At 49.7% G+C, this 142,964-nt stretch overlaps 2 protein-coding genes across 3 annotated transcripts; both read right to left on the bottom strand.

Annotated features, from left to right (window-relative positions):
- Positions 1-42,669: 42,669 nt before the first annotated feature.
- Positions 42,670-49,448, bottom strand: MRPS23 (mitochondrial ribosomal protein S23). 2 transcript variants are annotated; one of them, XM_058560591.1, is made up of 5 exons: positions 49,344-49,448; positions 48,650-48,820; positions 43,761-43,838; positions 43,434-43,560; positions 42,670-43,051 (listed from the first exon to the last, which is right to left on the bottom strand). In XM_058560591.1, the coding sequence occupies exons 1-5, from the start codon at positions 49,385-49,387 to the stop codon at positions 42,905-42,907; spliced, it is 567 nt and encodes a 188-aa protein (XP_058416574.1). In that variant the 5' UTR covers positions 49,388-49,448; the 3' UTR covers positions 42,670-42,904. The 2 variants fall into 2 exon arrangements, with proteins under 2 accessions (XP_058416574.1, XP_058416573.1); XM_058560590.1 differs by having other exon boundaries at positions 42,670-43,057; positions 49,344-49,447.
- An 8,990-nt stretch (positions 49,449-58,438) lies between these two features.
- Positions 58,439-135,474, bottom strand: CUEDC1 (CUE domain containing 1). Its single transcript, XM_058560588.1, has 11 exons — positions 135,418-135,474; positions 78,660-79,298; positions 74,316-74,443; positions 69,094-69,220; positions 68,183-68,375; positions 66,981-67,064; positions 65,140-65,211; positions 64,209-64,302; positions 63,402-63,460; positions 62,491-62,561; positions 58,439-60,210 (listed from the first exon to the last, which is right to left on the bottom strand). The coding sequence occupies exons 2-10, from the start codon at positions 78,984-78,986 to the stop codon at positions 62,494-62,496; spliced, it is 1,152 nt and encodes a 383-aa protein (XP_058416571.1). The 5' UTR covers positions 78,987-79,298; positions 135,418-135,474; the 3' UTR covers positions 58,439-60,210; positions 62,491-62,493.
- Between the last annotated feature and the right edge of the window lie 7,490 nt (positions 135,475-142,964).

The raw sequence follows: 142,964 nt of genomic DNA, 5'->3' as shown, positions 1-142,964 counted from the left end.
GGCCTGAAGCGCTGGTCACTCCCCACTCCACAGGCAGAGGTTTCAGTTTCCTCCAGGAGCTGGAGTGGAGCTCATCAGCATCACCTCCACAGGTATCAGCGGAGAGGGTGGAAAGAGAGTGTCAAGGACGGACAGGAAGCCTGGGGTGGGGCGGAGGCTGGGGAGTCCATTCATTTTCCCTCAAGGAGCCTCTGAATCACAGAGATCCCTGCCTTCTGAATGTTTTCCTCTGGCTCAGACCTTCTGCCTAGTTGTGAAACCTCCAGGCACGCTCCTCCCTAGTGTTCTGTTTTCTCTTAGCAGTAACAGTATTTGTTTGGGCTTCTCTTCCCTTATCCTAAAAAAAGACAAGAAAATAATATCAAAGCTGGGTCTTCAAGCCATGTAGGGTTTTAGGAGGGCTCCAAGAGACCAGGTCTTCTTGAAGGCATGAAATTAGGCACTCAAATGGGAAATGCCTCAGAAAATAGCTACTGACTGGGTCCCTTCTGCAAATTGAAGCCCCTCGGCTTTGGAATCAGACAGAACAGGCCTCAGATCCTGGCTTCACTCTCACTTTGCTCCATGACCTTGGTCGAGAAATCTATACTCTCTGAGCCCCATTTGCTTCATGTGTAGATTAGGGTAAGGGATGAGTGTTGTTGTAAATATCAGAAATAATTTCTTACAGTGTGCCCCATGCAATGATCTGCCCTTGGTAGGTGCTCATAAAAGTCATTCTTATTTATCAAATAAGGTTTGATAGGTGCCCAGGTTTCTGGGCACCCTGAAGGTGTGAGCGGCAGTGCCCTGGAATCAGGCACTAATCTAGAAAGGGGGGCTAGTCCTGTATCTTTTCCAAAGCAAAAAAGAATCATGAATCCTTTTAATATCTGATGTACTCAGCCTTCAAATCCAGGCCTCCCTCCCACCTCCCACCTCCCACCCTCCACCCCCGACTCTGCCCCTGTGCAGCCCTTCCTGACTACCAGGGTCTGAAGCACTCTCTCTCTCCCCTGGACCAGGAGAGCAATTACTGTCGGAGCCATTCATTTGCTAATTAATCACGTAGGAACCTGTGACATCTCTTCTACTGTGGTTGAGACTGCTCCTCACACGTTCCCTGGTACTGCACGTCCCCTGCGTTTACATCCCATCTCTTCCACTAGATTACAAGCCCCTCCAGGGTGAGGCTGCTGCCTCTGTTTCTTGCTCTATTTCCCTCTTCAGTGGGAGATGGATACTTAACTTGTCACACATTGGATTTTTGAGTTTCTTTAGGTCTAGTTCACAGACAGCACAGCTATGCTTGGCTGGTGCAGGGTAGAATATTTGTAGCTCTAAACACATCAGAACAGCTCTGGGACCGGCTACTTTCAAATGCAAAGACTCGGCAGCAGGAGGGGGCTTTCCATGCCCCTCAAGGTGTGGCTCCTCTGATTCTGAGCAAATGAGGGGGGGCGGGGGGTGGCAAAGCCAGGGCTGCCAAATCAAGGGCTAGATTTGTGTCTGGGGCAATGCCAGGACACTGGTTGCTTCCTACCACCCACAGCCGCTTTTGCGAGTCCGGGAGAGTGGCCGCCCTGGGGAAGCCGGATTTAATCAGTAAGCATGGGGGCGAAAGGGCCACGCAGCCACGCCGAATCTGGAATCATTTAGAAAGGGGGAGCATCCGGTTCCTCCTCCTCCCACTCCTCTTTGCTCCCTGGTCTGGGCGTGCGGGTCCCAGACAGGGCTAAGGAGTGCACGCTCCCAGCGGGAGCAGCTGTGTCCCCGCCCTCCCTCGGTGGTCTGGGACGCCTCTGGTCAGGGCGGGAGCAGTCACATGCAGCTGACAGCTGTGGTGGCGCCAGGGCTCAGGCGCCCACCACATGGCTTCCTTTTTGATTCTGGCCCTCCCCTGGGCTGGCTGCTCCTCCCCTGCCACCAGAGCAGCAAACGGCCAGTGGGGTCCTTGGAGAACCGGCAGAGGAGGGTGGGGAAGGGTTAACAGCACCTGCTCCCTCTCCGCCCTTCTTCCTGTGACATTCACTTCAAAGTCATAGGACGTGCTTCCCTTTCTTTGTTGCATCCCTGCAGATGTGGGAATCTGTTTTTCCAAGCTGGGAATTCGTATTTCAGCGGTTCTGGTGGTTGAGATCTCAGAAAGGAACTTGGGAAAGACAGCCGACATTTGTTGAGTGCCTGCCAAGCATCAGACACACACCACCCCAGGGGCTGGGCTAGACACCCAATAGCTGGAGTCCAGGGCAGAGCGGAGGGCCTCGGCTTGCTGGCCCCCTCCCCTCTGCCCCGACTATTTTAACGTCAACACCCCCAGCCAAAGGCCAGCACCTCCCACCTCTGTCCTAGCCACCAGTGACCCTTCACCAGGGCGGAGGTTTTCATGAATCTCCACAGAGAGGTTCTTCCTTGTCCTGTGAAACAGCTTTGCCAACAGCAGCCGCAATAAGCTCTGATGGGGAAGGAGCGGCGGAGGGGGAAAGGCCGTCTGGTCGGGGCGGTAGGGAGGGAGTCCTGTTTTCCTCTCCGCATCTCCGCTGTCTGGAGCTGTGGCCCGCGTAGTCTGCCTCTCGTGACAGAAGAGCGCCCCCTGCTGCCCGAGCGCAGCCGGTGTCGCACAGCCGGACGCTGGGAGCGCAGGCAGAGCGGGCCACCCAGGGAGCGCACACGGGCCTGGCCGGACCCGCTTGGCCGCTCAGCCTAGCAGAAAGGATACAACCTCTTTGTACCACCATCTGCCCGTAGCGGCCAAGGGCCTGGACCAGCCCCTCTCGGGGGTGCATCTAGGGCAGTGTGGTTAAGAGTGTGGGGTCTGGTTCAGAACCTGGCTCCACCCGAACCTAGGCATATGGTTTAACCTCTGAAGCTTCAGTTCCTTCATGATTAAACTGAGATAATCAATAGTACATATACCACAGAGATGCTTTAAGGAGATTATTCATGTAAAGCACATAGTAAGCTTTCAATAATAGTAACTATTATTACTGATTCCACTGACACCTCTACAGCTAGATGGTAAGAGAACAGCTGACAAGACCCCATGGACAAAAGTCAGCAGATTTGTTTTTTCAAAGCATTTTCATCATTGAGTGGATCTGATCCAGTTCCATGGGCATGTTTAAGGGAAACAACTTTGCCTAAAGGGGAAATGTATGCCAGAGACGTTCACAGAAACATCAACCACAAACAATTACTAAACACATTGATCAATGCTCCGAGCTGTGCAATAAAGAAAGGGGAGAAAAGTTATGTTTGGGGAGACTCTGCCTGCATTATCAATTCTTCCCACTTTGCTGGATTATTTCCATTCATACATCCAAACATGCTGAAACATCTCCCATTAAAAAAACACTTGACTCCACATCCCCTTCCAGCTAGCCCCCCACTCCAAATTTCTTTCCTTCCCTGTATAGCCAACTTCTTGAAATATGCTCGGCAACTCCACTTCCTCTCCTTCTGTTAGCTCTTGAACCCACCTAGCCAGGTGTTTGTGCCCACCACTCACTCCACTTTACCTGCCCTTGTTGTGGTCACCAGTGACCTCCACACGGCTCACTCAGTGTGGTCCATTCTCGGGCCTCATCCCTCCACAGGTTAGCAACACTGACATAGTTGAGGGACCCCTCCCTCCCCCTGGGAACACTTTCCTCCTTCTACTCACCCCTGGTTCTCCTCCTACCTCTCTGGCCAGTCCTGCTCAGCCACCTTTGGCTGGATGCTTGGTGTCCAGGCCTCTTTATTTCCTCTTGCTCTCCAGGTGGCTTCCACGAGCGCCATGCTCTAACTCCTATCCACCGACGATGCCCACATTTACGTCTCCAGCTCCCCCCACCCTGAACTCCAGACTTGCACAGCCAGGAGCCTCATCACCGTCTCCACTTGGAGGTCCTATAGTCAGCTAACTCGACACGTCCAAATGGAGCTCGTTCCCTCTTCTCCTGCTTTGCCATCTGAATAAATGGCAATGTCATACTTCCAGTTGCCCAGGTCAAACACTGTGGTCATCTTATTGCCTCTCTTTCCTTCACACCCTACATCAATCCATCAACAAATCCAGTTAATTTTACCTTCAAGATGTATCCAGAATCTGACTGCTTCTTGAATTCTCCACTGCTACCTCCAGTCCGAGCCATGATCATCTCCTGGTTGGTCTCCCAGTTTCTGCTCATGTTTCCTAAAGAAATTTCCACACAGTGATAGATAGAGTCAAATTGTGTTACTCCTTTGCTGAAAACCCTCCAAAGGTTTCCATTCTCACGAAGAAGAGAATACAATGGTCTACAGGGCCACACATGATTCTTGCCCCAGCTTCTCCTCCAACTACACTTCCTACCCCCATATTCACTTCACTTGGGCCACACTGGCCTCCTTGCTATTTCTGGAGTGAGCTGAGCATGATTCTGTCTCAGGGCCTTTGCACTTACTGTTCTGTCTTTCTGGAATGTTCTGACCCCAGGCCACCACAGAGCTCCTTCCCTCACTTCGTTCAGTCTCTGCTCATCTTAGCAGAAAGACCTTCCCTGACCACGCTATATAAAATAAAAACCTCCTTACTGGGATGTATTCGTGGCATTTATCACCACTTGACATAGAAATTTAATAGTTATTTTCTGTACAGCACCTGGCACATAGTAGCTGCTCAGTAAATATGAGTTGACTGCAGGAATGAATTTGTCTACACCAGCTATCCCTCCAGGTGATTGGGAGGCAGAAGACCCCAGGCTAACTCAGCAGTGATCTCAGAGATGTATTTACAGCTCTGGGCCTTGCCTGTCACCAATGACCTACTAGACAGGCCTATATTGAGAACAGGGACAATAAAGCCTCAGTCTTCTCTGTCTCAAAAATATTGATTATATAGGTCTTGATGATTCTGAGATAATACGGCCTCTTCTACTTCCGAGTTGGCCAATTAGATTTCTTTCTTTTTTGTTTTTCCATCATAAGAGCAGAGACAAACTTGTGAACTAATCCACCTCAGATTTTCTCTCTGCTCTATCATGTCATCAGTCTCTATCCTTCATCGTTCTAAGGATACATTCAAAGAAACAAACATTTAGGGTAGTGCCAGCTGGTTTACCTTCTCTGGTGTCCACTGTAAATTCCTCTCCTTGGCTGTGACCTTATTCTTTCATTCAACAAACATTTGGCCAGATAGACAACTATATAAACACAATCACCATTAGTGTGTGAAATACTAAATACAGGTATTTACAAGGTACAAGGAAGCCTAGAGGAAGATGACTCTGTGGGGGAGGTGATATAGCAGACGGATCGGGTCGGGGACTGAAGGTGGTTTATCAGTTGGGAAGTTAATGCAACAGTCCAGGCGAGACACGGGCAGGGCAGTGGTGGGTGGTGAGGCTGGTGCTGTGGGGAGGACTGGACTGAAGAGAGATGAGAGGAGTAATGGGAGGGGGAGCGGTGCAAGTTTCCCAATTCAGGGAGACTCCCAGATATGGGGCCTAGATGGCTGGACACCCAGAAAAACAGAGGGTTTACTTCCCTTCCTCCTTTCTCTCCCATGCCTTCAGGCACCAGTTCATCTCACAGTCCCCAGTTTATTCACAAACCCCATCTATCAGCCTCATCACATACTCTCTTTGTGCCTCAGTTTCCTCATCCAGAAATGGGGGCAAAAATAGTAATTTCCATATAAGTTTATAGTGAGGAATAAACAGTTAATTCACATAAAAAGTGTTTTGGATGGTATCTGGGACAGAATAAGCACTCAACACATATTAGCTCTGGTCATCATTGGCATCATTGCTGGCGTCATTGTTGTCACCGTTATCGTCATCGCCATCATTACCATCATTTATTTTCCCACCTCCTACCCTGAACCGCTGTGCTCCTTTCCATCTCAAGGAGGCTTCACTGTGTTCTTGGGCCTGCTTCTCCAGGCCTAACATCTTTTCCAGCCTCATTTTTCTGGCGTTTTCAAGATCCCCAAATTTCTGCCCTGCAGGAACTTTTTGCCACAAGACTTAAACTCACTCTCAAAGTAAGTCGAATTAAATTGGGGATCCCTCCCTCAGCCCCACAGCATTCCCCTCGTTCCGCATCCATGGCCGCTCCCTGTCTCCCATGGACCAAACCAAACAATACAGTAGGACAGACACTCCGTCCCTGGGCAGGCGCTGCCAACCACCGGATGGGCTCTGGGTGAAACCTGCTTGGGTTTTTCCACTCTCTAAATGCTCACAGATGTCTGTCTGCTTTCCTCTATTATGTGCCTTCCAAAAGAGGGGGAGGATCAGATCCTTGTAAATATTTTAATCTCTCTTTTTTTTTCTCTCTTGTATCAAAAGAAACAGGGGGTGGGTGAGGGATGTTTTTCTCCTTCTGGGTGGAGTGGAAGTTGGCAAAACCTGAAAACAACTTCATTTCCTAGGCTTAGGGGATAGGAACGTGAATTGGCTGGCCAGGGAACTAGAGTGAGCTCTTAACCTCTTTCTCAGCGCTAATCCCTCCCGCCCCACCAGACTCAGAAACATAAGAAAAAAACCCGGACCAAGGAGTTGCCAATGTGGCCACAGACTGAAGTGAGGACTGGGCAAACCAGCGTGGGGAGCGGTTTCTGAGTTGCTGCAGGACCTTTAGATAAGAGAATTTTCCCCAGGAGAAAGAGCAGGAGTGACCGCTGGTGGCCTAAGACGAATTTGGGAGAACAAGGACAGACTACGAGCATAAACTGCAGCACGAGACTGCTTCACAGCATCTTTCAGAAAGAACCAGAAGGCTTGAAATAGGAGGGGAGATTGTCACAGGTGTCAGAACCTTTAAAATTTAACAATAAATAAATAAATAAATAAAGTTTATATCTCAGCAGGAAAACATTTACTCTAGGGGGTGTGGTACAGGGGACAATATCACCCAAATTTAAAGACTCAGATCAGGACTCCCGTGGGAGTGTAAATTCATGCAAAATCTTTGAAAAGCAAATTGGCTAAATGAGTCAAGAGCCAGAAAAATATTCATCATCTTTGACTCAGAAATCCCATTTTTGGGGTTGGATCCTAAGGAAATTGCTCCAAATGCAGAAAACGATGTTTTCTCTGGTGTTACTTATAATAGCAAAAACAAAACAGCAAAAATGGAAACATCCCGTCTGCCCGTTTACAGGGGAAGAGTGAGAGAAGTCAGGTGCGCCTTCTGGGGGAACCATCTGGCAGCACATGGCTTAGGAAGAGCACGTGACAACATGGAGGCATTTTCTAACCATGTGAGAAATGGCAGTTAACATAGAAATTTGTGTACACTAGACTTTCAACCATCGGCACAAGTTGATGGGGACTATGCATTTAAAAAAAATTGTGGAATAAAATAGACAAAAATATATTTATGCTTGTGTTTGGGTGATGGGACCATGGATAGGTTTTTTTGTTCCTTTTTTAAAATATTTTCCAAGAGTTTTTAAATGAGGTGTTTCACTTTTAAAGTGGAAAATAATTATTGGCCTTCAAATTAGAAAACCCACCAAGAGTTTTTGCTTTAACATCTAAACGAACAGTGTTACATAGAAGTCATTTTTCTAGAATTTTTTTCATTCGGTTGTGTAGTCTATTGGTGTTAAAATGCTGCCACTCCAAGCATATTAACACATCCTTGCTCCCTCAAAATACCATGTTCCCTTAGCTCTCACCTCCAAGCAGGGGGATATTGGGCGGGGCAGGAGCAATTATGATACGCACAGCTAAATATAGAGTGCTATGTACACTGGAAGACCCAGAGGCAGTTAAGATAAAATCTTCCACTGGGTGACTTGACTTGCCTAAAACACTGCTTTCTCCTGGTCAGATCTTACAGAAGGACTTGCCTTCTGTATTCCGGGCCAGCAGCCTGCAGAAAGTAGACATGGGAGGACCGCAGAAATGGAGAAGGAAGACCGTCTGAGTATAAGAAATCATTCACTTTAGGCCCGCAGAAACAGTCTGAGACCTGCCTGCTGAGAACACGGCTCAGAAGTCCCCTCCCATCAGCCCCTGCAGAAAGGAGCAACACCAGTCAGACACACTGGCGCTCAGCACTTTGAATCCTAAAGACGCCGAGCTGCTGTCAGGGAGTAGCTAGGTGGGTATGAGGCAGGAAGCCCCAGCGGTGCCACCTGCACCCCTGCTCTGAGTGCTTGTTTCAAAGGGCTGACACCCTCTGTCAAAGAAGGATCAGCAAGTCACCGGGGAGCCTGGGCAAGTGAACTCCTGGCAGGGGGATTGTTGCTTAAAGGGCATTTTTTTGCATCCTGCTTGAGAGAGCCTGTAGCCTCCCCTCTTAATTATGACTGTTCTGTTTATGAAAATGAAAGGGACTGGTTGATAAATACATAAGGAAACAAACAAACAAAAAGCGGGCTGCCCTCAGAAGCCCCTCGCTTTGTCAGAGACATCCCCGGCGTGGCAGCCTCCAGGTGGCTTGGAGGGTCCCGGATCTTTGAACCCTCTGACTTACGCCCCACCCACACTCCTCTCATCCTGAACACCCATTCCCCCTCTGCCCATGTACCTTTTGTTCAGCCAATCAAAAAGCCGGAATTTTTTTTTTAAACTCTTATGGGCTGCTCCCAGGGCATAGCAGTCAAGGTTCGGTGCTCTGCTTTGGCAGCCCGGGTTTACAGGTTCGGATCCTGGGTGCAGACCTACACCACTTGTCAGCCATGCTGTGGCAGCAACCCACATACAAAAAAAAAAAAATTTATAAAGAAACATTTCAGAGTATAATAAACCCTATATGCCTTTTCCCAGATTCAATAATTGTCAACTCATGCCCAATCTTGTTTCATCTGCATTCCCACCATTTCCTCCTTCCCCATCAACTATTTTGAAGCAAATGCCAAACATTACGTCATTTCTTCCATAAAGATTTCAGGATACATATCTAGAAGGTAAAGTTTTAAAAAATCATTGTCACTGTACCATGCTCAACCTAAAAAAAGTTAACAATAAGGGCCAGCCCGGTGGTGTAGTGGTTAGGTTCTGCTTTGATGGGCCAGGGTTTGCAGGTTTGGATCCTGGGCGTGGACCTACGCACTGCTTATCAAGCCATGCTGTGGCGACATCCCATATGCAAAATAGAGAAAGACTGGCACAGATGTTAGCTCAGGGCCAATCTTCCTCACCAAAAAAAGTTAACAATAATTCTTCAATATTCATCCAGGCAGTGTTTAACTTTTCCTGATTATCTCATACATTTTTTTTGTTTGTTTATTTGAATCAGGATCTAAATAAGGTCCTTGTACTTGTGATTGATTGTCAGGTCTCAAGACAAACAGTTGAGTTCTGAATTCTGAAACCACAAAATCCAAATTTAGGGCAGATAGTAGAGTGGCAGTCTTAACAGGTGCCAGTCATCAAAGCCAAGCATTCGTTCATTCACTCATTCACCAAATATTTATCAAGGACGTCTGGTGCACCAGGCCGTGCCCTACACTGGGATATAGTGGCGGCTGTGATCATTCCTGGCGCCTGCACCACAGAGGGAGTCTGGCGAGGAAGGCAGACACTGATCAAACGATGGCGCAAGTCAACGCGGCATGTAAAAGGTTGAGAAGTGCCATGAAGGAAGGTGCTGCAGGCACCAAGGACACAAAGTTTACATAATCTAGAGGACAGAATCAGGATCAACAGGAGGAGGTGCTGGGGAACCAGATTCAGGCACAGCAGAGGGAAGGATTCAAAAATTACCCAGCATAAAAAAAAGCAGGAACGTGTGATCCACAATGAAGAGAAAAACCAAGCACCAGAAACAGATCCAGAAATGACACAGATGATAGCGTTAGTAGACAGTGTTAAAATAGCTGTCACGAGCCAGCCCTGATGGCCTAGGGGTTAAAGTTCAGCACGCTCCCCTTCAGCAGGGTTGGGTTCCCAGGCGTAGAACCACACTACTCATCTGTCTGTAGCCATGCTGTGGGCGACAGCTCACATAGGAGAACTAGAAGGACTTGCAACTAGAATATACAACTATGTACTGGGGCTTTGCAGAGGGAAAAAAAAAAAGAGAGAGAGAGGAAGGTTGGCAATAGATGTTAGCTCAGAGCAAATCTTTCCCAGCAAAAAATAAAATAAAATAAATAAATGAAAATAAAATAGCTATCACTCTACATGTTCAAGAAGGTAGAGGAAAACGTGCTCCTGATAAGGATGGACACAGAAATTGTAAAAAAAAAAAAGGCCCAAGCCAAACTTCTAGAGATGAAAAACATATCTGAAATGAAAAATACTCTGGATGGGATTACTGCAGAAGAAAAGATTAATGAATTTGAAGATATAGCAATAAAAACGATCCAAAGTGAAACACAGAGGAAAAAACGACCAAAAAACAAAAAGACCAAAACAACTGAACTGGGTGCCAGTGAGCTGTGACACATCATCAAACATATGTGTAACTGGACTCCAAGAACGAGAGCAGAGAGGGACGGACAAAACAATTTGAAGAAATAATGGCCAAAATTTTTCCAAATTTGATGAAAATTATAAACCCACAGATACAAGAAGCTCAATGAACCCCAAGAACAAGAAACATGAAGAAAACTACATCGAGCCATATCATAATCACATTACTTAAAACCAGTAAGAAAGAAAAAAATCTTAAAAGCACCTAGAGAAAAAAAAGATACATTACATACAGAAGAACAATGATAAGAATTACAGCAGACTTTGCACCATAAACAAGGCAAGTGAGAGAATAGTGGAGTGACATCTTTAAAGTATTAGGGAAAAAACCACCAGCCTAGATTTCTACACATAGAGAAAATATCTTTCAAAAATGAAAACGAAGTAAAGACCTTTTCAGACATACAAAAGCTGAGAGAATTCATCACCAGCAAACCACCAGCATGAATGAAATCTTAAAGTAGGTCCTTCAGGCAGAATGAAAATTATACCAAAAGAAAATTTTGATTTATGCAAAGGAAGAAAGAGCCCCAGAAATAGTAAATACAAGGTAAATGTAAAAGTCTTATTTTCTTATTACTTAAATCTCTTTAAAAGGCAATTGATCATTTAAATAAAAAATAACAACCATGCGTTGTGGAGTTTCTAATATGTGTAGAAGTAAAATGTGTGACAACAATAGCACAAAGGCCAGGAGGGGAGAAATGGAAGCCATGTGCTGTAAGGATCTTACACCGTATGTGAAGCAATGTCCTATTTCTTGAAGGTGGATTTGATAAGTTAAAAGTGTACGTTAAATATCCTAAAACAACCACTGAAAGAACACAGCAAAGAGGCTTAGCTAATAAGCCAATAAAGGTGATAAAATGAAATCAGAAAAAGAATACTCATTTAATACAAAAGAAAGCGGTAAAACAGGGGAAAAGGAACAAAAAAATAGATGGCACAAATAGAAAACAAATAGCAAAATGGCATATTTAAATCCAACACGTCAATAGACACCCTCAATTAAAAGGCAGAGATTGTCAGATTGGATAAGAAAGCAAGACACAACTATATGCTCTCTATAAGGAACTCACCTTAAATACAAAGAACAAATAGCTTAAAAGTAAAAGGATGGAAAAAGATATATCATGCTAACACTAAGCAAAAGAAAGCAGAAGTTGCTACAAAATATCAGACAAAGTAGATTTCAGAGCAGGAATATTACCAGGGATAAGAGAAGGGTCATTTCATAATAACAAAGGAGTCAATTCATTAAGAGGACATAATAATCATAAATATTTATACACCTAATAACAGAGCTTCAAAATATATGAAGCATAATGTCATTATTCACAGACAACATAATTGGGTATATAGAAAATCCAAAAGGATTCTAATAAGTAATTTACCAAAGTCACTGGATACAGGGTCAATATACAATCTCTTCCATTTTAGCCATTCTGCAGGGTGTGTAGTGGTATCACAGTGTAGTTTTAACTTGCATTTACATGATTATATTTTAATATATTTATTGACTATTCAGAAATTTTCTTTTGTAATGTGTCTGTACAAGTCCTTTGCCCATTTTTCTATCGGAGTGTCTGTCTTTTTTCTCTGTTGACTTGTAGGAAGTCCTTATGTATTCTGTGTATGAGTCCTTTGACAGATACACATATGGCAAATATTTTCTTCCACTCTCTGTGGTGTGCCTTTTCACTTTTGTTCGCCTGTAAATTTACTACCTCTCTCTGCTTTGCTTTGTGATTCTGAGCTTGGACTCTGAAGATGCTATTTCTCCTTTGCCAGCTGGCTGGATGATATGATTTTTCAGTGGAACATACTGGAGGCTCACTGCAAGGCTGGAAGAGGAAGAGGTACTTTTTCTCCTGTTGTTTTCTACTTTTGCATGGAGCAGGGTACAGGGGCCCAGGGGGCTGCCCTTGCAGTTCAGGGCTAGTACTCTCCACCGTGTGCTTTGTGACAGCAGTAGCAGACAGAGTGTTCTTGTTGCAGCCATGTGCCCTCCTCAGAGATCTGCATTGCAGCCTCACGGGGCTCCCCGTCTAAGTTTTTAAGCTCCTTCCTTGTTCACTTTTCCCTCAGCCCTGGGGCAGTAGCTGCTTCCTGCAGTTACTCCTTTTATTATATCTTAGCATTCTCTTTGACCTTTGTAACTTATGAATCCCCTTTTTCCTTTTCTTTGTATTGAATTTCCCTGTTCGTATTATTGGGATAATTCCTGTCTCTTGACTGGATCCTGGCTTACACTCTCTTGATAGCGCTATTTGGTGAATAAAAGTTCTTAATCTTAACATGCTTTGGCAGCTTTGTTGAAAATTAATTGGTCCAATATGTGCTGCTGTAGCTCGGCTTTCCAGAAGTTCTGTTATCTATAGAACTATCTTGATGCCAGTACCACACTGTCTTGATTACTGTGGCTGTATAATCAGGTCGTGTAAGTTTTCCAACTTTGCTCTTTTTCAAAGTTGTTTTGGCTATTCTAGGTCCTTTCAATTTTCATATAAATTTTAGAAACAGCTTGCCAATTTCTATGAAAATGTCTTCTAGAATTTTAACTGGGATTGTGTTGAATTTGTAAATCAATCTGGATTGAATTGACGTCTTAACAGTATTGAGTCTTCTGATCCATGAACATCGTATTAGTCTGCTCAGGCTGCCATAACAAAATACCATAGACTGGGTGGCGTAAACAACAGAAATTTATTTCTCACAGGCTGGGAAGCCCAAGAGCATGGTGCCGGCAAGGTAGTTTCATTCAGAGGCCTTTTCTCTTAGCTTATAGACAGCTGCCATCTCGCTGTGTGCTCACATGACTTCTTTGTACGCACAGCAGAGAGAGAGACAGAGCGAGAGAGATCTCTGGTGTCTCTTTTCAGATGGACACTAATTCTATTGCATCAGGGCTCCACCCTTAGGACCTCACTTAATCTTACTTAGTTCCTAGGAAGCCCCATCTATAAATACAGTCACATTGGGGGGTTAGGGCTTCAACACATGACCTTAGCGGGGACACAATTTAGTCCATAGCAAACATCATATATCTCCCATTTGTTTAAGTCTTCTTTGATCTCTCTCAACAATTTTTAAAAATTTTCAGTCTTGCACATCTTTTGTCAAATAGATCCCTATGTATTTAATATTTTTGATGCTATTATAAATGTTGTTTTTAAAGATTTCAGTTTCCAATTGCTTGTTGCGAGTGTATAGAAATACAATTTATTTTTGTACATAATAGACTTTGTATCCTGAAACCTTTCTAAACTCGCTTATTAGTTATCATAGCTTTCCTGGGGATTTTCTACATAAAAAATCATGTCATCTGTGAACAAAGATGGCTGTATTTCCACCTTTCCATCTGTATGCATGTTTTTCTTTTTGCTTATTTGTTTTGCCGTATTGCACCTGCTAGAACCTCCAGCACAATGTTGAATAGATGTGGTGAGATCATTCATCCTTGTCTTTTTCCCAATCTTAGGGAGAAAGTGCTTAATATTTCACCATTTAGTATGATGTTAGCTATAGGTTTTTCTTAGGTGCCTTTTACCAGGTTGAGGAAGTTTAATTCTATTCATAGTTTCCTGAGATTATCTATCATAAATGGGGAAATTTTGTCAGATATATTTTTCTATTGAGATCACCATGTAGTTTTTCTCCTTTACTCTGTTAATAAAGTTAATTACATTAATTGATTTTCAAATATTAAACCAATCATGCATTCCTAGAATAAACCCCACTAGGTCATAGTGTATTATCCTTTTTATATATTTCTGGATTTGATTTCTTGCATCTATGTTCATGAGGGATACTGTTCTATAGTTTTCTTTCATTGTAATGTCTTTGGTTTGGGTATCAGGTAATGCTATCTTCATAAAGTGAGTTGTGAAGTCTTCTCTAATTCTGGAAAAAATTTGAATAAGATTGATATTCTTTCTTTCTTATTGTTTGATATAATTCACCAGTGAGGCTATATGGGGCTTGAGTTTTCTTAATAGGAAGGTTTTTCAAATTATAAATTCAACTCCTTTAATAGAAATAAGATTATTTGGATTTTCTATTTCTTCTTGAGTCAGTTTTGGTAATTTGTGTCTTTGAAGAAATTTGTAACTCTCTCTTAAGTTGTTGGGTTTATTGGCATGAAGTTGTTCGTGTTATTTCCTTATTATCCTTTTAATATCTGTCGGCTGTATAGTGATGCCTCCTCTTTCATTCTTGGTTTTGGTAATTTGTGCCATCTCAATTTTTTTCTTGATCATTCTAACTAGAGGTTTATCACTTTTATTCATTATATTTTTAAATAACTTTTGTTTCCATTAATTTTCTCTACCATTTGTTTTCCATTGCATTTATCTTTGTACTCGTCTTTAAAATTTCTTCCTTCTACTTATTTTGAGTTTATTTTGCTTTTCTTTTTCTTCTTCTTAAAAAGTGGAGGCTTAAGTCATTCATTTTAAACCTTTCTTCTTTTCTAATATAAGCATTTAAAGCTCTAAATTTTTCTCTAATCTTTATTTTAGTTGCATCCTGGATATTCTATTTTGCTTTCTGTGATGTCTTCTTTGACCCAAGGATTATCTAATTGTTGTTTAATTATCAAATATTGGGGAGATATTGTAGATACTTGTTTATTATTGAAATCTATTTTAATTCCATTGTGGTCAGAGAACATACTCTATATTATGTCAGTCCCTTTAAAGTTATTGACTCTTGTTTTGTTGCCCAGTGTATGGTCTCTCTTGGTGAAGATCTCTGTGCATTTGAAGAGACGATCTGTTCTGTCATTGTTCAGGATAGTGTTCTACAAATATCAATTAGGTTTATTTAGTTGACAGTGTTGTTCAAACCTCTAGAGCCTTACTTATTTTCTGTCTATTTTTTCTGTCAACTACTAATCATTGCCAATTTCAGTTCTGTAAGTTTTTGTTCACGTATTTTGAAATCTATTACTAGATGCTTTCGGATTTAGAATTGTTAATATCTTCTGTTTTTAAGCTATGTTTTCCCCATACAGCTGAAGCAAAAAACAAAAGACCATAACACAAAATACCTGTTACTGCATTTTCATAAATTCCAATTTTTAAATAAATAATAATAGAGATGAGCAAAAGCAGAGAAGAATAAAAATCAAGCACAATCTCACCTCTAGAGAGAGAAATAGCATCACCATTTTAGAACATCTTTCAAAAGGTTTTTCATGAATACTTTAACGTCCTTTTACAACCAAATAATCATGAACAATTTTCTATGTCATTATTACTATTCAACATTATTTTTAGTGGCCACATAATATTCCATTGTATGGATAACCATGATGAAATTAACGTCACATTACATTTGCATTTATCTCTTTAATTTTAATCTTATAGATATCCATTCATTGGAATCTCCTTTTCAACTTTTTTTCCCTTTGTTCTATTACCTTTCCTCTCAGTTTAGGGTAATCCACAGATTTACTTGGATGAGCTCTCCATCTGCCTCTAAAATGTAGATATAAATGTTTCACAGCACAGGCCCCAGGTGGAGCCCTGTGGTCCAGTCCTAGAGCTATTCCTCCATCCAACAGCCATTCATTCCATACTCTTCAGAAATGTTTGTTCAACCAACTCTGCATCCACCTCAGTGTACTATTATCTTTCTCCTCCAACACCACTCTAAATACCTTGTTGTGGGAAGCTAACTCATTTCACTGATTCTGTGTAAAGGTTGAGCCCTTAGAGAGCTGTTTGTTTGTATTCCGTACTTGGCATCTGTAATGGACTCCCTTGAAATCCCTCCTAGATCCCCTCGGCTCCCTTTCACCAGCTCTGCATGCCCACTGCCCCCTCTGTGCACTTTGCTGCTAATGGCTTACACTGATGGCTTTCAGAGGACGGACCTTGAGCACCAAAGCTGCTCCACTCTGGGAATCTTACCTTTTCCCCTGGGCAGCCTATAGCCGATAACTGAGTAACTGACTGATTTGAGAGTACAAAGCCCAGCACTTTTGATTCAAGGTGCCAGGCTCTGAGGTGTAATTTATGTTCCAGAGCTCCCCATGGGATCAAGCTGAGTCTGGGACCTGAAATCCGCCCTTTGCTTGGATTCTCCCCCTTCCCTCTCCTGCCTCTCCCATTCCCCTGCAGATTTCTTCCGAGAGCAGTTCCTTTATAAATTACTTGGCCCAGGCTCTTCTTTTGGTAAAACTTAACCCTAAGGCAGCATCCGAAGCCACCCAAAGCATTACTTAGAGCAGGTTCCTCCCCAGCTCTCACCCACACCGCTATCTCCCACCTTGCAAACCCCAAAAAATTGGTGTGCCCAACTTTAAAACAATTTGACATCTGAACATCTATGCTTGCACTAGAAGAATAATAGGGGTTTTTATTCCTTTTATAAAAGAATTCACAACACGGTTCTAAATATAGGGAACTCCACTTGTGTGTTTAAAATAAAATTACAAAATTTTACCAAATAAATTGACCTAGAGCAACTTTTCCAGCAATAGCGTATCCTATATAAAGCAGCACCCCTTATAGCAACCCAATAATTGAGACTTTGAAGTCCCTCTCTGTGAAAGTGGCTTTCTCCTGGGGCCCCCTAGTAAGTTTCTGACTCTTTTCCTCAGCCCCCTCGGTCATACCCCGAAGGGAGTTGCCATGGTGATTGTGGGCTTGTGACCTCTGGAGGAGCTCAGGCTCAGAAGAAAGGGTTTCCACCCGTGTGACTAAGAAGCTGGGAGCAGCGATGTAAACGGCATTCTCCTCGGTCAGTCGGGCAAATATTTAACTGGGTTAGCCTCGGAGACATGCAGAGGCGCTCAAACAAGTTCAGATGCACGGGAGCTGATGCTGGGCTCTCCCTGCTTCTCAGGAGTAGAGGCATTAACAATACCCCTCGCCCTGAGCCTGGCTCCCACAAGGGCAAGCAGCCAGAGAAAGGCTGTCCTCGGGGAGGCGGGTTGGGACTGCATGGCTCTGATTAATTTATTATTGGAGTTCACTGATAGAAAGAGAGGGTCACTACATATGTAAATGATGCTGTGTTTAATCCCAGGATCTAAACGCACTTAACCAAGGAAATGAAAGCTCTCTCACATTTGTTTAATTAGCTCATTTGAATAGAAGAGAAGCCAGGGGGAGACAAACAGGCCTGAACTCAGGCGCCTGCCCACAGGAATCATTCCTCACTCCCTTGACACCGAGACCCTGCTGAGCTCTTTCCTCTGTACATGTTTTAAAAATGTTATTAATATTTGCAATTACAAAAATAGTTTATGCTCATTGTAACAAGTCAAACAATACAAAGTTTTTTGTTTTTTTTTTGTGAGGAAGATCAGCCCTGAGCTAACAGCCATGCCAATCCTCCTCTTTTTGCTGAGGAAGACTGGCCCTGAGCTAACATCTATTGCCAATCCTCCTCCTTTTTTTTTTTCCCCTTTTTCTCCCCAAAGCCCCAGTAAATAGTTGTATGTCATAGTTGCACATCCTGCTAGTTGCTGTATGTGGGATGCCGCCTCAGCATGGCCGGAGAAGCGATGTGTGGGTGCGCGCCCGGATCCGAACCCCGGGCCGCCAGTAGCGGAGCACATGCACTTAACTGCTAAGCCACAGGGCCGGCCCCCACAATACAAAGTTTTGAAGTTACTGTCTCCCCACCAATTCCAGTCTGTTGAGGTTATCAGTGTTAACACCGTGGAGTATATAGCCTTCCGGACCTTTCTTTGCCATCAAACATACACAACCATTCCCCATTACATCTCCCCTCCCCCTCCAGAGCTATAACCTTGCTCCTCCTACTTAACATGATATCATGGTATCCTGGGGATTCCTCTAGGTCAACATATACGGATCTAATTCGTTCTTTTATACCTCCATAGTATTCTATAATATTCTCTTCTATAGTATTCCATAAGTACTATAATTTATTCAACATTCCTTTTGATGGACAATTCTGATTCTATTCAGCTTTTCCTACTATAAATAGGGTCAATCTTGTATATATATATTTTTTATTGTGTATATACAATACTGTATATCTTATTATATATTTTTTTATTTTATTTTTTTATTAATATTTTCTTTTTTTGGTGAGCAAGATTGTCCCTGAGCTAACATCCATTGCCAATCTTCCTCTTTTCTCTTGAGGAAGATTGTCCCTGAGCTAACATCTGTGTCAATCTTCCTCTATTTTGTATGTGGGACGCCACCACAGCATGGCTTAATGAGAGTGTGTAGGTCCGTGACGGGATCCAAACCCATGAACCCCGGGCCACTGAAGTGGAGCACGTGAACTTAACCCCTACACCACTGGGCTGCTCCAAGTATATGTTATATATATCATTTATATATATATATATATATATATATATATATATATAAATACTGATGTTATTATTTCTATAGGATATATTTTCAAAATCAGAATCAAAGAATGTGTTCATTTTCACTTCTAACAGTAACCTTGAGATTACCTTCCCAAAAGGGTTTAGCAATTCACATCCCCACTAGCAATGGATGAGAGTCCCTGTTTACCCACGCGCTTGACAACTCTGGATGTTATCCGTCTTTAATTTTTGCCAATTTGATGAGTGAGACGGTATTAATTGTTGTTTTCTTTTGCATTCCCTGACTACAAATAGAGTTGAGTGTTTTTTCATATGCTTGTCGGCCATTTGTATTCTCTCATCTGTAAAATCCTTGTTCATATCCTTTGTCCATTTTTTTTTAAGTTTGTCTTTTCCTTATCAGGTTATATATTAAGGATGTTATTTATTGTCTGTCCCAGACATTATCATCAATCTTTTACTTAGTGGGACTTGATCATTGTTGTCCCTTCCCTGTCCATTTGACTTGTGAATGTCAGCTTTCACCATTTTTTCCAAGTTAATAGGCAAAGGTGTGGGACTGGGAAAAGTACGTTGTGACTGTAGAACAAAGAGGAGACCCAAGTGACCAGAGCAGTGAGTTTGTGCTGGGAGGCCAGGAAAACCAAGCTGGGCAGCATTAGCATCTATAATACTCATACCTGGTAGAGAGGTGAGTAGCTTTTCCAGAATTCAATCAATCTATGTTCTGCTTTGGGTGTTCCTCCTCCTCTTGAAATAGAACCTTTCTCCCATATCCCTTTATCTAGCTCAGTCCTAATCAACCTTCAAAACTCAGCTCAAACATCACCTCCTCTGAAGAGCCTTCCTTGATCCACCCACAAGCTGACCTAGATGCCCCACCTGTGTATAATTCTATTCTAGCTCTTGTCATGTCATATGATAACCCGCTGGTTTGCTTGTCAGTGCCCCCTCTGAGTGCTCCTTTAGAGCAGGACTCTTTTTGGAACACATGTCCATTCCCAGGGTCTAGCAACTTTCTGAGTGCTCCGTTTGTTCAAAGAATGGCTTGAACAAATTTAGAAAACTTTTCTTTGGCACCACTGTGCCAGGTGCTATGGAGGTGACAGAAGAATTATAACACATTATCCCTGATATCAGAGTGATTAAAATCTAGCTGAGACATAAGAGCACACTGAAATTGAGACAATAGCACATGAGAGCAATTACACTTCAGTAGAATGTTATGTAACTGAGAATATAAGTGCTATAGAAGCCCTGGATGAGGGGGCACAGGGAAGAGTCATGGAGGATGTGGACTTGATCTGAATTTTAATGGGTGGGTGGGATTTGGGTAGGGAGTAAGAAGAAACAAGGGCAGCCAGGTAGGGGCAGCAATGGGCACAGATATTGGACTGGGAAAGAGCACACGGTGATTATGAAACAACGGGGAGGCTATGTGACCAGAGCAGAGAGTTTGTGCTGGGAGGAGGAGGAAAACCAAGTGGGACAGCATGTAGCTTCCCAGCAAGGAATTTCTGAATTATTATGAATATGCATGCTGCCTCCTCAGATTTTGCTGGCTGATTTTGGCACTCTGCCATGTACTCTAAAGATCTGTTCATGTGTCTTTTTCACTAAATTGTAAGCTCCTCGTCTGGAGTGTGGTTTGCAGAATAATGCCCACCCCACACACAAAACGATGTCCACCTCCTAATCCCCCGAACTGGTGAATATGTTGCATTACATGGCAAAGGGGCACTAAGGTAGCAGATGGAATTAAGTTTGCTCATCAGCTGACCTTAAAACAGGGAGGTTATTCTGCCTTATCCAGGTGGGCTCAATGTAATCACATGGATCCTTGAACGTGGAACAGGGAGGCAGAAGAGGCAAGTCAGAGGGAGCTGTGCCTATGGAGGAAGGTCAGCATGAGACAGATTCAGCTCACTGTTGCTAGCTTTGAGGATAGAAGGAGGCAATGAGCCAAGGAAGGCGGGGAGGCTCTAGAAACCGGAAAAGACAGGAAACCGATTCTCCCCTAGAACCTCCAGAAGGAACACGGCCCTGCCACCATCTTGATTTCCACCCAGTGAGATCTGTTCTAGACATGACCTCCGGAACTGTAAGATAATAAATATGTATTGTTTAAGCCACTAAGTTGGCTAATAAGCCTAATTTATTGCAGCAGCAATAGGAAACTAACACAGGAGGGACCGTGTCTCATCGGTATATATACACATAACCTGGCTCTGTTTATTGTGGTGCTCAATAAATGCTTATTTAATGCAATTGCATAAAGAATTCCTCATGACCCAACATTCCTCCCAGGAGACACAAAGCAAATTCTATCAACATCCATGGGCTTAGAGGCATGTGCTCTAAGTCAGTTTGCTCTCAGCCCAGATTTTGATTTTGCTATTATAAATAACACCAGAGCAAACATCTTTCTTCTGTTTTTGAAGCAATTTGCTCACCCTAAGCAGAATTCCTGGGTCAAAGATGATGGACGTTTTTTATGGCTGTTAACCCATTCAGCCAACTTATTTTCCAGAAAGTTGGAGCTAATTTACATGCCCACTTGTAATCGAGCACTACGCTCTGCCACAACCAGGCCCGGCAGGGACCTCATCCCTGCCCCTCCCTGCACATTAAACTTTTTCCTGTTCTGGTATCAATTGTATAAGTTCTGGCCCCTGAGACTCAGTGGGGCCTCCAGAGCCATGAGGATCATTGCTTAGGGATAATGCCTGTCCAGGAGGGAGGAACCTGACTCATCCCTAGTTTATTTTTAGTCAGCAATTATAATGAGAGATTCTTTTTTTTAAGAGTTGCAAGAAATGATCTGCCTGTGTTCAGGAAGCTGGTAATTTTCCAATGTCCCCAAATAGGTAGCCTGAGAATTGTGGCTGACTGACCCAGAGGGAAAAGCCAGTTGATTTAAAGGTCTAGTTATTTTTTCCCCTTTGCCAAATAGTGGTCATTGTGTTTGGGTTTTGGTTTTGTTTTTGTTTTTGATGAGTCTTTTGTTGACCAGGCTAATAAGAGCATCATGGAAGCAAGAACAAGATTAGTCATCTTTCCACCTGCTTCCAGCCCACAGGACAGAGATAGACCTGCAGGCTTCATCCTCCCTTAGGAATGACTATCTTCCCACTACAGGGAAGGAAAAATCATGGGAATTGAACTTTGCTTGCCTCTGCTTCCTCACTCACAAAAGTCTTACTGGGCTTGGGTGTGGAGGAGGCAACTACGTAGGGGTGGGGCTCACAGGTCTCCTGAGGAGTGTGGAATCAGAGGCTCCTGGGGAAGTGGGCAGTACCTACGTCAGCCTCTCTAATGTGGGCAGGCGGTCCAGTGGCTCTTCCTTCCCCATTTCCTCTCTTGGCCCTCTGCTCCTTTCCCCCACCCAGCCCCTGTTACTGATGTGTCCATGTGAAATAGGGCCGATGAAGCCTAGGCCTTAGGAGGGCAGAGGAATGTCCTTCTGCACCAAAGGCACAGTCTGGAACTCGTAGGCTCAAAGGCACCTTGATTTTGCCTGCACGTGTTTGATCCAAAGAATGGAAAAAGCCCTTGGACTCTGGAGATCTTCACTGTAGTCCTGGCCCTTCCCCAGGTTTCCCTCATGACTTTGGGCCTTCAGTTCCCAGGGCCTCAGGTTCCCTCTCTGTGAAATGGCCAATCCTGCTTCCCGGGGAACTAGCACGCGGCGTGCCTCAGGAGAAAAGAGCAACAAATATTTATAAATCCATCACTGAAGGGGCAGCTGAAACAGCTGACAGAGCAAAGCATGACTCCTCAGGTCCCAGACCCTCCATGGGTCCCGCTTCCTCCCGCTGCCTCCCACTCACACCCTGACAGAGCAGGGCCGACCTCCAGCCTCCCAGTGGGGCCCCAGGCGGCTTCCCAGCTCGTGAATTTCTTTTGGCACTTTGAGGCTCCCCCAGGAGGATTCATGAGACCGCAGCAGGAAATGAGGAACATATTTTTAAATCAGAAGGGGAAGCAATGTCTTTGTGTCAGCTAAGTGGCCTGGATCCAGCGCTGAGAGACTGTGGCGCATTTCTCCTCACAGACAGCAGGTGCTCTTCTAGATGTGGTTATGGCAACAAAATAAATGATGGATAATTGCTTTTGTGACAACTTGCCAATTAAATTAGACTCAGCAGAATAACATAATGACAATTTGTTATGCTCCGGTGGGCACTAACATACCAATCATAATTAAATGCTATGACTGAAATAGAATACCGCTCGACACAGGAATATATAACCCCAATTCCCTCTCCGTGAAACATTATAGGTTGAGGCTTGATTTTAATTTCTAGAAGATAAAGGCATTAGTGCATATCTGAGTGGGTTTGTGGAGAGGACTGTGTGAGGGGAGATGGGCCTGAGTGGGAAGGCCAAGCCTGTGAGGAAGTGTCCTAGGGGCTGAACTCCAAGGTTGTGGGGAAGAGTTCAGGAGCCCCTGGTTGTGAAGACAGTGCTTCATGGGCTGGGGACATGCTTGGTCCTATCAGCCCACAGGGGAGGCAAAGGGGAGGCCTTGCCAATGGCTTCTGCAGTAACAAGGCCTGTGCTGCATCAACTCCAAGGCCACCACACCAGAATGTTCCAGGGGCACATCCTTGAATGAGAAGCCCAAGCTCACACTTTGTGATAAGGGGGCATTGAAGGCCTTCTTCGTGCCAGGCATGTACTGGGTACTCTTCATCCATAAGGCATTTTCTCATCTCTTAGCTAAAGTGAGGAACCAGCCTCAGAGAAGAGGGACATACTGAAGATCACAGTCAATTCAAACCCAGGTTGTCTGCCTTCAAAATCCCTTCCTCTGTTTCCACCATGCTCTTCTCTCCACACACTTGCGGGCTGCAGAGGCAGTTATGTCAATAAACACAAACGAGGAATGCCGGGGAGAAGGTCTAGTAAAACGGCCCAGTGAGGGGGAAATGTCTGCCCAGTCACATCCACCCTGCCTTACACAACCCCACCCTCCCTGGTCACAGCTGATTGGTCAGGAGTGAACAGCTGACCCAACATGGGCCAATCCAGTTCTCCCTCTGGGAACTTTGCAATTGAGCTACTGCAATTCTATTAAATGATCATAAATGTACGCACCTGTCTCAGTCCGTTCGCGCTGCTACAACAGAATACCATAGACTGGAAATGACATAGACATAAACAGATTTATTTCTCACAGTTCTGGAGTCTGGGAAGTCCAAGATCAAGGTGCCGGTAGATTTGGTGTCTGGCGAGTCCAGCTTCCTGGTTCATGACTGCTGTCTTCAGTCTTCTGCCTCACGTGGCAGAAGAGGTGAGGGAGCTCTCTAGGGTCTCATAGGAGCACTAATCCCATTCACGAGGGATCAACCCTCATGACCTCATCACCTCCCAAAGGCCCCACCTCCAAATACCATCACATTGAGGATTAGGATTTCAACAAATGAATTTTGAGGAGACACAAACCTTCAGTCCATAGCAACATCAATTTTATAAGAGCTTCTCTATGTTCTAATATACTTACAGTACAAGCAGCACACAAAGGCTACAACTCAACTATTAAAACGTTGACCTAAACTGGATATTCTGATAAGTATTAATTATGTATTAAAGTTTTGATATCTTTTTGATGTATTAATACCAAACCATTCCATAAAAGATTGGAGGTAGCTTTTTAAAAAAATCAAGTAACAATTATTTTGTTTGCTTTTGTAAAGTTTAGAATGGGGTTCTGTAGAGATAACAGGGATGATTGAGGTTTCTCTCTTAAAAATCTTTACTGAGTTTTTTTTTAATGTAATAATGCAAATTCTAATCATCTAATACTGAAATGTTTAAAATAAAAATCCACCCTTGTGAATTCCAATCTCCAATGATGACCTCTGACATCAACTTCCTGTGTATTCTTTGAGCCTTTCTTTCCTTCCTGCACCATCCTTTGAATGTGAATGTGGACTTGATGTGTTTATGGATACGATGACAGGACATTTGGGATTTGCTTCAAATAATCCACAGGTGGGGCGAGCAAGTGAATGGGATGGAAAAAGAATAGCCAAGAGTTGAAAATTGTTGCAAAAAGGTGATAGGACTATAGGTCTTGACACTATACTCTGCCTTTTATGTGCTTGAAAATTTCTAAAATAATACCTTAAATTTTTAAATACTGTCTTATTTGTTTTAACTGTTTAAAGAAATGGACTCACACTTTATGTAATATTCTTTAATTTGCTTTCTTAACTAACAGTTTATTGTGGACATTGTTCCAAGTCTGTACAACACAGACCAGCCCTATTCCTTCTGATAGTTTTCCATCGTACAGATACTCTACAATTGACCCAACTCTCTGACCCTGACAGATCATTTGCAGTGCTTTTCCATAACAAATAATGCTAAGTAAACATACTTGGGCGTACATCTCTTCTCTCTTGAAGGAGGGTTTCTGTATGATAAATTCCTTAAAGTATAATTTCTGATCAAAGGGCAAATGTATTTTAAATTTGACTGATCTTGCCAAATTCTTCTTCAAAAATGTTATAGCAAGTTAGGATTTCATCAGCTATATATGCCTTTTAATCTGTATCCTTCCAAATCCTTCCCAAGCAGCAATCTGTTTAACTTTTGCCAACTTTAACAGAGAAAATATATCTCATTTTGTTTTATGTTGTTTAATTGTTGCTGAGGTTGCACATCTTTTCATGCTTCATATGCTGCATGTATTTCTTCTTCAGTGAATTGCCAGTTCATCGCCCTTGCTCATTTGTCCATGGTATTTTTATTTCTTATTGATTTTTAGCAGCTCTTTATAGATGTTAACCTTTTGTCTAGTATATATGCTTAAAATGTTGTTTTCCATTCTTTAACTTTTATTTGTGGTATTTTTCACCATATAGAAGGTGATGTCATTGTTTTGTTTTGTTTTCTTTTCTTTTTTGTTTTTTTTGTGAGGAAGATCAGCCCTGAGCTAACATCCATGCCAATCCTCCTCTTTTTGCTAAGGAAGACTGGCCCTGAGCTAACATCCGTGCCCATCTTCCTCCACTTTATGTGGGATGCCACCACAGTATGGCCTGACAAGCGGTGCGTGGGTGTGCATCCAGGGTCCCAACCTGGGCCACCAGCAGAGGAGCACGCACACTTAACCACTACGCCACCGGGCTGGCCCCAATGTCATTGTTTTTTTGTTTTATGTAGTTGGACTGTCACTCTTTCCCTGCTGTCTTCCGTGTTTCATGTCATGCTCAAAAAAGCCCTACATTTTCTTCTAGTACTTTCATAGTTTTAATTTTTATTTTTATATCTTTAATCTATTTGGGATTTACTTTGGGTATGGTACCAGATAGTGAACTAAATTTAAATTTTCCTTGAAATTCACAACCTATTCCCAACACTATTTATTTAATAATCCACCCTTTACTCGTTGATGTGAAGTGCTATCTTTCTCATATATTTAATACTCATACATACAGATTTTTTTCCAAGATTTTCTGTTGTACTCCTCTGGTCTAATTGTCTATTCCTTTACCTGTATCATGCTGTTTTAATTATTGTTGCTTTATAAAACATTTAATAGCTAGTAGATAATATCACCTTCTGATATTTCAAAATTTTATTGATCATTCTCATGCATTTATCCTTCCAGGTGAACTTTATTATCAAGCTGTTAAGTTAAAAATCAAAACTTAAAGCAATGGGATCTGATTAGAATTGCTTTAACTATATGAAGTTGAGAAGGATGGTCCAAGACTCTTTGGGTAAGGAAAATATGAAAACTATCCATGGATGCCTGCACACGCCCAGGATGCCATGGCCAGAATCCAGTAGTCCCGGAATGGTCCTGCCCCACGCCCATGTCCCCCTTCACTCAGCCTTCTCTGTATTCAACTCCGGCTTTTTCTTCCTATTGGGCTCCAACTCTGATTGTTACTTATGTGTTTTTCTGGCCTTCCAAATACCTCCTGTTCTCCTGCCATGGCACACTTGGTCTTCTCTCTTTTGACTATTCTGTAATCTGCTCCCTCATGCAGACGAGCCTGGCACTTCCAGACTGGCCCCACCCACTGAAGCAGGCCAGCAGGGTCAGGATTGGACAATAGCTTCAATGCCATAATAACGGAAGGAAACAGCTTGAACTCCCTCCTTTGACTTCATTTCCATAATACAGAGAACATGGGGAAATGACTATGGGCTTAGACAAATAAAGTCATAGAATAACTGGCTAGTTAGGAAAGTCATTTGAATTTTTGTTAGCAGTAGTAACAGCTAACACCTTTCCCTAGTGTCCACCCCTCTCTGTCCCCTGCAGAGAAGTGGAAAAGAAAGATTCTAGGACTATATTGTCCAAGATTCCACCAGTTCCGGAAAGAGGCTGACTTCATGGTGACTGGGAAGTTTATCCTGGTCCACCTGAAACTGGCCAATGAGTAGCTGATGGGGGATGCAAAGGCCCAGCTTCCTTACCTTGGAACAACTCTGAAGGGCCACCCCACTTGCACAGCTCCTGGTATAATTAGCTGAAGTCTCCATGGCAACTACATTGGGGGACATCTTCTCCCTCTGCCCAGTCTTGCCTTCCTTGCCCCCTTACAGGTGTATCTCCTGAGAACGCTCCTAACTAAAGTTTTGCATGCAACTCTTCATCCCAGAGTTTGCTTCCAGGGGACTCCACCTAAGACATCCCCCAAGCTCCGGCCGAGATGTTGGGAAACTCAAATGATGCTGCCTCTGGTCTTTGATACAAGGAAACCCAACAATTGCACAGCGACTTACTGATCAATTGTTAAGCCTTAGATTGATCTTCATGTTGGTTGTCTACACCTGTCCCCTCTCACCAGGGTTTAAGCAAATACTCAAAGAAAGGAGAATGCAGCCTAAACCACACTTCATTGGTGACTTCCACTCATGTGCCCTTCTTCCTCACTTGAAATCATATGACTCAGGAAAATTTTAAATAATAGTAGTAAAGCCTTCAGCAAGACGAGGACAAATCTAGGGACCTCTGCTAGGGGACACAACCAAGCTTGTCCTTCTGAAGGGAAGGGAAGGGAGATTAGCGTTTACGATGTCCTGTATAACACAGGACAGGAATATTTTTAGTAAATGACAGAGAAAAATGTAGAAAACAGGCTGATTGATTGACAGACAACCCAATTTTTAATCTGGACATCTTTAATAAATTCTGCGACGTAGGATTGTCAATCTCATCTCACCTGGATTTCTACCCTTCACAAGGAGATGGCCTTGATTTTAGAGGCCAGAATAAGTGGCTTCTTTATCAAAAGGTTCACTGTAAATGGCCAAGCCTGAGCAGCCCTGAGCCGGTCCCGAGAGGCCAAGTTTCATCCACTTTTCATGGTAAGCAAGTCTTCTGACTAGTCACACAGAGGGAATCAATCTCTTTACATAAAGCCTTCCTGGATTTAAATGCAAGCAAAATGCAAACGCCAACTTCACCTAGGTGGGGTAACACTGTTCCAAGAAGTCACAATGGCAAGTTTCATGTGTAGCCAGAATGCAAAGCTCTTTCCATCCAGGATCGCTTTTGACTCTTACAACCCCTCAAAGCAGATGCGGTGCTAATATTATCCCCACTGTGCAGATGAGCAAATTGAGGTTCTGAGAAGTTAAGTAATTTGCCCAAGATTACAGAATATAAGTGTTAGGGCCAGAACCCCAACCCAGTGTGTCTGAGGGAGAGCCCGTGTGTTTAACTATGATGTTCTACTCGGATATCCTGAGGATTTTTAGCAACGTCGTCTACACGTCATAGCATCATAGCCACTTACATTTCAGATTTTAACACTACGTGTCAAATTTAATATTATATTTTCTGTGACGATTTAAAAATGTACGGTTGTATAACCCCTTTTTTCGCTGGATAGAGGTGTGGTATATTATCTGTTGTGTATTTTCAAGATTTTTCAGTCAATTTGTCTAAAGATATTTCTTACTTCCTTATTAATAATAAAATGCAAATTATGATTTTTTAAAGTTACAAATAAAAGCCAAAAGGAAGTTCTATGTTTGACATTCTTTGTAGAAAAGGAACATATTGAGGACAGGACAATATCTTTTCTAGTTTGCCTAACACCAAGCCAAGTGAGATCTCCATGCTGAATTCTGCCCAGAATTTCTTTCTTCTCTGCGTGGAGTGAGAGGGGAGAACAGTAGATAGATAGCTGCATATTTGTCCTATAACAACTTCTTTTTTATTGTCTCCTGTTCTCTGAAGATATCTTCGAGTTTATCTTTTATATATTTAAACATAATAAGGAAGAAAAGTCATTTATTGTCTGTAGTCTGATGGCTTCCATATCGAAAGTCTTTATAGATCTGCTTGTATTGCCTGTTTTTGCTGGTTCTCATTCACGGAGTCAGGTTTCCTTGTGTGCTTGGTTATCATGGACTGTAGTTCAGTATTCTAAAAATTATTTCTAGGGATGATATGAGGCCTAATGTAAAAGCACCTATGCCCAGAGATCTGATTCTCTAATGTGTTGGAGCCATACCAATCTAGGCCCTCCTTAAACCAAATCCAAGGCCTGAGATTTCCTGGACCTCAACAATCTGGGTAATTGGAACCTGGGCTGTAATTCTGCATGAAGGCTGCTCTACTTCCAGGTCACCCTCACCCGAGGGTGTAGCCCTGGGGGTCCCAGCTTACTGTGGAGAGGGCCTCCTCTCCCTGGGCTGCCTCCTGGCTTCCATCCTGCCCTCTCTGCCCAGTGGGCCACACGGCCACCAGGATCAGTAACTCTCAGGGAAAAAGCGGCCTCCATGCTCACTCACCTTTCTGGTTCCTAGTCTTCCCTCTCTGTTGACCTAGTCGTTTCTTACTGTCTTGCCAGCAATTTCATACTATTCAAGAAGATTTCAAAAAATATTTTATGCAGCTTTTATAGTTGTCTCCAGCGGGAAAGTTGGTCCAAATAGTTTAGCCTGCCTTTGCTAGGAGTCTCATCCTCAAAGCTTCTCAAGAAATAACCAACTCAGACCAAATTTGGGACCCCACTAATACCTGAAGTTTGATTTATGTGTCTTAAAACAAAATAATCAATTTTTCAACACACACATCTTTAATTGTGCTCATTGAGGTCTGCAGTTCACAGAAGCACTGGTGTAGGGTCCTCAAAGGAAGGGTGGATCTGGAGGTGGGAAGGGGAGATTGTAAGAGTCACCTGCAGTATCAGGCCCACTGGCTCTGCCCCTAAGCAACTATGCAACCTTGGCCAATAATGCCAGCTCTTGGCTGGTTTTCTCATCTGGAAAATGAGAAGAAGAAGAAGAATGCCTGTTGCACAATGTTGTCATATGGATTAAATGTGATTAAATAATACATGCAAAGCCTTTAGCACAATGTTGAGTGTCTGATAAACACGATTATTATTATTATCCCTAAGAAGCTGCTGTCCTCAGACGCATGCACGTACCCACTCACCAGACTGCCCCACTTCCCCACACGGGCACACAGCTCTAGTCGAGAACCACCGCCTTAGTTAGTGATGATTTGAATAAATCACTCAATTCCAGTGGTCTGTTTGCTAAGGCCATCATTCTGAAGGCCTTAAAGGCAGGCCTCCTGGATTTTATCTCCCTTAACTCATTCTGTGACCTACAAATTGAAAGGACAATAATTCAAGATGTGGAAAGAGAAGGAGATCCCCCCGATATAAGATACCCCTGCAGCCACGTGGCACGTTGTGCTGTTGTGATAAAGCAGAAGGCTGTTTGAAAATAATCAAGAATTCTCTCAGGAAGCCCAATTATATTTTTACATCAAGAATCAAAATGCTGGTGCTTCCGACTTCAGCCTATCATTCACAAACCTTTTATCCTGTAATTAAGCCAGATCTGCTGCTGGGCTAATTCTTCCCTGAATGACACCACCCTTTGAGCCAGCCCGTGTGCCTGCAGAAGACTTCACTCTGATGATCTATTACACCAATACTTCACCGCAGTGAGCTGCCTCCTTAATGATTTATCCATAACACATCATCAGAGTGAGGCACACTCGTAATATATTGCTCAATAAGTCTGCGGTGGCCAAGGGGGAAAGCCACGAACAGCAGCCGAGTCCATGCCCTTACATGGTTGGTGTCAGCGCACGGGGTCCACGCTGGGCTCTCCCGTCCTCAACAAATGTTTACACAGGTGGGAGGGCTCTCATGCCAATAGGCTTTTAAAACATGAAGAACCATGACCTAAAGAAAGCCCTATAAATCCAGAGCAGAAAAGCCCCTCAGTGGGTAGCAGGGTCTACCCTTCTAAGCCTGTCAAATAGGTAGGAAACATTTTCTTTAAGCTCTTACTTAGTAGAAGGCCAGGGCCACTGCATTGCACAACTCCAAGGGCGCCATTCACATGTAGTCTGTGCAAACGGTGCCCCCTAGAGTTGTGCAATGACAGCCTGAGTCACCTCTCATGGCAGCCCTTTAGGAGGCCCTGGTTAAGAACACAGACTCTGGCATCAGCCTGCCTCGTTGGAATCAAGGATCTGGGAATAACGGTCCTATTTCACCGGGCTGCTGTGAGACTGAACAAGATAATGTATGGAGAGCACCTGTCATATAGCAAGCACCCCGCAAAAGTTGACCGTGACTGATAGCAACCTTAGCAAATCCTGAGAGCCAGGAAACCTGTAGGGCCAGGGCTGGGGTAGCAGGCAGCCCCTGTGTACTGTGCTCTTCATTCTGTGGGGCCCTTCTAATTTTTATGTATTTACATCCCGCTTTGTTAAAAAATAAAGAGGGAGGATAGTGGATAAAAGAATGTCTACAGAATTATATACTAGGATAAAAATAAAGAGATGGGGACATTTGGGCAAAAGGAAAGAAAGATTAAACAAAGTTTAAGCAAAAAAGTAGTGCACAAAACAACACCAAGAATGGGTCAGGGCTGGAGCGATGGGCACACTCACCACTCAGGCGGGAGTGTGGATCTGCACACCCATTCTAGAAGGCAACTTGGCATCGCCCAGAAAGCTGAAGATGGGCACGCCCTACGGCCCAGCCATCCCACTCCTAGGTGCATGCCCTGGCTCAGAGGAACTCTTTCTTACACACGTGCACAGAGAAACACATATAATAATGTTCCCTGCAACATCCTGGAGACAGTAAAAAACTGGAAACAACTTAAATGTCCATCAACAGGAAAATAAATGTATAACAGTGATAGTGAGCTCACAAATAGTACACACTGTGTACCACCCATACTTTAAATGTTTCACATCTACAGTCAGGCACCCCATAATGATGTTTTGGTCAATGAGGGACCAAATACACAACGGTGGTCCCATAAAATTAGTACCACATAGCCTATGTGTGTAGTAGGCTATACCATCCAAATTCGTGTAAATACACTCTATGATATTCACACAATGACAAAATCACCTAACGATGCATTTCTTAGGACACATCCCCGTCATTAAGCAATGCATGACTGTATTACATTGTTTAATCTTCACATCAACTCTATGAGGTAGGTGCTATCATTGGCCCTATTTTATAGCTGAGGAAACTGATGCATGAAGAGGTTAATTTGCCCAAGGTCACAGAACTAGTAAGTGGCAGAGCTAGGATTTGAACCCTGCCATTCTGGCCCCAGAGCCATGGTCTTAAACACCACATAATCATTTGTCTATTCTGATAGTAGAATACCATACAGCAGTGAAAAATGAATTAACTAGAGCTACATGTGTCAACATAGATAAGTTCCAAAACAAAATTCTTGGGTAAAAGAACAAATTCATACACATAGTATGACGCCACTTACATAATGTTTTGAAACATGCAAAACAATACTATATGTTTGTTATAGATGCGTACATTTGTAGAAAAAGTATTATTTTTTAAATGGGAAGGATAAACACCCAGTCCGGGAAGATATTTACCACAGGGGTAGAGATGAGGGAGGATGCGGTCAGGACTGGGTCACAGAGGCTTCATTTGTATTTGTTATGTTTTACATCTGAAGCTGGATGGTGAGTACGTGGATGCTTGTTATATATTCTCTGTAATTTTTGTATGCCTGAAATATCTCATAATAATCAAAGCGAATGCCATCATAAGCTCCTATATCAGAGCTGCATCTGACTGTAAATTTAACTCTGAATTTCCTCACAGCCAAAGCTAAGAGCGAAACTAAGATACCAAATTTGCCAAGACCACAAAAGTAAGCTATCCCAGTTGTTCAGAAGAAGCACAGGTTTTCTTTGAATCAAGGTGTGAAAGAAACTTCTCCCATAGGTCTTCATGGTGGAAAAGATGGTTAATAACATTCCCACAGAAAAAAACAAAAGGGAGCATCAGACAACTATTTCCTAGAGTCCCCCAAGATGTGCTAATGGTTTACTGTCAAAGCAGGACTCAGAAGAAGCTGCTCTAGGAGGGACCCGACTCTTCTGCCAGCATCTGGGACATTTCCAGAGAAACAGGCCCATGTGGAGCAAGAGGGAAGCAGGTAGACCCTGGGGGCTGGTGCCTGGAGGGGACTGAGATAGCCTTCACTTGGGGCAGGACTGTCCCTCAAACTCCTGCTCTTGGCTCTGGGACACAGCTGTGGACACACCGTCAAGGCACCCCGCAGGCTTTGAAGATGGAGCAGCTGTGGCCCTGGGACCAGAAGGCATCCACCCTTTGTCTGGGGCTGCTCAGGACCAGTCTGACTTCTCGGACCCTGGGCCCATCCAGCTGTCTGTTTAAACCTTTAGTTCTTATCCTCATCTGACAGAGTCAAGAGGTGGTTGATGCAACAAGAAATAGAGGCATAAGTTATGTAATACTCCAAAGGTAGAGAAACTGTATTAGTGTCCTAGGGCTGCCATAACCAATTGCCACAAACTGAGTGGCTTAAAACAACAGTAATTTATTCTCTCACAGTTCTGGAAGCCAGAAGTCTGAAACCAAGGTGTCAGCAGGGTTGGTTCCTTCTGAAGGCTCTGAGGGAGAATGTGTCCCCCGCCTCTCTCTCAGCTTCTGGTGGTTACTGGCAGCCCCTGGTGGTCTGTAGATGCGTCACTTCAATCTCTGCCTCGTCTTCACATGGCTGTTCCCTCTGTGTGTGTCTGTTTCCAAATCCCTCTCTTCTTATAAGGACACCAGTCACTGGATTAGGACCCACTCTACTCTAGCATGACCTCATCTTAACTTGACTACGTCTGCAGAGACCCTATTTCCAAACAAGGCCACATTCACAGGCACCAGCAATTAAGACTTCAACATATCTTTTAGGGGGACACAACTCAACCCAAAACAGAACCATAATAAGTGTTACTACACAGAGGAAGTAAAGTGGAAATATGGAAGGAAGGGAGGATCTGTGTTAGCTTCACCCTCATCTATCAGCAGAAACCCCAGAGACAATGACTGTGCTTAGTAAAGCGAGAAGTGATGGTTGATTATTGTGTGACGGTAACCCCCAAAACAAGAAAACCAGAAATGGTTAACAGTAGTTGGCCCCAGGGACAGGCCTGGAGTAGGGGGTGGTGGAGACCCTGTTCAGGTGACTGAGGGGAGGTATGGACAGGAGATTAGGTGATATTAAGGAATTACTGGTAATTACCATTTTGTTAGGCTTAATGGTATTGTGTTGATGTAGAAAAGGTCTCATTTTTCGGAGAAGCAGGCTAAAGCCTTGGGTGAGAGAGGTCATGTCTGGACTTGCTTTAAAATACTTCAGAAAAAATATAGATGAGCAAAAAAATGGCAAAATATTAATGATGGTCAAGTCTACAAGACGAACATATGGAGGATCATTATATTATTCTCTCTACCTTTAGGAGTGTTTCCATAATCCAAATTTAAAAAGTGAAAAGATTTTAAATAAGTATTTACTAAGTCTTAGAACATGCTTGCTATCCCCGTCTTTGCAGTGCTTGTTGGACCTGTAGACCCCACGAATAGGTCTTCAAAGGTCTTGTAGTTCAACCCCCTTATTTTACGAATGGCTAAAAAGGCTTAATGCCTTTCCAAAGTCACGCAGCCTGTTAGAGGGTGAGCTGGGGCCGGGCCGGGGTCTCCAGGAGCCTCATCTGATGTGCCATCTACTGTCCCATGCCATCTTCCGCCTCATTTTTAGGCTAAAGGAACTATTTTTAAATGTCAGTAAGTGACGGCAGTACACTCAGTTTTTTTTCTTAAGGCAGACATTGCCTGTGGGTCATTGAGTTCTCATATATAAGAAATCTTGATTATACCCTGAAAGTTTTATCCTCTTCAACGTGTCAGCAAAGTACATTCAAGTCCTTTAGATCTTAAAGTAGCCCCTTTGGGCTTTGACAATGCATATGTCAGTTGAGCGATAAGCATCTGTCATCTATCCTTCATTAATATTAATTATGAGTGGCCAGTGCTCAGGGGCCGTAAGTCCTACGGATGAGATTTCCCTAAATTTGACCTTCTTGACTTTACAGGTATTCGCAGTGGTTCTTGTAAGAAGCCAGTCTAGGCTCTTCAATAATCAAGAGAGAAAGAATAAACAGTTCCAACCGTGAGAATATGCTGTGTTGGAGGTTAGGTTGCCCAATAGGCTAGAAGAGGCATGGCCGGAATGCTGCAGGTGTAGGAATATTCTGGTGCCCCTTATCTGCCAGGAACTCGCGTTACCAGACCTCATCTGGCCTGTCTCCCATGGTGCCTTTCTCTTCTCTCACAACCCAAAGTGGGAAAGTTAAGAATGGGTCAGGGTTGCCAAAGACAAGCTTTGCCTTCTTAGGATTTAAATTGGAATTTTCCTGGGATGAAGCCGGCTGCCTCTTGTTCTGACCTCAGGGGCCCCGTGAGTGTGGCTGGACAGGGAAACGAGGAGACGGGGCTCAGGCACACTCACTGGAGTGAGCCAGACACCGGGGCATGGAGCTGTCCCTTCCCCAGTCTGAAAAGGGAGACGCTGCCCACCTTATACGAGTTAGGCTGTGGCTCTGGCAGTCGTGGTAACACAAGCCCGTTGTCCCCGACATTATACCCTTAGGGGGCTGGTAGCCTGGAGGAGCCAAAGTGACATACGTGCCAGGGCAGGGGGCTGGTTCCCGGCGGGAGGCCAGGCCTGAGGACGGGGATGAGCTCCAGGAGAGATGAGAGGCCGTGACCTGAGCTGCAGGGATGGAGCAGGGCCATTTTACCTCACTTGGCAGGAGCCAAGGGAAGCTAGTGATAAAGCTCGGGATCCTCCTATCTCCGTGTTTAATATTCAAGAGATAATCTTGAGCATGCTTAGGGTTTAAACTGAGCAGCCCAGGAGGGGGTTTGAGGAACAGTCTGGCATTTCCTGCAGAATTCTCGAGCAGGCAGAGACTAGACCAGTCACCCTGGCTTGCTGCTACGCCTTCCGAGTCGACAGTCCCCCGGCTCTGTTCCGCTTCTCGGGGAAGCCAGGCACTGGCAGCTCCACGGCCATTTCCTTCTTCCCTATATCTTTATTTTGTGTAACTAGAGAAGGCTTGAGAGTTTACAAAGTTCTGCCACAGCCGGCATCTCGTTTGGACTCTGCACCCCAAAACGCACTTGGTGCAGATATTATTATCCCCATGTTATAGAGGGCAAATCTATTCATTTGTTCATTCATTCACTCAACAAATACACTTTCAAGGATCTATTAGGCTCCACACTCTGTGCTAGAGCTGGATGTGGCTCAGAAGGGTTAAATGACTTGCCCAAAGCCACGGCCACACAAGGAGTAGCAGCACCAGGATTTGAACCCAGTTCTTTTGACTGAGCCCTAGAGAGGAGAGGCCAGAGCTCTTCCTCTGTAACATACCCGGGTAGCTCCTTGTGCTCCTCTGGCCTGGCATCCCAGGTGACCAGAGGCAGAGGGGGCCCACGGCCACCTGCAGACCAACCAGGGTCAAATGGAGTGAGAGAGGCGTGGGACAGTGGGAAGGACATGAATAGATCTTTCTGGCCTCCAGACCTCACTCCCATGCCGCCCACCATTTTAGCACAGGCATCATCCTCGCCCTTCACCGGGAGAACCAGAGGGAGTTCCAGACACTCCTGCCCCAATTGCTGAGCAGCCGGGCCTCAGGATAAATGTCTCTGAGGTTGGACCCTTTTTCTTCTGTTGGGCCTCTAGGGAGTGACCCTCTGGCTCTGGAGTGACAATCTGGGACGTAGCGGGGCAGAAGGAAAGGAGAAAAGTTTACCATGTGGAGGACAAGGGAGCAACAATGAGGAAGGAAAGAAGAGACAGAAGGAATGCCATTAAGGCTTTGGTTTCTACGCACACACAACCTGCCTTAGACATAACTAAACAAAAGCAAGTTTTTCAGTGAAACTTACCAGCACTGGTAAATTCCACCAGTGGACTAGTTCCCAGGATGTTCTTTGATTTCCTTGTCTTTTTTTTTAATTGATTGATTGATTGATTTGGTGCAAGAAGGTTGGAAGAAGATAAAGGAGATAGTAACTATTGGGGGGAGGGGTTGAGAAAAGATAGGTGGTTAAACAAGTGTCTGGTGTAAAGGTACACAATCCCATGTTTTTGTTTCTTCGTTTTAATCTCATGCACATTCGGAATCAACAGTTGCCGGGGAGCCTTCTAAGCAGTGAGAGCAAAGTCGGACTCCGTGCCAAGAACTTGTTCATGCTCTCCTTTAATCCATATAACAACTCGATGAGGTCCATCCATTATTCCTGTTTTACAGATAAGGAAATTGAGGCTCAGGTTATTCGCTAACTCCCCTAATGTCACAAGACAAAGCAATCAATCCGGGTTTCACACCTGGGTCTGTCTCTCCAAGGCCTGGGTTTTTTCCACTGCTCCGCACTGCCTCCCTGCCTGCACGTCCTCTCCTCTGTCCTCCACAGCGAATTCGCAGATGTGTCATTGACTGGAGAAGGTTAGGAAACACTGCTCTTGGCAGAGCCTCCAGGGGCCCCGGAGGTAGCTCCTTCCTCTCCTGCTCCTATTACGGTGCAAGCACTGCTGGCTCCCCCGCAGGCCTTTGTCATTTGTCCTGTGGCCTGCTGGCTCCCATCTCTACCCTATCCCAGGCACCCCAGGACCTCAGCTTACTAAATCTCAGCCAGAACATTATTTTACAAGGACAGTTGCCAACCTTGAAAGGCAAGGTACCCTGAGGCAAGGAAATACAATCACCGTAGTTGAACAGCATGAGAGTGCAGCGCCATCTAGTGGTGCTGGGGCCAACGGTGCCCGGCAGTGACATTTTCCAACAATCAATATCTCATTAACCATAATCACAACCTGATGTTTACTTTTGAAGAAATGTTCAGTAGCGAGGGATACACATGCACCTTTCTGCCTGTTTCAGAGGCCTGCGATCCTAAATGCCACAATGACTATTAAACAGTATCCTGCCCATGAGCAAACAGGCGGGAGGAGAGATTGATCATGTATCTTTTTCATCTAAGCTGCTCACCAAAAACAAAGCATCCGTTGAAGCCACTGACCTTTCACTAACTGCTGGAAGGAAAATGCTTGATAAATAATAAATAGACCACTCCTGGATGTTGCTTAGAACCATCCTTTAATTAAAAGAACTGAGCAAGTAGAAGGTCAGGTGACTGACATTTAAGTTCCAGTCCAGCAAAAGCATCAATCAAGGGTAAAATTGTACCCAAGATGTAATTTCATTGTCAGCTCACATTCAACAAAAGTCCCCTCTCCGTAATCTGCACGGATGGGGGGCGGTGGTGGTGACACTTGGTGGGGGATGTAGTACTTCACTTCCTGCCTCCTTCGCCTTCCCTTGGCAACCTTCTCATTTCCGTGCTGCAGCAATAACCACTTGTCTGGTTCTCCCCAGAAACTGCTCCAGCGCTGGGCTCATCCAATCAGAGACCCTCTTGCCACACTGAGCACTACCCTAGGAGTGACAGGAAAGCCATTTCCTGTCTTTTCCACAGGGGGGCAGATGCCCTTCCTCCACCAACCAAGGTGACCTAACCAAGTTGCTCACCAAACCTGCTCAGGCGTCCGTCTCACCGAGCCGGTCAAAGGCTCAGAACACAGGACTAACCTAGCCCGCAGTCCTCTACCTTTTGGCTGCTCTGGAAGGGAGCTCAGGAAGGTACAGACCAGGAACAAAGTGATAACCTCGCCCCCCCTTACACGACTCACCTTTCCTTGTGCCTAGCTCCACTGTCCTCTAGCTGAGGCAGTGCCAGCTTGCTTTCACTATCAGAGCCACATCCCGGCATATGCCCTAGCTCCCACGTGGTCAGGAAAACTGCCCGCCCAGTTCTGAGTGGGGCTTGGTCATAGCTGAGAGCCTAGAAGGGCGGACGGGGCCCCATGACTCCAGCGTGCCTTGTCTGGATTCTCAAGCAGAGGCAGGCACCAGGGCTAGCCTTACAGAAAATCTTATCATCCCACTTGAGTGACTTTGTTTAAAAAAAGAATCTGTTAGGGTCAGCCCTGTGGCTTAGTGGTTAAGTGCACGCGCTCCGCTGCTGGCGGCCCGGGTTCGGAACCCGGGCGCGCACCGACACACCGCTTCTCTGGCCATGCTGAGGCCGTGTCCCACATACAGCATCTAGAAGGATGTGCAGCTATGACATACAACTATCTACTGGGGCTTTGGGGGAAAAATAAATAAAATTTAAAAAAAAAAGAATCTATTGAACGTTTTTAAGTGGCAAGCCATCATTTACGTAGACAGAAGGGTATTATTTTAACAAAATCAGGAACCTTCTGGAGGCACCGATTTTTCTGTAATACCACTTTCATTATCAGAGAACACGATGCTAAATATCACACACAGTTACAAAAAGAATTGGGCTTGCCTTTTAAGGACACACAATCAAGCATCGGGTCTACCCAACAGAAACAAATAAATAAAACCTGGTGAATCCAGGACCACGTGAACAAGCCTCGCTCTTCAGATGATGGACGATGTGGGACCTGTTTCCTTTGCCGATTTCTCTTTCCTCCTGTCCCTTAACTGAGAGCATTCACCTTGCTCAGCCCCCGACGTCCTGTCTCTCTACACTTCCCCTTGGAGAGCTCATTCCTTCTCTTGCCTCCAATCTTGACCCTGTGCTGAATTTCCTCCCTGTCTCCCAGACACCTAACCCATATCTCTGTCCGCTACTTGGACGCTGCACCATCACCTCCAACTCAGTATGCGGAAAACTAAAGCGCCTCCTCTGAGAGCACCAGTGCCTCTTCCCCACCTTGCTGTCTGTCAGTGATGCTGCTCTTCTCTGGTCACTTGGGTTTGCAACCTTGGAATCACTGCAGAGAGACCATGTTTCTCTCCCTCCCTGCCCACTCCCCCAACCCTACTCCTTATATCACATCTAGGCGAAACTTCCTTCCACCTGACATTGCTTTCTCTCACTACGTTGCTTCCCTGCTGGAACTTTCTTACACCCAACTGAACTCCTCTGTGCAGCTATTGAGGCCACCGTGATCCGATCTGTTCAATCCAGTTTCCCACCACTCCTCGAGAGTCATAAAAGCACCTGTCACACATCTTTCAAGTGAGCTTTGCATTCATTATGTCAAATCTCACAATACTAACCCAAAGCCAAGGAGGCAAACATTATTCCTATTTTGTAGTCTGAGAGACCGTGACAGGCAAGGTCACACTAGTAAAAACTGCAGTAACTAGAACTAGAAGCCAGATCCTCAGACTTGTCTTGTGGAAACTTCACTGTAACCTGGACACAAGCCTTCCTCAGCTTCGGCTCGGCAAACCCACGTGGAGGGTCTACTTAAGGATCTGTTGAAAGCCTCAGTAGATACAAATAAGAATTTCTGCCCTTGTTTACATTCTAGCCAGGGAGAGGATCGTTTCCACTGGAACAGAAGACCAGGCTAAGTCGGGCAGGAGTGCAGGGAACCACGTGTGCCCACTGCAGTGAAGTACATGTTAGTGCAACCTGTAAGGGGCTCAGTGACGGACTTGAGACCTGATTTGACCATTAGGTAAAGCTTCCTAGCGGAGATACCATTTGAAAAGGGGAGTGAAGGTACGTAGTAGCAGGGAGGATGCTCCTGGCATTAGAAACAGCACACACTTCAGATCCCAGCCACCCTTCAGGGCTCTCTGGGCAGTATTCCTAGACTAGTCCAGGGCTGACCCTTCTCCCCGACTCTCTACCATACTTTCACATAATAATTTAAAAGGATTCCTGTTCATCTTGTTTCACAAGTCACTTTGATCTTCCCAACTACAGTTTAAGCTCCTTAAAGGATGAATGAGGTCCCTTCTCTCCAAACACTACAGGGACCTGATGATGCCTTTCACCCACACTGACTGCAAAGAGTTCTGAATTCAAGGAAGCTTCACACCTTTCACTGTGTTTTGATCACTGAGCTTCAACCTGAAGAAGGTTTGCTGTAAGGGACAGTCTCTCTCCCTTCTACCAGGCTTAGGCCCTCCTCATGAGAGGCCCAGTCTGGTCTAACAAGATCAGAATGTACCAGTGCGGGTGTCGGGAAACAGGCATTCCCATACACTGCTGGTGGGAGGATAATTTAGCACAATTTCTAGAGAATAATACCAAAACTGAAGACAAGCTATTCCTTGATCCAGCAATACCACTAAGAATGCCTCCCAAGGCTATACAGCCCACTTGCAGCACAAGAAAACATAGACACATTTCTGGCACTTGGCACTGATTAAATCACTATGCATCCATACAAAGGATCTGAAACATATTAAGTGGAAAAACAAGGTACAGAGCAGTATGCAATGTCCCCGTGTATATGCCCAAAATACTTCCAGAAAGCCACACAAGGAAATGGTGATAGTGGTGGCCTCAGGGGAGGGAAAATTGGTGGCTGGGGGACACAGGTGGGAGGGAAACTGGCTTTCATCTTTAAATTTTGAACCATGTGCATGTATAAGTTTTTAAAGAATTATGCAACAAACAACTTTTTTAAGTCCTCATTACCATGGCAAAGAAACTGGCTTTTAAATCCCAGAAACGTAAGGTTTAGAGATGAGGGGCCCTCAACTGTTCCTCTGAGAACAGAATCGTCTCCTCCACCTGCTCAGGTCCCCTCCCAAGGCCTGGCCTGGTATTTGGCGCTGAACAGTTGACTAACGTTTCTGAATGGATGAAATTTACTTCCCCATCTAAAAGCACAGCATTCCCCAAACAAAAGGAATGATAAAATAGTGATGGGGGGCTGAGGAGGGGGGAGCAGCATGGCTGAGAATTGCTTTTGCCTCATGTACTCAGTGACTTCCCATTAACTGAGTACCCACGTGCACGGAGGTGCACAGCCTGTGAGGCGTGAGCCCGCCCTTAGTCCACCAGGAGACACAAGACACTGTACACAAAGAACAACAGGTAGAAAAGCTACACGAGTTTTCAAATAAGGACTTTCCGAAGCAGCTTATTACCAGCAACTGAAAATCACTGGCCTTGCCACAAATGCAAAGGCCACAGTCTCAGGGGAGTATTTCATTTATGTAGTCAAAGATATGGAAATGAGGAAAGCAGCTGACCAGACCTTGTAAGCACACCTGGACACTGGGGAGGCAGGTGGATGCTGGTGGAGAGCATCATCTAAACTAGCTGGCCCTCCTGGCAACCCAGTTACCTACAGAGATGTCATCTGAATTTGGTCTTTAGCTGGTCTAAAGAATTTGGTCTAATCATTCATTCATTCAACAAATCTTTACTGAGCAGCTACTATGTGTGGGCCTATGCCCATTGTCTCCAGCACACTCAGTCCATGAGATTAAAGTTATGGTTTTGGCCTTTGTCTATCATCAATGATGGGTCCTCACTCTCTCTGCAAAGCACAAGTCAGCTTGGCCGCTCGAAGTGAAGTCCAATCGTTCTACAGCAAAAGGTACAAAGATATCTGCAGACAGAAACAGTTGGCCAAGGGACCACACCATATGTGTAAGTAAAAGTCTAATGGATCCAGAGAAGAGAAACATACCAGAGAATCAAATGTAGCCAGCCCGCATATCAACACAAAAACCCAGGCAAACCTACCCAGAATGGGTCCCATTCAAACAATACTGATAAAGGTTTCTTCATGTTATTTACAATTTTAAAGTAAATTGACTTTATAGGCAGCTAGGGAATTCTTTATTTAATACCGTCCTAACATAAAAGTTCACATAACTGCTTCTTTCAAACCATGATACTGAGCTTTATGACAACCTAGAAACAGGAACTCAAAGAAGGCAAACGCAATGCCTTAGAGATCAAGAAACATTTACACAGTTCAGCTGTCAAACACAGTTCACCATCCATCCAGTGCACACAGTCTGGCTGTCAGTATACACGATGCAAGCTTTTCAGGGAGGTGAGAGGCCTTTCGACTGTTCTTCAGGTGCCTCCCAATGCTGCTCCTGTGGGACTTCTTTCAGAGGCTGGTGTTTTTCCAACACAGTTTGGGGTTCGCGATCCACGTGTTCAGATTTCCAGGAAACGGGACGACCCTCCTGTTGCTTAAAAGACCAGACGTAAGTACGTCACACAGATGTTACCATTTTCACTCAATTAATTAGCTGACGCCATACGACTAGGCCTGTTCTATCACTGAGTCAAAAATTTAACATTAGCATCTCAGGTCAAATTCCATTATAACAAACAAACACACAATAAAAATCTCTATAGAACCACAATTTCAAAAGCCCTAATGACAACTCACTTGTTGCCAGCAGCAGCCATTACCACAAAATTTCAGTATATTCAATCTAATAGTATTTGACCTGGAGTATAAGAATATGAGCCAAGGGCTGGGGAAAGAAAACCAAGCCTTCCCTTAATCTCTGACAAAGAGGCAACTAATTCTAATAACAATTTTAATAATAAAATACTCACAGTCCTTGCTTCTCCTACTCGTCTTAAAATGACACCTTCTGCCAATAAAGCCTTCCCTGTTTCCACAAATAACTTCTCTTCATCTGTTTCTCCGAGTTTCTGTAGCTCAATGTACTTCTCCACAAACCTGGAATTCCAAGTGGTCACACCTTAGGTCTGTATACTGAGAGTTGCCAAGATATACTGTTACACGGTATCAAGCATTCCCTTAACAGATCTTCATCTTTTTCTTCAAGCGGAATTCAACAAAACTTCACAAACTGACAACTAAATCCTTTAAAAAAAAAATTTTTTTTTAAGTAACTCAGGACATGTAAAATGGCTTACCGTTGACACGTAGACTTGAAGTTTGGATTGAACAGATCGAAAGCTTTTTGACCAGATCCATAGGTCAAATAAAATTTCCTAGAAAATACAAACGTCACAACATAAATCTCCAGTTACAGATCATGGCCAAGAAGGGCGTAGAGTAATTGCTAGGCCCTGAGGAGTTAAGTGTAACATGGCTACACAGCCTGAGCCTAATAGATTTTGCTGTTGTTTTTTTTAAATAAATTAATACATACACATGGGAAATACATCAAATGTTACAAAAGGGTATCCAGTGAAAAGTAACACTCCTTCTCACCTCTGCACCCCAATGCCTCAGCTCCCCTCCTGGGAGGCAACACGAACCAGCTCCTTGCCTATCCATGCAGAAATATTCTAGTAAGATACAAGCACACATGCATCTGTCATTCCCTGTCCCCAGGCACAGTTTTAACCCCACGGACAGTAAACACTGTTCTGTATCTTGCCTTTTTTAATTCATATTTCTTAGAGATCATTTCAAATCAGCGCGTGTAGATTGTTTCCAGTCCTTTGCGACCCTAGACAGTGCTGTAATCATTATTTTTATCTACGTTTCTTAGTGCACTGTGCAAACAAGTTTGCGGAATAAATTCATAAAAGTGGTATTATTGGGGTAAGGTATGTGCATTTGTAATTTGGCCTTCCAAATTGCCAAAATGCTTTCCAAAGCAGTTGTGCCAATTTCTACCCACCAGTAACATATGAGACTGCCTACTTCCATACCCTGGCCAAATTACATTCTCCAATTTTTGATCTTTGTCAATTGATAGATGAAAAATCATAACTCATTGTAGTTTTGCTTTTCTTACAAAAGAGATTGGATATCTTTTCATATTTAAAAGCAAACTGAATTTCCTCTTCTGTGACCTGTCCATGTTCTTTGCCCATTTTTCCATTTGGTGGTCTTTTTCTTTCTTTCTTTCTTTTTCCAGTTTTATTGAGAAATAATTGACATACATCACTGTATAAATTTAAGGCTTACTGCATGACAGTCTGATTTACATATATCGTGAAATGATTACAACAGGTTTAGCTAACATCTGTCTTCTCATGTAGATACAATAAAAAGAAAGGAAAGAAAAACTTTCTTGTAATGAGAACTCTTAGGATTTACTCTCAACAGCTTTCCTGTATATCATACTGCAGTGTTAGCTACAGTCATCATGTTGTACATTACATTCCTAGTACTCATCTTATAAGTGGAAGCTTGTACCTTTTGGCCTCCTCCCTCCAATTCCCCCTCCCCATTCCCTGCCTCTGGTAACAAGTCTGATCTCTTTTTCTATGAGTTTGTTGGTTTTAGATTCCACATATAAGTAAGATCATACAGTATCTGTCTGGCTTATCTCATTTAGCACAGTGCCTTTAAAGTCCATCCATGTATTCCCAAATGATAGGATTTCCTTGTTTTTTTATGGCTGAATCATATTCATTACATATGTATGGTGGTCTTTTTCTTACTGACTTACAAGCAAACTTTATAGTAGTATAAACAGGAAATTAGCCCTTTGTCATACATGGTGCCAAATTTTTTGCCAGTATGTTGGATGACTTCTGATTTTGCTTATGGTACTTTTTTTTGTGCAGAAAATTTTAGTATTTTCACTATGACTTAAGGGTTTTATGTCATGCTTCGAAAGGCCTTTATCACTCAGATTATTTTTAAAATTCTCCCATATTTTCTTCTAGAACTTTTATGATTTCACTTTTTACATTTAGGTTTTGATATATCTGGAATTTATTTTCTTATAAATTCTTAAAAATATCAAAAACATGAAAAAAGAAAAAAAGCCACAAAGATAAAGATTAAAAAACTATTTAAAACAGAGTGTTATTATTTTGGCATTAACAGTAATAACAGAGAGAGCAGTAAAATATTCCACGTTCTCCAATGACCTATCACCCAGTTCTACTGCTAGCCACACAGGAGAAGCACAAATGATTTTAATTTATAAATGAACCTGGAAAGCATCCTGACCAAGTGCATGCAATGGACCTGAGCAGAAAAGTGCTGAAAAAGTATTTAATGCCCCAAAGATCTCGTATCCTACCCTAAAAATTTCCAAGTACAGCAAGAACATACTTGCTCTCCTACCTCAAAGGAGTGTTGCGGGAAAAAAAAAGATTCCTTAGATGAAAGGTGGCTGGACCTCAATAGAGAATACAATGACTTTATAAATTGTTTTCTTACATCCAGGAACAGGAGTAAGAATAAGGGATATGTATTAACTTCAATTAGGCACAATTTCTGATCCTAACATTTAAGAGAAAAGGAACAGTACAAATTCTAAGTACTTAAAACTAACTGCATCAATATTTGAGGGAAAGGGCTTTGTCAGTGAATTCCCAGTGAGAGACTTACCACTTACATAGAGCCCAAATATGTGTATAGCAGGGTTAACTGTGACCATAGAAGTAGTTTCTAACCCATTATTCCAGAAGTTGTTTCAGGGAACTAATAAAATTCTGATGGCTGTTCTCCATCAGCCCCAATCCTGGCCCTCCATTCCTCCTCATCAAAGAATTTTCTCTTATGCCTCCCTCCGCTAGCAGAGTGGTTCATTCATTAATTTCTTCTTTCACGAGACAATTAAAAAAGCAACTTGCATGCCACGCACTGGCCTGGGCACTGAGGTTACAAGGATGAATATGACAGTGCCTAGCCCATGGCAGTGCTTAATAAATGTTTGTTATTGAATGAAGACAGCGTGTTTGGCATGCAGAGTTATCAAGGACAGGCTAAGGCCATAACAGGGGCAACACGAACACAGTACTCAGCGTACACAAACGGGGAGATACTAACTCTGGGAGCCATCAGAGAAGTATCCCCAAAAGAATGTGACCACTGAGCTACTCTTTTTGTTTTATCATCATAAAATTAAGGATTTGGCTAAAAGGTTTATACGTGACTCAAATGAGAAAAAAAAAAGAGCTTTAAAGACATTTTTAAGAATGTTACCGGGAAACCATTAGAAGTACCTCTTCCATGGCTATTTAGATCTGGGGGAAAAGGAGAGCGAAGGAGGTAAAAGAACAAATATTTCTACTAGTTTCAACACCTGATTTGCACTTGGAAAGCGACTCAGAAAAAGATAGTTGAGTTTACTCAAAAAATCCACCCAAAGGAAACAATCAGTGTTATAGAGAAAGACATATCTTCAAAAATATTGCTATTTATTATAGCTAATATTATATAAACACCATAAATGTCCAACATTACAGAAATGGTTAAATACAGAACATTCACAATAGGTTAATACATTTTACAAAATGTATAACATGAGGGGCTGGATCCATGGGGTAGTAGTTAAGTTTGCACACTCCGCTTCAGTGGCCCAGGGTTTGCAGGATTGAATCCCGGGTGTGGACTTATGCATCGCTCATCAAGGCATGCTGTGGTGGTGTCCCACATACAAAACAGAGGAAGATGGGCACAGATGTTACCTCAGGGCTAATCTTCCTCAGCAAAAAGAGGAAAATTGGCAAGAGATGTTAACTCAGGGCCAATCTTCCTCATCCAAAAAAAAAAAAAAAGTATAACATGAGAAAATGCAATAATGTTAAGGAGCAAAAAAAGGCATGAATTATTAGTATCAGATGTTACCAGTTAAATATATATATACACAGAAAAGACTGGAAGGAAACAGACCCAAATGTTATTAATCATAACAGTAATACTGGTTAACATTTATTGAAGGCTTACTTTGTGCAAAGCACTGGACTAAAAGCTTTTCATATGTTATCTTATTTAATCCTAACAGTCTCGGGGCCGGCCTGGTGGTGCAAGCGGTTAAGTGCGCACGCTCCGCTGTGGCAACCCGGGGTTCACAGGTTCAGGTCCCGGGTGCGCAATGATGCAACGCTTGCTAAGCCATGCTGTGGCGGCGTCCCATATAAAAGTAGAGGAAGATGGCCACGGATGTTAGCTCAGGGCCAATCTTCCTCAAGAAAAAAGGGGAAGATTGGCATCAGATGTTAGCTCAGGGCTAGTCCTCCTCACAAAAAAAAACAGATCTTAACAGTCTATTAGGTACTATTGTTATATTTTACTCTGTGGAAACTGAAGCTTGCAGGGTAATTTGCCCAAGGTCACTCAGCTAGAAGTAGCCAGGCTTGACTTCAAAACATTCTCTCTAGATGGTGGGATTATCGGTGATTTGTGCTTTCTTTTTTATGTTTTTCCTTTGTTTCTAAATTTTCTACAATGAACATGTGTTACTTCTACAATAAAAGAGTAGATACTAAAGAAACAAAGAAAGAAAGCACCTTCCCTCCAATTCCTAGTGATGATTATTTTTAAATCCCTTGGATTCATAAGCTTCTTTCTCTCTGAAGTGGCTTCAAAGATCCCGACTGGATCCCTAGACCATGTTCCTATCTCCAGTCCTGGAGAAGGCAGGCACATGGACCAAGCGCAAGCTTGGCGTCACAGATGTGATTCCCAGGTCTGCCACCTTACCATGTAACCGCACAGGAAGTTAGTTAGTTGACTTCCTTGAGCCTCATAGTCGTCATGAATAAAATGGAGACAAGTATACCTACCTTGCAGGGATAGAGTAGGGCTTACATGAGATAACGTTTGTTAAAGGCTTAGCATAGTGCTGAGCACAAAGCAGGTGCGCAGAAACGGGTAGCTACAATTGCAATGATCAGTCAACTGCTGGGCTCCAGATTCTACTTCTCACAACTTCTGTTTCTCTCACATGGGGGACGGGCACTGATTCCCTAATTTAGCTAGATATACAAGACCTTCTCCACAGGGCAAGCTCTGACTCAATTCCTAATTTAAGTTACCAGACTGCTAGCTAAACCTTTCCTTCTGAAGTTCTGCTGCCTCCTGTCCACCACACGGGCTTCACACTCACGCTCGAATCCGATCCTCGTGGTAAAAGATGTCCTGGATGGGAGCTTTGGCTTTGCCGTATCGCAAGCGGGGCCTCCGAAAGACCGGCTCCCTCAGCGGGGGAAAAGCGTTGTATATGTCAAACCAGAGGGGCTTCTCCTTCAACACCCCAGCCCGAATCAGGTCCCGAGTCCTTCAGGAAGGGAAAAGAACGACGGTCAGTCGGTTACAACAGCCTGTCTAAGCCCCTGAATCAGTCTAGCCACAGCCTGGGATATCAGAGGGCTCACCGAATCTGCAACATAGAACCGGAGAATGCGGGGAGCAGGGGGTTCCCCATCTACAGGTAAGATACTTCATATCCCAAACCAACCTAACAACGCTCAGGGGTTAGGTCCTTCTATCTTCTTACGTGCGCCCCACCCCCCTCGCCCCATCACGGAAAATGCAAGGACGGTCCAGCCAGGCCCATCAGCCTCTCCCTCCCTTGCTCTTCCTGGATACCTCCACTCGGGGACAGGGGAGTTGCAACCTTTAACGGGAAAGGTAAGAAATTCAAAGAGCCCAACTACTCAGAGGCAGGAGACAGCACAAGAGTCCCCACTGGGCTCAGACCCGCGCCCCCGGAGAACGCCTCACCCTGCTCAGACCCACCCAAGGAGGAGCGTGACCCGCTGACAGCCCCCGCCCGGCTCAGCCCGGCTCCGAGCACACACCGCGAGAAAATGCTCCCCACGGTCTCCAGCCGGCTCCCTGCCATGGCCCGGGCCTGGGATCCAGCACGGCCAGCGGTACCGGAAGCGGAAGGGCCCGCGGCAGGCAAAGGGGGCGTAAGTTGCTGGCCGAGTCGAGGATCGCGGTGCTTAGACTACAGCCCTCATGGAGAGCTGAGCCAGGCAGAAGCAAAGGATGGGCCGAACTGACGCGCTCCTCGGCTGCCGGCCAGGTTCAGACAGGAGCACTCGACAGCCGAGCCGAAGGGGACGGAGCGAGCCACAGCCGGGCAGAAGCAATAAATGACCGATCTAGGGGAGGGATTAATTAAGGCAATGGCTTAACCCTTTCTGCCTTGCTGAGCCAACTCCTCTCGAGAAGGTCCGGCCGCGCGGAGGGAAGATGGTGGGAAGTTAGGGGGAAGACGCAGCCTACATTCTGGGGAGCCAACCACGCCATGGAATGCATAAAGGCAGAGATTAGAGGTCCCCATCTCTGGGCCCCGACTGCGCCTGATCTTGGTTCAGAAGGAAACCGAGGCCCGGGGAGGGGCAGTCACTTGCCCAGGGTCACACTAGAGACCAGGCCTCCGCGCTCCGTCTCCTGCTGTTTAGCGCTCTCCTCTAAACCCTTTGGCCCTGGAGCGCCACCTGCATCCGCTCTAATAGGGAATCTGCCGACAGCTAGTGTTTTCTCCGCGGGAGGCGTCGCTAGCTAACTCCTCCTTGGAGCTTGAAAAGTGCAAGTGTCCGGAACAAAGAAATTCTGAGAAGGAAGCTCAAAAATCTGAGGAAAGTAACCTGAGGGTTACCTTTTGACCCCAAGATCATACTTGGGGTAAAGTACCTCATAGAAATGAAAGCACGATTTCCTGAAGATATTTATGCAAGGATCGTCATTGCAGTATTATTTGTAATGGCCAAAGAAAAGAAATGGCTGGAAAATTATGGTTCGTATAGTCTACGGAATCCTATGCAGCTGTTAAAATGAACGCGTTAGATTCATATGTATTTACCTAGATGAATGCCCATGACTTAGATGAAAGAGTAAGTTGCAGAGAAACGCCTTTAGTGGGATCCTAACCTGTTAAAAAAGAAAACGCCTTTATATGTGTTTGTGTTTGTATGAGGATAGAAACCACGTGGAAGGACACACGAGGATGTGAACGTTGGTTCTCTCCAGTGAAACCGTAGGAGGGAAAGGAAGAATTTTTTCTTTATCCCTCAGAGTTTGGCCTGGGAAGACTTTGTATTCATATTTGAACTTTTTAATTCAGTGAAATGTTTTGAATCGCATACACACAATATATCTCCCGGGAGCCCATTATCTTTGTCAGCAGGAAAGAGCATCAAATCATCTCCGAGTCCTCCCGTTTTTATGGGAGGCTGGTGAGGAGGAGGAAAGACATGTTCGATGAGCAGTCACTGCTTGTTTGCGTTAGCTCACTGAATCCACACACCTACCCACAGAGTGGCTGTTATTATCCTCATCGTAGATGACAAAGTGAGGCCACGCGCTAAGTACCTCGTCTGACAGGTAACTGACAGAGCCAGGCTTCCAGCCCACCCCCAGCCCTTTCCAGGACCCCACAATGCCTCCCTAGCTGTGCCACAAGGTGAAGACTGGTGGACTGAGGAGGTCAGGCAAAACCAGCCCCAGGGGCAGCGGACAGGGTGATTTGAGGCCCAGGGCTCAACTGAGAGGTGGGTTTCACTGCTGCCTCAGGGCCCTCTGGAACAGGGAGGAGAGAGCACAGCTCTGGCTGCTGGGCCAAGTGTGGAGGCTGCGTTCTCCCCGTCCTTGGAAGGTCTAGAAGACTTCACTCTAGGGAGAGCAAACATGCTCCCGGCTAAATATAGTCTTCCTAGGCCTCCTGACAAGTTTCTAATTCTGTCCAAGTCAGAGCTAGCTGCCAGCCCAGACCACAGACACACTTCCCTTCTCCCACTTGGGCCTGCCCCGGAGGCCACTGCAGTTACCGCTGCTCAAGAATTAGACGGGTTTATTCCAAGTTCAGGGAGGGGAGCCAGAGACCCAAACCCTCAGTGGGGGAGCAATTGCAGGGCAGGAATTTTCTCTCTACATCTTCTTGGGGAAGTCACTTCCTCTTCCAAGCCTTTAAAGTTTCCCCTCCAGCATCATATTTAATGCTTCTGTAACTGAGAGAGCAGAATGTTGGTGGGGAGAGTGGGGAGACCATGGAGATGTGGGAGCAAGATGGACCGGGAACCCTCTGAGCTTGCAACAGGAAGTGCACAGCCCAGTGAGCGTTCCTTCAGAATATAGGAGGAAGCTGTTGGGCAGCTGGGGGCAGGCAGAATGGACATTAGAGGCTTTCTGTCTCCTCCCCAGGGCTCTTAAGCCTGCAAGGGGCTGATGCACGCATGCCATGCACTGCCCCAAAGACCTGGATTATCTCACTCAAGTGTTCAAGTGCCTGATGCCATAGGTAATGTCCTGACAATCTTGCAGGTAAGGAAACAGAACTTGTAAACTCTCCAAAAGGCCGTATTCCTTCCACCACTTGGCCCCATTTTTGTCCCACAGTCTCACACTGTAGATGTGCCCACGAATCGTGTCACCTTGGGCAAGTTACAGAACTTTCCAAGCCTCTGTGTCCCCATCTGTTAAAATGTGGAAGGCATTGTTAACTCTCTGTGTGGCTTGTTGCAAGAGTAGAAGCGACCATTCATGTAAAGCGCTCATCGCAGCCCCGGCACTTAGTGAGTGCTCGTGAATAAGAAGTCTGCTGGCTGTTACAGCATCGCTGTCGCTGCTGTGTCCCATCATCTGATTGCCACCAGGGACTGCAGCATTTTGATGCTATTTCATAGATTGCTTTATTGTTTTATTTTCTTGTTAAACGATCCATTCATCCCACAGACATGTAAGCACCTACCTGACCCTGTGCTGAGTCCTGGAGAAGCTGACTGTCCAGTGGGGGAGACAGAGAGGCAAATTCAGAATTGATAAGTTATGTGCTGAATAGCTTAGAATTGATAAGTTATGTGCTGAATAGCTGAATAGGTTGTATTAATTTGCGAGGGCCACCATAACAAAGTACCTCAGACTGGGTGGCTCAAACAACAGACATCTCTTTCCTCACAATTCTGGAGGCTAGAAGTCCAAGATCAAGGTTGGCAGGGTTGGTTTCTTCTGAGGCCTCTCTCCTTGGCTTGTAGATGGCCGTCTTCTCCCTGTGTCTCCATGTGGTCTTCCCTCTGTCTTGTCTTCTTATAACACCAGTCATGTTGGATTCGGGCCCAACTTAATGACCTCATTTTAACTTAAATACCTCTTTAAAGACTGTATGTCCAAATACAGTCACGTCGTGAGGTACTGGGGGTTAGGACTTCAGCATATGAGTTTTGGAGGGACACCATTCAGCCCATAACATTGATTGATAAGTACTTGTGCTGAAGAGCTTCCATTTGCCCATCCAGATCCACACCCACTCTGTGCCCTTCTTCGCCCTGCTCTCTGCCCCCGGAGGCTGACTTCTATGACTGTATCCCCTGGCCCCTTGCCCTCTGCTTCCACTTGGGTTCCAGTTGGTACCACCGATGGGAGGCATTGGCAGGGGACTGGCGGGAAGGAGAGAGAAGTCAGTCTCCATTCCCCTGGCTCCCTGCATGTACAGTCCAGGAACATAAAGTCACGGCTCCTGCAGGGCGGCCTCTTCACACACAGCTCTCTCACCAGGTTCCAGTCACTGTTCCCTCCTTGCCCCTTCAGGTCTAGACACAGCAAATGGTGCCCCTCTGTCACTAGCCGTAGGGTCTAGACCATCCCTTGTGACTTCCCTACACTCTGCCCACATCTTTGTAAACGGTGCCAGGGAGTTTGTCAGCCAAAAAGAGGAAGAGCATCCCTAACAGCGGAACAGTTTTGGGAAGTGAAAATCCCAGCATATTGATGAAATCATTGACATGGCTACTCACCTTTGGCAGAGAGCCAGGATCAGGGAGAAATTAGCTGTTGCTTTAAAAGAAGAGGGAAACCATAGTGTATATTCGCTCCAGGGTCCAGGAGGATGAAGGGCAAGGAGGGAGGTGTTCAAGGAGGAGGCAGGAGTGCAATCTCTCACCTCCAGGCTGCTCCCTCTCCCTGCCCAGCCCAGCCCAGCACCCTCCTTCGAGGCCCACACCTCCGCTTCCTGTCAAGAGTCAGGTGGGAAGGCACTTCAGCCCCCAGCACACACTCAGCAGGCCGGGTGAATGCGCCCCAGAACCTGCTCCCTCCCTCCCTCAGCTTCTCTCTCTCACGGTGGGTGTGGTAACTCCGTTTACTTGTCTGGGTCTGTCTCCCTGGGCCTCTCTGAGGGCAGGAACCAGAACGCTTATCTCTGCCTCCTCACACCCAGCCTGGTGCTTGGCCTAGAGCTGGTTCTTAGAGTTTTCTCCTGAGCAGCACAGATGAATAAAGCCAAGTTAGGACAAATGAGGATGCAGCAATCTCAGCCCTCCTTCCTGGAGGCCTCCCCCAGGTACACCAATAGTGAGGAAGCTGTGGTTGAATAGAAGTAATCCTCCACTCCACCATGCATTTGGTCGTTTCCAGTTCTGGCTGTCCTCTGTGCCTCACTGAAGGTTAGATCCCTTTTACAAACCTCTGGGCCTCAGCTTTGTCATCTGTAAAATGGGCATCATCATAGCACCCACCATATAGCCTTGTTGGGAGGAATCAGAGGGTTAAGACCTGCAGAGTGCTTACAACAGTGCCTGGTGTATAGTAACTGCTCAATAAATAGGAGTGCTGATGATAACGATTCCTGACCATTCCACACTTAAACACAATAAATCACAATTTATTAAATCACACTACAATTAAATCACACCTAATGATTCGCATGGCATTTTCACAGGGCTGCCCATTCATTTCTTCAGCAAACAGCAGCCTCGCCCCCAAGGAGAATCCAGTTCAGGCAGAGGAGAGAGAAGCACTTCATGCCTGGGCCTGCCTTGGAAGGTCTGCATCACTGGCTCCTTCTGTAGCCAAGGAAACGGGAGCCAGCTGGGCCTGGAGCAACACTCTGGCCTTTTGTTATCAGAATTAAGGGCCAGTTGGAATCACTCTGTGGCGTTTTCCCAGCAGAGGATGAGGCCCTTAAGAGCAGACATTTCAGGGCTGGTGTGGGCCCTTCTTTTCTTGTGGAAGGCAGGGCAACTCAGTCTTTAATGTGCACCTGAACCTCCTGGGGATCTTGAAAAAAATGCAGATTCTGACTCTGTAGGTCTGCGGTGAGGCCTGAAATTGCATTTCTAACAAGCTTCCAGGTTGATGCCAATACTGCTAATCTGTAGAAAGGGTAACCAACTCGCCCGAGATTGCCCAGGGCTTTCCCAGTTTTAGCATTGCAAGTTCCTCATGCGAGGAAACCACTCAGTCCTGGAAAATCAGGACAGTTGGTTGCTGTATCCACAGAGCACACTCTGCATAGCAAGGCAGGCTAGTGCTGAGTTTGTACTGAGCTTCACGACTCCTCACTTCAGAGGCCCTGGAATAATCCTCTTGGCCTGATATAGAATTGTGACTCTTGACTCTCTAGCCATGACAGGCAGGGTAAATGCTGGTTTTGTGGGGCCTGAAGTTTATATAATCTTAGTGGCCCTTTTAAGAAAAAAAGTACAAAAAATGTCTTTGTTTTGCAAATTTTACAAAACATATGACCAAGTGAACAGAATAAATTTGGCCTCAGGCCAAACAGGTGCTCACCTCTTCTTTCTGGGAAAATGGCGGTGGCCTCTCCGTGGCCAGCGACTGCCACTTCTGAGAGATGACCACCAGGTGGCAGTAGATTTACACAGCCCCCTTCAACAACCGCCCCCCCACCCCCCCATGTCCAGAAATTTCCAAATCTTCCTCCAGCTGGCCCAGCCAGCTAATCCAACACATTAATCTATGCTGTGATAATGGGCAAAAGGAGTTCATGTGCTTCTCTCCCCAGAGCATATTTGCCATTTAATGGAAATACTAAGAGATTATTTTTAAAACCAGATAAAGAACGCTAACAGGTGAGTTCCAGGCACACTGTTGGGTCACGCATCACTATGGAGATGTTTTTTAAGTAGGTGGGCCTTTCTGTGCTCCAAAAATTGCATCTCTGCAGGAGTTCTAGGTCTTATCACCTGTCCCTCCATCCCAACCTATAGCTGAGCGTTTAGGCACCAGCTCTGGCGTTCTGCTGCCTGGGTTCAAATCCAGGTACTCCCACTTACTGAGGGACATGTTGAGTAAGGACCTTAACAGCTCTGTGCCTCAGTTTCCTGATGTGTGAAATAGGAGTAATAATACTGATTTCACGTAATAGTTGTGGGGATTAGGTAAAATAACTTACGTAAAGCACCCCAGAAAAGTGCCCGGCATATAGTAAACATTCATAAGCAGCTATCATCGTCATTACCCCAAACCTAGCCTGCCTTCTGCCTTCTGCAAACCAAGTTCTCCTCCTGTCTTGCTTCCTACCTCAACCCCCTACCAGGTGCTTCAAGAGAACGGAGAGTGGGGACCCCAACATGGTAATAGCTGGGCCAGTTCTTCTGGGTACAGCGTCCTCCAGACCCAAGATCTCCTCTCAAGTAGGGGCTGAGCTCTGGGGACACCAAAGCATACAATGGGGAGGGGCACTGGCTGGACCAGACTCCACATAGCCCAGCTCAGCATTTTTTGCAGGAGATGAATCTGGGAGTATCACCTTGTGGACACCAAGAGCCCAGCATTTGCAGATGAGCATGGTGTGTGAGGGTAGATGGCTAGAGCAGTCATCCGGCCCCGCCTGACTCCCTCCTGGGTCCTGTATACACTGTTCAACAGGGAGGGACTCAGCATGGAGCAGGGGCTTCATCTACTGCACTCCTACTGGACCGATCAGCTTTTTTGGTCTTCTCTCCCCGCCTCCTGCTCTCTGGTTACAATCACCTTCAGTCTCATCTACCCTAATAGGCAAAATAGTGAATGGTTCTCAAACTTTGCTACATATTAGAATCACCTGAGCAGTTTTACAATCTGATTCTCAGGCTAAATCCCAAACCAGAACCTCTGGGAATGGGACCTAAGTATCAGAGATGATTCCAGTGTACAGCAAGTTTGAGAACCAGTGTTCTAGACTGGTGTTTCTTTTTTTATTTTTATTTTTTAAAGGAAGTAATTTTTTTTTAACTTTATTTATTTTTCCCCCCAAAGCCCCAGTAGATAGTTGTATGTCGTAGTTCCACATCCTTCTGGTTGCTGTATGTGGGACGCGGCCTCAGCATGGCCTGAGAAGCGGTGTGTCGGTGCGCGCCCAGGATCCGAACCCCGGGCCGCCAGCAGCGGAGCTCGCGCACTTAACCGCTAAGCCACGGGGCTGGCCCAAGACTGGTGTTTCTTAAGCCTTACTGTGCATGCACATCATCTGAGGATTTAGTTAAAATGCACATTCTGGCTCAGTAGGTCTGGGGCAGAGCCTGAAATTCTGTGTTTCTCACAAGCTCCTGGATGATACAGATGCTGCTGGTCCACAGACCAAACTGTGAGTAGCAAGGTTGTAGAACTGTGGTTCTCAAACGCGAGCATGTATCAGAATCATCTGGAGGGCTGGTTAATATACAGCCCAGGTTCCGAATCAGGAGATCTGGAGTGGGGCCCCATAACATGCATTTCTAACAAGCTGGCAGGTGATGCCAATGCTGCTGGTCCATAGAGCACACTGTAAGCAGCAGGGGTGTAGAGGGTGGAACACAGGTTTCGGAGCCCTGTTTTCTGGCTTCACACCTTGCTAACTCTGTGATCTTGGATAAGTCACTTAATCTTTCTGAATAGTCATTTCATCATCTGTAAAAGGCCATTATTGGGCAAGATTAATTGGGCGAATTTGAAACACCTAACAGACTGCTTAGTGCACTGGCCTGCAAACTTGATTGCACACTTGAATTACCTGGGGAGCTTTCAAAGAAACCAACCTATGGTTGTTGATTTAATTGGTCTGGGGTCCTGAGCGTCAGGAATTTTTTTAAGCTACTCAGATAATTCTACTGTGCAGTCAGTACTAGGCATTGGCCTGGTACTGTGGCTCCCAAACTTCAGTGTACATCAGAATCACAGATTGCTGGGCTGCACTCCCAGAGTTTCTGACTCTGTAGGTCTGGGGTGGGGCTGAGAATTGGCACTTCTAACAAGGTCCCAGGGGCTGGTGCTATGCTCCACAGATTACACTGGTACACAGCTATCAGTAATGAATGCGCAGAGCGGGGTTAGAGGATAATCTTGGTTTGCCCAGGTCCAAACAGCACGTCTGGAGCATCACCAGCTGTCCCAGGTATGCCGATTTACAAGCCTACCTCCGTCTAACTGGGGGTGGGGCCAGATCGTGGTGCGGAGGGGGAGCTTCTTGTAGCGAGAGCAGGAGGGACCTGCGTTGTTTGTCCTGAAGGAGAGTGGGGGCACTAAGCTCAAACACGGCATCAGGGAGAAGAGCGGTGGCCTTGTCCTGGGTGACCCAGAGCCCAGAAACAAGATGTGTGGGTGGAAGCCACAAGGAGGCCTTGGGGCTCAACACAAATTAGAACGTTTTAACCTTGAGAACCGCCCTGTCTGGAAACGGCACCAGCTTCCCCTTTCAGCAGTGAGTTCCCTGGCGTGGGAGGTGGTCCCGCTGAGCTAAGGAGTAGGGGAAAGCCAGAGGTATTTGAACTGGAAGATCTTGGCGGGCCCTCTGAAGCCTGAGCTTGCACATCCGTGCAGCCTTCAGCGCGGCCGTTACTCCAGAAGCGGTCTGTTTATTTAGGGAGGCGACCGGCTGGAGATTTCGCAACAGCCTGGCTTTCCCGTTGGTGTTTCCTTTTCCTATCAGCAAGCGGTTTACGTTCCCAAGGCAAACAGGAAGGCGACAGCAAAGCCAGCAGGTCGGCGAGGTGGCGGCGCGGGCGGCAGGTGTCACCTCGTGGGTGCACTGCGGAGAGGGCAGAGCCCTTGGGGCCTTACAGACGCTGCGGGTTAACCGGGCGGGCGAGGCAGGTGGCCCTCGGGTGTGAGGCGGGGCTCCCGGGGCCAAACCCTGCCCAGGGCAGGGGAGAAGAGAAGAGGGAGGTCCAGCCCACGCCGCCGGCCACATCAGAGCACCAAGAGAACACCAAGTCTTTATTACAGGAATTCCTATGAAACAGCTCCAAGAAAAAACCCACACATAGGAGGAAAAAAAAAAAAAAAACTAACAAAGCAACACACACAGACGTCGGGCTGGGGCTTCCCCGCCATGCGCCCGGGCCTGGCGCGGGGAGGGGTCAGGGCCGCAGCCCAGAGGCCCCTCGGGGTCAGACCCGTCTGGAGCTCGGGCTGGCGGCCAGGGGGCTCGTCGGGGGCCACAGCCTGGCAAGGGGGAGCAGCGGAGGGCAGCGCCCCCGCCTCTGCAGGGCTGGCCCCGCGCCAGCGCCCCCGGCCCTGCGCGCGCTTCCAAACTTGGTCACGCGCGGCGGCGGCGGCGCGTCCCGGCCCCGCCCGCCTCTCCCGAGCCAGGGGCAGCTGGGCCGCCCGAGTCGGCCCGGGGCCCTCATCCGGCACCCAGCCGGGCGGGCGGAACGAGGCGCGATCGCGGTCTGGCCTCCGCCGCTGGCCCTAGGCGCCCGCTGCGCCCTCATTATCTCGGGGTGACTTGCGGCCACGGGGGCGCCGCCAAGGCTTGGCTCCCACTCCCAACCCCAGGAGGTCGGGCTGGGCTGGTTGCACGCTCCGGGGGCCCTGAAGCCTCGTGCCTGCCTAGGCTTCCCGGTTCTCCGGAGAGGAGATCAGCGCGTTCCGGTCTCGTGGGCGGGGCCAGAGAGACTAGGGCAGCCTCCCTCCCGTTGGCAGTGGTTGGTGTAGGGTAAGGTTCGTAGAACCGAGTTTTTCTCCTCAGATCTTTCACCTTCTTACTCTTGGCCAGGGGCACCCAGCAAGCCCTTCTGCCCCAGGCCTCCCACCTGCTCCTCAGTCCTGCACCTTCTCAAGGGTCACTTCAGAACCTGCTGCTGCCCACCCTTAGCTACAGAAGAACTTCTAGTCCAGCTGGGGGGGGGGGTCAGAGCCCCTGTGAGCCCTCACTGTTGCGTAACTGTAAGGTCCCATCCAGAACTGGCTTTTGTCTTCTGCCGAAGTAAAGACTACCTCTGCCTAGCCAGAGTCGGCCAGCTCCGGGGTGGCCACCCTCCCCATCCCTGCTGTGGGCCCTAGCCAGCCCCTAACAGAGGCAGCCCAAGGGGCCCAGGCAGAGCAGTCAGCAGATACCTCTCTGCAGTGGCCCATCACTCCTCAGAGGGGGCCCAAGTGACTGCCCAGGGCTCTCCCACCAAGAGCTCTGTGCAGGGGTTGTGCTCAGGGTTAGGAGCCCTGGGAAAGGCTGAGATGCAGGAGGCCATGGGAATAAAGGGCCCAAGGTGCCCAGAAGGGTGCTGGGGTAAGGGTAGGGGATCAGGCAGTGTCTGTGGCTCAGCAGGAGAGATGGGGGAGGGCAGGGGCTCCACCTTCAGGCCAAAGAGCCTCTGGTAGGGTCATCCTGCCCTTTCGGGCACTCCAATTTTTGCCTGTTTTCTGGGATTTTTTTTTTTTTAAGAAGGGGGGTTGGATCCTGCATTTCCCCTCTTTGCCCATAGAACAGCCTGGCTACAAAAGGGGCTATAGATGGCTGCCACCCCCAGGTCCTTCATCCAATCACAGCACGCAACTCCGAAGTTCCAAGTCCCATGGAAAGTGGCAGTGGCAGTGGCTGGGCTGGACTGTGGCCCGAGAATCACTGGGCCTCGGGACTCAAGCACCACCTGTCCTGCTGCAGCTGGGCTCTTCAGCCGGGGGCCGGGTTTGCTCTCCGGCTGCCTCCACCGGGTTGGATCATCTCTGGCGTGGAGGAACTGCTGGCATCTGGTAGGGAAAAGGGATAGAAGTCTTTTTCAATGGAGCCCTGTGGTCCTTCCTCATCACTGGTTCCTGGAGAGAGGATTTCAGGCAGAAGCTACCAAAGAAAGGAGCCCTTTCCTTCCTCCAAGGACTCTACATCAGCCTTGGCACTCTGCCTGGGGTCACCTCCCCCCAATCCAAGCTCCTAGAAATGTTCCAACTTGCAGAACAGTAGGGACTCTGGCAGCTAGAGATGGAGTGGGGAGGCTGGAATTCCAGGTGGAAGCAGCTGTATGGGAAGGGGTGAGGGGTGGGGCACTGCGGGGTCCATTCTGATACAGTAGTAGCTCAGATGAGCTGGACCAAGGGCATCTGTAGGGGCAGAAAAGTAAACTGGGGTCAGAATTTGGTGGGTCCCCCACACCAAGTTGAGGAGGTCATAAGCCTTTACTCACAAGGCCCATTCAGAGAGCAAGGGAGAAATGGAACTAAGGCGTTTGGTGATGAGCTGAACAGAGTAGGGACAGTGAAGAGACTGGTGGCTGTTAGCCAGGCGATGAGTCTCCCAGGGCGGTGATGGAAGGAAAAAGGAAGAGAAATGAAATGGGGGAGTCAGGAGGACTGTCTGCTTTCAGTGAGTTGACGTCCACGGCCAGAAAGACAATCATGGGTGCAGCTGGGGACACGGAGCAGACTTGGGGGACTGACTGAGATGACGATTCACATTTTGGAGCCAACTGCACAGAAGTATTGCCGACGCTGTAAAAGAGGGTACTGGCGCTGCTAGAGAGAGTGGGGAGTGAGAAGACTTCAGAGAGGGTCAGGGCAGAGCTGCCGGGAGAGCTGGGATTGGGGGAGTTCGAGGCGTGTCGGGAGCCGGAAAGCACAGGAGAAAAAAGAGAGAGAAGGAAGGCGCAGGATTCCTGGGGCCGCAAGGAGCCAAGGGAGGGCAGTTTCAGAGAAGACGATGGGTGTGGCGTGCAGGAGAGAGCACCAGAGGATGCAGGCCAGTCAAAGGCCCTGGCTCTGGCAGGTGCCCTTCTTGAGCCAATCTGGGGGTGGTGAGTGGGGCTGCCAGCCTGCAGTGGGTGAAGGAAGAGGCCCCTTTTTCCCAAGTTGGATGTGGAAGGAAAATATCGACGACACTTGGTTTTTAAGATGGGAAGGAGGAGGATGCAGATTTGAGGAAGGAGCTGGAAAAGGAAAAGCTGGGAGACTCAGGAGAGAAATAAATGACGAGCCAAGGGTGGCCTTGGACCAGACACATTTTCCTTGGGGACCAGTGGGAAGGAGATGGCAGCCACACTGAGTGGGAATGGGAGCCTTTCCCCGGCTGGCTTTATTTGAGCATCCCGGAGAAGTGAGAAGCGTGGGTGTAGCTCCTCGGGAGAAAAACGCCTGAGAGAACAGAAGGGGTCTGGAAGTGCCTGGTGGAGGATGCAGTGGGGAGCCAACCAGAGGTGATGTGCTGGCCAGCACCCAGGCTGAGGGGACAGGGCGCTTGTATTGTTCCTGGCTGTGTGCTCAGCACCCTGGGTTAGCTCACCTCCACTACAACTATCCTGAGGGTAGCAAATATTTCTCCGTTGTCTGAAACGGGGCCGTACCTGCCACACCTCAGCTCAAGAAAGCCTTGTAGATGCTGACCACTGGGATCAGGACAGCAGCTGGGGGGAGGGCAGGCAGGCAGCTTCCTGATGGGGGGAGGGGCTGGAAGAGGGACAGGTGGGACTGAGTCCTGGAGGAGGTACTGACATTGCCTTTTTCTCCCCCAGGATGCACGGGAAGAGGAGGAAAGCAGCATGGGGGCCCAGGGCTCCAGCCAGAAACAGAGCTGCCACGAGAGAGGGGCGGTTCCTCCTCTGGCTGTGGCAGATCCTGCACCACCCAACCCAAGCGGGCAATGGGCGAGTTGTGTGTGCACAGCCAGGGTGAAGCCATCTCCGTTTGTCTTAAACTGTTCTCTTAGTGTGCTGTGTGTGTCCTGGACTGTCTTCTCAACTGGGCTGTAAACTATTCAAGGTCAAAGCGGACTTTTTTCCCCCTATTCCCAGCATCTGGCATAGGCAAGTGTGATTATCTTTTGTCAAATGAATAAATAATCAAGTAAAAGAAATGTAAAAGCCTAGTTCCCATGCAGAAGCCCATGTCCCCTGCCACAACCACGAAGGAAGAAACCCAGGGCCTGCACTATCCAGTTGCCTGAGCCCTACACTACTGGACCCCTGGGAAGACTCCTGGGGTGTTGGGCATGGCAGGCCCACCCTCGGGCAGTCCCTAACCAGCTGTGGCTCCAGCCTTTACCTTTTACTGTCCTTCTCTTAGGGCTTCCTCCACCTTGGGCGCCTGCTGTCGCCTTCCCCGGAAGTCTTCATCTGAAAAGCAGAGAGAAGCCGCCTCATCCTCCACCCTCAGGGCCTCACTCCCGCATGTCCTCCAGGCTGGGCAAGAGAGCTGACCCAACTCTCTCCACCCCCTCTGTTTGCTGGGGCACATGATGAGCCCTGGGGGTGACTGGTGCGTCTGTGAGAAGCAGCAGGGCACAGTGGGGGGACAGGACACCTGGGTGCTGGCCCGGCTCCATCACTGGGCTCTGAGACTTTGGACAAGTTCTTCCCTCAGTTTCCTCATTTATAAAATGGGATGGGGAAGTTGGACTATCCAGATGACCTCCAAAGCCCTTCTAGCCCTTGTTTCTGGATGTCTCCTGACCACAAAAGGGCCCCTCCTCTGAGGCTTGAGGATGGGGGTTTGGCTGTGGGCCTGCTAGGGCCCAAGGCAGCCTCTTCTGGCCCATGTGGCCTTGGGGAGGGACTGGATGAACACTGACAGGCCTCTGGGCCGAGGGACTGAACCTGCCCAGCGCCTGGTTCTCAAGGTGAGGCCCCTCCATGTGGGTAGGCCTGTCTGCCCCCTCACATCCCAGAGAATATTCCCCAGAAACAGCACCTGGCACTTTGTGCTCCATGTAGAGATCTAGTGGAGGTGCAGCTGGGGGCCACTGTCAGGCGTGGAAGGAAGGGAGAGGCAATATGGACCAAGTGGGAGGACCCATTTCTTTAGGTCACCTGCCCACCAACCCTTGATGTGTCCCCCAGATTAGGTGCTCCCTCCCCAACAAGTTGGGTCCACCTATGAAACACCTAGGACCCTCCTCATGGACGGCACCCATCACAGGCAGCGTAGAGCTCAAGCTTCCCACTCCCCCGCCTTACCACAAGTGTGGCCCTCCACGTCGTCCAGGAGATTGGCTGTTGACACTGCAGCCCCCAGCCTGCCCGGCCATTCAGGAAAACTGTCCAGGGATGGGTGGGCACTGCCATAGTCTTCCCACTCCCCACCCCTAGCCCTCCATCACCTGCTCCAAGCTCAGGAGGCTTCCAGCATACCAGCCTTATCCCCCAGCCTCCCCAGTGCCTCCCCCAGGCTTTTTCTTGGGGTCAGCTGAGTAGCCAGGCCCCACTCTCTCACCCCACTCCCATCCTGGGGACAGAGAAGTGACTTTCTCCCTGTTCTCCTTTGGCTGTTCAGCTTCGAATATCCCGGGGCCTATTTGACAAGCATGGATGGGAGTCTGCATAAAAATGTGGAAAACCTTATTTTTACTCGAGGAGCTGAAAGTGAGAAGGCAGGGCCAAGATGCTTGAAATGAGGAGGTGGAAAGATCTGTGGACCAATCCAACTAGAGAAATTAGGGAAAGGCTTGCTGATTTTGATGGGAGAGCCAAGTTTTCTCCCAAGATGCAGTTTACTCCAGACAAAAAGTAAAGCTGTAGGACAACTTCTGAGCCTACAGAAGGAAGACGGGAGACGGTGGCCTGCTCCCCAGGCCTGGTCGTGGTGGGCGAGATTGGCACCAAGAGATGGGGCGGCAGGCTGGCAGCGGGGCTCACGGAGGAGAGGGGAGGGCCACAGAGCCCAGTCCCGCTCCTAGGGGAGGGTGCAGCCTCAGGGAGCCCAGCCCAGGGTCTTGGTGCCCTTAGTACCCACCACCCCACCCAGTGCCAGGCTGGAAAGGATACGACTGATGCTTTGACAAGTGTTTCCTCTTTGACTTCCTCATCTTGGTCTTCTCGGAGAAGGCCCTGGCCAGTTCAAACAGCTTCCTCCGGGTGGCTGGGGGCACAGAGACCTGTGAGCCAGCAGCCAGAGCACCAGGAGAGGCCGGGGAAGACACCCCCCAGGGTAGGGGCAGGTTGGCAGCCTGGCATGGGAATCGAGGGAGCAGGGGAAGTGGCAGGAATCGGGGACGCGGGCCAGGCTGCTGCCCCGGGGGAGTGAGACTGCCATCCTGGGTCGGCCTGCAGGGGCAGCACAGGCCACGGAGAGCCGGACCAGGGACCACGGCCAGCAGCCAGAGATCCGGGTATTCCTATCCAGCTACAACAGACAATGACGCATCCTGGCTTTCTTTCCCGCCGCCTCGTCCCTCCCCTCGCTACCTCCAGAGTTCGTTCTGGGATTTCCAAGACTAGTCTGAGATTTTCCCTGAAATGGAGCCTGAAAGGATGGCAGCCTCATTCACACATGGTTGTGTGTCTGTGGGGAGGGGAGGGGGATGGGAAGTCCCATCCCGGCTGGCAGGACTTTGTGGAACGAGGTCCCGGACCCTGCAGGCCTCCCCCCGCAGAAAGTGGGCTTAACGAAGGCCTCCCTGCTCGGTCAGGCCTGGCCAAGCCCCCTCAAGCCATAGAGAACGCTAAAATGTGGGGATGGGGCCAGCACATTATTTTTCTGCAGACAGCTGGCTCAAGAGGATTTAAAACTTAATTTGTATCCAGACTCAGCTGCAGAGGGAAGTGAGGCAGGAAGGCCGAGGGAGCCAGCCTGCGATTAAAATGTCACTTCGGTTCACCAAGAGTCAGCTGCATTAAAAATTCGGCTCCCTCCCTCCCATGAGGCCACAGGGCCTGTCTTAGAGGAGTTGGGGAGGGGGACATGGGCTGGACTCACATTTTCCCATGTGTTTCAACTTGTCCCTGAATAAGGCATCTTCAGACACAGCGGGGTTGGCATCACCAGTTCCTGGAAGGGGGAGACACCTCTGAGGGCCAGCTAGAGAGGGAGGTGGCTGCCCAAGGCCTCAGAGGTTCAGCCCTACCCTTCGATCTGAGGGAGGAAGCAAAGAGCAGGCTTCTTCCCTGACCAGGAGGGAGCTTAAAGCAAGGAGGATGCTTGGAGTTCGAGGGGCATTTTCTCTCCCCACCCGAGCCTCGCTTATGGTCCTATGGTCCGCTGTGTGTGCGGAGAACAGCTCACACGGGCTCCCAACTGTCTGCTTCTCTGACCAACTCCCCGTTCCATGAAGTCATGTTGGTGGCTTGAAATCAGCCGTGGAGGGAGAATTTATGCCACGGAAGTCACCAGACACTGAGCACTGGGACTTCCCCTGCACCCCGACCTGCTGTTAAACATTCACCAGCATGAGGCTGGCCTGCCTGCCTCCCGACACGGTGTGAAAGTTACTGAGGAGACGGAAGGAAAGTGCGGGCGCAGAGCAGACACTTGCCCGTGGTGATTCTGTCTCCTTCCTTCCAGGGTCAGCCCCCTCCACTACTCCCCCGAGACAAAAAGTTTCTGCCTTGTTAGACAATGAGTAGGAATGAGAATGGGGCTGGTCCCCCAGTCAGAACCCCGTTGGCCACCCAGTCTCCCCGCTCACTTGGCACCCACTTGGGTCTCTCTCCGCTCTTCTAAAGCCCCTGCTCTCCACCCTGCAACTCGGCTAATCCCGAGTCACCTTGCCTGCTAAGTCCCCTGTGAGTCATGCTGATCCATCTCAGCAGCCCTGGTGTCTACAGTTAATTCAGGATCAAGGACAAGAGGCTGTCATTAAAACCCCAGACGCACATCTGGTGGGGCCTAGGCTCCCAGCCCACTGCTTATGAATCAGTTCCACGGGATTTTCTCTCTTTGAGCTGGGATCAGCTGAGCAACTCATCCTTCTGTTCCCCCACCCCTACTCCACTGAGACATCTAAGGGCTGTTTTGGGCTGCTTCTTTCTCACACACGCGGCCTGTGCGTGTGTGTGTGGAGGGCGCTGGCTGACTAGGGGCCACTATGCACACGTGTAGGCAGAGTCCAGATGGTGAGTGTGAAACTGGGGCCTTCTGGGCCTCGGCCCCACGTTCCCAGCTGCAGCTCCACTCTCATCTGTGCATCCGAATAGCCTGCTGTCCACCCCTTGCCCTGTCCTGCGGCAATTCTTGCTTCTCACCATCTTGTACATGAAGCTCAAAATTCTGTTCCTCCAACACTAGGGCAGGGCCTGGCCCATGGCAGACATTCCCCAGCTACTAAATGAATGAATGCATGAACCCTTCCCAGACTGGTCCTGCCCTTCTCCTCGCCTGTGCTTGCCATCATCAACAAGCATGTCCTCAGCTTTGCTGGTTTGCTCTACCCGTTTCTTGGACGTAGCTCCTGCATTCCCCACAAGACCCTAAGCTCCCCAGGGCAGAGACCAAGCCTCGTAAGTCTCCCAGTCCCTCCCAACCCATGGGACACTATGTGGTGTGATGTGGCCTCTTCTTGCCCAGGCTCCAGTCACCTCTGAGGAGTCAGCAGCCTCTTAGCCAGTCCCAGCTGTGGGCTCCAGCAGTGGCTGAGTTAGTAAGAACCCAGGGCTGCCAAGTGGAGAGGCCATCTCACTCTGGGGTGAGTGGGGGATGAGGGCAGAACCTCCTCTCCAGCCTATTTCCTCACCCTACCCCCAAACTCCAAATATGCAGAGCACAGCCGGGTGTGGGCCCCCGACGCCCTCCTGGCCTCTCTCCCAGGAAGGCACGGTTACCTGGAGCAGGAGACGGAAAGCTCAAGTCGTTGCCCACAGCCGCGCTGCTGGATTTGGATTTCTGGGACTCATATTTCAATCGATCTGGAAAAGGATCACATTCCAGGCAGGGAAGTTAGCTCCTGGGCTGAGACACAGGAGGGTGTTGGAGGTCAAACCCCTAGAATCGCACACGAGCACACACAAAATTTTTGCACACACATCTACCGGCCTTCAAAGAACCAGCGATGTCCTAGAAACTAGTGCTCTGATCAGCCCTGAAATGTCGGAATGTCCGAGTTAGAAGGACCCTGAGAGATCCTAGAGTCCAGCCCTTCATTTAAAAGGAAAGGCCCTGGGGCCGGTTGGGTGGCATAGCAGTTAAATGCACGTGCTCTGCTTCAGCAGCCTGAGGGTTCGCAGCTTCAGACCCCGGGCGCGCACCGACGCACCACTTGTCAAGCCATTCTGTGGCGGTGTCCCATATAAAGTAGAGGAAGATGGGTGCGGATGTTAGCCCAGGGCCAGTCTTCCTCAGCCAAAAGAGGAGGATTGGCATCAGATCTTAGCTCAGGGCTAATCTTCCTCACAAAAATAACATAAAATAAAAGGAAAGGCCCCAAGACCCCCAGCACCTTAGCTGCAGAGCTGGGGCCAGACTTCTCTGGGCATACCTCGCTCCTCCCCCACCACACGCTGTCAGTCACACACACACACAAATATACACACTCACACTGTGACCCTCACAAGACAGACCCCCCCACAGCTCTCTCGCTGTACCCCACCCCGAACACACTCCCACCTTGAAGGGGAAAGGCAGCCAGGCTGGATAGCAGGGTCTCTAGTCCCAAAAAACTCAAGAGCCCCTGCTCCAATGTCTGCTTGAACCCCCGGATGCAGTCACTCTGTTCCTGGAGCTCCAGACACATCATACCGAGGCCAGTGCCTGGCACAGAGCAGACGTGATGTGCAGGGGGAAGGAGAGAGCCTAAGGGGACATGCCCCTCCTCCTCTGAGTCCCAGGGTAAGTAGAAGGGGTGGCTGGTGACTCGGGTCCCCGTTGGCGGAATTCTGGGGTTCCCACCAGGATAACTTGGTGGGGGCCGTGTCTCAACAGGAGAAGCTCAGTGTCCCTTCTAAGCTGAGCCCCAAGGCTAAAGCCAACACAAGCTCCCTTCTTCAGCCACAAGAAGTGGCCGCAACACCCCCACCCGGTGCACCACCTCTCTCCAGGGCGAGGAGGAAGTCGCGGTTACGTTGCAGCTCCTTCATGAACTCCTCATTCTGCAGGAAGAGCGCGATCCTCTCATCCTCCAGGTACTGCTTCCAGCGGCTCTCCTGGTCACCGGGCCCGGGCCCGGGCGTGGGGGGCAGGCCTCCCTCTCTGCTCACGGGCTTGGAGCCCCCGGGGTTACCCTGAGGAGGGGAACAAGCAGTTGAATGGCTACCCACAAGGGCACGTGTCACAAACATCCATGCACACCTGGGTGTACATGTCCCTTCCCAGGATCCTCCAGCCGCACCCCGGGGCCTGCCCCTCCTAGCAGGAGCTGGTCATCAGCCAAAATCCAACTGAACAGGCCAGAGGCCTCTCAGCTGGGGAAGCAGCAAAGGTTTAAAAACTTTTTTTCCCGCCCCTGGGACCACGCTATCACTTCACCTACAACCTGAACAGTGCTGAAAAGTGATCTGCAAACTGCTCAACAGCTAACCCATGGATTCCCAAACTCAAAACTGTACCAGCTGTCTCAGGGTGAGACCCCCCCGCCCCCCACCACAGGGGCCCCTTGGGACAGGCCAGCATCTGGAGAGAAGCTGCCACTGGCCCTTTACCAAGGCAGGGAAGGAAGGTGCTCTGGCCTTTTGCCGTTGGCTGGCCCCATGCCCACCTCCCTCCAGCCTAGGGTGATGGTTGCAGCCAGAGAGTCCTTCAGGACTGTCACCTCCCCTGGGTGGAACAGGAAACCTCCAGACTCAGACAGAATGGGCCTTTTGGCTCAGTATTCTTTCTCTACAAACCCAGGGCAACAGAAATAGCTCAGCCTGAGCTTAACCATCAGGAAGTGAAACTGGCTGACACAAACCATGTGGGCAAGCAGATGCTGCACCAGCGGGTGGGGGCATTCCCCGTTACCTGTATGCTATCCAGCTGCTGGGGCAGGATGCGGAGAAAGTCATCGGGGAGGTTGCCCAGCAGTGGTGGGTTCCAGTTCCGATAGCGCCTCTGGCTCAAAGTGGGTCCAGAGCCCAGCACGTCGATGCTGGGGGTTGAGAGGTGACAATGAAGAGGGAACAGTCAGGCCCAAACACAGGTGTCCCTGCCCATCACACCAAGATCCTGCTCAGAATGCTGCTCTGCTCTGAAGGTTCCCATGGCCTCCACTGTCTCCAGGACAAAGGCCCAGGCTCTAACTCATCTTCTCAATCAGGCCTGGCTAACCCCCAGCCTCTGGCCCCGGGCCTGGGCTCCTGCTGCACCAGATGGTCACCACTCTCCAATCACTCAGTGCCCTCAAGGTCTCGAGACCTAGAGCCCTCTCTGTTCATGGTGCTCATGGCGCTCACATTGGGCTCTCTGGATTTACATGTCGATGTTCATGAATGTCCTCTAAAGACAGCAGGGGTCATACCCTTTCGTCCTTATATCCCAGCACCCACCACAGTGAGCTCACGGCTGCTGAGTAACAGGTGTGCTCCAAATTAATAGTCACATAAGTGACCAACAGCCCAGCCTGCCCGAATGCTGGTTGCTGGGGTGGGGGGCCATGGGGACGCCAGGACCTCTGGAGAGAATAGAGCAGATCCAGGCTCCAGTTCTGGCTCAGCCACCAGCCAGCAGGGTGGTCCTGGGGGAGATCCTACTCCCCTCTGGGGCTCAGTTTCCTCATCTAGAAACTGCTGCCTCTCTGCCAAAGTTGGGGGCAGCCCCTCATGGGGCTGTCCTGACGGCATTCTGAAAAGACACTCTGATGTGCGGGGGTGGGAGGGTTCTGTTCCAAGGGGCGCTCAAGCGCTGCCCTTCCCAGGCAGGGTGCCTTGCAGGAGTCTGTCGCGGCAGAGGCCAACGGCGAGGCCTCCGCCAACGGCGAGGCGGAGAGGAAGAGAGGCGGTGGCGCGCACCCTACCTGGCCCCTAGGCTGCCGCCCTGCCTTCCCGGGCCTGAGGGCAGCCTGGGGCCCGGCTAGGAGCTCCCCGCAGCTCCTGGGTAGCCTGCAGCGTGGCAACCGCAGGACACGTGTTCTGCTGAATCAGGGAAATGACACACACAGAAGGCAGCCGAGGGCCGGGGGCGGTGGGGGCCACGCTCGCTGGCTCTCGGGCCTGGCTTTGATTTGGTCTCCAGCTCCAGGAATCCCGCCCGCCCCCTCACTGGAGGGGAGCTTTTCCGGGCTGCCGCAGACGATAGAAATAACTTCCTTTCCTTTTCTATTTTGGGCGGGTGGCCTGGCGGAGGCGAGGGGGAGGGGCGGGGGTGGCAGCAGACGGGCTAACAAGCTGCTAAGTGCATGGTGGGAGCGCAGCACACACAGGCTGGAGCCAAGGGAAACCCGGCACGCCTCGTCCACCCTCTCGCTGCACCGATGAGGGAATGGGCCCAGAAGAGCTTGCATCACAACCCGGGACTCTGATTGCTAGGCAGATTTCTCTCTACATCACACTGCTGCCTTCTGTCACTGCTGGAGGCTGCATTTTTCTCCAAGGGGCTGAGGGGCAGGGGAGAGGATATCCCATCTCTCCGGGACTTGCAGACCAGCACAGAGAAATCCTCTCCAGGGTCACCACCCTTCCTCAGGTTTCAGGGTCTTCATCCGGGACCTGGGCGCTGCACTCCAGCTTAACCACACCCAGAGCCACCCAGGAAATCTTTGCGGGGAGAGCCCCGGTATTGCATTTGCACTCTTCCAGCCGTTACTGAGAACCCAGGTGGGGAGTGGGACAAGGATGGGAAGGCCTGTCCTCAGCCAAGATCCCCTTGCTGCTGGGCTCGTGGTCCTGGAGGAGGGACAGGCCCAGCCCCACTTCCAGCCCCTCCCCCTGGCACCAGGCGGAGGCCAGGATGAGGTCAGCCCGCAGCTGCGAGAGCCAGGGGGGCCCTGAGCCCAGGCGGCCCAGGCAACTCCATTGTGGTTGGAAAGGAATGTCAGAAATGAGCTGAGAGGCAAATAAAAAACTTCCAAAGCTGTAATTTCAACGGAAAAACAGCAGGTGGCCCATGTGGAGGGGTGCCTCTGGGTTTCAGAGAGAGTCTTTCATTCAGGAGATAGAGGGAAGGACGGGCTGGGGAAGGGTAAGGAGAGAGAAGGCTGGGGAGGTTCTCCCTGCCCAGAGCCTCTGCCCCTGGATCCCAAAACTGGAACTTCATGCCCCATCAGACCCCCAGGTTTACCCATGGAACATCAGACCCCAGAAGGATTTCAGAGACAAACCTTCCAGGCAGGGTTTTTGGTAAAGACTGGACACTGAGGTCCAAATGGGGTCAGGCCCTGTCTCAGGGCACACAGATCGTCCAGGCAAAACCTGGGCCCAGGGACCCTGGTACTCCAGGCACGCTCCCCTGGGATCACTCTGCCTCTCTGTGTCCCAGCAGGGCAAGCTCCCAAACTCTGCCCGTCTGCAGTCTCACAGGCACCCCAGTGACTGGAGGTGGCAGAAGGTACCAGGACATTTCTCCCTCAAGCTCCCACTCAAATCTGATCTTCCCCAGTAGCCAGAGGAGATTCTAAAACACTAACCTGGTCACGTCACTCTCCAGCTTAACCCCGCTGGCTGCAGCATAAGGTGAAACTCCTTGGAGGACCCACAAGGCCGCTCGTGATCTACTCGCCTCTCTAGCCTCACCCAGCCATTCCATACTTCCTGGAGTTCCCCAGATGGTCCTCTCTTTCCTGCGTCTAGGCCTTTGCACGTGCTGTTTCCTTTACCTGGAACACCCTCCTGCTTCACTGGGTCACAGCTTGGACATCAGTTCCTCTAGGCTGCCTTCCCAGTGTCTATGCCTCCCAGACTCTGATCTCCTTGGAGGCTCCTTGGTATTCAACCCAATGAGTACAAGGTCTTTGTATTCATCTTTGCATCACACACATGGTTCAGCACCTGCATATTGCAGGTAACTTAATAAATGCTGGAAATAATGTCCTGGATGGAGAGACTGACAGAGGCCCTGGAAGTGGCCTGCGGTGGATCTGGGCCTAGCAGGGCCATCCTGGGGCAAAGGGGCACGTGCTCAGAGGCTGGCCCTGCCTCTTCTGAACACTGGCCTCTGAGGGAAGCCTCACCACCACTGGTCTCAATGTTCGATGTTAGAGCTGACCTCCGGGGCCAGCCAAGCAGCCAGGGGGTGGGACAGAGCAGTAAACCACTGATGGTAGGTCTGGGCCATACCTGGCACCATGCTAAGTGCTCCACACACAACATCTCATTCAGTCCTCCCAACAGTGCTGAGGCAGGGATTAGTATTCCCATTTCACAGATGAGGCAAACGAAGCTCAAAGACATTTAGTAGTGAGCCAAAGGCCACACAGCAAAGGCACCTAAAGAATCAGAAGTTAGGCAGCTGAAGGAAGGGGGTAGGGAGAGACTGACTCACAACTCCAGTTCTCTTCCCTGCATCGACCCCCAGCCCAGCAAAGCCTTCCTTTCTGGGTCAGGCGCCTGAACCTCAGGCAAGGGCCATAACTCGTCCAAAGACACAGGGTGTGAACGAGGCCTCCTGAGCCTGGGTCTAGGACTGAGGCCACCTTGCCCCCAACCGGGGCTGCCATCACTGGGCTGCACTGCCCTCGCCCTCAGCCCTCCCCCATCCACAGCAGCTGAACACCCAGCCAGAAGAGGGGAGGGAGGATGTGGCCAGCATACCCACGCCAGGTTTACACTGAGATTCTGTCTCTTACGGCCTCAGTTTTCCCTCCTGAAAAATAGGCAGAACTACTCTGCCTAAAAGAAATTGAGGTTTTTACAAAAATATCTTGGGATATTAAAAAAACGGTCAAAGGAAAATCATTTAGCCCTGGGCTCTGTGACCCATCCCAGCTGCAAGTCCTGCCAAGGCCTCCCCGAGACTCACCCAATAACTCCCTGCCCCCACTATTACCATTACAGCCTCCTGGTGCCACTTGTGATAAAGGAAGGACCCCAGTTCTGCTCCTCCCCCACTTCCCCCCATAACTTTCTAGGCCTCCATCAGCTCCCTGAGCTGCAAGTAGAGACTTTTCTTCTTAAGGAGGCGACAGGACACAGCAGTGAAGAGCACTGGCTTTGGAGTCACAATGACCTGGGTATAAATCCCAGCTCTGTAGTCTTGGAGAAGATATGAGACCTTTCTGAGGTTCAGTTTCCTCATCTGTAAAGTGGGGATGATCACAGTGCCTCCCTCACAAGTCATTAGATGATCGGGATGTGATGGTGTAGATGCAGACCCTCATACGTTTCTGGCATTGGAAGGTGCTTTGTAAATGGTAGCTGTTATTATTACCCACCCCTGGGTGATAACAGCATTCTCCACTGCTCCTCTCTGGGGCTCCCAAGATCCCCAGAAGGGAGGATCCACTGGAACAAGTCCCCTGTCCCACCATTTCCCCCACCCCTCACCACCCCCGGCCTGAGACATTCTAAGGAACAGTGGCTCGAGGACAAAGAGGCACCCGGGCTCCTCAGCCCCACCACAAACAGGGAGGACAGAAAAACTAGCCCCTCGGAGACCCATGGGATCCGGCTGGCAACCAGCTTCATTTTAAACTTCCAAATTACAGAGTCCTTCACCTGGAAGAAGTCTCCAGGGACCTAGCAGTGTATTCCCCTTCCTCCAGTTATCCAACTATTCCAGAAAAAGAGACTTGCTCTCATTGCTTAAAAATCCCCACAGCATCCCTAGACCAGGGATGGCAAATAGATATCCATTCCATCAGTTACTGATGACTGTTTGGGAGTGCTGTGTTGAGGAGGAGTCTGAGGTTGTCTCGAGTCAGCAGGAAAGAGCACAGTAGTCAGTTAGCACTGTCTGCCATGGGCTCGGGAGGGGAAGCGTCAGTACACATTCCATGAGTTCGTCATTCCCACTCTGCATCTCCCTTAACATAAGCTCCCAGAAAGCAGAGGCTGGGCCTTCTTGAATTGTGTCCTGTTAGGTGTTCAGCACCTAGCCTAGAGTGGGAATTGTGTGCAATTTACTCTTGCAATCCTTACATTTTGAAAGTTCTCCTTGGTATCTAGCTAAAATGTCTCTTGCTGCAACGGAAGCCTTCTCGGTGTAATAATATACTGAGGGGTCCAGCCAGGTTTCCCACTGTGTTTGTACTCAACCCAAGCCCGGATCCCCTTCCCCACTGCCCTGTGCTCTGAGAGGGGGTGGATTCTCACCGGGGAGGTGGTGTCGGGGGGGCCAGCGGGTAAGGCCTGTCAAACATGTGCATGTGGTAGGCCGGCGGGGAGTACACAGGTGGGGGCTCTTCATCGGAGCTATCAGGTTCCAAAGTCCTTTCCAAGATCTATAGCAGAGACAATAAAGAAAGAAATATTAACAATCTTTCCATAATTTCAGTAACATTCAGACAAAATCAAGCGTGGACAAGGAGGTGTGGTGGTGCGGGAACTCTGCGCTGCTGCTGGGAGTGTAAATTGATACAACCACCACTGTGCAAAAACGGTCTTGGCTTTGTATGCTAAAGCTAAATGCACGGCTACCTCTGACCCTATGATTCCAACACACGCAACAGACATGAAAGCACATGTCCCTAAAAGAATGTTTGGAGCAGCATTATCCATCCAAGTGAGGTTCCAAAACAAGCAAAACAAAGCATAGCGATGGAAGTCGGAGCCGTGTGACCTCTGCGGGGACGGGGATGCTGAGGGGGGCACAAGGGGTCTCTAGGCTCTGTTGATGCTGTTTCTTGACCTGGGTGCTGGTGAAACTTCACTGAGCTGCACACTTGTGATGCGTGTACTCTTCTGCACACGTGTTATTTCTGATAAATAACTTGAACATCATTCACACCCTCTCTCAAAGTACTTTCACATGGATTATTTCACCTTAACCTCAAACAACTTGGCAAGAGAGGATATGGATCGTTACCCCCATTTTACAGATGAGGAAACTGAGGCCCAGGCTGACTAAGTGACACGGCAAAAGCCACACACTGTTTTTAGAATTGAGTCTTCAACTTGGACATGGTCTCGCAGCAAGGGTCCCTCCTTCAGGCAGGAGGCCTGCACACCCAGATTGGATCCTCAGGGCGGACAGTGGCAGGGGAATGCCCAGGATGCCTGTGCTCCCTCCTAGACTCCTCTCTTCATCCAGAAGCCAGAAGGAGGGGCAGGAAGAGGCCAAGGCTGGGCAAAGGCTGGGGTTCCTGCTACACAGACTGACCTGGACCCTTCCTCAGAGGACCACAGAGGAGTCTAGGGCAGAAGGCAGCCATCAACCAGGAGATCCGAGGTCACACACACCCCAACCAGCCTACATCTTAGCCTCCTGCTCCCCTCTCCTCTCCTCCCCAGCTCTGTTTCCACCTCCTCCAAGACCAAAGAACATGGGAAGGGCTCAGAGGCTGTCAGTCGGCCCCAAAGTCCCCAGGCCCCATGTTTTAACTCCAAGTGAGTTTGCAGAAGTCATTGCTAACCTGCTTCTGCTTCTGCCTCTGCAAGCCTGGGATGGGCCGGGCTGCACTGGCACATCTCTGCCCTGGGCCCAGCCACGCCCAGGTACCCGGAGTCTTGCAGGGACACTATGGCAGGTGGGCAGGCGGGGGAGTGAGCACACAAATGAGGGCACACAGGCTCTTGCATGCGTGCGCATACATACACACACACACACACTGCCACACTCTGTGTACACACAGCCAGCCTGACCTAAGGAGGCCTCCCGCCCTGGAATGCACTAACGTTCTTTCCTTTGAGGAGGAAAGTATTTAAACAGATGCTTTTGCAGAAAAAGAAGAATGTAGCTGCTTTGCAGGCCACTGCTCTGTTTACCCCAAATTTCCACAAGAAGAAAAAAAAGAGAACTCAAGATAAGCTCCACTCCTGTTCACTGGCGAACCTCCGGGGCCTGGCATGGGACAGCTGGGAGGGACAGGGTTCTAGGCTGGGGCCTGAGGTCAACTACTGGAGGCTGAGCCTCTCCTCCCTCAGTAGCTGGCCTGGCCCGTCCCCACTGAGGTTGGTCTGAGTGAGTTGGAGGGGAGAGCTCGGTAGGAATTGTTTCCAGAAGGAAGCTGCTTGGGGTTCCCTACATCTGTGGCCTGTAGCAGTCGGCCCCCCAGACTCAAGGAAATCAGGCCTCCGAGGCCGCCCCAGGAAGCACCCCCCCTCGGCGGCTCCTGTTTCTCAGTGCCGCCTCCTTGGGCTGCAAGAACCAGACGTTCATCAGAGGCTCCTGGTGCAGAATGAGGAAACGCCAAGGGGCCAGGCGGCGGGCCAGGCATGCTCTGGAAAGGCTGAGCCTGAGTCTCCAGGGAGAGTAACCCCAGCCGTGCTTCTGGCCTCCCCCAGCCTCTCTCCCCCCAGCTCCACCAGCCACAATGAGGTTGCGCTTCTGGCTCTAAAGGTGCTAAAGTTTTCGGCTCTGCAGCCTCCTGGCTTAACTCAGTGTGGGTGATGGATGCCTGCCAGGTGCTCCGGGGGCCGGAGTCCGGGCCATTTATCTGACAGGAGATATTTCTCCGTGGCAAGGATACCCCTCGGGCCAGCCCACCATCCATCAGCCCCCAGAGAGGGGGCCTTTTCCAGTCAGCAGTTATTGTCATCCCAGCTGCTGCTCATAAATTTTCTGGAGCACTTTCCGCTGGCTCAGGCACTGCCTGCCGATGGGCCCAGGCAGAGCTCCAAAGGTGGGGGGTGGGGAACCAGCCAAGGAGGGGGGCCGGGAAGGGGCTCAATCTGGAGAGCAAGATTCTTAGGGAAACAGAAGCACACACAGCGCAGGCCCGTGTAGTGGATGGTGAAGGCTTGCGGACGTTCACAGGCTGTGGGTGCCGTGGACAAAGGAGGAAATATTATCTTACCTGCCAGACTGTCAGAACAAATGAGACTGTAGAGGGGGTCAGAGTTCGCAGAGAACTTTCCTTCCAGCTCACACTTAATGTATGTATCTGCAAACACACACACACACACACACACACACACACCCGCTCCTTTTCATAAAGAGGATCTGGTTTTTCCAAAACTCTCTCCACTGGCTAATCCAGGCAGATCACAGAAGTGGTCTCCCAGGAAAAAGGACTAAAGAAAGCTGTGCCAAGGCAGCAGCAACATTTATTCATTCAACAAACACTCCCTGAGTGCCTGCTATGTGCCAGGACTGTCCTGGGTGCTGCAAGTGACACAGGGATGAGTCAGATGTCACTCCCACAGAGCTGCTCCCCCAGCTGGAGAGAGAAAGCCCAGACAGCACCCACTAAGGGAGGAAGAGCAAGTGGGCTTGGACCTGTAGGCTGACCCTGACGGATGGAGAGTGGCTGCCTGCAGGGCTGTGTCAAGAAGGACTCTGAGGCCACATCTGGGTCTAGGTTTTCTCACTGTCAACGGGGGTAATAATAATGCTGCCTCGCAAAGTCCGCGAGGGTTAGAAAGAGATGATACATCTAAAGCATACAGGATGGTGCCTGGCATAGGCTGGGACTCAGTGAAGAGGAGAGTTAAATCCCATCCACTGGGTCCGTCTGTCTTGTCCATGGCTGCACGTCCCAGATGCCCCTGCAGGCAGTGACCCTCTCACTGAAAGATGTGTCCCTTCTGCACCCAGCACTGCAGGTCCTGCAGAGACTAGGGGGCCAAATGTGTGCTGAACTCTTAGATGGGCCGAAGAGGACGGGCCATGCCCAGCAGGTGGGCCTGGATGCAGTGTGGGGGGGTGGTTCCCTTCTCCCCTAGCCACTTCTCTGGAGAAAGGAGAGAACTGCTCAGGTCTCGCTCACTACCGCCTCCATCATGCCGCAGCCAGAGGAATTTAACTAGCGAGTCTGACAGTCTCTCCTCTTCCGAGGCTCCCTGTGCCCTAGGGATACAGCTCCACCCTTTATGAGCAGCAGGGCCTTGTCAACCTCCCGGTCCCTGCTCACTCTAGGATCCTGACAGATGCTCCTGCCGCCAGTTCCCTAACCACTCATGCTCTATTTCACCTCTGAGCCTTTGCACATGCTGTTCCCTCTGCTTGTACACCCTTCCCTTCATTCTTCACTCTTCCTTTGAGTCTCAGCCTAGCCATCTCTGCTGCTGCCATTTCTCCATCATAGCTCTTAGCACTCAGGACTGTCATTGCCTGACACTTGCCTCTAGTCCGCACTGGACTGTGGGCTCTGTGTGGGCAGAAACTGTGTCTGTCTTGGCCAAAGTGGACACCCAGAGGTTCAAGAGGAGCCTTTCTTGGAAAATACAGAGTAGAGGGCTCCAGCCTGGAACTGGGATTCAGTATGCTGGGGTGAGGCCCAGGTGTCTACATTTTTAACAAGCTCCTTGATTCCAATGACCCCTGACCTAGAGTCTAGTACTGTGCCTGGCACACCACCGAGTAGGTGCTCAGTGTTTGTTGAATGACTGCATGATTTCTGCCCACAAAATAAGGCCACTGACTGACTTGGGTACGGTTTCTCTGGGGGAAATAAGGCTGCTTACTAGTTAGAATCCAGGCAAGGGTACAACCCAAGTTCTCTAAGAGGTTCAAATAGTGGTTGGAGCTCCTGGTGAATCATTGGGCGGCGCCCCTACCTCCGCGGGGATGCTGTCCTCCGAGTCGGAGCTGTCCTCGTAGACGCCGCCGCCCCCGGCCTCCAGGTTCATCTGCAGCAGCTGGTCGATGGTGGCGTCCACGGCGCCGCTGTTGGCGCGCAGCACGCACTCGATGATGTCGTAATCCATGTCGGGGAACATGGTCTTGAAGTCGTCCATGGCCTGGTTGAACTCGAGGCGGCGCACCTGGCGGGCGGGCCGGCTGTTGTTGAGCTCCTGCGAGGCGGCCGCGGCGCTGCCCTCGGCCCCGCGCGCCCCGCCGCCCCCGCCGCCGCCGCTGCTGCTCCGGCGGAACAGGCTGGTCATCCTGCCGAGCCGCTGCGGGAAAATGCTTCCAGCCGCGCCGAGCCCCCTGCCCCGGGCCCGGTCCCTGCGCCGGCGCCGCTCGCTCGGCCGGTTGGGTCGGGAAGCTCACTCCCGCGCCTCCCCCTGGGCGGCCAGGCGGGAACCGCACGGGCGGGGTCCCCGGCTCAGGAGACTAGGGCGCGGGGCCACCGGCGGCCCGAGGGGAGCGGTCCTCGCGGGGCGGCGGCATCCGGGCCTGGGCCGTGTGGGGCTGCTCTGCTGGTCATCCACACCCCCGGGGCATCCTGGGGCCGGCTCCACGGACGGTCCCACCTGAAACCGAGGGAAACACAGTCAGGGGCGCAGCGCAACGAACTTGAGCTCGGCGTGGTGGCCAAGGGAATTAGGGCCACCCCTGCCGCGGGAGAACTCGGCTTTCTGCTTCTCTCCAGCTGCAGCCACAGTTCTCTCCTAACACAGGAGAGCTAGGAGTCAGCAAAGGCTTACTCTGTGCCAGGCACCATCCTAAGTGTTCTGTGTGGGCTGACTCATGACACCACGATGAGGTAGGTGCTAGTATCTCCATTATGCAGATGGGAAAACTGAGGCTTAGGCGCTGAGGAAGAGGAGGCGGGAATTGAACCCAGGACTATGGCCCCTGAGCCACTGGTCTCAATCACTACACACTACCAAGGACCCCTGAGGACCTGATTGGGGCAGAAGGGGCTCTGTATAGGCCATGTACTGCCCCTCTGGTCTCCATCCCCATCCAGTCCCTGCTTTCCTCATCTCCCCATATCACAGTTCCCAACATCATGGTCCCACCATCATGGCGTCCAATGTGTGCAGAGCTCCACAAAATCTGCGACAGAAAGCTTGCCCCCCAGTCAGAATTAGGCATGTAAATCATCACCAAGGTCGCATTTCTGTTAGTGCAGTCAAGTGAGAGTTGAATGTGACTAAAAACATCAAGTGCTGACTTTCTCATGCTTATCCCAAGATTTACAGTCATTTTGCTAATTGTAGGAAAGTGGCAGCTTTATTTTAAGGCACTGTCCCATCAAAGGGTATTCTTAAGTCTGATGAAACAGGTGCAAACCTGTTTTCCCTTTTCTAGAACTTGGGGTCATAATATTAACAGCTGATGTGGAAACACTGGTGTGTGCAAATCAACGGGAGGATCTTCCTTGCCATGATCTCAACAGTCAAATAACCGATGATGTAAGGAAGACAAGACAAGCTGGGTGCGGAAGATGCAGCGGAAGCACCAGCCCTTACCTGGGGCCAGAAGAGCCATCGCTACCACGGATTCCCTTTGTCTCTTTAGGATAGCCCCCTCACAGGTCAAATGGGACTTCATAACTGTCCCTCAGGGCCTTCCAGTGCCACCATGCTGAGTTCTTATCTCCTTCAAACCTCCACCTCCTTAGAGGGACGTGGAAATGGTCCAGGGCTCCTGTTCGGGGCTTGCTGGGTGGCTGTCGGCCTAGTCCCAGGGAGGCGGGCTCTCTTCAAGAACAGGAAACTAGAAGCACATGGGCCCCAGACAGCCTCTGGACACTGATGTTACAGGACTATAATCTCCTCCCACCCCCAGAGAAAATCTGTTAACACTCTGGTGTATCTACATCTAGGTGCTTTTCCTATGCATATACTACCACACGGAGGAATTTATTTTACTGAAATGTGATCAAACCATAAATTCTATTATGCAATTTGTTTTTCCACATAATAATTTATTGTAGCCGTCTTCTCATGTCAGAATATATAGCTCTACTTCATCGTTTTTAATGCCCTAGTAGTATTCTTTTGACTGGGTGAAGTACGATTTACTATCTAACCTCCTCCACCCATCTCTTCCCAGATGAGCAAGTCACAGCCCAGAGAGGCCAAAGCCGTTTCACAAGGAGACAGAGAAGGGTGACCTCAAATGATCAGTCTAAGAATTTTGTTATGAGAATGAACATGGGAAGGTAGCCAAGTATGACATGGCCTCCCACAGCCGGCTTTAAGACACCCAACTCCCCACCCCCACAGCTCCCACCACTCCTGACACACTGGAAGGTTGGAGAGGATGCTACTTGACCCTGCCAAAACGCCCTCCAAGGTGGGGCTCCACCCTGGCAGCTGCCTTTGTGCTGGGTTCTGGAGACCTGCCCTGAGGCCTCTAACGAGACCTCAGGGCCCAGAGGCCCCAGAAGCCAGTGCCCTGGGCTGCCATCTGCTGTCCTGGTGTCACCAAACGCAGGGGTCAGTGCCTTGTGCTAACCTGGAGTCAAGCCGCCTTCTCCCTGCCCCTGGAGTAATTTAGTAAGAAAGATTGAGGGACCTGGCTCCCACTTTGCCAAGGGCAGTCCCTTGGAGAAAGAAGCCAGGACCCCATCCACCCCTGGCAGAGGAAGAAGGAAGATGATGGGGCTGTCATTTTCCCCATTAACAGCCCTTTTTATGGCTCCATCAGGCTCTGGGCCTCTCTGAGTGTTGGGAAGCCCCTGAGAGGCACTCTCGCACTCCTGCCATTTACAGTAAGTGCACTGGTTCAGACCCAGGCGGCAATTCCTGCTCTGCCACACTCAGCAGGGGGACCTCGTACAAGTCTCCTCTCCCCGCTGTGCCCAATGCCCTCACATATACGTATGGGACTTCGATGAGAATTAAACAAGATAATCTTCATCACTGTGCCTAGAACATGGTTAGCAGCATGACTGTTGTTGCCCCAGCCCCAGAAGGCTGGCCAAGGGCCAGGAGCAGTTGGTATACTGGCCAGGCTGCTACCTGCAGTGGATGGGGCGGGGGATTCTAGGAGATGCTTCCCCAGCATCTGGATGTCAACCCCTGGAATTCCTTCAGCCCTCTGGAAGGAGATACTGATCCTTGCAGCCCCAGGGGAGGCCTGTCTGGCCTGGGCAGCTGGAGACATCACAGCTCAAGCAGCCTCTTCCATTTTCTAGGTGCAAAGCCTTGAAAAATAGCATTTTGTGTGTGTGCCGTGACATGTAAACGGCTGACAACTCTGAGGCAGCCCCACACCCTGTTCCGCATTACAGATGAAGAGATGAGACCCAAGATGAGGAGGGAGTTGCCCAAGGATACAGAGCCCATGGTGGCAACGTCTAGACTTTTCCATCAAAGGGCGGTTCTGTGGATGAGGAGAAACAGTGATGGGAAAAGCAGGGAAACAGGATTTGATGTACAGAAATACCATTTTCACAGGACTCTGCAAGGACTCAGACTCCTAAAAGCCAGGCTGCCTATAATTAGCACCAGGTGGGGCTGTGGGGGCCCCCACTTCTCAGAGGACCGTCGCCCTCCCCCCTTGCTAAGCTCAGGTGCAGAGTCTGTGGCCAGGGCTGAGGTGTGGCTAGCGTGGCTGGGAGCAGGGAGAAAGACTGTCCTCAGGGTCAGAGTCAGCCGTGCCAGGCTGCCTTTGCAACCAGCACAGCTCAAATGAAAAGCAATTTAAAACACGTGAAAGAATTAAGGCAGGCGACTTAGGTTTATGAGCTTGTGCCAGGCGCTTTCACGTTGAACCTTTATTACAACTCCAGAGATAGATGTTATCGTCTCCCTTTTATAGCTGTGGAAACCAGTTCAGAGAAGTTAGGTAACTTGCGCAAAGTTACACAGCCAATATGTAGAGAGGCCAGAATTAAGAAACCACTTCCTAAGAGGCAAAAATGCCAAGTCAGGCTTACAGGGCTGGGAGCCAAGGAGCCTCAGAAATGCAGCCACGTGTGCCCCAGGCTCAGGAGGCTGGGTACGGACTGACTCACTTGCCCTCAGAGGAAATATGACCCAGACAGCACTGGGGAGAGAGGGAAAGAAGGGTGTCTGTTGGCTCTGCCCCATAGCTGACTCTGTGACCTTGGGGAAACCACTCCACCTCTCTGAACCCCAGCTGCTGGGCGCTGGCAGGGAAACAGAGGGAAATAACCCCTGGCAGCCTTCTGAAAAAGGAAGAGAATCAAACCCACTCAGCCCATTAGATGTCTTGGAAGCCTACTCAAAGGCTCTCCTGAACTCACGGTGTGAGCAACCTGGAGATTCGGAAGAGAACCCCACACCTGTCCTCCCCCAGGTCCCAGGGAGCCAGGCCTTCCACCTCCCCAGAAAGGAATCTGGGCCTGGCAGGGGCGGCGAATGGCCAACCTTCACTCCAAGCGTGAGCAGACAGCCAAGGTCTGAATCACTGTCGGCCTGGCCCAGGAGGTGGGCATGCTGCCCGAGTGCTGTTCTCTTGACCTTGTCCAAGGTCATCCCAGCCAGTCTCCTGCGGGGCCAGTGGGGCCCACATGGGGGATGTGAGAGCCCAGGAGCCAGAGTCCTGGTTCCCATTCTGACTGGGCCAAGTGAGGCTGTGTGACTTGGAGAAGTTATCTCACTTCTCTGAACCTCAGCTTCCTCTTTTGTCCAAACAGGGATAATACCTACCTGGAAGGGGTGTTGTGCTAGAACTTACGTGGGCACCTGGGGCATAGTAAGCACCCAATGAGACAGGTTGGCATGGCCTCGGGCACAGGCCTTGGCCCTTTTCTTGGGCTACACTCATGCCCGGAGGGATCTTAGCCAGTCCCACGGCTTTAAATGCCATCAACACAACCAATACTGGCTCCCAAGTTTCCCGACCCCCTGAGGTCTCCTGGGAATACGCCCTTCAGCTCCACACTTGCACATCCGACCTGCTGCCTCCACTTGGACGTCCAGTAGCAGCTCCAACATAGTGGGTCATCCGACTTTGTGGTTCCATCCAACCCCAACCTGCTTCTCCTTGCCTTCTCTACCTCCGTTAATGGCAACTCCAAGTGGCTCAGGCCAACACTTGGGAGCCGTCCTGAGTGCTCCCATTCTCTTACACCCCACGCCCCACCACAGCAAATCCAGTCTCCTCTATCTTCAAACTGATTCCAGAATCTGGCCGTTCCTCCCCACCTCCACTGCTACCCCCGTGCCTGTCTCCCACCTCCCTCATTGTCTCCCTTGAGACTACTTATCATGATGGGCATGTTGTTCCTCCGCTCCAAACCCCCAATGGCACTCTGTGTCCTCAAAACACAACCCAGAGCCTTACTGTGGTGCACCAGGCTCCATATGGTCCTGCCGGTGCCACCTCTCTAACTTTGCTGTCAAACCATGCACACACACAGACCCTCATTCTCTTCCCCCCCTCACTCTCTCCAGCCACCCCGGATCCTTGCTCGTCCGCTCACAAGCCACACTTGCGCCCATCTAGGGGCCTCTGGAGTTATTCTTTCCACCACCTGCCATGTTCTTCTCCCAAATACCTACACAGCTCCCTCCCTCCCTTCCTCCTGGTCCCTACTCAAGCATCACCTTATCAGAGAGGCAACACCACACACCCCTCTGCCAGTGTTCCCTGACCCTTGACCCTGCGTTGTTTTCCTCATGAAACAGACCAGCTGAGAGATTATGTATTTAATTGTCATTGGCCATCTTCCCCACTAGAATATAAGCTCCATGCAGACGAGGTCCTTGCTTGATTCGCTGTGGTGCCCCCGGGCCTAAAACAGTGCCTGGTGCTGTCCACAGGCGGTTGTCAGGTGGATAAGTACGGAGGGAGGGAAAGGAGCGGGAACACAATAACTATGCATTGTCTTCCGCTGCCTCCCTCCTCCGGCTCACGGCATTGGTGGGGGGTGCTTTTTAGTTTCTCCTCTGTGTTCTCATTCAGTCCTCACAACGACCTATCATTACCCAGGGCCATGCATTACTATCCCACTCCACAGGCCAAGCGACCAAGGCCAAGGCAGTCAGTGACATGGTTAAGGTCCCATGAGCCATCTGCTGCCTGGCCTCAGGGCCTCCTCCTGGCACACAAGGTCGATGGCAGGCTGGTCCCCTTTCCAAGCCAGCGTCAGCTCTAGGGGGCAGGAGGTCTTGACCCTCTCCAAGATCTGACTTGACCTTCCACGGCCCCCTGGGAGGACCAGGACCCGACTCTGAAAGGTGGGGTTAGAACAGCAGGCCTCAGGAGAAGGTGTGGGGCTGGGAGGCCAGAGGTTCCAGTTGCCAGCACTTTCCTGCCCCTCCTTCCCTGGGTCACTCTTCTGAAAGAGCGTGGGACTGCCCCAGGCCAGCTCTGTCCCGGCACACCCCTGGCTCCCTCCTCTGACAGTCTCAGAGGGACAAGGGACGGACCCGAACTTGTGATCCATCTGTGATTGCCGTGATCCTGCAGAGGGACTTGCAGTCCCTTTTTGCCTAAGATCTGGGCCCAGCCCAGTGGCACCGCCATGCCAGGCCACTAGGTGGTGTCCCAGGGCTCAAGCCCTGGCTGCTCCCAGAGAAAGGGTAAACAGCAGCTTCTCTCCCAGAACCCAAGAATGAGCCCCACCCCCACTCTCTGACTGACTAAAAGGGAGAGAAACCACCCAACCGCCCCAGAGGTCGTAGAATCCAAGGCTCGAAGAGTTTCAACATAACTGATTGCTGAGGTGGGAAATACGAGGCACACATGCCAGCACTTTCTATTCTGTGTCCTTGGCAGACATCACTAATCCATCCAGGTATTATGGTGCTATGGAGCCCACACAACCTCAGAACCCTTTTCAACGCAGTGCTCTGGGCAAGCCACTACCAAGTGATTAGAATTGGCAAGCAAGACACGACCTGCTTGCCAGCCCTTTCATTTCCTGGAGGAGGAGACGAGGCCCAGGCTCCCTTTGTCTCATCAGGAATCCAGGCTGCAAAAGCCACTGGGGCCAGAAGGTCATATGACCCCTGGGACGCTGGTGTAACCATGGCTAAGTCCTGGGGAAACCTCAAGTGGGTAATGGCAGTGTTAATGGAGAAGGCCGGGCAGCTGCATCCTTGTTCAATTGTCACCTCAGACGCAATGGCGGTGGGGCACAGGGAAGTCTGCCTGGGCTTCTTGGCTTCTGAGCTGCAGGGGCCCCAAAAAGGGGAGAAAGGAAGGGGGACAACGACAGAGAGAGGCTCTCAGGGTCTGAGTGAGTGTGTGCGTGTGTATGAGCGTGTAAGTGCGTGCGTATGTGTGTGAGCGTCCAGCGGGAGGAGGCGGGTGCAGCCCTCACAGAGGCGCCTTGTCCTCCTGCCCCTGCACAGGCTTGTTTCCTTCCCAAGCTATTAATGTCGCTGCAGCTTCAAAAGCCGGTGACCTTTAAATGCGAGCCTCCTGCTCCTGCCCAAGGCGCGGAAACGGCTTAATGGAAACTCCAATGGCCACAGCTGCTGGGCCTGCAGCAAAACCAGCCTCATTCCCGAGGCACCCGAGCTTCTGGGAAGCCACACCTGTGCCCGCCCCGAGTGGCCAACAAGGGCAAAGGACCCTCAGGCACAGCCGCTGGGGAAAGGAGGCCGGGCTGGACCAGAGGGGAGGAAGAGGAGGAGAGAGGGAGAGGCAGACTCAGTTCTGCCATGCCCTGCTGTGTGATATTGGGTTGGCACTCACCTCTGGGCCACCCGCCATCATTTAGTTCAATGTAAGGCTGGGGCATTCGCCCTCCCCTCCAAAAATCTTTAAAAAATCTGTAGAAGAAAAAAAAGAGAAAAAAGACATTTTCTTGCCTAATTTTTCTCTCTCTTGCCTCAACTTCTGCGGACAGGTCTGTCGCTAATGAGGGTTGTAGGGCAGGACTAGGGTAAGAGATTTCAAAGGAACTTAATAAGGTCCCTCCCCCATGGAAGGATTGGTCCCGAGCCTCAGTCCTAAGGATGGCATAGTTCGTCTCTGCTCCTGAGGCCCAAATATCAGGCTTGGGTGTCGTAAAGGGCGTCATCAAGAAGCCAACCCTGCCTTCCAGCTGAAAAGATCTAGGATGAAGCTCCTCAGGCATGAGCAACATGTCATTTGTTTGGCTCATCTTGGTAGGATAATGGAAATATAGTAATAATGATAATAACACTCCCTGCTTCTTCATGTGTCAACCACTGTTCCAAGTGCCTTATGCCTGTTAACTCTTTTCATCCTCTCTGTAGCCCTAGGAAGTACATATTACCAATGCTAGTTCCACTTTATAGACAGAAAAATGAGGCACAGAAGAATCGAGTGACTTGTTCAAGGTCACACAGCTAAGAGGCCAAGCTGAAATGTGAGCCCAGGAGGTCTGATTCCAGATTCAACATCACTCACACACATCAGGCTTGACCACTGCTCGGTATTCCCCGGAGGTGAGCACAGAGCCAGGCACACAGCAAGAACTCAGTAATTATGAGTTGAATTGAGTCCTAAAGGGGCAGAGTTGCCCCTGGAGAGGCTGGGGGTGACTGGCGCTCTCCTGTCAGGGGAGCGAAGGAGGAGGAGTCTGCAAGCAAAGCCTCTTCCAGAAGGACACACAGAACCAGAACCAGTTTCCTTACAAAACCCTTTTCCCCACCTACCAAGGTTGTCAAGTTGCCTGAGCACCAACTGTTTTCCACCTCTACCTGAGCTGGTTGGGAACATTTCCATCACAATCCCTCTCTCCATCAACAAATGCCACCAGCTCAGGCAGGACAGTCAACCCAGGCGCCTGGGAGATCAAACCTCGGTGGATGGAGCAGTTGCTCTCCTCCTGCCCCACCCACAGGGGCCGCAGCCCTGGGGAGCCCCTCTGGGCTGCCAGGAAGCTGTGTGTACCTGGGACCAAGTGCAATGGCCCAGACTGGGAGGAGACCACTGGCAGTTCAGGTGCAGGGCCGGGGAAGCTGGGCTGGCTCCAGGCATGAGCTCACGCTGGCCCAGGTCCAGCTCCTTGGGAAAGAGGGGCCAGCTGCCCTTCCCTGGGCCTCTCCTTCAGGCAGTTAGGCTGAAGGCCCCTCCACAGGCGGGGACTGCATGGTCTAGACGACAACAGGAGACGTCTCTGGGCCCTGGGACAGGCAGTCAGTCAAAGCCGCCACATAATTTTGTATCCGAGCAGGCCCAGGGAATCCAGGCCAAGGAATCAAGATTAGGGAGGGGTGCTCAGGGTGAGCAGAGGAGGGTCCTGGGAACAGAAGTCCCAACTCCTGCCCCCTTTCGCCACACTAACACACACTTTGCCCCCACCCACTGATCCATGAATTCCACTTCTATGGAATTCATATAACATATATAATGAAACACTATACAACGGTAAACAAAAAGGAGGCATCTCTCTGTCTCTATATGCCCCAGACCTATTGCTAAGGGGAGCAACGCAAGGCATGAAGCAGTGAGCAGTCACTACACTAGAGAGCGTGATGGTATGAGTGTGTCTGTGTCTATGCAGAGGGAGAAAGAGCATTCTGTAGGATTCACAAGAAGCCGATAGTATAGGTTTCCTTGGGAGAATTGGGCCATAAGAGACAGATCAGGGAAATTTTTCCCTGTAAATCCTTGTATATCTTTTAAATTCATATTCATGTTCGTTTATTTAAAAATAAAATAAAAAAATAACCTACGAAGGATATCAAAGTGACAGCACTGCCGGTGATTTTTTATGGTGTTTTTGCATATGTATATTATCTACAAGGGACATGAATTACTTTTTAATAATAATTATAGCAAATATCTCTGAGCACTTACTCAGGCCGGGCCTTTCTAAGTACTTGGCATGCTTATCTCATCAAAGCCCCACAGGAAAGCAATTATTCTACCCAGTTTACAGATAAGGAAACTAAGGCTCAGAGAGTTTAAATAACTTACAGACGTAGGGTCACACAGCCAGTGACAGAGACAGAATTTGAATCCACACAAATTCTAGCTCTTAAGTCCACGCTCTTCTTAACCTCCACCTTATACTGTCTCTTTAATTTAAAAAAACAAACAAAAACTGAATGATGATAGAAAAAAATCGTAAGGAAAAAGCAAACCACAGAGCCTCCAGGGCTTTAAACCTTTGCAATCCTTAGATTCCCAACTCGTCCTTCCTGCCGCAACTATCCGGACAGATCTTCTCCAGTCCTGCAAACAGGCACTGCTCCTCCCAGGGGGCTGCCTCGAACCCTCCGATCAGGGACTGCCCACCTCCTGGCGGAGTTGCAGAAGAGAATGAAGGCCCGGTGGGCAAGGTCATGGCCGATGCCACAGCCATTTTGGAAGTCAGACCACGCACAGCCGTGGAGGGCCCACTGGGACAGAGCAGGGTCGGGTCTGGCCAGGAAGCTCCTCGTGGAGGGGAAACCACAAGTTGGTTTTTACTGGTACTGAGTCTGGGGCACGAGGCCGTAGAGGAGAGCAGTTAAGAGTGGGGCTTTCGCTCTGGGCCGGCCTCAGCTCACATTCTGATCCTGCTGCCTACAGGGTGAGTGGGACTTCTTTCAGCGAGTTTCCTCATCTGTAGAGTGGGATACCTGGACCTCCTCGGATGGGTCCCTGAGGGGGATTCATGTGATGGGCATGCACAGGCCCCGCACACACATGCTCTCAGTAGGGGGGGCAGCTGTTAGCAAGACTGTCATGGGCCATTCAGGCCCTAAGGCCACGGAGTTCTCAGGGGTTGAGTCTAGAGCCTGGCCAGAAGGGGCCTGGGGTTATGATCTTGTATCCAACCCTGAACGGGGAGAGTGTGCAGCACAAAGGCCTCCCCTCAGGGCCCTCCAGGACCTCAGGCCGGGGGGCTCTGGGGCCCACAGTGGACCAGAGAGCTGGGCCAACAGCCCTTTCCTGCCCACACGCTGCTCCCAGCTAAGCTTCCTGGGGTGGAGAAAGGACTGGACTGCCCTGGGTTGCCCAGGCCTCCCACTCATGCTGGGGGGCAGGTGAGGGGGCTGTAGGAGGTGGCCAGACAGGGGCCTGCCCTCTGGAGAGGGGCTGGAGGGACCCAAGGCAGCAGGAGCACAGCAGAGTGGCATTCTCAGAAGTGCCGCCTCAGGCAGCTTAGGAATGCAGGCCTGGGCTGGGGAGTAAGGCTTGGGGAGGGGGTGGTTGGCCCGTGCCTGAGCTTCAAAAGAGCAGGCGGCAGCTGCAGCTGGGAGGGCCATCGCCCCCCCTCATGCAGCCGGGACACATCAGAAATTCCACCCATGGAGAAGAGCCCAGCCCAGACAGCAGAAGAGATTGTTTAGAGCCGCTTACCAGGCCAGCTACTCCCCTCAACCATAGACTGCTCCCTCCTCCTCGCCTCCCCTTGCCCCTTCTCAGTCTGTGTAGCAGCAAAGCTCCCGTTCCACAGCCAGGGGCTCCCAGAGGCCAGCTGCCAAGTGTGCCCTCCCCACCTGAGGCCCTCACTCATCCATACTGCTTCGCCTCCACATACCCACACACCCTCTGGAGACGCCATGGCTAGGAAGGCAGGAAGAAACCTCATGTTCTCACTTCTAGAAGGTGCATGTGGCCAAAGGTCACAGAGCTCAGTGGTCGCAGAGCTGGGATTTCAACCCAGATCTGCCACTCCTGGGCCAGGACCCTCTCCCTGTGCAGGCACACACACCAGGACGCGCCAACACACAGCTCATGTGCCTACGTGTGCCAGACCCACCAGTGCACTCAAACCCATTCACTCAGTGCCACATGCTCCGCTCAGGCCCTCACAGCCATGGGACAGACACCTTCTTTAGACTTTTCCTGAACCCTCCCATCCAGGCCAGACACTCAGTCTGCTCCTCTCTTCACCCAACTCTGAAGCTGTGTTTTTAAAATTACAGCCACACTCTCCTACACACACGCTAATGTGCATCAACAGCACCCTCACCCTCCCCACAGCCCACCTGCAAGCAGTCCCTTCACTAGGCTGACGGCAGGGCCAGGTGAGGCCCCAGATCTCTCTCTCTCTTGCCCATCTGTGCCCAGAATGGTTTTTACAGCGTCTGGTGCAGTGACAGTGAGGTCGGGCCGCCCTGACTTGCAGCTAAACTGGCCAGAACGGGAAAGTGGCCCATACTGGCCAAGGCACCTGCTTCCTGGTTGCCCACAGGACCAGCTCCCTGAAGGGAGTGCAGGCAAGGGCCTCAGGCCAGCTGGGGCTGTAGCCCTGACCCTCAAATCTGACAGTCAGGGGAAGGGGGCAGGAATTCCTAGGGGTCCCATAACTAGCTTTCTTGGCCTCCAGGGGCCACAATCTCCACTTCCAGAAAATGGAGAGAAACATTCAGTATTCAGTCTGACCTTTCCCATCACTGAAACCTTCCAGGGATGCAAGGACATGCTTCTGGGTGGGTGATGGATCAGGGCCAGAGAAAGGCACCGCTGTGCTAGGTACAAACCATGATGACAACTCTGCAGAAGGAGGTGGCTGCATCCCAGTCCCAGTGCTGGGAGGACCTGTACACTTTCTTTAGCTACAGAACCAGAACCTGTTTCCTCAAATGAAATCCTCAGCAGAAGTCCATTCTATAAAGACATTAAGCGGGAGCCCCCACACCCCCAGCACAATCGGAGAGCCTGCCATTCACTGAGTGCCAGGCAAGGTGTTTCTCGTGCATCACGTCAGTCAATCCTCATGATAATCTAGTCCTGCAGGTTATTACCTTCTACCATTATCAGAGCCATTTAACAGATAGGGACACTGAGTCAACCACGTGTGACCTAGACGTTGTCCAGGGCCGTGCCACATCCAAACTGCATGGCCTTACAAGGCAGAGACCAGTGTGCCTGTCAAGTCTCCTGACACATCAGAGTTACTTGTAATGTGTTTTAAAGCCTGGGTTTAACCCCTCATGCTTTCATCTCCCAAGCTGTCTGCACCTCTGCCTGTTTCCTCCACTGCCCACCTCACATGGCTTTGGGAAGTGTGCACATGCTTTTCTATCAGTCTAAGAAGCAAATGCTCTGCACATTATAGCAATGTATCCCAGAGGGTGGTGGAGACCACCTTCATCAGACTCCCCTGAGGTGTCTCTAAGAACACATATTCTCCAGCCCACTATTAAATCAGAATCTCTGGGGTTGTGGCCTGGGAATCTGCATGTTAACAAGCTCCCCAGGACATTCTGATGCCCAGTAAAGTGTGAGGACCACTACCCTGCAGGGTGATGCAGTTGGATTCTGCTTTTAGCTCCATCAGCCATGCGATCTTAGGCAAGTCATTTTGCCTCCTGGACCTTCAGGTTCCCTTCTGAAAAATAGGCAGGGAAGACTAAATGATCTCTAAGACCCTTTCACCCCTGACATCCTCTGTGTCCGCCCTGAGTCCCCAGATGGTCCACAGGTGCATGAACCGAGATTCATGGACTGTTCAGTGCCTGCAGCAGCCAAGGTACACTGTAGGCACACATTCAAAAGAGTTCCTGTCTGGTTGACTTAGGGAGATCTGCAAAAATACCTTATCTCTGGCTCCAGGCCCTAAACAAATCGCTCTTGGATTATCCACCACCACCTCCCCATTCCCCCAAACATCTCTTTTCTTCATTCCAACCTGAGCCAACCAGAACTCTGTAAACATTGGGTCTGCACACCTGGGCTTAGTCAACAGTCATCAAACAAAGGCATTGCCAAATCACCTCACAAGCCCAAACCTGCACCCTCTCTGTCTCTACTGGGGAAGGAGCCAGCCTGGAGGTGTGGCCCCTGCACTCCCTTCCTCCTGTCACAGAATGGGCATGACAGGCAGGTCAGATAGAGGGTGTAACCAGAATGGCCCCAGTCTACAAATGGGTTGCAAGGTTATCCAGACTTAAGGGGTGTGACGCGATGGCATGGGGAGCACCCAGCAGTTGCTGGAACCTTCTAAAAGCAGCTAGACATTCCTCATGCCTTTGGCTCTTTGATGATCACCATTAAAACACAATGTATTCAGCTACTGCTCAAGCATTGCTTACTTGTGGCAATCATATGATTGACTCATCCTCAAGGTCTATGAATTCTTGACAGAGGAGTTGTGGGGTTATCAGACCCAGAGCCCACAGGTGAATTCAGAAGCCCACTACCTTTGCGTATGGTGAACCTGTGTGTGTGTGTGCAAAAGAACCAAAGAGGAAGGACGAACAGGAAAGGCAAAAACGAAAATCCAGCTTCCACAGTGGGAAACATCCGCGAATTGTAGCCAGGGCCTGCTGATCCTAGCCATTTACAAATCCTGAAATAGATCATTCTAACTTGGAGCATGCTGACTGCCCCAAATGGCTATGCTCTATGTGTGCACACACTTAACGGTTACCAGTGCTGGTGGGGGGTATGCATGAGTCCTTTCCACTCAGCCAGGCTCTAGGCGGGGTATGTACCCTACAGCTACCACCCTACAGGGGACTCACCCTGGCACTGTGCTGGCACTTTACCTACGTGGAATCTTCGCAACAATCCTACGAAGTAGGAAGTGTTATTTTGCAGAGGAGGAAACTGAGGCACAGAGGAATTACATAACTTGCCCGAGGTCCCACAGCCAGGAAGTGGCTGAGGCAGGATTCTCCCCCAAAGCCCACACTCCCAATCACTCACTGCACTGTCCCCCCACTTACAGTGGTGAGCCTCTGGCCTCTGCAAGGGGCAAAGAGGGAAACTAAGGCTCCAGAAGGGTTGGGAAGATGGGGTCAGCCTAGCAATGGTCCCACCTCCAGGATTCCTGGAGCAGGAAAGCAGTGGCTGCATGGAGGAGGCTGGGGAGCAGGGAGATGGAAGAGAACTGGGTGCACCCCAGCTCAGAGCCGAGCAGGCCAGTCCTGCCACATGCCTCTGCCACAGCAGTCCCAGGCCCAGAGGGGACTGTACCAGGCTCCCCCTCCCACCCCTAGCCAGGCCTCCCTGTCCAGGTCTGGGCTCTCCTAAGTTGTGTTTCCATCCCAACCACATCGGGCAGCAGCCAGAGTGAGTCAGGCTGGGCAGGAGGAAGTGGCCACATTTGAAAATCATTAACATGCAGAGCTGAGCTTGGGGCTTTTGTTCTTGAGCAAGGACGGTAGCATTTCACTTTCAGGAAGGAGCTAGGAGGGTGGGGCAGGCTCAGAATTGCACAAGCAAAGCACAGGCTCAGACATACACAGGTCCCACGTGGAAGTCTGCTCAGACAGGCCCCCTGTGGAAAAGCTCAAGCCAACCCACGGGTCCTCACGCACAGCAGGTCTACACAGAGAGAGGGCACAGGCCAACCCATCTCCATTGCTTTTTAAATCAGGGAAGGCTTCCAACAGGGGGTGAATGGAGCTTTGTGGTCAATCGACTTTCAAAGTCAGGGAAGGCAAGCAAATGAAGAAAGCAGAAAGGCAGCAGAGGGAGGGTGGGAACTCAGACCTCCGACCAAGACCACTCTGCGAGCCCCAGGTCCCAGAGAGGGACGACTCCCCCACGTCTGGCTGGGAGGGGCAGCCCTGGATCTGGGAAGATTGCCTTCCTGCACCTCCTTCTTCCCACAAGACAGCATCTCTCCTCCAACCATGCAGGTGTCACATTCCCCACCCCTCTGCCCCATGTCTCCCAGATACAAGGCAAGTACAGCAAACAGCCCTCACAGGCACCCCCAGCTGTCCCGAAACACCGTGTCCAGGGCAACTTTTCAGGGCTGCAGCTCCCCCTTGAAAGAGTCACATCTCAGCCACCAGCAGTGGTGGGAAAGGCTGTGAAGTGAATTAGTTAATTCTGGGGCAGGGAGAATGAAGGTTGGGGAGGTGAGAGGGAGGGAAGAGAAAGAAGTCAGTGGACAAGGAAAAATCTGCTTTTAAAAATGTAATACAGGGGGCTGGCCCCGTGGCTTAGTGGTTAAGTGTGTGCGCTCCACTACTGGTGGCCCGGGTTCGGATCCCGGGCGCGCGCTGACGCACCGCTCGTCCGGCCATGCTGAGACAGCGTCCCACATACAGCAACCAGCAGGATGTGCAACTACGACATACTGGGGCTTTGGGGAGAAAAAGGGAAAAATGGGAGGAGGATTGGCAATAGATGTTAGCTCAGGGCCGGTCTTCCTCAGCAGAAAGAGGAGGATTGGCATGGATGTTAGCTCAGGGCTGATCTTCCTCACACACACAAAAAAAATGTAATACAAACGATAAGAATAAAACAGGCTTTGAGCAAGCCCCATAAGCCCTTGGAACCAGGACTGCCCCAGATCCCAGGGATGGGCCCCCTGCTCCCCTCCCCTCCTTGCAGGGGTCAGTCAGAGGCTAAGGTTTTACCCTGCTCCCCTCCTGCACCTCATTAGAGCTTAACCTCCAGGACTTCAAGGAAATTGGTAGAAATGGGACCCTTGCCTTTTGTCAATTACAAAGTAAACAGCTCTTTGGGGGATGGCCCTCCTTTGGGGGTCCCCTCACACTCTCAAACAACCGCCTTGTTCCCACCCTCTCTCAGCCCCGCTGGCGGTGGCAGTGGGAAGTGGAAAGGCTCGCGGAGGGAAGCTGCCTGCTCAGGGTGTCCTGGGGGACGTCTGGCAGGGGCAGGCCACCCACCGGGTCCAACTCACCCCCCTGAGAGCCTCTGTGTTTGTAAAGGGCTTTCGGGGACAGGAAGCAATAAACAGAGTCAAGCCGCCAAGATGCAGGGGCTGATTATGCCGTTTATGGGTTTTCCGGGCCTCTTTGTGCTCAGGGCTCTGCAGAAGAAGGTGCTGGCGAGAGACGGGCTGCTCCTTGGCTTGAAAGATGGCCTTGTGCCAGGCCTGAGCTGGGTCTTTCCAAGTGTGTGAGGGGACTGCGTGCCTTGATGGCCTCACACGCACCTTCTCATAGCCCCAAAAAGAAACCCCACCCCATATTACCAGAGCCCAGACACACACACACACACTCTCTCTCCAGCCCACTGCTCACCTCTCTGCCCAGCTCTAAGTTCCTTATTTCCAAGGAGGCTGACTCCTGGCATTCCCAGAGGGGTGGGCATTCCTGGCCTGGGCTGCCTGCTAGCTAAGGCCAGGTGGGTGGCCCGCCTTCACAAAGAAGCTCACAGCTCAGCTTAGTTTAGCTACGCTGGCAGTGCAGAGCAACTTGAGAAAAGCAGAGACTGGTGTGGAAGGTGGTTCTGGGCTGCACGGCCTCCCCATGCCAAGCTCAGCTCCCATTCCCCAAACAGGCTGCAGTCTGGTGAGACGGGAGCCCACGTGGGCAAAGCTGGAAGCGCAGAGCGGTTTGTGAGAGCGAGAAAGGGGAAAGCTCCCACTGGACTCTCAGTACCCAGTAACCAATGAATAACACAAGGTACACCCACAAAATGGAAACGCATGAAGCCGAGCCCATCGGTGCCAACACCGAACGACATGAAACACCACCTTGCAGTACCACGTGCACATTCCACTATTTTTATTGAAGTGTCTGAGTGTATACTTGGATATGTGGATATGCGCAGGAAGATGTCTGAGTGGATACGCACCAAATACTAAGTAGCACTTATCTAAAAGGTAGGGTTGCATGAGGGGGATCTTTTGCTGTTTACTTCATGCCCCTCTGCATCCTTGGAAATATTTCAACAAACATGCATTATTTCTGTAGTTTAAAATTAAGAATTAAAAAAAATAATAAAGTGCATTGCTGGTGGGAATGTAAAATGGTACAGCTGCTGTGGAAAACAGTTGGTGGTTCCTTAAAAAGCTAAACACAGAATTACCATATGATCCAGTAATTCCATTCCTAGGCATATACCCAAAAGGATTGAAAGCAGAGATTCAAACAGATACTTGTACACCGATGTTTATAGGAACATTATTCAAAATAGCCCAAAGGTAGAAGCAACCCAAGTGCCCGTGAACAGATGAATGGATAAACAAAATGTAGTATATACATATGGAACAATGGAATATTATTCAGCCATAAAAAGGAATGAAATTCCGATATATGCTACAACATGGATGAATCTTGAAAACATGCTAAAAGCCAGGCACTAAAAGACAAATATTGTATGATTCCACTTTTATGAGGTACCTAGAATAGGCAAATTCCTAGAGACAGAAATTAGAATAGAAGTTACCAGGGGCTGAGAGGACGGGGGAATAGGGAGTTAGTTTTTAATGAACACAGAGTTTCTGTTTCGGGTAATGAACAAATTCTGGAAATGGGTAGTGGTGATGGTTGTACCACATTGTAAATATACTTAATGCCACTGAGATGCCTCTTAAAAATGGTGAAAACGGTAAATTTTATATTATGGATATTTTACCACAATGAAAATAAATAAAGACATAAATCAGGCAGGGTGAGGCAATGGGTTGTAGAAGGGACTGTGAATCACCAGGCAGAAGAGGGCACTACTTGGGCTGGTCAGACGCAAGGCAACCAGTGCACAGGAAATCCTGGCTGCACAGAGGGGCTCTGTCCCCATCTGCATGGAGTGGGCCAGGCGATAATGACACCCCTGTTGATGAGGGCTGTTCACATGGCCTGCAGAGTCACCCGTGCCACAGGGCTGGGGGAGATGGCGCTGCAGAGATTCTTTCTGAGACATTTGGAAGAGTTAGGATACAGTAGCAAACAGTATAAAAGGTTAGCGTGCTGGAAAATGGAGCACGCATTTGAAAGTCTTGGACAGAAGGGGAGGGGAGAGGAGGGATGGCTTGCCTATAGTGCAGGGGGAGAGGAAGAGGAGAGGAGGAGGAGAGAGAGAGGGTAAGCAGAGGTCTGTCCTAGAGGGTGTTCTGGCAGGCAGAAATCACTCGCTCATTCATTCAACAAACGTCACAGAGCGCACCCAGGCGCAAGGCAGTGGGAAAGTGGGGGTGGGGGAAGGGATTAGAGAATCAACTCATCTGGTAAATACCTTAGTGCACCTTCAGTCCCACCACCCACCTTGTTCAAAAATACATACATATATAAAACAATAAACCAAAAGCTGTCCCCAGCCTGCACCTTCTCGCAGAAGGCGAAAATCTTACTTGAGGCCAAGCTGTTCAATCCAGAATAGGAAATAAGATCAAAACTGCTGGTGGGCTGACCACCCTGGGGATGGGCCCTTATTCACACAAGCATGCCTGTCCCCACTGACCAGGCATCGACCGATACCAAGTTCTTTCTTCCCGAAGAGGAGACGCTGAGAGGCGCGTGGGCGTGCCAGGGTGGGATACCAGGTATTGAGGCCTGTGACTGTTGAACTCAGTCTTCTCAGGTGCACACTTCCTGAGCTCTTACCCCGCTTGTCTCCAACTGTGCGAGGACAAAGAGAAGCCATCTGTGGGGCCACATTTGTGGTCAGTGGCAGCTCTCATTTGAGATAAGAATATTTCAACAGTGGACTTGGTCATAAAAGGATATTGTGTCCAGGGCCTTCGTGAAACGTGGAATGTGTGTATGTGCACATAGGGAGGAGGGGGCAGGCCGTTCTCAAACATCTCAACTTGGCCACGTATGGCCTTGTCAGAGATCCACTCATTCCAGAACTGTACTGTCCAGTAAGGTAGCCACTAGCCACATGTGGCAATATAACTTTAAATTTTAATTAACTAAACTTAAATAAGATTTAACATTCAGTTCCTCGGTCGCACTACCACATTTCAAGTGTTCAACAGCCACCTGGGCTAATGGGCATCATATTGAACAGTATGTATTTCAGGACCTTTCCAACCTGGCAGGAAGTCCTATCAGACAGTGCTATTCTAGAACCTAAAGGACAGCCTCCTCACTGGTGGGAAGCCCTGGTTTACGAGGGCTTTATTACAATTATCTGGGGAAGGCTAAGGACTGTGGACAACTGATCCCTGACAGAAGAGCCCTTCCACATCCTGGGAAGGGTGGGTAAGAGCAAAGACCCCCTTCTCCTGGGCAGGCAGAGCACTGGCCAAGGGTGAGCACTAGGCCCCCACTGGTGTCCTCGGCCTCATCCAAGATCAAAGCTTTGTCCTGGTTGCCTTGAAACTTGACACCCCAGGCAGAGAGAAGCAGGAGGCCAATGAGGAGCCCAAGTTCTGGTTTCAACACTTGCAGGGCCCTGGTCTCAGAGGGCCGGAGTCAGAAAAGGCCCTCCAACGTGCTCGCCGGGAGGAAGGGGGTGCTTAGCATGGGCAGGGCTCCTCCGGTGTCCCTCTCCTGCGCGTGCCCCATGGTGGTCCTGGCACTGCCTCCTTGGGCTTCTCCAAAGCAATGGGAAGGAGTCAGAGAAAAAGGGCAGCTGAGGCTGTGTGAGGGTGGGGGTTGAGGTGGGTAAGTGCTTACTAAAGAAAAAAACATCGTTTCAAGGAATCTGATGGGTTAGGCTAAGGAAATGAACTGAAAGGGGTTCTGAGAAGGTAGAGATGACTGGGTGTTTGGGCCTGAATCTTTGAACTAATCAGAGAGAGAGAAAGCGGTCAATACCCCTCGTACCCTGCAACACACAGTGCACACGATGATCTGAAATGGCCGAGGCACTTTCACTCAGAGCTTAACCAATCTCCTTAAGAATTTCCCCATTTGAGTCAAAGGGCCACCACCGTTCTCCCCTCAAGTTGTCTCACCTTGGCCCTGAAAGCCAACCAAAAGGAGCTGTAAACTGCAGTTTTTCCGGCAAGCAAGCTGCAGCTGGGGGCTGGGGGTTGAGAGGTGGGTGAGCAGACAACCCACTAAGTATGGGAACAACGGGAACGAAGACCCCGAGGGGGAGCCTGGCAACCCCGGCTCTGGTCCTGGCCCTGCTACATGGATCCTTGAGCAAGTTCCTTTTGCCTTTTAACATTTTTTTAAAAATAAAATAAAACAGATACAGAAAACTGCACAAAACAAACGAGCATTTAATTAATTAGGCAAACACCTTGTAACCACTCATGTCAAGAAATGAAACTCTGCCGCCACTCCAAAACCCTCTTGACGCACCACAAGCCGACTTTCGTAATCGTCACTTCCTCGCATTTCTTTATCACTCGAATGTACATCCCTCTACTTTAGTCTTGCCTGTTGTTTTAAGTCTATTTTAACCTACAGGTTCCCCCTTTATCCCTTTTTTCCCTTATAATTTATGAGTTGAAGAGCCTAGGCCTTTTGGCTGTAGACTTCCCTACTGTCTGAAGTTCATGCAGCCAGTTTCCTTTTCTCTCGGAACCTCAGGTACTTCTTCCAGACCAGCATCATCCTGCCCAACTTATGGGGCTCCCATGACAATAAAAGGAGACGGGCCGGAAGCACATCGGGAAATGCTTGTGATATTTGTTAAGCAAAGAATGCAGGATGCATCAGATACGTATGGTATGCTTTCAACTACATAAAGAAAAAATGCATAGGAAAACGGACCAGAAGGAAATATGCCAATGTATCAACAGGTGTCCTGGGTGGTGGAACTCTGCCCCCCACCCCCTCCCATTTTTTCACAATTAGCATATAACAGTGTGGTAGGGGACAAGTTGTTTTTAAACGTTTTAAAGAAAAGAGTGCTTGGGGCCGGCTCGGTGGCGTGGCGGTTAAGTTCGCATGTCCCACTTTGGCAGCCTGGGGTCTGCCGGTTCGGATCCTGGGTGCGGACCTACTCAGCGCTCATCAAGCCATGCTGAGGTGGCGTCCTACAAAGAAGAACTAGAAGGACCTACAACTAGGACATATGACTATGTACTGGGGCTTTGGAGAGAAAAAAGAAAAAGAGGAAGATTGGCAACAGATGTTAGCACAGGGCCAATCTTCCTCAAAAAAAATAAAAATAAAGAAAAGAGTGCTCTTACAGTGCACATTTGATCTACGAGATCAAATGTGTCACCAGGCTAGTTCTCTCTCCCTTCATGGGACCACTTGGCTGTGCTCTCTGTTTCCATGGCCAAGACCAGTCTAGCTGAGATCCTCAGCATCTCAAGCCTGCTTCCCTTGATGCCTTCTAGCTGCTCTGCCCATCTCCCTCCTGTCTTCTCTCTGTGCCACCAACAGAAGAACTCGTCTGAAACATGCCAGGCCACTTCCTGCTCCTCAGCCTCTCGTGTAAAGATCAGACCCTTCCTTTCTCTGTATCAGCAGTCACTACACTCAGTGAGCATCTGGGTCACCTGCAGGGCTTGTTAAACACACGCTGCTGGGCTCCACCCCTAAAGCTCCCTAGGTCTAGGGTGGGGCCCAAGAATTTGCACATCCGACAAGTTCTCAGGGGATGCGGATGCCCCTGGTTCCTGGACCACACTTTAGAACACTGATTTACACCTCTCCTCTGTCCTCCTGAACAAGCCCTGCCCAGCGTTCAAGACCTAGCTCAAGTTCCCCTTTTCCAAGAGGCAGTCTCTGGAAACTTCAGCCAATATTGCTCTCCCTCCACTCTTCCTGACCACCCCTAGTGATGGCACTTAGAGTGGTCTGGTGGTCCGGAAGAGGGGAGAGGGCACTTTGTGGCCATAATGACAGGCAATGTGGCACTTGATCATTTGCTGTCTCTCTCCATCCTATCAGCTCTTAAGGGCAGAGACTGGGAGGGACACTTCTTCAGTGACCCCACATTACCCAGGAGGTATTCTGCATGTCCCAGTGTGACCTCAATCTGTTCCATTCACAGGCACCCCAGTGACATTCACACACAGACTTCTAATTATTCACTCATTCATTCACTGTCAGTAGAAAAACATGTAGTGAGGACCCACTGTACATCAAGATGCAGAGGATAAAAATCTCTTTCTTCAGGGAGACCAAGAATTACAATAGCATGAGCTACAATAGAAGCCCGTGGAAAGGCTCTGTGAGGAATCCTTCCAACTGCAGCCCCGGAGACCGCTACACACACACAACCTTGGCCTGAGAAGCAGGTTTTGGTGCCCGCCAGCAAGCACACACAGTTGTGGTCACACCCTTGTGTAGCCATGGTGAAGGTTTGGCCGCCACTCGCAGTCTTCGTTGTTCCCCAGCAAAGCCACCCTGGACTTGGAGACTGGATTGATGGGCAGACATTGTTAGGAGAACAGATGTCCAGGCAAGTGGGCAGGGCAACTGGGAACAACGGCTGTGATTGTGCAGGCCTGGAACCCACCGGAGGGAGGCAAGAAGACACTGCCTCCTGATTAAAGGGCAATAAGTGTCTGGGGAGCAGACCCCTGCCCCATTTCTCCAAACATCTGGGGCTCTGGACACTCAGGCCCTCTGCCCAGCAAGCCATTTGGAGCAGGCTGAAGACACCATGGATTCTGCAAGGCAGATGTTGGCTTCTCCGTGACCTTGGACAACTTTGACTTCTTTGTGCCCCAGTGTCACTAATAATATCTTTTTAAAAAGTAGTAAAGCCAAAAGACGAGTTGATAGAGATCCCCTTTGAAAGAATAAAAGGAGAGATTAAAAAACAAATGACAATAATGCCACTCTGTAAAAGCAGAAAAAAGAAACAGGAGGCGATCAGGCAGGGAAGACCCATCAGTTCCTCAGTGGGGAAACCCTAAATGCACACAGGCATCCCTGAGCAGCAATTCTCAGCAGGAAGACGCAACAGAATCTCTGGGGAGCTTCTGAGAGACAGAGGCCCAGGGCACCCAACTGAATCAGCATCTCCTGAGGTGCAGCAATCTCCGTCCCCCAAGCCCTAGCAAGTCAGAGAGGTTCCGGTACTCTGGGCCACTCCTAGTTAAGAGACACCACCCAGAGGTGGGGGCAATTCATCATCTAAGAGGGAGAGGCAGTGGCCTCAGGGGCTATAAAGCATCAAAGGAGCCCAGAGACCAGCTGGAGAGGAGAAGGAAGGTCAACATCGAGGAGCCCTTTGTTTCTGCCCCTACTCCAGAGATCTGGTTCCAGAGAGGAGATATCGTTCCCCCTGTGCAGGTCCACCAGTCCTCCAGGGACCTGCTGCTTCAGCCATGCATGGCCAAGTCCTGGGCAGCTCCTTCCTCTGGCCACCACTGACCACACCCCGTCCCAACACATTTCCCCACTCCTGTACCCTAACTCCTCAGCCCAGCAGCCTCACCCTGACCAACTGTGACTCTTTAGTTTAGGATTCAGGCTGCAGACCTCCTCCTCCAGGAAGTCTTCCAGATGCCCTCCTTGGCTCACCCCCACGTGGCCTCGGCCTGTTAGGTTCTCTTTCCTCCTGTGCCATTGAGGTGACAGCATTAGTCACATGATGTCACCACAGCCGGTGTGCCAGTGGGGGGCCCCAATAGACAGTGCCCACCTGGAGGGCAGAGATTTTTTTGTTCTCATTCAGTTTTCTGTCCCCAAAACCCAGCTCAGGGCCCAGCACAGAGCAGGCAAGCAATATGTATCTTTATGCTGATCAGGAGAAAGGGAAGGGAGGAAATTTTAAATAAAACAGCTCCACTAGGCAAAATTTTCAAAACTCCAGGGAAATTATCGCAACTATTTTTTTTAGCGCTTCCTACATATCAGAGAAGATTGAGACACAGGGAGGTAAGTGTGCCCACGGTGGCAGAGCTGGGCGAGAACCCAGGCAGTGTGGCTCCAGAGTCCATGCTCTCAGCCACTCTGCTATGGTATTTGTGGTTCCAAGGGAGAGAGATTTTTTTTAAATCTGGAAAAAAATAGCTACCTCTGCAGTCCTTGCTCCCTGTGGCTTAGGGGTCACAACAACTCCATATTTCACCATTCAGACAAAGCACAGATCGAGGGTGCTGTCCACAGGAGGAGGAGCAATCTGTCTCTACTGAAGGCCCCTCGCGGTCAGGTACCAGGGACACTGCTGCATCCATTGGGAGATCCCGGAAGTCAGCAGTCCTAACCGGGAGCTCCTGCAGGCTATTTTAGACACAGGGACAGGGATAATGCAATCCAGGGCCTTGGCTGTCCCTCTAGCCCAGGGGAATTGACTCAGGAGAGGCTGTGAAGAAAAGCAGGAACCCCGAGTGGCGTAAAAGTAGGCAAGAAATAAAATGCGTTCTGAGTCACCTGGAGTAATTGAAAATGAACCATATGCCAAGCACTTGGCCAGGTGCGTCCCCACAGTCTTTATTTAACTTTCACACCAACCCAATGAGGCAGCTACTATTCTCCTTGTCTTAACAATAGGAAACTCGGGCATTGTTCTGCTGGAAGGAGAGAAAGCGAGGAGGCAACCTTCAAAAATTGGGTGTGTTTGGCCAAGGCTGAGTAGAGATTTAAGGGTCTTTGGGTAAAGCGTTAAGGATATCTGCTCTTTGTTCTCTAGCTTTGTTAAGGACAAAACAAAATAAAACGGGATTTAGGTTAGATTCCAGAAGAGACTTCTTGACTATAAAGAGGTGTTAGAGAGTTCACTCCCTGAGATAGATCCCTGACACCTGCAACTCCACCACGTGCCCGTTCTACAGGCAGGAGACTGGGCAAGTTGACCTTTATCACGACAAGAGCATCACCCAGCACACTCAGAGGTCTCTTCAGGCAACTAGGCTCCAGCTCCAGTCTCGAGCGGGGCTTTTGGACAATGCAAATCTGAGGTTAAACACATCCTTTGCTAAATTTAAAAAGCAGATGGGTAGAGAGTTCAGATACTAAAATGAAGTGTGGCGTTTGTTGGCTTAATCAGTGAGGTTAATGTGACTGAGTTAGAGTTAGCACAGTGTAGTACTGTATTGCTCAGCCTACTGTTTCTCCTGTTGAATAACATAGTTCATCCAACCAGCAGCAACCGAGATGGCTATGGGAAGTGTGGCCAGCAAACGGCTCTGGCAGAAAACTGCTGCTTGGCCTCAGGAAGCCTGTCCTGCGTGGGCTGCCCTCGCCCACTCGCTGCTGAACCACTGGGAGGACCGTGAGGACGCAGAGCAGATCTGCTGTGGCCCGGCTCCTTGGGCCAACACTTGTGCTTTCGCCTGGAACAGAGGGCTCCCCTAACAGGCTGTGATCAGCCCGGGATGCAGGACATCCTGGGTAGGAGGAGGAGCCATCTGGAGGCTGGATCATAAGCAAGACGCTCAGTCTAAAGAGAGGTTCCCGATTCTGAAGTTTCATTTCAAACCAGGCATTTCACTGGTTTGAATCAAACACTGAATCTACTCTTCACCATAGAACAATCATATGACAATAACTTTGCAGAGTTTACCCAGATGTGGGGTTTCTTTAACATAACAGGGGTCATATTACCAAAGAGTTTCAAAACCTCTCCACCCCCTCAGGAGAAACCAAGGCCCAGAAAGTTTCAAGGCCTCGCCCTCAAAGAATCAGAGCTGGTGCCAGCTCTTACACCCAGCTTCCCACCCCAGGTGGCCAGCAGCTGCCTCTGAGAATATGGTGGGCCGAGGGGGCTGAGAGTGTCTATGAACCACTGCACACTCCACTCCATCCGATGGCCTCATGATGCACAAGGCACAACCACGCAGGCCAGGCCAGGCCAGGAGCCATGCCACGGGGCCCCCAGCTGGAGGACTGACTATAGCTCCCTCACCCCGGGTGCTCCAGGACACCACAAGGCCTCCAGCGCTGCCCCCACCTCCCCCTTTGATCCCAAAGAGGGGAAGGGGGTAGAGAGCAAAGAAAAATCCCCAGTCGCATCGATTTGCCCAAAGCAAAGGCAGCACAAAGGCTGCACCTGTTTCCATGGAGACGTGATTAGTGAAGCCCAGGAACAAAACAGAACGAGAAACACAAACCCGTTACCACCTTCCGGGCCAGCGTGATCGATGTTGGCGGGCCAGAGCCCTGACAGGAAGACATCGGAAGGATTAAAGGCAATCAGAAGATCTAGAAGCCAAACTGGGAGCCCTTTCAGTTGATGGAGGGGGAGGCAGCAGCCTCCCCTGCCCCCAGGCCTACAGATTAGCCTGGGCCCCACTCTTGAGAAAGATCCTGAACAAAAAAATCCCAAACAGAAATCCAAAGTGAGTGATTATTCACTTTACAAAAGGATTCTTTGCTTGACAAAGGGATTCCTTGAAACTGCAAAATCCCGTGGTGGACTGGAGTGCCCGTTTTGTCTCATTATTTATTTCTCTGCGGCTGAGGAGGAGGAGGACTAGAGAGTAACTTCCAGTTGAAAGTTTGTAAGAAAAGATGACAAAATTCCTAAGAGGACGGAGGGGTGGGGACAAGACTCTTTATAAAACGTCTGCTGGGAGAGGCCCACAAGAAGGAGACGGAGCAGCTTTAAAACAGAAAGGCCAGTGAGCTGAGCGCCCGGGGCCAGCCGTTCACCAGGGAGGGCACAGGAACCTCAACTGCAGTGGAGGAGGCTGGGCAGCAACAGGTTTCCAAGAGGTCCCCGCGGGGTGGACCCCAGAAGCACAGGCACTCTCAAAGCCGTTAGCTGAGGGGAAATGTGTGGAGCAGGAAGCGAGCAGCCCTCATCCTCCTGGAGCATCAAGAAGTCAAGAGGCTTGAAATGCTCCGGGGGGAAGCCCAGAGGAAGATGCCAACGGTAGGCTCCGCAGCTGGTGGGGCTCAAGAGCGATCCTAAGAGCCTCCTGGCTTGCTCTCGCCGTGCATCAGGTGACACGTATTAAGTGCCTCTTTGCACATGTTGCCATCCTGGGAAAGGGACAACGCCATGCACCAGCATAGCCCTGCCCTTGGAGAGTCTCAACCAGGACTTCGCTCCACTCAGTCCTTTCCTGACTACAATTCCTCCAGGGAACAAGAAACCAGCACAACAATAATAGTTACTGAGCATGCCGTGTGGCTCAGACACTAACCAGCCATTGTCTCCTTTATCCTCGCAACCACCTCGTGAGGGAGATGCTATTCTTAGCCCCATTTACCCACGTGGAGACAGGCACAGAGAGATAAGTAGCTTGTCCAAGGTCACGCAGCTAGTAAGTGGCAAAGCCTGGATTCAAAAACAGGTCTGGTAAAGCCTATGAACACCCGGCTAAATGCTGCCATATCAGCCCATTTCACAGATAGAGATGCCGAGGATGAGAGACAGGGGATGGACTCTGAAGACCAGCTCTCCTGACCCACCTAAGGCTTTTTTGCCTTGTGAAGCCTCCCTGGGGAAGGCTAGCCAGCTTTCTTGGTGGGGTACATGGCCTGTTCTGTGGCCATGAAGTCACTCTCCTGTTCCAAGCCTTAGTTTACCCCTCTGCAACAAGGAGGCATCATTGTAGTGTGAGCCCCCTGCCATCTCACTGAGAGAGAGGAACTGGGAAGAAGCATGGGACAAGGTCCAGGGTTGTCACCAAGAAGCCTGTGGGAGCAACAGGCTCAGTCCCAGCGCCAGCAGAGATTCCCAAAGATCCGCCAGGCCTGGAGTGAGTGATGTAATGTTACAGAGCAAAACCCTGGGCTGCCTCTCCAGGAGGCATCTGATCCAGTGGTCTTCCCACCAGGGTACATTTGGGAAACCCGGGGACTTCCCGGGGCTGTTCAGACACGGTTGGCTTTCAGGGAATCAATTTCCAAAACCTCCACTTCCTGGTGCAGCCTCACTTAACTGCTGTGCCGGGAACCATCTGGGTCCACCAGCTCTCTTTCACAACGGGCCCTCCTGAACACTTCCCAAAAGAAAGCCACCCCCCCAGCCATCCCAACTATCCCCTGGCGCTCTGCCCTGGGGTGTAAAAGTCGCCAAACAAAGGGACAACTGGAGAATGCAGCACTCCTGGGAGGAGCCCCCTGAGGAGGGACACTGAGAAGGGGGCTGGTCTTATTTTACCAAGGCCTTATCGATCTTATCTGCCCATCTGTTTATTTTAGGATTAGAATTAGGAAGCAAGGAAGCTGACACAGGGACACCTGTTTAACACATTTATTTGAGTCCGACTTTTTCTGCCACAAAGCATGATTTGGCTGACTGGTCTAAAAACGAGGTCCAGCTTTGCCAGTTAGGAATTACGGCAGACATTTTCCATAACTGCATGGGCTGAGTTTGCCATTCTGAAGTTTTGACAAAAATATATTTGAAGCAAGTATATGACTTAGAATAAGCCTGGAAATACACTCTACTTAAAGTTAGGATAAAAAATTTTATAGGTGTATTTTAAAATGTGTAACGGGATACAGTTTTCCGAAATTCTTCTGACAGGTGTGGGAGCAAAAAAAGATTGAAGGCTGTTGTGTTACTTCCCTGGAGTCCCGCTCAGAGGTTCTAGCTTCCACAGACCCACTGGACCATGAGAGTAGTAAGTTCTCAAGAGAATGCAGCCACAGCACCTACAACAAGCCCTAGACCTGGAGCCTGGGTGAAATTTGGTTCTGCTACTTCATAGCTGTGTGGATCTGCTTACATCACCCAAACTCCCCGAGCCTGAGCTTCCCCATCAGTGAATGGGAATAACACCATACAAGGCATATTAAAAACCTGATGATGATGATCATGGTAACATTAAATGAATAATGCAGAGTGCAGCCGCATAAATAGCCCCAAATAGTAACCAACAAACAAGCGTTTTCTGTTTGGCTTGGACAAGTGTATGGCATTTGTCTCTAGGTGATATTAATAAGTGATATTTATTAAGCACTCACTGTGTGCCAGGCAGTGGACTGAGTGCTTCACGGGCCCCAGCTCATTTTGTTTTCACAGCAATCCTATGGGTAAGGTGTCATTCTTATCCCCAATGCACAGGCACGAAAAGCTTACATTCTTGCCCAGCTCCCTTCCGTCAGCCAGCAATGAAAGGCCAAGGGAGTCTGTTTGATTCCAGAGCCTGTGCTCCAAACCCTCCCCACTCCATGTGGCCTGCAGCTGGCACTGGGGCCTTACTAGAAATGCAGGATCCTAGGACCTCCTCCAAACCTACTGAATCAGAACCTGCATTTTAGCAAAATCACCGACGGGGGATTCCTATGCACATGCAAGTTGGAGAATCACTGCTCTAAACCACCAGTCCAGCTGACTTATCACCCTGGTTTTATCTTGCCGAAAGTACTATTAGAATGTTCGCTTTCTCCATGCACACACACGCAGCTGGCAATTAAAGCAGGCAAGATGGTTAGGGATTATAATAATCTATCAGTAACACATGCAAAATGCATTTTTTTTAAAGGGCTGGGAGGATTCACATCAAACTGTCATCAGTGGTTACCTCTGAGGAGCGGTATGGGATGGGGAGAGGGGTGTCAGAGGGGGTCTTTCTATTTGTATTATTTGAAATTTTTGATAAAAACAATGTAGTTATGTACTGGTTATATAATTTAAAAGGAAAGCATGTTTCAAAAGACAAGTAGAGATCACTGGAAATTGATTGCACTTTATGAGCTACCTCTATCTAAGGCTACCGACAGATCCCAGCTCCAGGCCCCGGAAAGCCAGGGGTGGGAGTCAATAGGGAAGTGTTTGTGGAACAATGGTGTTCTGTGCTTGGAGTCAGAAGACCCAGATTCAAGTCCAGGCTCGGCCCCTAATTTGCTGTGGGACCTCAAGGCTCTCACTCAGCATCTGTGGGCCTGTGTTTCCTCCACTGTAAAACGGGGGTCACCCCACACAGCCTTCCAGCCCCATAGCGTTGGTGCAGGGATCAACCACGCCGTGAAATGCATGAACGGCCCCTGTGAGAGGCAAGGTGCTATACAACGCAAGGGCCGAGTGTTTTCTTGGAAAGAGAAGTGCTGAAAAAGAGCAGTGAAATGTTCGCCCTCACTCATTCCACTCCCTACACAGATGTTCCATGACTTTATAAGGAAGATATACAGAGCAACCTGGATTTAGAGTCCGTGGGAGCCTCAGGCTGATTTTCAGATCCTTATTCGAACTTAAAAGTTAGGTTTGGACGTGGTTCAAAACACGAAGAGAAAACGCTGTTTCTCAGTGTCTGGCCCATTTTCTCTGTGCTGCTGGTACGGTTTCTCTGCAGGCTCACAGCTCCCGGGGAGGGTCTGTTTCAGGGTTCTGTGCACTTCTTGTTGGGGCACCAGCGGCTGCGCTCTGCTCTGCTTTCTATGACTCCCTATGGCAACCATCCCCGTGCCGCTCCCAGCTGCTCCTAAAGCAAAGACTTGGGGTCTGCAGTTTGGCTTGTTTCTTCCTAGCTGTTACCTGAGAACTCAGATTTGCAGAACTGGAAAGAGCAGCAAGAGGCATCCGCTCGCTCATCTAGGGGGTGTGGAGGCTGGGTACAGAGGGATAACGTGACCTGCTCAAACCCACATGGGGAGCTTAAAATAAACAGAGCCGGGTCAGGTCTCTATGACCTTTGGAAACACCTCCTTTCCTTAAGATTTCTCTAGCAGTCGTTTGCAACTTGTCTGTCATTGATCTCGCCCCGCTGTCCCTTCATTCTAGAAGACACACGAAGCTGAGGACTAAAAGCTGCTGTGCTTTTCCTCAAACTGAACAATCCCAAAACCACTGAGTCTGCAAGTATCATTGAAACTGAGCCAGACAAGAATCCCCTGCCAGATCTTCCAAGGAGAAGCGGCCCCGTCTAAACCATGAGCTCCAGTTACAGGGAAGTAATGGCAAAAGAAGCCCCCGGCCAGACAGGTCCAGCCCCACTACTTACGTGGCCGTAGATGCCTCGCTTCACCTCCCTGAGCCTCAGGTTTCTCACATCTGAGGCAAGGAGAGGACTACCGCCTTTCAGGTTTGGAACAAAGATTCTAGATAGGGTTAACATCCTTCAGGCAGAGTAGGAGCTTCATAAACAGCAACTATTACCATCATGATCATCGTTGTTTGGGACCATCCATCCCAAAGACAGGGGTCCAAGTCAGTTCTCCACTCCAGCTGCACATTAGAATCACCTAGGAAAGGTCTTTCTTTTTTTAATACCAATGCCCAGATCTTACCCTCAGTGATTCTGATTCATTGGTCTGGGGTGGGACCCAGAGAATCAGGACATTTTTTATAGCTTTACAGGTGACTCTAATTGCACCCTGTGGTGGAGAACTGATCTAAATCAGTGCTTCTCAACTGTTCATGCGCACATGAATCTCCTAGGGATCTTGCTAAAATGCAAGTTCTGACTCAGCAGGTTTGGTGGGAGGCCTGAGATTCTGCATTTCCAACTAGCTCCCAGGTGATGCCAGTGCTACTAGTCCATGGCCTCAGGAGGAATGGCACTCAAAACTCAAGGTCTTGGGCAGATGGGTGGAAAGTTTATAAGATTCTTCTCTGGACAGTCTCAAAAGCCAGCTCTGTCTAGCCAGACTAGAGTTCACTGCCTCATGGAAGCAAATAACCAACTATATGACCTCAGACTGGGGCACAAGGACTAGAACCAAAGCCTGTCCCCAGATGACTCTTTGGCCTCCTGTTGGCTTTTTGGGTTCTAGCAAGAGCCTGCAGACAAGCGTGGCCACAAAGACGCACTAGCAAAGTAATCGTGACGCCATGCCCTGCATTCACATAGAGTTGCCTTCTCAAGACTGTCCAAGGGAAAAGCCAGAAGAAAAGGGCACTAGTTACTTTCACTCAGATGAGTGGGGTGGAGGAGGACATGGCTCGACTTGGCAGGATGTCCCAGCCAGAAGGAGCTGAAAACAATAGCAGCTCTGGTCAGCCAGACTCCTCTGATCGGCCAAGCAGGAAAGCTTCCTGCCTGGAGCTGGCTAGGTAAGTGCATAGCTGAAGGGACTCCAGGGAAACGTGAGCAGGAAGGGAGCTGGGTGGGCAAGTCCCTTCTGGCTTTGAGATTGGTGCATTTTGTGACCCTGAACAACATCAACGAAACAACACTGGTTGGACACCTACTACGTACCAGGGAATTTTACAGAAATACTCTCATGTGATCCTACATTGACCTTGCAAGTCAGGCATTGTTGTTTTCATCGTGTAGATGAGGAAACTGAGGCTCAGTGGATAAGTGATAACTGAACTTACAAAGGACATGCCAGAATCAGAACCCAAGCCTAGCCAATCTCTCCTACTTCCTTACATTGCTGCTCAAAACGTTAAACCTCTTGATGCTTCATTTACTCTTTCACTGGGGCAGGGAAGAATGGGAAAGGGTATAAATCAACAGAACTGAAAGTGGTTTTGGGTCTCCAAGAACAAAGGAAAATGCTTATTATCATTATAATTCTTATTAATCATTATCATCATCAGAAGTGTAATGAAGAGACACTGGGAGGAAAGGATGGTGTCTATCCTGACGTTTAGGGTGGCTAAGCAAGGCTCCGGCTCCAGGCAGTTTCCAGCAGCCCAGGTCACTGCAGCCCCAGCCCCTCCGAGCAAGGGAGAATAGCACCTGATGACTCCAGGGTGAACACCCAGGATCCTTTGGGGGAAGGCCCTGGCTGTGGGATAAAACAACAGTCCAAAACCCAACAGCTCAAGAAAGGAGACCAAGCTGGGTCACAGCAGCATGTTCCTGGCACCTGGGCCACCCTGCCAGGCTCAAGGCTGGAAATGAGACTCAACTAATGCGCTGACGCGCCCCGAGAGCCAACCTGAACCTGTGTCCCATCACCTCACCCCTGCATAAGCCACAGAAGCTTCCTGAAGCAGCGAGAGGCCACTCGAATGAGTGCCCCACGTTAAGGACTATGGAGTTGAGGGCTGATGAGACCATGCTAGGAGCCTCTGTCCCATTAAGGCCCGGATCTATTCCATAGCCAGGCCCCTCCTCCTGGTGCCTTGGCAAGAAGGGGCCTTAGCAGAGGCCCCAACTCTGGATTAATATTACACCAACAGAACCCAAACAAATGGCTCCTGACTGTCACGCTCCATAAAATTTGGAGGCTCAAAATAGACGAGTTGAGGAGGAGGGTGGCCGACAATAGGGGAATACACAAGCAAGCAACGGTGTAGCCATTGGATGAAATATTTAACATTAAAATAATATTTTAAAACCACAATTCATTAAAAATACTCGCTATGCAGTGAAAAGCTAGATACAAAAGTATGTAATTAGTAAGATCACAACTATTTTATTTATTTATTTATTTATTTATTTTTTTGTGAGGAGGACTAGCCCTGAGCTAACATCCGATGCCAATCCTCCCCTTTTTTCTTGAGGAAGATTGGCCCTGGGCTAACATCTGTGCCCATCTTCCTTTACTTTATATGGGACGCCGCCACAGCATGGCTTAACAAGCGGTGCCTCTGTGCGTGCCCGGGATCCGAACCTGAGAACCCCCAGCCCCAGCAGAGTGCGCGCACTTAACCGCTGCGCCACCGGACCAGCCCCCACAACTATTTTTTTTTTAAATCTATGCACATAAAAAAAAGAGTGGAGGGAAATACAACCAAATGTTATCAGTGGCAGTATTTAAATTACCAGAATGATCATTTTTTGTTGGAAATTAAGCCCTTTCCAATTTTTCTTTAATGAGCATGTAAACTACACAGGGGCAGGAGGAACACACTCTGACTAAAATCAGAGTGCTGGAGAAGTCAGGATGAAGACCTGCTGGGATGGCATAAACCCCACCCCTCCCAGGCAGCCCCAGCAATGAGAGGGAATAGGCCCAGCTGTAATCCAGAGGCCTGGGGGCTGTTGTGGTCATACCTGGGCAAGCAAGCCAGAGGCCACCCTCCCCAAGAGGCTGAAATTCTCCAAGGAATATAACAAAAAGCCCATTAGCCCTTAAAGTGCTCTAAAGGATTTTGGTGAAAGACGTCAAAGCGAAACACAGTCCAGTCAGGTGCTCTGCCTCAGGCGAAGAGACAGGAGACAGCTGCCACTGCGGGGGTCCAACGTCTCTCGGAGGCCCCCAGCAGACGAAGATTCCTGCCCTCCACCACCCTGCAGTACAGGGATATAAAAGAAACAAGCTTCACCATATGGGGCTCAGGAGCCTCCTGGGAACGCAGGTGGGAGGGAGAATGGCAGGTCCCTAAGCCATGTGCAAATGTGAAGGAGGAAGGGGGTTTAAAGAGAAGAAACTGCACCAGCTGTCTCCAAAAGAACACTAATTATAGGGGCTGTGCTGCCTGAGCAAGGCCTGGTACCAAAGATGCTCCCAGGGGCCCAGCAGTCACCCAGCTGCCTGTGCTTGGCTGCCTGTGGCTGGTCCAGAGGGCATCTGGATGAGGCTGCAGGCCTGACACCTCCCCCAGCTGGGCAGGGAGGCCCAGGCCCAAACAGCAGCCTCCACAGGTCCTGCTTACTAAGAAGTCCGCATCACAGGGTCAGGAGGCCTGTGCTGGGTGCCAGGGCTGGGAGAGACTGGAATGTAGAAAAGACTAGAGAATTTCCTTCTCTGGAGATTTTAAAGACCTAAGCATCTGCAATAGCTCAACCTTGGAATGGAAAAAAGTGACGTACTTGTCCCTTGAAGCTGGGGAAGCGGCAGAGTCAAGCGGAGAGATTAGAAATGCATGTTCTCAGGGGTCCCTCAGGGCTCAGGGCAAGGAGCTCAAGTTCACCATCGCTGACGGTGCCTCTCCTGGATGTCCTCCTGATGCCAGCATTTCCACGGAGACACTGGGAAGGACTGGAAAAGGCCCAAAGTCATGAAGCCCAGAAGGCAGGGAGGGCCCGGGAGTCAGAGCCGAGCCTGGCCTACGGTCTGAGGCCTCCTAGCTATGGGGCTGGGGGCAAGCCCCATCACTCAACAGGTGTAAGTGTCATCCACTCCAACTACTGCATAGAAACATTTGCAGACCCATGACAAATGCATGGGGTGCTACCTCTAAAAACTAACCAATTCTAAACAAATGGAAGGTGTGATTATGATTAATGGTGTGCCATTATAAGGTGGGGGCATTTTGCTTCCCTTTCATGACAGCATGCAAATTAGAGGCAAAAACAGACGAGCACAGTAATTTCTTTTTCTCAAACCATTCACCCATACACTCTAAAACAGGACTGGATGGGCTGCTTCAGGAACATATGAAATGGAGCTCGGAGGCTGGGGACCACATCCGGCCTCCTGAACAGGAGGGGAAAGGCGAAAGAAAGGAGTAAAGGAAACCAGGGAAGAAGTAAGGAGGTTAGAACCGAGATTCCACCCTCCTGGGAAGGAGCCCCGCATGCCTGGGAAAGAGGCCGAGATGAAAGGGAGGCGCAGCTGGGGGAAAACAGGCCGTGAGAACAGACCGGCAATTGTTCCCCAGGACAGGCGGGCGCTGCACCCGAGCAGCCAGCCGGCACAGCCGCTTTGTGCGTTAATGTAATTAAAGGCCCGGTGGGGGCAATGTTTGGAATCCTTTAACTCCTCGCCATTCTCACAGAACAGCTGAGCCAGAGTGTGGGGCTGCAACTGGGGGCAGCACTGGGTTTCTGGGCAGCAAGGGGCAGGAGGCCTGGGCAGCAGGAGGTGAAGCCCTCATTCCAGGCCTGAGAGGCACTTCCTCCTCCTTGCACGGTCCCCAGGAATGCCCTGAAGCCCTGCCACTGCCTTGACCCCAGTTAACACTCCCACTAATTGCTGGGGCTGCCGAGAGCCTGAGAGCCCAGAGAGCAAAAGAGCCAGAGTTAATTAAGCAGAGAAAAAAAGTCTGCTTTTCCATTCTTCACGTCCCTCCTCCCCAGCCTCCTGGGTTGGGCGTCTAGTTTCAGGGAAGCTCCCAGGGCAGGGATCTCCACGCCCAGGGCCAAAACCAACAACAGCACTCGGAAATTATTGAACAGGAGCAGCTGGGTCTAGAGGGCTTCTAGGAGCCTTGCTCCAAAGCTCTCCAAACCTCCCAAATCCCAGAGGTATGTCAAGGCGTCCACTTCCCACCCATCCAAAGGAAGGCCTCATGTTCTCAGTCCAAATGCTGGTTGCTCTCCAACGAGGGCAGTGCAAGTTCTCACTACCAAGGTGGGATTCCTCCAGCGGGCAACGGGACATCCTGTAGGCTAAACAATAAGAACGCAACGTAAGCATTCAACAAATATTCCCTCATCTAATCTCACAACTACCCTATGAGGTAGGTACTATTCTTGTCCCCACTCTACAGATGGGGAAACTAAGGCTTAGAGGAGACAAATAACAACCAAGGTCAACAAGCCAGCAAGTAGCAGAGGAACAATTCAGACCCCGGCACACCAACTCCAAAGCATTTAACCCCTATTCTAATGCTGAAGGTCACTCAGATAGTCTAGAAACAAGCCTGGCGGTGCTTACAACCTGGTACGAGGTTCTTAGCCAAGGGTCCCTGAGGTTTCAATGAGGTCCATGGACCCCCCTGAAATCAAATGCACAATTTAATGTGTTTGTGTGTGCATGCAGTTTTTAGGGTGAAAGGGGGTGTCAAAGTTCCCTTTAGATTATCAAAGGGGTCTGGGACCTGAAAAGAGGTTAAGAACCATGGCCCAATGAGGTAACACCCCAATGCCTTGCTAAGTTGACTCAAGAAAACAGATCTTCTGACTTGAGTTCTCTATTTTTTCACTGCACATCTTTGCTCTGAGGAAATAACCAAGGGGGCAGCCTAAGTTTCTCCAGAAAGGTAGGATGCACTAGCAGTTTAGAATTAGGCAACTTGGCCCTGAAAACCCACCCAGCCTGATAGGCAGAGGGTATCCAGGAGATAACGCTGCAGGGAGGAGAGGGAAAGGGTTAACAGCTAGTCCCTGTGGATGAAAAGGATTTCCTACACAGTGTTTATTATTTCTCTCCATCACTTAACAACAAGTTCCAACACTGTCCCAATTCTGATCCTGGCTTTTGCTTGAATCCACATAGAGGAAAATTCATTACCAGCAACCCCAAACTATCAGAAATTAGCAAGGCAAAAAAAAAAGTTTCTGTTCCAAACTAATTTGCTACAGTTTTAAAGACCACTGTCTTTCTAAAAACAATGATATTCCCTAACTTGGGCCATTGTCCTCATTTTCAGATGCTCCAAGACAGCAGACAATAACAATTGTTCTGCTGCTCACATTTGACAGCCAATACTATCAAGCACGCATTCTGTGCACTGGGCTCCACACTTTACCCATGCTTATCTCATTTAATTCTCACTCCAATCCTATGAGGCAGGATTATTATTATCTCTGACGTACAGATGACAAAATTAAGGTTCAGAGAGGTTAAACAGCTGCCCGAGAACACACAGCAAGTAAGTGAAAGGGCCAGGATTCAAACCCAGGTCTATTTGACCGTAAAGATGGGGCCCTTGACCAGGGCCACTAAAAGCAGTTCTGCAGACCATTCACAAACGGTTGGTTATGGGTCCTTGGCAAAATAAGTACAAGAAAAGAAAGTAAGCGGTCAGCCTTGGCGTAGTGGTTAAGTTTGGTGCACTCCGCTTTGGCAGCCCAGGGTCATGGGTTTGGATCCTGAGTGTGGACCTACACCATTCATCAGCTATGCTGTGGCGGCAACCCACATACAAATAGAGGAAGCCTGGCACAGATGTTAGCTCAGGGCGAATCTTCCTCAAGCAAAAAAAGAGGAAGACTGGCAACAGATGTGAGCTCAGGGCCAATCTCCCTCAGCAAAAAAAAAAGAAAGTAAGTAAGGATTTAGAGACATTTCTAGCAATTTGACATTGCCACATCATCTCAGACGTGACAGTGAACTTGCCTCTTTGAACAGGGAATGCCTACAGATCAGTTGAGACATTGTCAGACTTGTGCAGACTGGTCGTGCTCAATGGGACCACATACCTGTCCCCAGATGAATGAAGAAGCAACCTGTCTGTCACCTCAGAGAGTTTGTGAGGCACTGTTCTAAAGCACTCTGCAGAGACAGGCCATACAGGACGCTCAAACGAGGCCTCCAGCCATCCCCTCGGCAGCCCCCTCAGCACGCAAAGTCTTCTAGCATGGTGCCTCTCCAACTTCAATGTGCACACAAACCACCCGGGGATCCTGTTAAAATGTGGACTGACGCGGGCACTCTGAGGTGGGGCCCCAGACTCTCCACTTCTAACCAGGTGACATGGGTACCGCTGGTCTGGGGACCGGACTTTGAGAAGCAAGGCTCTAATTGCACGAGCACACTAGGGCAGACGAGGCTGGTGCTGGAAACTCTGCCTGACAGAGACGGCTAGAGCCCAGCAAGGGCCCAAGCACAGGTTCACCTGTGGGCGAGGACTGGCTGCAAGGAGGGCAGAAGGCCTCGCGTGGGATTGGGCTCCACTCACAGGCGGCCCTCGAAACGCACCTTCCCCCCACTCCACATTGAGCCTGGCACAGCCGGGGGCGCTTTTTTCCTGAGTTGCAGAAACAGAAGCCCTTTCCGTCTCAAAGTCTTGACAGAGGGCAGAGAAGAGCAGCTCAGAAGCCTTTGCAAACGCTCAGAGGAATACTACCTATAACCATACCCGAGAAGGGGAGGTATTCTGAGAAAACTTTGCTTCCTGCCTCAGCTCTGCTCATGCCAGACTGCAGCTGTACCTCGCAGCGATGCCCTGGGAGGGTTACCACACGCGCGCATTCGGGCAGCACTTTTATTCATGGGGCCGGCCCGGTGGTGTAGTGGTCAAGCTTGCATGCTCGGCTGTGGCGGCCCAGGGTTTGTGGGTTTGGATCCCATGTGCGGACCTACGCGCTGCTCATCAAGCCATGCTGTGGCGGCGTCCCATATACAAAGTAGAGGAAGACTGGCACAGATGTTAGCTCAAGGACAATCTTCCTCAAGCAAAAAGGGGAAGATTGGCAATAGATGTTAGCTCAGGGCCCCTCAGTGGCCACTCCTGCAGCCAGAAAGGGCCATGAGCAGCACAACTCCAAAGGGAAAGGGTCCTCACTTCCCTCAGGTAAGCCTCAGGTTACCTGTCCTACTCATGGAAATTTTTGTGTGTGTGTGTGTGAGGAAGAGCAGCCCTGAGCTAACATCCTTTGCCAATCTTCCTCTTTTTGCTGAGGAAGATTAGCTTTGAGCTAACATCTGTTCCCATCTTCCTCTATTTTGTATATGGGATGCCACCACAGCATGGCTTAATGAGCGGTGAATAGGTCTGCGCCCAGGATCCAAACCTGTGAACCCCGGGCCACTGAAGCAGAGTGCGCCAGCTTAACCACCGGGCCAGCCCTGGAAATTCTTGACAGTAGAGACCTTCCTCCTTATTCCCAATCTCAGTCTCTCCTAATTCAACTTATGGCACATGGACTGAAGGACTATGTACTTATTAAGGGTAATTCACAGTAAAAGGCCCAGATCTCCCAATCTCCCTTTCATTCAGGGATTCGCTCATTCACTCAAAAACATTTATGGAGCAACTGCCATGTGCCAGGCACCATCATGGACTTGTCAGACAAGGGCCTTTCCTCACCCTTCTCTGAGAAGTAGGGAATAAATGACAGAAGGGGCTATGAAGCCGTTACCTAAGGCAAAGGGCACTCCCTGTTCTTGGAGCCAGAGGGAAAGCGAGCTCCTGGACACTAGCTTTCACATATGCATGGACTTAGAGGAAGTCAGCCCGAGGGTGGGACTGGGCATTTGATGGTACCTAACAAGGGCTCCTTCCCTTGACTCACACAGGACGAAGAAAGGCCTGAGGGTTACTGACACACACAAAAACACAGTCAGAGGGGCTTGATGTCGGAACCAAAAGTGTCTGAACAAGATGCAAACCCAACTCCAGGGAGCATCAGGCTGAAACCTCCTCTGGATCTCAGACAACTCTCGTGAAACCACGAGCCTCTTTCTCCTTTGCAAAAACCAAATCACATTCTCCCATCTCCAAACCCTGCCATGTGCTATTTCCCTGCAATATGTTCTCACCTGGCTCCTCTCCACCCAACCACCAGTCCTTCCCTCTCTCAGAAGTCGGCTTACGACCAATCTCCAGAAGTCTGGTCCAGGCACTAGAGCAGGGTTTCTTAACCTTGGGCACTATTGACATTTGGGACCAGATAATCGTCTGTCTTGGGGGGCTGTCCTATATATTGGAAGATGTTTAGCAGCATCCCTGGCCTCTACCCACAAATGGCAGCAGCACCACCACCCCCAACCAAAAGTGACAACCAAAAATGTCTCTAGACACTGCCAATGTCTCCTGGGAGACACAATCATCCTCATCTGTGAACTCTGCATTAGAAGGATGGCCTGCAACCCTGGCTGCACTTAAGAAACACCTGGAGAGCTTATAAAACTCACCCATGCCTGGGCCCCCACCCTACGCACATTCCGATTCTGGTCTAAGATTCTACAAGGAAACAATAATGTCTGTCTCTTTACAAGCCCTTAATGTTCTTTTAATATGTTGGTTGGTTCATCCATTAGACTGAATCTCTCTAGGAGCATGAACTATATCTTTTTTCCTCTCTCCACAAGCTCCAGCCAGTGCTCCATGCAGTTCCTCCTATTTTATGCTAATCAGAAAAGCTTAGAAATTTATTGAGCCCCCTCCACCCCCATTTCAGAGGAAGAAGCCACTTCAAATAGCACCATCTCCCCCAAATTCAACAGCATATGACAAGAATAATATACAACCTCACAAACTTTAAATAGAGGAGGAGACAGAAGAGATGGGAGTCCAAGAGAATCCAGCCACCTGATTTTGGTCCCAGCGTCCAACCTCGGAATGAGTCCCCGTTCATGCTCTCTCTTGGGAGTGAGGAACTTTGCTGAGTGGCCAGGACACCCACCTACTGATCCCCACCCTTCTTGACCAGAATGGAAGGCATGAGGCTGGGGGTCAACAACAGTAGTAGAAACTCCAATCTACCAGACTGGACGCTGTTTTCCTCAGGCTGGTAGTGACTTGAAAATAAATGTACCCAGGCCCAGAATCAGCTCCTTTCTGAGCCCAAAAGGCTAAGATCTTTTCCCACATCCCTCTCAAGAATCCCCAGGAGGACCTGGAGAGCTGACTGAGAGGCCCGGCCAATGTTAACAGATATAGTCAGGTCTGTGTCCTGCCTCCCCTCCTCCCCACACCTGAGGCTGCCCCTGCTGGTCACCCCTTCAGACAAGGCCAAAGAGGAATGCAGTGTCAAGGGAGAAGATTTGGTTATTAACCCCTATCTTCCCTAAGTGGAAATGCATTCATCGCTCACTCATTCAGTAACAAACAGAGAGAGAATACCTTACAAGTGACCTAGGTGCTTAGAGAGCACACGCACCATCCTTCCTGATTTTTGTTCTTGGCTTAGCTTAAAGACAAACCGATGGAAGCAGAATCCAGGGACCAAGCTCCCCCAAAGACAGTAGAGGCTATTCAAGCTCCCAGGATCAGCTTTCTCACTAAAATTCACTGGCTAATACCTAAGAAAGCAAATTGCCAATGTGGTTGCATTACATTTAATGAACGATTTAGTGTTTTCTGAGATTATACTCATTTGATATTTACTGCCAAAAGGATGCGCAAGTCTTCAAGATCTGCTTCAGGTGGCCCTGGCTTGCTTGTTGAAATCCAGCTGGGTGCTCGCTTCTGCAGCCCATATACCGACCGACATGGGTCTAGGGCACTGAGGCTTCCATTCTGAGGTGGCCAGCGGGATAGTGACTTTTTTTTCAAGCTTCCTTCCCTCCCCTCAATTACACACATACACACACACCCTGTTGCCTGGAGACTAAACACATTCCTGATGCTCAGGCTTCATTCTCCAGAAGCAGGAGCTTTGGAAACTGGGGCCTCCAGGAAACGTGCCTGGGGCGCGGGAGCAGGGGGAACCCGGAGCGACATTTCCTCACACACAGGCCCGCCCCCGCCCCGCTGCCCTCCCCCTCCCCCTCCCCCGGTTTGAAAAGCCCCAGCAGGCTGGAACTGAAGGGCTCCCACAGGGAACAAGGCCCCTTTGAAAGCCTGTGTTTACCCGGTCCGGGCAGGGGTTGCCATGGCCACGGTCCACGTCGGCGGCCAGAGCAGGCCTCGGCGCGGACGCCCGTCCTGACGCCTTCTAGGGGAGCCCGCTGGCCCCCCAAACCCTCCCCTGAGCCCCGCAGTGCTGGAAGCGCTGATGTTCCTCGTGTCTTCGAAAACAGAATCCTGAAGGGAACGACGGAGGCTTAAGGTTCCCCCAGCAGACCCAGCGGCCGCCTCCCTGGGGCTTCCTAGAGAAAGGCCGGGCGACTGGGCCCGCGGCTGCCAACGGGGGTGATCCTTTCTGCCATTCCTCATCGCCGCGTCCCGGGGAGGCGAGCCCTGGGCGCGGGGCAGGCGCAGGGCCGGCCCCGGGCGTCGCCGGGCGGGCGGGGAAGCCGCAGCGCGCGCCCGGGACAAAGACCGGGGCCGGCCCACCTTCCCCTGTCCCCTCCCGCGGAGAGGCCGGGGGCGCGGAGCCTGTCGCTAACTCAGCCCTCCAATTGCTCTGCGGTCAAGCGTGTCTTCACTGATTTAACTCTCCGGGACCTGCAGCCTCACCCCGGGACCTGGCTCTAGACCCCGAGCCTCCCGGCCCCTCGCCCAGGACTGAAGGGAAGGCGCCGCGCCACTTCTAGGCCTCGGCGGGGTCGTCCCGGATTCAGCAATGCCCGGCCCCCGCTCTGGGGCGGGGAAAGCAGGGGGCGGCGGGGGAGAGGCAGGCCGGGGTCTGCCTGTCCGTCTGCTTCCCGCTGCCCCTCGCAGCGCCGGCAGAGCGGAGGTAATGGAAAGACCCGAGCGCCAGCTACCAGACCTGCCTCTCCTTCCGCAGAGTCTGCCGCCCCGGCCAGCTTCCTACCCTCTCTCGGGGTTCTTCCTGCACCCCCCACCCACCCCTACCCAGCCCTCATGTTCACTGTCACTCTTAAAGGGCTGGGCACAGCATCACTACACAGCCGTAGGTCCCTGGAATTGGCCAGCTTTGGCTTCTATTAATAATATTAGCTGATACTTTATTGAGCACTCATTTCATGTAATCCTCACGACAACCATCTGAGGTAGGTACTAGGAATATCCTCATTTACAAGTGAGGACACCCAGACTCAAGGAGGTTAAGAAATTTCCCCAGATCTTATAGCTAGCAAGTGAAGGACACGGCTTCAGACCCACCCATCTAATTCCAGACTCCATGCCTTAAATCCCACGTTGCATGGACATATGCATATGCTGCACACACTGAACCGTCAAAGAGCAGAACTAACTAAGCCCAGAGAGGTGAAGTGATTTGCTCACAGTCACACAGCCAGCTGGGGCAGTGTCAGACAAGGACCAAAGTGCCATAATCTAGGCTAACATCCTTTCCCCATCACACAGCTTCAGCTACAGAGGCGTCCACATTTATTCAGGTGAGACCCTACGCAAGGTACTCTCTCTTTTACAATGTTATGGCCTAATGGCCTATAAATCTAGCCTGGCAATGCCGCCTGCTAGTCCTGTCCACTCCCTCCAGTCCCTGCTCCATGACCTTCCAACAAACAGCTCCCCTGCCTCCACCAAGACTTTTAAATTCTCTCGCACAGCGTTATAATTTCTCCCATCCCCCTTCAGGGCAATGCAATCTCCAAGGTTCCTAAGGAGAAATCCCACGCCACCATGCCAGCTCACATGGACGCAGCACTTGATAGTTCTCAAAGCTTTCTTACAGACATTATCATAAACATTATCCAACCAGCTCAACAACTCTTGAATCAGGTAAGCACGGGCATCTTTTTGAGTATTGCCTCCACCCGCATTCACAGAGGAAGGCTCCCAAACCATGGTGGTACTATAGGACCATGTCTTCCTGGCTACAGCTGATTGGACCAGCGGGAGACAGCTGACACAAATGAACTAATAAGATTCTTTCCCCAGGAATTTGAATCAAGGTTCTTCGATATATTCAGTCTGATGGTTACTGGAACCAGGATGGGTATAGTTGAGAGCTGAGGGGCCATGAGTTCTGGCACACATCCACAGAAGCAGTGGTGTCCTGCAGTTGTAGGCACTTGAGAGGCCAGCCATATTTCCTGCCCTTGATTCTTCCATTTCCCCCCTGGCTTCAAATAGCTCAAGCTGGTTTCTGTTACTTGCAATCAGTAGAGTCTGAACTAAGAGTTGGGCTGGATTATTCTTTCTTTTATAGTTCAGGAAAGAGGCTCACTGAGGTGACTAAATGAATGGCACAAGACCGACATGTAAGAAAGGGCAGGTTAAACTCCCTGCTACGTAACTGTCCTTCAGTGCCATCTCATGCCTCCTTCCCTGAATTAAAGGAAGTGGCAGGTGTTCTCTTCCTGTCAGTGTCAAAAATGGTAACTGAGGATAAGTGATTAAGCCAGAGGCACTCCAACAGACTAAAGCCAGGGACAAGAAATACAAAATCGTCTCTGAAACCATGAAGACAGTCCTTTGCCCCTCTACATTTCCCAGCCTCCCTTCCAGTTAGGTTGGAGCCATGTGACTAGTTCTGGCCAATGAAATGTGAATGGAAGTAATAGGTTCCTTGTCAAGGCAGTTAATAGCCAGGGGCTGCTTCCATCTCTCTCTTCCCCTCCTGTGGAAGGCCCCATATTCCAGATGGTGTGGCTACAGATGTGAGGGGACTGCCTAACCCACATCAGACTTTCCATGAGCACAAATTAAACCTAGATTTTGTCCAGCTACCGGGATGTCAGGGTTTGGTTATTACTGCAGCAGAGTCTAACCTCTCCTAAGTGAAGCACATAAATTATTCAACCTGGGCCCATCGGCACATTTCTCTGATCTGCAGGATGCTGCATTTGTTTGTTTAACATTCATTTGTTTAACAAATATTTCTAGAGCACCAATGCCAGATGCTGTAACAGGTATAGCCAAGAGCACAGTAGTAAAAAAGACCCAGTCTCTTCTGTCAAGAAACTCCCTATCTGGTGACACACAGGCCCTACTGTGGGACTAAAAGGAACATTTCTACAGGAGTGAAAGCAGGACCTCCCACCTGGTCACTGGCGAAACTGAGCCAGGAGGAAAGGTAAGCTGCCAGGAGGCAAAGACAGCTTGTCCCAGCAACTCCAGAAGTGTGGCAGCCAAGAGTGAGTTCACACCAGATTTTCACACCCTGGGCTCTACCAGCTCCCCTGCTGCCAGCCTCGTGGCCACACACAAGAGCTACCCTTGCCCTGGGCACAGAACAGAGGAGAGAAGGCATCAAGGAGGAGTCATCCAGAGACCAGTTGGCTGATAGAAAACAGCAGCAGCAAAAGACAGCTCATCTGCCCTCACCCTCTGCAGCAGAAGTATCTCCTCTGGGAATCACCCCCCTGCTTAATTTATTTCTGCCCCCAAAGTCCCCAGTGACTGAGCTGTTCTCCCCTGACCCCACATAGTTGAGAACCAACCAGAGAAATCATCACTCTATCAGGAACTGGTTTCTAGCTACAGTCTCCTTTCTTTATGCCAAAAGCTAGATGAGAAGAGCAGTTAGGCAGGCAGGGTCGCCATATACAGTTGTGTGGGCTGTTCACTGCACAAGGTGCCCATCCAAAGGGGAAAATGGGGCTGGAATCAGCCTGTGCTCTGCTTACCAAGCTGTTTACCCTGGAGAAAGGGTCCCTTCTTCTAACTCACACAAAGGTGTCTGCTGTACGCCATAGAAGCGCTGGGGTTGGAACTCCATAAAGAGTGAAGAACTCTGGTGATGGGGACATGGGAATATACTATACTAGTCTCTCTACCTTTGTATATATTTGAAGATTTTCACAATAAATGTGTAAAACCAAAAACCAAAAAACATCCCACCCAGTAAGTGGCTATGTTGCTTGGACAAGTTACTTTATCCCTTAGCCCCCAGCCTCAGCTCCCACATGTAAAAAGACAATTATCCCTGGCTCACAGGGTTGGTATAGGACTAAATTAAATTCCTTAAGTGAAATACTTGACAGAGTAAGTCCTCTTACAAATGGAAGCTATTAACAGTAGCTGCTGCTGATGGCTGGAGCAGGAAGGAAAATGAGAAAAATGAGGGCAGAGGGGTACTGTCGAGAAAAGCAAACACTCTGGGAAATGTGTGCCAGGAAGCAGAGGGAGTCTGAAGACACAACCACCCTAACGCTCCTAAATCGGGCTTCCAGGGGGCTGCTCTGAGGGAGTTTTCTTGCAACCCCTCCCTCCAGGGCAGACGTCACATTCTTCTGGGGACCCTAGCCTCAGCTCAGAATCCAAATTAAGGTCCACAGAAAGGTCATAAAGCATGGCTCAGAAAAGGATGTGCTCCCCAGCCTCCCGGCAAACTCAGGGAAGGGCAGGGCAGCTTGTGGGTGGGGCTGGGTGGGCAGGGAGTGCTCACCCCTGGAAGGAGTCCTCGAAGAGAATAAGAGGTCCCCAAGGGTGTCCCAGGGGTCAGGCATTAGCACAGAGAGGGATGGAGTATGACTAGCCATTCACATCCCTGAAGGTCAAAAGCTATTTTTGAATTGTCCAGTTTTATGTAATGAATTTTTATGTTAATGTCTTCGAAATTATCACTGCTGTGTGTGAATTTCACCAGTGGTTTGTCAGTATAAAATGACACTTACACCCTCTATTTATTTCCCCTTAAGGCCTGTTCATTCCCCAGAGCCTCACAGGGATGGAGAGGGCTGAGGGTGGCAATGACAGGAAGCTGGAGCCCTACCCAAAGCCCCTGGAGGGACCTCCTCTTTGGCTCCAACCACCAAGGCCCTGTGTGCCGGCCTCTGCCCTGGGAGCCCAACACAGAAGGCTTCTGGTTTCAGTCAAATGCCATCTCACTCACTCGTTCTCTCCGTTCTTTTTTCTTTTCCAGGATGAAAGCTAATAGGATGATTCATTCTCTTATTAAGTTGCCTCAGGAGAAAAAAGGAAGTCACCCAAGTTCACTTATCCTCTCTCGGATGAACACAAGCCGCTCCATGGCTCATCCCCATATGCACTTCACAGAAATGAAACAACAAACAAGAAATTCCACTAAAAAGCCCATCCTTCACCTTTCCTTTCACGTCTCAAGAATTCACTATCCTCAGCAGTTTCCTAAGTTTCTAAAGCTGTCCCAGCTGAGGGCTGAGTTGGGCTTTAAAGACAGGCTTCCAATAAAATGTGATAGGAGAGGGAAGGGGCATGTGGCTCTTAAACCCACAGACACTGCAATCCCTGGTGGCAGATAGTAAAAATCCACCCAGAAAATGTCCTTCTCTGTCCCTGTCGGCTCCCTGCAGCTCTGGCCCAAACTTAGAAACAGCTGTTTCCCTTTAACTCCAAAAAAAGCTCTCATATGCTCCATCTCCTCATTCTTTCCAACACTGTGATCTGTACACTTAATCTACCTCCAGGCTCAGCTTATCCCTCCTGCAGCTCGTCAAAGAAGAGGAACAAAGAACTGCAATGTTATCAAGTCCTCTTGTAAACACCATCTACAGACCCAGCAGCCTGGCTTTCTGAGTTCGGATCCCAGCTCCTCAACTAACTAGCTGTGTGACCTTGGGCAAGCTGACTTAACCCTCTGTGCCTCAGTCTCCTCATATGTGAAGTGATGATAATACTATACTCATATAGGGCTGAGTAAATAAATTAATATTCTTAAAATGCTTAGAAAGGTGCCTGGCATGCAATAGCATGTAATAAATGTTAGTATTATTATTAGACCATCAGAACAATCCTGTGCTGTGGGGATTATTATTACCAGCTCTATGTAACAGATGTGTTCAACAACCATTTGTTGCTGTGGGTATAATAATAGATTAGCCTCAAGAAAAGTACAAATTAAGAAGCTAAGTGAACTGCTCAGAATGACGCAGTCCATACGTGGCAGAGCTGAGACTGGCTCTCTGGCTTTGGACTGCAAATAGCACACTCACAAATTTCACACTTTAACACGCTCCCTCCCTCAGGCATGGAAATTTGAGAAGTCCCATGGATCAGCATCAAAAACAGATTTCAATTCTGTAACCCCAGAGAGTGGCAGTATCTCAAGGGAATGTTGCAGGATTTGCCAAACAAAATTAATTTCCATTTGTTTTCATATTCCAAGGAAACATATCAAAGCAGCCTTACAGGAGAGGATGCTACCCCATCAAAGGTGTCAAAAGACCCCTCTAGGCTGAGGATCACACCCGCCTCGGCAATGTCTCAGACTCAAAGGGCTCCCTTGGGAGGCTCCTAGGCTGTCAGCGATTTGCAAAAAAAGGTCAGTGCAAATCATTTGAGAGCACATTTGTGCAGGCATGGCCTAAGACATGTGGACTTCTGCCAAGCCCATAGTTTTTTAAAACAAGCACTGTCTTCACCCTCAATAAATAGCAGCCAAGCTACGATCTATTTCCATTACACCCAAAAGCCTGCTTGCCACTACAACTCATTGAAATGGATGTTTCCAATTTCAGAAGAACTCCTCGACAAAAACATGGAAAAACACCCCCACCTCTCCAGCAGAGGTAACCCATCTGGCATCTAGGAAACCTCTAAATACTAGTAAATAATATCTGTGGAAACAAATTATTTGGTAAACATACACCCTCATGCCCAAAGTCTAATAACTATATCTAATAAATGGATTAAGCCCGTTTCTTCTAGCTCTATTACAAACATTCATTAGAAGATTTCTACAGAAGTACTTTCATAAATGTTCTTCATGTATTTCAAGACTGTGATGAAATTACATTACGGCCATCCTGGAGACAGCTAAGAATAAAGAGTTTAGGGCTGGCCCCCTGGCTTGGCGGTTAAGTGCGCACGCTCCGCTACTGGCGGCCCGGGGTTCGGATCCGGACGCCCACCGATGCCCGGCTTGTCTGGCTATGCTGAGGCCGCGTCCCCCATACAGCAACTAGAAGGATGCGCAACTACGATGTACAACTATCTACTGGGGCTTTGGGAAAAAAAGGAGGAGGATTGGCAATAGATGTTAGCTCAGAGCCGGTCTTCCTCAGCAAAAAGAGGAGGATTAGCACGGATATTAGCTCAGGGCTGATCTTCCTCACAAAAAAAAAGAAAAAGAAAAGAGGACAAAGAAAAAAAAATAGCAGCAGCAGCTAACGTTTATTGAGAATTTACAATAAGCCAAGCATTGTGCTAAGGGCTTAATAAGTATTTGATCCTCATTAGCAACCATTACGGAATATTACTCCCATTGTATGGATCAGAAAAGTAAGACTGAGAAAGACTAAGTAACTTGCCCCAGGAACACAGCAGAGACCAGCAGAGGCTGGATTCACACACAGGCGGTCTGACTCCACGTTCTTAACCACATACCATAGGTCTTTTCAAGGTGCTTAACGACCCAGGACCACAAATTCCTCTAGGAGCAGTCTGGATGATCTTCAAAATCCTTTCTGGCTTTAAAATTCAGTGATTCGCTCTTTTAGAAATAAAATGAATTTATGACTTTGAGAAATAAAACGCAATGACGGTCCAGCACTGCGGAGATGGAATGAAACATCTGTGCGTGCCTGCCCCAGGTGCAGTCAGGGGAGAACACTGCTGATTTTCTAGGATAATGATGCCCTATGAAACAGCCAGCCTAGCCCCGAACCGGCTCAGGAAAAATGACAGCATGAAGTTCTCAGAGGATGCACCTTTGCAACTTGCAAAGGTCTGCAAGTTCTCAACTATCAGCTCTCAAACCTTAATTTAGCCTTTTTTTTTTTTTTAAGAGAAGTCAAAGGGAAGAAAACGCAGCCCAGTGGGGGCTCGTTTTAAGGATGCCAGGACAAGATGCATGTGGGCCTTGCAGCATACTTAACACCTTACTTTCTTCTCGGCTCTATACCTGCTCATGGAAAACCCGCCTCATCCAGGTAATCCGTGTTTTACAGCCTCCCTATGACCTCCCAGCCCATGGCTCGGTAGTCCTGTAACTGCACAGAGTTTTGTCCCATGCACACCTGCTGATATCTTCACACACTCCCTCCCTCGTCACCACCCCAGTCTCCAGACACACGGACACTCAATGGCTGCCTTCCCCGACTCCATCTCTGATTCACTGTCTTCCCCTCCCTGCTCAGCACAGGAGTTCCCTGCCCACCCACCTTGCCACTAGCTGACACAGCCAATGGTGAAACTCTCTCCCAGCTCACCCCTCCTCTCGCTCTCCCTAGCTCACTCTCTCTCTCAGCTCCTGGTACAGCCTGAAACCGAAACTAATCTCAGACCAGAACAAAGTGAAATCATTTCCTACGCCTGATCACCCTACATGACCACAGAGCAGCTTCTCCTCAACAGAGCTCCAATCCAGCTTGTTGGTCCCCTGAAAAAACACCTCTATAGATGTCCTCTTAGAACCTAATGCTTTCTTAATCAATAGGGGATGACACGGTTCGAGGAGGAAGCAAGAGGTCTTGCCATAGTGTTTTCTGCTGTTGCTTCTCTTTAATTTGCACAAGTCAATTTAAATTCACCCCAGAAAGTAAAGGTTACTACCCCGTATTTTAAACTCATTGTCTGGCATCAGTTGATATTGGGTTCATTCTTAATCAGATTCTCTTCTGAGAGCAAGCCTCGTTCTCTTCGGAGATCTCTGTAGCCATCTTGCTGAGTGCGGTTTAGATTGCTCTACCACATGCTTTTCCTAAATTTGAAAAATGCAGCCTTGACTTTTGTGCTAGGAACACCAAAAAAATTAAAACAAACCAAACAAGCAAAAGTCATTATAAATGAACATCAGCTCTTGATGATCTTTCCAAAAATTATAAATTTTGAGAAAGACCCTAAACTGTGTTTTGTTAATAACCCGTGCCCCCAGCACACTTCCGGGCACCTTTCTATGTTGCTGGGGGTATTATGGAATGATTCTACTGTTGTCTTCAGCAAAACAGAACTGGAAGGGTAAATGCACTGGCCCAGCAAGTATATGGTAGGAGTATTAACTTTTGGATTGTCTGCTATTTACTCTTCATTCAACAAAGCTTACTGGAGACCCTGTATGTGCACCCGAAGCTCTTCTAGGTGCTGGGCCAGCTGGGTGAATAAGACAAGCCTCTAGCTCCAACTGGGAACCTTATTGTCAGAAATATCTTCTGCAGAGGAGCTGATGCTTTCTCTAGTTCCAACAGCCAGACAAACGGTCAACGACTTGCAGGTTTCCTGCAGCCCTCTTCCCATGGCTTGGACTCCCGGCTGCGGGGCACTCCCAGTGAGCATTCCCTCTGACTGGGATCAGCGCAGGGCAACACCCCAGCTGTTGGGCAGATGTGGTTCGTGTCTTGGCTTACTAATTAACGGATGAGCCGCTCAACATTATTGGGCCTTCTTCAGTCACTTCAATGGTAAAAGGACGGGTAAGGCCAGATTTGAGCAATCTTCTGGCTCAAAAATTCCAGCTCCTTTTCCCCTCCTATCACTGAGCTGACACAGACCTCTAGGGGCCTCTATTTCATCTTCCTGTCTCCACATGAAACCTCTTAAACCACAAAGACAAATGAAACTTGTTCCCATTTCGAAAGATCTTTGGGGAGGCCATTCCCCTCTGCTCCTATGAGTCACTTGTTCTCACATCTCACATCCTATCTGGAATGTCGTCCTCAGACCCTACTTGAGTCCTTCCTCTGCCGTTGACATGCATTTGCCTCTGGTTCTGCTCCTAAGTATGAAAAGACAAGAGTGAATCACTGCGTTCTGAGCAGTAACTCTTACGAGATTTTTATTTCTTCTTCAGCATGGTCACTGCAGGCATTACAGGAGGTTACCATTAAAAACCACAAAGGCATCAAGGAAGCCAACCACACTTCCCAGTTTCTGCCTCACACTGCCAAGGGTGGTGCAGGATCCAGAAAATCTGACCCTCAGTTCTACATACTGTTCACAGAGTAGGAGAGCAATGTGCTCCGTGGCCAGATCAAAAGCCCCAGAGACAGCGGCCACCTTTACCCTCACTCAGCTCAAGTGTCCCCTCTTCCAGGAAGCCTTCCCTGCCCCAACTCCTCTTCTAGATGGCAAAGCATCCCTTTCTTCAACACTTTGTCTCATTGCAGTACTGGTCGGGGCAACTGGAGCTCTAGGCTAACATGTTTGTCTCCTCTACTAGACCATAGGCATCTTGCAGGCTGGGGCCATGTCTTAGTGACCTTTGTACTCAAGGTCAGGCTCCAGTAAAGTGTCTGGCACTTGGCCAGTGGTTCTCATCAAAGTGTGCTAGGCTGAACCCTCCAGGCATGTTCCAATGATGCTTGAATGTTGCATTGGCAGCCCTTCAAGCAGAGCACAAAACCCCTCCATCTCCCCACCCCATCATCCCCACCTCACTCCACCCCCCAGCCCAGTAGGGGTCTCTCTGAGAATTTCTCTAAGGATATAAGCTCTGTAGCTAGGCCATTTGGGTTCAAATCCAGGCTCTGCCACTTTCTGGCCATGTGATCTTGAGCAAGTTACTTAACCTCTTTATGTCTGTTTCTTCACTGAAAAATCGACACAGTATCTCATAGAGTCTTGTGAGGGTTAAATGAGTTGATCCATGAGAAACACTTGGAATATGGTCTGACCCATAGCAAGTGCTCAGTGAGTGCTGGAATGATTACTTCTCAAGGCTTCCTTCCCAGAACCCCCCACCTGCCCCCTGAAGCTTCCACTCTTGACAACGTATTGGGCCTGCCCCCCTCACTAGATTCCCTTCCTCCAGGCCCCCTTTGCCCTGTTCTTCCAGGACCAATATTAACATTAACATAAAAGTCATTCAACTCTCCTCACTGATTATGATCGCCCCCACACCCTACCCCCATCAGCTTAGAGGGCAAATTCTCCCAAGAGAAGAAGAGTTGGTTCCACAGCAGGGCTACAGATGCTGAGTCATTCTGTCCCCCACCATGCTTCTCTAAAGTCACCCTTGACAGTTCAGCCTCCCCATCTCCCCACTGTGCAGTCCCCTCTGCTCATAATTTAAGAGCCTTAGCCCACCCCATCCCATCCCTCCAAAAGCCAGCCTCAGCCTCTACAGTTTTTACCAAAGATTTTCCTTAACAATAAGGAGCCTCAGACCATTAGCACCTCTGTGCAGAAATCATAATAATAATTGCTTCTACTCTAAAGTTTTCTTTTTTTCTGGCATACATGTTAGATCTTTAACTCTTTCTAAAGCTGAGAAACTGAGGCACATACAAAGTCATCAAGTAAGATGGAGAGCTGGGATTCTAACTGGGGATATATAACTTCAGATCCTACACTCAGAACCACTAAGCTATGATGGAAATGGGCACAAAGTGGCCAGACTGTCTCCTATAGGTGAAGATTAGAGGGAGTTGGAACTTTTTTATCCCACCAATCATTCCTCAAAGACACTTGGTGCCACCGTAACGGAAATGAAAGGGTCACATTTTATGAAAAGGGAGTTTATGTTTACAGGCATTGTTACCATTTTTATCATTTAGGACCTGTTTCAAAGATGAGAGTGGCAGCTGCATTATTAGGAGTCCATTATATTGCTCTGACACATCAGAGGGAGGCTGGAAGCAGAGAGGATCAGAGAAGCACTGAGTGAGCCGACACAACCAGCATCCTAAACTCACCAACCTGTGGCATCAGGGCAGCAGCAGACAGACAAGTCCTGGCACTGAGGAAGGTAAATCTTTAGTCACTGCCACAGGACCCTTACATCCCACCAAGACAACTTCCAAATTTCAAGTCAGGGACCGCTGGCCAACAGCGTCTCCAAGGCCCTTATGGCTCTTACTTCCCAAGAGTGTAAGAGCCAACAAAACAGAGGCATCACCTCCTCCGGGCCACTTTGTATATTCAGAGGTGATCCCTGTCTGCCTCCCAGTTTCCTGCCCCCGAGGCTCTAGAATACTCCTGCCTATGTTGCTTATGGCCAGGATGGAGAAATCCATCAAGGCAGAGCAAATGTAGGAAGCTCTTAGGGAAGAAACAAGCGTGAGCCCCACGATATGCCAAATACTGTACTTGCTAGTTAGACAAAAAAAATCCCCATGAGCTACTGTTGTCTGCGGGCACTTGAGCCTAAGAAGGGCTTCTCAACACCAAGGAAGGGAAGTAACAGAGGGCAGACCCTACAACAGGCTCCTCCAGACCCCCGGCAAGTGTAGATGCCACAAACATCTGAGCAGCAGCCCAGGGCTAAGAAAGAAAAGGCAGGCCAGGCCCCCTTGGGGATGCACTGGGGTTGGTGACAGCCATCCCCTCTGGCCCCCACGTGCCTTTTAAAGTCCAGAAGGATCTAAGGAAACTACAACGCCTAGATCCTGGCTTTGGACAACTCTGCCCCAAGACCTCCTCAAGAGGAGGAGTGTCACACTTACACTCTCCGCTGAAGCACCTTCTCCCACCTCACCCCATTTCCCCAAGAATGAGCTGCGGCTCTTAAAGCACCTGGCTCCTATACCCAGTTGAAACACCAGAACATCCATCCCTCACCCTAATCCCCGTATTTACCTAATTCTCTGGGCCAGTGCCCAGAGCCTTCCCACCACACAGACAGCAAAATCATCCCCTGGAGAAAGGCCACCCCATCTGCCCCCATCCTCTGGCTATCTGTAGGGAGCTGGGATCTGGTCCAGAGTTTCCAGATCTCCATGGCCACAAGCCCAAATTTGCACTGGAAGGTCATGAGAAAAGACCTCTCTTGAGAGGTTTGCTCTTTGCACCCTGGTATTATTCACTGACCAGTCACAGGAGGGAACTGTTCTGAATGGCCTAGGCTGGATTACGGACTCTAGATGGGGGTCTTAATAGGGGTCCCAGTTGCAAGGGGTATAATAACCCTCTGATACTGTGTATGAAATGTGTCCCTGCACACAGGCATGTTCCTGAGGCAGGGGGGAGTTAGAGCTTTCATCAGATTCTCAAAGGGGCTCATCACCCCAACCTCTGGCCCCAAATGCCCCCCTAGTCATATTATCATCCCCAGGCCATCCTTATTGTCTAAGGTCTCTCTCCTATTCAAGGATGTGCCCAGGCCCGAGGCTCCACCACTGTCCCCTTGTCTCCTGCTTCCTCCAGCTGCAGAAAGTGGACAGGGGGATTTCAAACCCAACCCTCCTGCACACACCCTCCAGCTTCCCAGTGACCTGAGCCTGGTTTCTCTCTCCAACCCAGAGATGTCACCCTCCATTCACATTGCAGTCACAACAGCATCGACCCCCAACAAGAGAGAGGGCCCAATTTCACACTTGATCCCACAGGAAGCAAACCTCATGGTGAGACGACTTCCCACAGGAGAGAATTCCCCGTGTCCCTCACCTGGCACACCTGGCTAACTCCACCCAGACTGCAAAGATGAGCATGCCTGGCAAAGAAAAGAGATAAGAGGCCCAGAACATCTCCTGGAGTCCCCTCTCCTGGGCCAGGTGGCTCACCCTGCCACAGGATAACCAACAGCAAGGCTTACTCCCATGCTTGGGGATGCTCCTGCCCGAGGGTCAGGTGGGGAGGGAGATGGTCTTGTATCCTGTATCACCTCTAGGATATCTTATTTCTAAACTCCCAGTCATTCCCCTCACCCTCCACTCTCACACACACACACAAAAGTAAAATCTAAAACCTCCCTTCCCCTAAAACAAATTCCTCTGCAGGAATTTAATTTCAGTATAAATTCTTGGAGCTAAAACTTCTTTTAAGGGGAAAAGAAATGGGCGAGCCAGCGCTAGGTGTAAGGCAATAATGCGACGAGAAAACCAAGAGGAGAGAATGAATTAACGCCAACACCTGCCCCCTGGAGCTCAGAGCCCGGGGCACATAGCGCCGGAGGGGCGGGGGAGCAGGGGCGGGGACAGTGCGTTCTGAACTTTCCTAGCCCAGCCGCCGGGAGATGCAGCTCCCAGGGGAGCGGGTGGGACCAGGAAAGGCTGAGCTGACCTGTGACATCGGCGGGGGCAGGAAGCGAACCTCTCCTCCTCCTAAAAGGAGCTCGGCCCCCAGCACGCGCCCCCCGCCAGCCGTCTCCAACCAGCCAGCGCCCCCAGGCCCAGGCAAAGCGGGGAGGGGCGCCCGCACAAAAAGGGGAGCGGCGGGAGAAGGGACTCAGGGCGGCGCCGGCTCGGGGAGGCCTCGCTGCCCTTCCCGGCGCCGTCCGCCCGCGCCCACCCCTCTCGTCCGGCGCCGGGCTCCCAGCCCCCCGATCCCGCACGCCCCGCGCGCCCACGGCCTGGGATGAGGTGGGGGCTCCGGCAGGAAGCGAGGGCCGGACCTGCCGCACGCGGCCGGGCGGCGCGGGCTCGCGGGAAGCCGCGGCGGCAGCTCCGGGAATCAAACTCGCGGCGACCCGGGCCTCCCGGCGGCGCCTCGGCGCTCGGGGCCGGAGAAGGTGGGGCCGCCGGGCCGGGGCCGGGGCCGGGATTGCGCGCGGGGCGGCCGGCGGGGGCCGCGGCCGGGGCCCGCGGGCGAGCGCAGGCGGGGGCGAAGGGAGGGTCTTACCGAGCAGCCGCCACGCGCGTCCGCTGCCCGCGGGCCGGTGGGGCCGGCGGGCGGGGGAGGGGCCGCGATCCCGCAGCGGCGGCGGCGGCGGCGGCGGCGGCGGCGGCGGGCCCGGCGCGGCGGCGCGGCTAGGGCGCGGGAGGCGGAGAATGCGAGGCGAGGCCAGCTTCCTAGCGGCGGGCGGCGAGAAATGCAGCTGTCCCTGCGCGGCTGCGGCGGGGCCACAAGTGGGGCCGCGGGGAGGAGCGGGGCTGCGGGCGGGGCGGGGGCCGGGCTGCGGCGCCCCCAGACCCTCTCGATGCCTGACCCCTTTCGAGAGAGGAAGGCAGCAGGAATGGGGTCCGAAAGCAACACAGTTTCGGGAGCCGGGGGACACCCGCTGAAGATTAGGAAAATCCCCGCCGTGTGCCCCCCACCCGCACCGGCCACAGTGACTCCCGGTGAGCGAGGAGCCTGGGTCTTCCGGGCAGAGCGGGGTGCGGGGCGTTCTGCCCCTCCTGGCTCGGGGAGCGGCGCTGGGAAGGCGCACCCCCGAGAGAGTGGGGCGGGGAGACCCGAGACCTGGGCTCGGAGGGGAACCTGAGAGCAGGGCTGCACCGAGAGGATGCAGTGTGTGGACACACGTCTGGGGCCTGGGACAGCTGAAGGTGAGGGAGGGGCGGCCCTCTGGGAGTTAGGGCTCGGGAAAGGAAACAAAATAAAATGGTCAAGTCAGAGGAGATGGTGGGGAGCGGGTCGGGAAATCAAAGATATTACCCGTTCACACCATCAGATACCACTTGCCATCTCCCCACCTGCTCCCCAACATTCCTGGCCACTTCAGGGGCTTATGAGCCCTGAGAAGATTTTCCACAGAAGATTGTTTAATAAATGGGAAATCAACCTTGGCTATTCTTTCTCCACGTGGTTTGGTTTCTGACTCCAATTTGGGGATGGGTAGGGTGGGGTGGGTGGTGACCACCAAAGCACCTGCTTTGAAGAGGTGCTACCTAGGGTATCTGAGGAGGGTTGAAGGCCTGCTCCGCCCCCAGACAGCTTGCAAAGGGTCTGCACCCTCCTCCTGGAAGAGCCTGCCTTAGAGACCCACTTGCCCATCTGGGCTCAGACCCCTGGAAATAGCCCCCTCTCCCCTCATCCTCTGAGGGCTTGCAGTCCCCTAGCTCTGCTGAGACACGTCAGCATGCTCAGCCACAGAGACATCTGATGGTAAAAACCACAAACCAAAGTGCCCCAGACACCAGTGTGTTTCCATCATTTGCATGTCAAGGGTGAGTTTCTTCAGCAGGTTGGGAAGCTGGGAGGGGGAGAAACCTCAGAACAGCACCCTCCTTGAGGAGGCCCAACATTGTGTTAGCATGTGGGGTCGACCTCCAGGAGCCCTCCCGGGATCTCCTCTCTCCTGCCCCTCTCTCCCCACGCTCCTTCACTTGGTGGTACATTCAGTTTCAGGAGGCTCTTGAAACTCCGGGAGGTGGTCCCTAGACCCAGGTTAAAGATCTTAATCTAGAGGGCCTGACCCCTGCCTGCACGCTGACTCCCAGCTCCTCTGCTGAAGCTGTGGCTGAGAGCTCGGATTCAGCCTCCTCACTGGATTCTGTTGTCACGTGCGTTACCTTACCCGTGCCCACGGTGCAGTTCATCCGCCACTTTTCTGCTTACTTGCGAGATCCCTCTGCAGTTCTTCCCTGTCACCTTGGCATTTCGGAGCCCGGAAAATGCATCAGCAAACTTGGGGATTTCCCTGTTTGCACTCGCCTCCAAGTGCTCACAAAGTCTTTTAATGTATTACTAATATAGTCATCAAAGGAAACCAGTCACTGTGATGGACGGTCTTCCTTGAAGAACTCTTGGGCATTGCTAAGGTACTCTTCCTTTCGGGGTTGTCTTGCTGGAAGCTTTTTTTCAGACCCTTCCCTGCCTCTCACACCCGCACTGGGTAACCTCCCTCACTCCCACCACTGCCTCTGAGCTGAAAGTTCCCCAGGCTCCAGGCTCCCAGGCCAGACCTCCCTCCTGCATGCCAGCCCCTCACACCCAGCTGCCCACAGAGGCTCCCCACCTGCAGGTCCCTCGGACCCCTCACCGGCAAGGAGGCTAAAAGCGAACTCGGAGCCATTCCCTCCCCAAGTCTCCTCATCCTCCTCTGGCTTCCCAGCTGGAAACCTCAGTCCTCAGTGTCCCATCCCCCACATTCTGTTGGTTATCAGTTCCCTTTCATTCCTCCTTCACTGCCCCCCCCCCATTACCCCAGCTTCTACCCTGGTTCAGGCCCCTATTGTCTCTGCTCATTTCAGGGGATGAGACGTCCCTTTTGCTTTCAAGCCCAACCCTCCTGTCTGCTTCAGGAGACTCTACAAACACTACAGGATGCCCCCTTGTAAGAAACCCTTACCCCAACCCTGCCCTGCCCTGTCCTCAGGCCTGTCTTGCCCATTCATTCATAGACTTCCTCTAAGAAGAAACCATACATACTCTTTTTGCACCTCCCCTTTCCTGTGCTCAATCCCCATTCAATCCTCAGTCTCCTGCAATCTGGCTTTCTTCCCCATCATTCCACAGTCAGCTCTCAACAGGAGGTACCAGCCAGCTCCCAGTCATTTCAACCGCTGGGCCTCCTCCCTACCCAACTCCTTGGCCCCTTTGCAGCCCTGGATGCTGTTAACATCTCCTTGGAATGACTCCTACCCCCGCGGCTTCCTACCCTCTTGGTTTCCCTACCAACTCTTTCATTTCTTCAGCTCCGTCTGCCCAAGGGGCTTCTCCAAGGCACAATCCTCTTAATTTTTCCATAAATCCCACAATTCCCGGGAGTTCTCACAGAGGGAATGGAGTGGAGCTGACTGCTCCACTTACATGGTACACGACTCTGGGCCAGTCACTCACTCTCTCTGTGCCTTAGTTTCGTCATCTGAATTTGGGGCTAACAACAGTGCCTACCTCAAAAGGTTGTGGTGAGAATTAAATCCACACCTGTGAAGTGCCCAGAACAGTGCCTGGCACATTAAATGGTTGATAAGTGCTAGTATCGTTATTGATAATAATATTTCCACATCTGCTGTGGGGTGGAGTATGTTGATGACTGACTCCTGCACCCGCTCCCTCTCTTGAGCTCCCGACTGGAATGGTTGTCCCCTTGACTCCATTGGACAGGCTGTCCCACAGCCACCTCATCTGCAGCATGGCAAGCCTGGAACCCATCATCTCCACATCCTCCTTTGCCGGAATTCTCTGTCCTGGAGAAGGGCACCTCCCACTCACCCGAGCTAGCAACTTTCGCATGCTGCCTTCCTCCTCTCCCACATTCAAACCCCTGAGTAAACTCAGGGCTTTTACTTCCTGAATGTCTCTGGATGCTGGCCACTCTCCATTCCCATTCAGGCCACCAGGCCCCCTGCCTTTCGGTCCATCTTCCTCAATGCCAGCAGTTATTTTCTGAAGCGTAGACTGGTGATGTCCCTGCCCTGTTGAAAAGACATGGATGACTCTGCATTGCTTGGAGAATGAAATTTAAACACCTTAGAGCGGCCCTTCCCAACCTGCCCTTAACCTAGGATCCAGCACCTCCCCTTTCCTGTGCTCACCCCACCCACCCTCCCCCAGGCTAGAACAGCTAAGACCACTTGCTGTTCCCACAGAGCACACGGGAAGGTGAGGAAAGCCTCTTGCCGAGTCTCTGGCTATACTAAGCACAGATCAATGGGAGCGCATCTGCCGTGTCTCACCTCTCCATCAGGACGAGGCTCGTGGAGAGCTGTGGGACTCGGGCTCGGAAAGAGCAGGTTCCAGCTGGACCACAGGGAAAACAGGACATTCCCCTTCTGAGATTTCCCCAGCCCAGGACAAATGCCAGGGCTCACATGGTAGACAAGAGCACGTGGCTGCGGCTTTGGAATCAACCACATTGTCCCAGCCACCAGGAGACCCTCTCCTCCTAGAACCACCAGAGGCAGCTTAACAAAGCCCAAGGTGGAAAAGAAAGTGGTGTCAACATCCAGATAATTTGGGTAATCCTATCCCTTTCTCCATCTCCACTGATTTGACCAAGAAACTCAGAGGAAACTTTTTTTTTTTTTTGTGAGGAGGACCAGCCCTGAGCTAACATCCAATGCCAATCCTCCTTTTTTTTGCTGAGGAAGAGTGGCCCTGGGCTAACATCCGTGCCCATCTTCCTCTACTTTATATGGGACGCCGCCACAGCATGGCTTAACAAGCGGATCCGAACCTGCGAACCCCGGGCCGCCACAGTGGAGCGGGCGCACTTAACTGCTTGCGCCACCGGGCCGGCCCCTCAGAGGAAACTGTTAAAGAATTAGTAATATCACTTAGGGGTTTTGAAAGAACACATGGGTGAAATGTGGAAGTAGTGGCCCCAAAAATGAGTAAATGCTCCCCTCCTGGGATAATAAGCAGATGGATGCCTATGGGGTTGCCAGTCTGACTCCCATCTGAGAAAAGGGTTCCCAGGGACCCTCACCCCTTTCCCAAAGTGCCAGCGCCAGCCTGTGGTACTTTCTTTGAACCTCCTTCCCTTGCATAACAAGCCGCTCCCTTGCAGTCCCTGTGTCCATCCTGCCAGCCTACATATAGCACGTGCTGTTGTAGTTGGTCTCTGCATGAGCTCCCAGGAGGTAGAAGGTGTCTTCCATCTCAGCGCCCACACCTCCCAGCCCAAGGCCTGGCAGGCCCATGAGTGAGTAAATATTTGCCAGAGGACCGACTTCTGACAGGTGCATGAGCCATGCCTGGCTTACCCTTACAAAAACCATGTGTCTTCCCTTCATTGGTAACAGTTTGTGAGGCTCCGGGGATCCCACACTCCCGTTCAGAGGCTGCCAGCTTGTTCTCTACGTGGTGGTGCGGTGGAGAGTAGGCGTAGATAAATGGAATTCCATGTAACCACCCAAATTGTTTTTCAGTAATATTTAATATCTATAAAAATATTCATGATATGTTATGGGAAAGGGAGGCTACAAAACAGTATATGCAATATGAGCCCATTTATTTTTAGTTAGTTATAAATATAGAAGAAAATCTGCCAACATGTTAACAATTGTTGGATGAGGGTTTTATAGATAACTTTTACTTTGTTATTAATGTTTTTCCAGATTTTCCAAATTTCCTACTTTGAACATACTACATTCCTTTATAGTCATATATACGTGTCTATATTTAGCCTTCAAAATCATTATGACTAGAAGGAGGAAAGTTAACATAACTAACTTTTCTCCATAATTATGTCTAGCTTAGGCTATTTCAATCCAGTTCCGTGACTATTTTTGTTCACCTCCCATGTACCCAGACTGAGACCCCAAAGATGAACAATCTTTAGCCTCTCCTCGCCCCCCAAGTCTAAGGGGAATGCTAGATGTGAAGCATCCGGCAGATAATACAAGCAGACCGTGACACTTACTACAGTCAAGGTGTAAGCAGAGGGCTCTGGGGCTACCCAGGGAGGAAGTGGTTACTTCTCATGGGGGAGAGGTCAGAGAGGGCACCTTTGAAGAGCTGGCTTTGGAGCTGGGCCTTGAGAGATGAAAACAATTTTCATCGGGGATAAGGGCCTTCCCATCTGGGGGCACAGCATAAGCAAAGGCACTGGGGTGGGAATGTTGAAGCATATTTGACGTGGGTGAATACCCACTGTGGCCAGAGTGCAGGGTGGGTGGCAAGAGAAGGGTGGGCAGTGGGTACACAGGAAGACAAGGCTGGAAAGGTGAGGAGGTTGTGACAGTGAATGGCGTGGAACACCAACTAAGGAATCTGCAGGGGAGGAGTGTGTCACAGGCTTGGGCCTGAATTTCAAAATAGAATATTAACATTTACTTTGATTTTCCTGACAACACCAAGAGTTGAGGCAGTGAGGTCCCCTGGTCCTGCACCGCACCAGCTCCTGAGGAGAGCAAGCCTCGAGTTAAGCATTTGCCACAAATAATTCAGAGGCTAGAGGTTCAATCCCAGCTTGGAGCAGCAGATTCCTTACTCCTCCTACAGTCCCTCTAAACCCCTAAGGATAGTTTAGTAGTGGCTCAGCGCCCAGACCTTCCTGCCAGTCAGACCAGGGTACACATGGATCCCTGCTGTACTGGCTTACAACCTAGCTGGCTTTGGGCGAACTACTTAACCTCTCTGAGTCTTGGTTTCCTCATCTCTAAAATGATAAGAATAGCACCTTCCTCCTCACTAGATTAAAAATAATCATAGTAAATGATAAAGTTTCTTGAGCATTTACAATGTGTCTGGCCCTGTTTTAAGCACTTTTGCACATTTTATCTTATTTAATCTTCAGAAAAACCCTAAGAGGCAGGCATTATTACCATTTCTATTTTACAGACAGGGGAACTGAGACATAGAAAGGTCAAAAAAGTTGCCCAAGGTCCAAGAATAAGCAGTAGAACCAAGATACAAACCCGGCCTGTGACTCCAGAGCCCACACACTTCACTACACCCTGGAGATGATCTTAACAGTTACAAAAATCGTAAAAGCAGATGCCACATAATGCTTACTATGTGCAAGTTAACATTGACATTGTGAACTCATTGACTCTCCAATGGCCCCGTGGCAGGTTCTACCGTCAGGCCCTGTTTACAGATGAGGAAACTGAGGCACAGAAAGATTAAGTAACTTGACCAAATTTCTTTGCAGAGCCAGGATAGGAACTCCAGTGTTTTGGCTGCAGAGCCTGCTCCTCATTGCTCTAATACTCTCAATGAATAATGCCTGTTTTACTCCTTGTCATTCTTATAATTCCAAGGAGGCCTGCCTGAGATCAATTTAGTCCAGATGTTCAGATCTGGTTCATGCCAGTGATGCAGATCCATGGAGGAGGTTGGGGGCGGGGCAGGATGAATATACCTGAGTGGGACCTGGGGAGCAGGGCCACAGGTGGAGGAGCCTCTGGGCGGTGTCCTGGGGAGGGCTCCTTCCTTTTTGGAGGGAGGGGCCCTCTGCTGGGCCAGTAAATGGCCAGGGAAGGAAGGAGAGGAAGCTGGCACTACCCCGTCGGTCCCTGAGTGGCGCTCTGGGCACTAGTGGAAATGGCAAACATGTCTTATTCTGTGGTAGAGGAGCCTCCCTGGGGTTGCACCACAGCCAGGTCCAAGGTGGTGGGTGGAGGACCCTAGAGAGCTAAGTCACGTCTTTGAGGGAGATTTCACTTACCAGGTGTCTCTTTAAAAGGGAAAACAGAAACCTCTCCCCAAGGAGGGGCTGAGCCTCTCTGGGCAGGAGGACCCTGAGGCTATGGTAGGACTGGGTTCCCAGGTCTTACACTTGAGCCTGCTGAGCCTGCTTCCTTTGGGGGCACGGGGAGGTATAGTCCAGGGCTCAATTCAGCCCAGTTCCCTAGTCAGGGAAGTGTCACCTGATGGTGGCAGTCATAGGGGTCAGAGGAGAGGCACAGCTGGTACAATAGCATAGAAAGGCACAGCAAACACTGCAGAGCTGGTTCACAGGAAGGGTGAACTGAGATTTAAAGGGGCAGGAGGATACGGTCACTTATTTATTATGGATTCATGGATTGTTGCTTTCCTTCAATAGCTTATAATTT

Source organism: Diceros bicornis, chromosome 18 (genome assembly GCF_020826845.1).
Source record: "Diceros bicornis minor isolate mBicDic1 chromosome 18, mDicBic1.mat.cur, whole genome shotgun sequence".
Lineage (NCBI taxonomy): Eukaryota > Metazoa > Chordata > Mammalia > Perissodactyla > Rhinocerotidae > Diceros > Diceros bicornis.
Note: the sequence above shows the minus strand (reverse complement) of the source record. Positions and strands in the feature narration are given on the sequence as shown.

Bases quoted from the DNA above. Each gene is read 5' to 3' on its own strand.
- MRPS23 (XM_058560590.1), bottom strand. From the start codon at position 49,387: ATGGCAGGGAGCCGGCTGGAGACCGTGGGGAGCATTTTCTCGCG. The intron at 43,561-43,760 runs GTAAGCCATTTT...TTGGAATTCCAG, and splicing joins TTCAAGTCTACGTGTCAACG to GTTTGTGGAGAAGTACATTG. The intron at 43,058-43,433 runs GTGAGTATTTTA...TGGTCTTTTAAG, and splicing joins GAGTAGGAGAAGCAAGGACT to CAACAGGAGGGTCGTCCCGT.
- CUEDC1 (XM_058560588.1), bottom strand. From the start codon at position 78,986: ATGACCAGCCTGTTCCGCCGGAGCAGCAGCGGCGGCGGCGGGGGCGGC. The intron at 67,065-68,182 runs GTGGTGCACCGG...ATCCTTTTCCAG, and splicing joins CCTCCTCGCCCTGGAGAGAG to ATCGATTGAAATATGAGTCC. The intron at 64,303-65,139 runs GTGAGTCCAGCC...CTGTGCCCCCAG, and splicing joins GTTGAAACACATGGGAAAAT to CCACCCGGAGGAAGCTGTTT.